The sequence below is a fragment of the Schistocerca serialis genome, chromosome 6, assembly GCF_023864345.2.
Source record: "Schistocerca serialis cubense isolate TAMUIC-IGC-003099 chromosome 6, iqSchSeri2.2, whole genome shotgun sequence".
Taxonomy (NCBI): domain Eukaryota; kingdom Metazoa; phylum Arthropoda; class Insecta; order Orthoptera; family Acrididae; genus Schistocerca; species Schistocerca serialis.
Genome location: NC_064643.1, coordinates 327,485,788 through 327,587,325, shown reverse-complemented (window position 1 = coordinate 327,587,325; position 101,538 = coordinate 327,485,788). Strand labels below are relative to the sequence as shown.

The 101,538-nt window shown below is 39.7% G+C and overlaps 1 protein-coding gene across 1 annotated transcript; it reads left to right on the top strand.

Annotated features, from left to right (window-relative positions):
- Positions 1-225: 225 nt before the first annotated feature.
- LOC126484854 (armadillo repeat-containing protein gudu-like) lies at positions 226-51,871 on the top strand. Its single transcript, XM_050108450.1, has 10 exons — positions 226-397; positions 1,563-1,699; positions 1,809-1,902; positions 2,368-2,576; positions 2,978-3,187; positions 32,894-33,142; positions 37,338-37,448; positions 37,552-37,848; positions 38,253-38,549; positions 51,521-51,871. The coding sequence occupies exons 1-10, from the start codon at positions 226-228 to the stop codon at positions 51,869-51,871; spliced, it is 2,127 nt and encodes a 708-aa protein (XP_049964407.1).
- The last annotated feature ends 49,667 nt before the right edge of the window (positions 51,872-101,538 follow it).

Genomic DNA, 101,538 nt, shown 5'->3' with positions numbered 1-101,538 from the left:
TCCACAACACTGCAATGCATATTGACAACTTTGACATCATCAGCGAAAAACAGTTCAGTTTTGAAAGAGGTATATCCACAACACTGCAATGGAACCCTTACCATGAATGTGTTTAGGGTTTCAGATTTGTGTATAACAAAATATTTCTTGTCAAAGAATGCCACTGCAACATCAGGAGAGCAATAGGAAAGTCTATAATTCTAACTTTAAGAGAGAAACCAGAACATGGTCTCTGATGAGCGTGGCAAAGTGGATGGGATGAGAAGGAGTGTAACTGGTCTGCGTGAGTCTGTCCTTTGTACACTGCTGTTTTTCATACATATAGCAAACAGAATAGTATCTAATATTTCTGTACAAAGTATAATACTTCTGTACAAAGGACAGTGTCAATCACAATGTTTGTGTTTTTCAGTCAGTAATCGTGGCACATAAATGGTAGATTTATATGAGAACTAGCTTCCAAGACAGATTTTTAAATTCTATAAACACATATACAACCGGTGTTCAGAACAATTTACATTTTTCTGAAAAGATAGTTTTTCTCCTAAATTATGTATCACACTGTGATATAATTTTGCAAGTTTTTTCAGTTCTTTATGTGGATACTACATGAAAATGTGAGAAGCAAATGTAGTTATTAGTAAAGAATAATAAATGGCAATGTCATGGTTGATGTTGAAGTTTGACTGCATAAATGACAAACATTTGAAATACTTTTTATTGGTTGTGTTCCACAGCTTTAATAAATCACAGAAATGACATATTGTAACACTTGAAGCTGCTGCATAATTTATTTTTAATTGTATTACAAAGATAATACTTGTCATAACAGTAATTCTTTCCTGTTTTATACATTCTTCACCCAAAACCTACACAGCGGATCAAAAAAAGTTATAATTCCAATTTGTTTGTCTTGGAGGGGGACATCCAATGATAACACACTCGATCCACCTCCACCACCCCACCCCATGAGTGGGTGGCAGGGGTAACTTTGAAATCTTCAATGAGAACCTCCATTTTTTATTGTGGATTACAATTCTATGGCAAAATCTACATATGTTTTGTCTGAAGCATTTTCTTCATTTTGCCACAGATGATGCTTTAATTGGAGGAATAGAAAAGGATACACAATCATAATGTATGACATGCTACTCAATGGCCCTTGAATATCCAATGGCATGTGGGACCCCTCCTCCATGCTGTGAGGGCAGGTCAGACGAGTATCTCATAACATGTAATTGGAAACCCCATTAACAAAGTTGTATTCCTCTGAAATATCGATTACGGAATATAACTGGTAGCCAGTGCTAGGAGAGAAATGTCATTGTTCTGTGATTTCAATAACAAGTAGGTCAAAGTTGTCACCTTTATGCTATAATTTTATAGAATTTTTTTCATGTTTAGTGAACCATCTATACAAGCATAGTGATCTTGGCTGCACATGGTTTCTTGTATCTTTAATGGTATAGGAAATTAACACAGCTCAGTTATTAAGTAGTTTGTGGTTCGCATAATATTCTTGATTAAATGTATGTACTTCAATTTTGTGTACATTTGTGAAGCTCGTTTAGTTTTCTCACATTTCAATACAGTGCCCTCATGTATTGTCCAAAGGTCAAATTTATTCAACCAAGTGATTGTTATTGGGTATAGTAAAAGAAAAAAAGGGAGCAAAATAGTTTTGACCCTGAGACAATTAGTGAAACTTATTGGAACCTCTGCATAGAATGTAATTGTAAATTTCACTGCATAATGTTCATATACTGACTAAGTTAAGTCATTGCTAAGAGGGAATGTTTTTTCAATAGGCTGATTTAAATCAGCCAAACTTAGTCATTAGTTATTTTACAATTTATTATACATATCATTATCATATACATTATACATATCATTATCGTATATGTTTGTTTATATTTTATGGTTGTGCTGTTTTACTTACTCTTATTTATATTTACCTGTGAATTGGTGGTAATCAAGATGGAATCGTATGTCTCAGTCATAAGAACAGTGGTATCTTTGTGATGAACTAGTGTCTTTATTTTGTGCCTTTTGTCTGTGTGTGTGTGTGTGTGTGTGTGTGTGTGTGTGTGTGTGTATGCGGGCTAGAGAGAGAGAGAGAGCGAGTGGACTTTGTATGCAGTAATTGTTGTTCTATTTAAAATTCTTCATCATTAGGTGTTGTAATTAAATGCACTAGAAAAATCAGACACCTCTAAATTATGATTCGGTAGAAACATGTATCAAATCAGTACCTCTTGATGTGAAGTTGGTCTATGAGTAGCAATATCTGCAGCTATCACATTTTATGAATGACAAAGTATCATTTGTGTTCCTGTGCATTGAAAAACTGCTGAAAATGATTGCAAGGTGATAAGCACTCAGTTTTCTTCTTTCATTATTTCTTCTTCATGTTAATCAAGCCATATCGCCTCAAGTGGAGCTTACTGTTATTGTTGTACAGAAGATTAAAGTTCATTAATTGCTTTGGAGATTACATCAAGCTATGCATTTTGCATTGTTACCGTGTAGTTTTAAGGCTGAAAAAATACACTAGGATGATATTCTTTTCCCAGAAAGTTAGTTGACGACCATGCTGATATTGGATTTGTGCTTATCCTGCTAGTTTAATCTGTCATTGCTTATCTAAGAGCTTTCTCTAACAATTTGAATGTATTAGTAGACTCACTTCCTGGCCACAAAAACAATAGGCTACCATAATTTAAGATAAACAAATAGTCTGTAATACAGTGATGTTGAAACAGATCTCTTGGTCAGTTACAATAATTTTTACATGTGAATACGTTTTCCCTTTTATTCTGTCCTGTAAGCAACAGCAGAATACAATTTGTAAGCAATGACCAAATAAAATATTTAACAAGCTGAGTGGTTAACTTTATATTCAATCAACAGTTTTGTTTCATTTCCTTTCTTTCCATTTTTTCTCCCCCTGTCAAGCATCAACTGTTCTTTGTTTCAGCTTGGGGCTCTTTTAATTTTAAGCAAAATATCATCTAGTCGCAGCATAAAAAAGAGTATTCTAGATTTTGAAGGAGTGCTGCCACTAGTCAACATTCTTTCATGCCCTGCAAGAGATTTGCAAATTTTGGCAGCAGAGACAATCCAGAACATAGCTAGCATGAGACAGGTTCGAAAGCTAGTAAGACAATATGGAGGCATTCCTGTTCTGGTAAGTGCTAAAACATTTACAAAAATTGCACGGAATTTTTAATGACTGTACTTAGTGGACTAATCATTCAATTTCAAACAACTTTTTCATGTAATTATACTATGATTATTAGAAACACTAACTTCCTTTGATTACCTAAAGTTTAGACAACAGTACCTGCTTACATCATAATGGATGTTTCCAAAAGATTATTCACTACTTAATTGTTTATTATATCTTTTTTTGTGTACAGTGATGATTCAGTGTTGGAATGAAACAATAAATATCTTCTTAGTGATAAAAACAACTCCAAAATATCACCAATTTCAACACAATGGGTGTGTTTGTAAAGGGAAGAGCATCACATAAATTTAAAAAATAAAAAATTGTGTAAGAAACTGGTTACATATGCTGACTTTAATGTAGATGCAAGGACTAATGAAAAATTTGTATCATATTTAAGGAACCAGATAGTTCCAAATGGACAAATCTAAATTTTGACTACTGTACAAGAGTTACATCAACTGCTTCAACATGTATTGATAATATCATAAATATATAGCTATAATTACAATGACAAAGGAAAATTTGTATTAGATTCAGAAGTATCAGACCATGCAGCACTATTTGTATCATTATCAAAATTAAATTTGTCCCACTTACACACACACACACACACACACACACACACACATACACACACACACACACAAATAAAACAGAATAAAACATAAAAGAATAATTAGGAACTTCAGTCAAGAAAATGTAGAGGTACTTGTTAAAGGGCTAAGCTTCATCATGCAGTCAGTCAGCAGACACACTTAGAAACAAATGACAATTAGAATAATGTTTCAGCTGAATTCATGGGTATATGCAGGGAATGCTTTCCTTTTGTAACTGTATGGGTTGTGTCTAAGGAAAGCACATCATGGGTAACAAAAAGAATTAGAGTGTTTAGTGTTCAGAAAAATGTATACATATAAGCTTTTAGATCTGTTGTAAGAAATGAAGTTGACAGTGAAATGGAAAGAAAATGCCCCTTTAAACTAATGATAAATGGTATAGCTGTTACAGATTCCAGTGCCATATGTAAATCCTTCAACAACTTCATAAATTGTCATAAAATCTGTGACTGCTCACTACAAAGTACAGATCCTAGTATGACAGAGAGAAATTGCTCCGGTTTTATGTTACATCATGGTTCAAGCTCTGAGTTATGAAAATCATATGTCCTTAAAAATTTAAACTCAGTGAGTTGGGATCATGTACCCACTAGAAGAATAAAAATAGTCTGTCTTGGTATTGAATGTCCACTCTCCCTCATAACTGACCAATGTTTTGATGAAGGACATTTTCCAGATTGACTAAAATATGCCGTAATTTGACCCATTTATTGAAAACTGCAATCAAGATGAAACTGGAAACTGTAGACCTACTTCTTTGTTATCAGTTTCTTAAAAATATTTTATAGAGCTGCATGTGATCAGATAGAAAATTACAATTCATCCCACAGCATTATTTTATGCACTGACTGTGGTTTTAGGGAAGGCCACATACTAAATTAATTGGTCACAGAATTTAGCAGATGTTTCCATAATAGGATGTGTCTGTTGGGTATCATTTGTAATCAGGACATGCTTCCCTGAAAACAGACAAAGTATGGTTTTCAAGAAAAACTCTTTAAGTTGGATGTCCTCATACTTAACAAATAAAAACAAGGACTGTGTGTTAATAATAGTGGCAAGGAATTCCTCTCTGGTTGGAAGAACACACACACACACACACAAATTAGGATTTCCACGAGGCCCAACATTTGGACTGTCTGATAACATCATCTATGCAGATGACTCAGCAATAACAGTCTGTTGTAAAACTGATGAAGACTGAATCTGCCATATTGAGCAGACTCATAGGGAAATAGAGATGTGGCTTAAAAATAATATCTTGAAATTAAATTTTGCAAAAAGAGAAATTGTTCATTTCACCATGGGGTTTCAGAATTGTTACACTCAAATGGCAGCCCCCTGTGAAAGTAGTTTTGTTGTTTAAAACATCTGCCTTGCAGGATACTCACCATGGTCATAAAAGTCCATTGCATTATGATGAATGACATCTTTCTGGAAATCATCCAATTCAGTGACAATTCTGCTTCCACTCATATATTTTCCTGGAGATTTAAACTTCATTTCTTAACCACAGGTTTCCATTGCTCATGTGTTTGCAAATATTCTCTGTATGGTTCATAGTGAAACACCACACGCTTTTGCTGTTACAGTCTGTGTTGCTGATAAGATTTTGTCTCTTCTGACAGTGTCTTTAAGGTCATGAGGAAATTCATCTACATTGTACATAAAACTTTTTTTGGCTGTGTGTGTGTCTTGAAACTCATTACCTTAACTCACAAACTAAAGTAACAGTACTCCCAATGAAAATCACTTCTGTTTTTGCAAACATGCACTTCTGTGCATTGCAGGCACAGGCAAACACTGCATAGTAGGTAGCAACAAAGTTGTAAAGCCTTGCCAGCAGCAGCATGAATGTAGTGCAGTATTGCCCCATAAACCATGTTAACAATAGGTGTTTAGTCATTGCTTCTTATGATGCTACCTGAATGGTACCTGTTGTGGAAATGACACAGTGGCAACAGTGTGAGCTTAGAGTCACAGCTGAAGCCAGACTAGGTCAAAGGCTTCTCATTGGCAATTAGAAATGGAGGGAATAATGAGAGGTGGAACAACTGAGCCAGCCCTCTCAGCTGCCACTTTCGCTTCTCCCTAGTACAGTGTACTCACTCTTAGTGAACAATTACTCAGTCTACTGACCAGTATCATGAAATGAAATGAAATGTTATGTGGTGAGGGCCTCTCAGTGGGTAGACCAGATTGGCTGGTGCGAGTCTTTTGAGGTGACACCATTTCAGCAACTTGCACGTTGATGAGGATGAAGTGATGACGAAGAAGACGACACAAACACCCAGTCCCTGAGCAGAGAAAATCTCCATCCCAGCCAGGAATCGAACCTGGGCCCCCCGGCATGACGAGCTGGTGCACTGGCCACTCAGCTACCACAACTATAAAAAAACAGCAGCAGAATCAGTGGTTTGCTTGGCTTTGCAGCAGAAATGTGATACACTAGTATTCTTTTTGAAACCTCTCATACTTCTATAACACAAGAGGTCATGAAATGAAAATAAGTTGAGGGATATGACTGTTAATTAAACACACTAAAGTGAACGATAGTAAGTAATATTTTGATCTCTAATTTCAGCACTTCTTTATGTAGGGAATCAGAACTTAAGGTTGAAAGTTTAATCAGCTACAGGTTCATTAGAGATTTAGCAAAGACAGAATACAGTGAAACATGTAATTACTCTAAGGGAATGAAATAAAGTGGCAGTCATTGGATTAAGATAATTTGCTATTCATCACATAGAGGAGGCACTGAATGATTGATAGGCACATATAAAGCAACTGTAACTGTTAGCCATTATTCAGCTGTCAGATAAAATCCTTCATCAAATAGAATCACACATTCATACACAACAACTCTCACACAGGGGCATTGTTATCTGATACTGTGGTCCCTCTGCGGTGAGCAGTGATCTTAGCGTGGGTGGTTAGTGAGGCGCAGAAGACACATGGAATGGGGAGGGGGAGCAGGGTTATGGTGAAGGAAGATACCAAAGTGCTATCTGGGGGAGCAAGCAGGAATGTGGTGGGAACAGTATGGCAAGCTTCTAGGTGCACATAACAGTGAACTATGCAGATGAACGTTGGGACAAAAGGCATGTGCGAAGGTTGAGTGGGAGCAGGGAAATGAATGAAGCAGATGGGGATCAGGGACTAGTGAAAGTTTAGGCCAGGTGGTTTACAGGAACAGAGGATATGTTGCAAGGAGAGTTCCCATCTGCAGAATTCCGAAAAGCAGGTGGTGGTTGAAAGAATCTAGATGACATGGGCTGTGAAACAGTCGCTGAAGTCAAGCACATTGTGTTGTACAGCATGACAGCATGCTGGGCAACTCAGTGGTCCAGCCATCTGTTGGCTACAGTTTGCTGGTGGCCATTCATGCAGACTGACAGTTTGTCAGTGGTTATTCCCATATAAAATGTTGCACAGTTGTTGCAGTTAAGTTAGTAAACTACATGGCTGCTTTCACAGGTGGCACCACTTTTGATGGGATAGGACATGCCTATGACTGGAACTGTGTGTGGTAGAAGGAGGATGTATGGGGACAGCTCCAGCACCTATGTGTTTTGCAGGGATATGATCCATGGGGCCAGGGGCTGAGAGCAGGATGACGTAGGAGTGAACAAGGCTATTGTGTTGGTTGAGTGGACAGTAGAGCCCACTTTGGGAGGGATTGGGAGGATAACTAGGAGAATATTTTTCATTTTTGGGTACAGTGGGAGGTAGTCAGAACCCGGGAAAAGAACATGATTCAGTTGCTTCAGTGCAAGTGATATGCAGTCACCTGGGGGGGGGGGGGGGGGGGGGAGCTCCTTTGTTGGCCAGTCATTGGGTGTGTGGGGTAGTAGGTGATTTATGAGGCAATGGAGGTGAGATCTATTTTTGAACAAGGTAGAGAGGGTAATTCTGGTCTGTGAAGACCTCCGAAAGACCCTTGGCATATTTAGAAAGGGACTACTCGTTCCTGCATGTTCAGTGATTGTGGGAGTGTAGGTTGTATGGGAGAGATTTCTTGGAATGGAATGGGTGGCTGCTGTCAAAATGGACGTATTTTAGATGGTTGGTTGGTTTGATATGGGCTGAGGTACTGATGAGGCCATCCATGATGTGGAGGTTGACATCAAGGAATGTGGCTTGTTGGGCTGATGGAGGACATGGAAATAGGCAACCTTGGCATTGGAAGCAATTGAAATAATTGAAAGCAAGTCAGAGGCATAGAGTGGTGCCTCAGAACTACAGGAGGCACAGCTTCTTGGTAGCATCTCATATGTGCCTTGTGAAAGTGCTTGCAGATGTAGGTGCTGAAACTTCAGTTGGCACTGAGCACCCACCCACATCTGACTTCAATGTAGATGCAAGGACTAATGAAAAATTTGCAACATATTGAAAGAACCAGATAGTTACAAATGGACAAACCTAAATTTTGGCTACTGTACAAGAGTTATAGCAACTGCTCCAACATGTATTGATAATATCATAAATATTTAGTTATAATTACAGTGTGTGTGCCCAAAAATGAAAAATATTTTCCCAATTATCCTCCCAATCTGTCCCACAGTGGTTCTCTACTGCCCACTCAACCAACACAATAGCCTTGTTCACTCCAACTCCATCCTGCTCCCAGCCCCTCGCCCCATGGATCATATCCGTGCAAGTGGGAGGAAATGCCAACCGGGAAACAAACTAGAGCATGCATGTCAGTGGCCATAGGCACAGAGGCAGAAAACGTGGCAGGCGACAACATCTGAGTCCTCCGCGGTGTCCAGCCAGGTGAGTGGGCTTGACCCTATTGCTGGCTGCATCATGAGGTGCCAGCACAGTCATGATGCTGGAAGCTGTGCCAGGTCGACATCTTTGGGTGTCTCCTGGTGCACAGATGATCGTGTTGCTAGAAGCAACATTGATGACTGTGATGGTGGCTGCTGCATGCCCTGGCTGCTCACTGGATCTGTGAACAAAACAGGGGTTGCAGAATATCGTGAATGGATGCCATCTGTGCAGCTCTGTTGGCCGTGCATGGTGTGAGTGGAGTGGGACAACACCTCAGACATCACACACTGTTCCCATTTGCGGTCTCTACCAAACACACAAAAGAAAACTGGTTGCTGAGGCCGAAACGCTAACTTAGGAGGGGAGACATACAGTCCCTGTGGTGGACGTAGTAAATGGAGTACAGTCCTGTGGCATCCAGGAGCTCCACCGGCGACTTTCTGTCTTTGAGCAGGGAGTGCTATAATGATAGAAAAACTTTCAAAGCCTGGTACCATGTGTGAGTGGCCCACAGCTTGTCCATCTGTGATTTGAAGGCTCTTATGAAGCATTGGGCTTCACCATTTGACTGCAGATGAAAGGGCACTGTTAGTACATGCTGAACACCATTGTCTGCACAAAACTTTTGTAAATCTCAAGACATGAACTGTGGCCTATTATTTGACACTATCTCCTCAGGTAAGCCTTCAGTGCAGGAGATCGATGTAAGAGCTGTTACTGTGCTGTCGGGTGTGGTAGACTTCATTGGAACGACAAAGGGAAACTTGCTGTATGTGTTGACAACCACTAGCCTGTGTATTTACAGTATGGCCCAGCAAAATTTATGTGCAGGGATTGCCATGGTCCACCAGAATGTGACCAATCAAAGTACTGCTGTGGGGGAGCAGACTGATACTATGCACACATTGCACTCTGTGAGGTCATGGCCTGTGTTCATTCATTCCCAGCCATGTACAATAGCACCTTGTCAATTGCTTTGTATGGACAATACCCCAATGTCCTCGGCGTAACAACCCACTGGAGGGACTGAGGGACTATGACCCTAGCATTGCCACTTTCAGTGTGCATCAGGAGGACACCCATCTGTACAGAATGGCACACCAATGAGCAAAGTCGCGACAAATCACTGGGTGACGTCTCTCCTTCAGACTCCGCGACCACCAACGACCAACAAACTTGAGTGCTATCTGCAATGCAAGTTCTGATGCCACCTTCTGCACCACACAGCAGAAGGTGACCAGAGAATCTTCCAAAAGCTAGATTTCTTCTGAAGCAATGTGACGACAGGAGTCCCCAGAAGAATCAAATTCAGATTCAAAGCCAGTTAGGAGCATCAACAGGAGATCGGCATTGGGGTGTTTGGTAGTGGGTTGATATGCTGACTCGTACTAGCAGTCGGACAAGATAAGTATCTACCATTGTAACTTCTGCACTGCACATGTTGGGGCAGGCTGGGAGGACCTGAACAGACTCACCTGTGATCTGTGGCCCGTAACTAGAGAAAAGTGGTGGCAGTACAGGTACTGATGGAAGTGTGTGACCACATAAATGATAGCCAATGCCTCCTTTTCAAGCTGGCTGTAGTTGCATTGGGTCTTGATCAATGTCTTTGACACAAATGCAATTGGCCTGTCATTGGAACCCACTCGGTGTCACAACACCACACCGATGCCCTAAGATGAGACATCTATTACAAGAATGACAGACTTGCTGGGCTGAAAGTGGACCAAACACTGATTACTTAGTGGTGCACCTTTCAGCTGTTAGAAAGTGATTTGTCATTGGCTGACCATATGAACGGAATGCCTTTGTGGCGCTACTGATTTAGAGTTGCTGCAATCTGAGTAGCGTTTGGGTTAACACAGATGTAATAGGTTAGCTGCCCCATTATAGCTCGCAATTCTAGTACATTGGTTGGCACAGGCAAGTTGCAAATGGCCGCTAGGTGTGACTGTGCCAGATATCTGCCATGCACGTTAATCATGTGGCCAAGATACTCATCAGTTTCAGTGAGAAAGGAGGAACACTTATAATGGTTGCACATCAGCCCCATTTTGGACAAAGCGTGGAGCAATGACTGTAAATTGTGTAAGTGTTCCACCAATGTATGGCCAGAGACAACTATACCATCTCAATAATTAGAATAAGAAGGTACTTACAACGTCAGTTGCTCAAAGTACCTTTGGAAAATAGCTGGATTGGAAGCACTACCAAATGGTAACTGCTGAAACTGGAATAATTCCATGTGTTTATTGGTCACAAAAATCTTGTTTGCCTCTTCATCTAAAGGGAGTTGCAGACAGGCCTCCTGGAGATAATTTTTTGGGGGAAAAAAAAAAAAAAAGAGAGAGAGAGATCCTGATTGAATTTGTCCCTCAAATCCTCAGGGAGGGGCAATGGAAAAGAATCAACAACAGTTTGCGGGTTGATGGTTGATTTAAAGTCTGCACGGAGTCCCGAGCCACCCGACGGTTTAGTAAGTCACTATCCTGAAATTGCCACAACTCTGCAGCAGCCTGGTGCTATAATGCATAGCAGACAGGATGAGCACAAAAAAACTTTGGCTGCGCATTGTTTTTCGGTGTCACATGGGCCTCAAACCTTTGTTCCTTGCTTAAATTACTATGGAAGAGAGAACTGTACTTGTCACATAATGTAGTAATATTGGCCACAAAACCTAGATGAATAAATTTGTAACACCATCCCGCAATTTGACAATCCAAAAAGGTCAAAGCTATCCATGCCAAAAGAGATAGTAACTCATGAAAGTGGAATACATGAAATAACACTGTTTTAATAGTACCACATAATATGGCTTGTAAACTGCACACTCCAAGCATTGGAATAGGTTGTCTGTTATGTACGTGGTTGCTGAAGCTGTGGGCTATCTAACTATTTGTACGTAGTGTCGTTGACCAGTGTAACAGTTGCAGCAGTATCTAACTGGAAATTAACACACTTGTTGAACATACACAACTAAAACATACAACTTATTGGATTGCCAATTGTTTTATTTATTTATTTGTCCATATAAATCTCTTTTTCAGTACATATATTGTACACAGGATATTGGACAGAAAACCTTTTTAGCTATTGGTTTTTCAAACGTCAATCATACATTATTTAAATTTTTGTGACATATTGGGTCTATACAGTTAATAAATACAAATTTTTGAAATACTGTCCATTTATAACTTATTTCCTACAATTAAAGATACATATTACACTTTTTTCTTGCATAAGATACTGTGAGATTGAATAGTAGCAGTTTTTCAGAAGGTAGGCTGTTACAGACTTTTTAAAGCTTTGTAGTTCAGGAAGAGATTTTATATGTCTTGGTAATCTGTTGTAAAGTTTTGTTCCTGCATGATATACACCTTTTTGGCACAATGTGGTGTTACAATGATTTACATGTATGTCATTGTCAGACCTGGTATTGTAATCATGGACACTTTTGTTTTGAGGAAAAAGGTTTTCTTTTCTCAGTATGCTTTTTTTGACGTGCATGACTACTTTCAGTATATAAATGCGGGGAAGGGGTAAGATCTTTAGATCTTTAAAGAAAGGTTTGAATGCTTTTCTGCTGCTCACTTGTTTCATTATTCTTATAATTGCCTTTTGTTTCCTAAAAACTGTTATGGACTGGTGTACATTTCCCCAGAAAATGATACCATATTTCAGTATTGAATGTACACGAGCAAAGTATACAGCCCTAACTGTTTCTGCACTAGTATTGTTGCAGAGAATTCTTACTACATAGCTCATTTGTGCTAGTTTTGAATTTAGGGATGTGATATGAGTGCTCCATTTAAGATTTTCCTGGATCCTGGATATGAATTCCAAGAAATTTAGTTTCATTGACAGCACTAATGCTTTGGTTATCTATACATATTACAGGTTGTGCCAGATTTTTATTTGGATCAGTGTGGAAATTCATGAGTACCGTATTTTGGGGATTAACTATTAGCCTGTTTCAGGTAAACCATTCAGACACTCCTTTTGTAATATCTTTTGCAGATGCAGTAAGATTTTCTTCTTTATTCCCTTCAATCAATAGACTGGTGTCATCTGCAAACAGTACTGGTTCAGAATCCCTAATGTGGGATGGGAAATCATTAATGTAAACCAAAAAAAGAAAGGGACCTAAAATGGAGCCCTGTGGAACACCATGTCAAGTTTAGAGTTTGTCCCCTGACAATCTGATGAAACAACAACAGGATCTGTAGACAGCTGCACAGCAGATATAGCATACACCTTATTAGAATCACTGCCAGACATGGAATGTGAAAGCTACCTAACACTTTCTATACTTAAACATACCAACTTGGTGCCACGTGCAAAACACCTGGCTTTGTGGCACAGGCATTGTTCCGTATCATGTGTTTGAAAGCAATGTGGGCAAGAGTTCCACAATTGTGCAGACTGTGCCGCATGCTGACAGTGCGACTGGTTTGCACATGACCTAGATGTCGGCAACATCTGAACTGAGTGGGAGAGTGGGGGTTGGCCACTGAACTGTCTTACTGTTGACAACAGATATTGGAGGTGCTTGAAAATCATGTTCAGTTACATCAGTAGTGTCCTATGACTCAATAATTGACAATACTGTACGAAGGTCAGGATTTGGATGCTTTAGTAGGCAGCATGAATATGGGAATATGACACATTCTAAGTAACTGCATCTCTCATCATAATGTCACTGTAACTTAATCCATATGAACACTGAAAATAGCATTATCTAGTAATACCACGAAGTACTGTTACTCACTGTTTGTAGGACTGTCCTGGTTGCTGTTTTAATCTGAAAAACTTATAACGAGCAACTGCTACGTGCATTTGTGATTTAAAATGATTTGACAGTGTGTCAACTAATTCATTGTAGAGGACCTCATGAGGTTGGTGATTGGGAAACAGTTTAACTTCAACCAGAGGACATCTGAGCCTACCGTGGAGAGAAAATGGTATATACGCTGGTTATCTGTTATGCCATAGGTGTGGAAATACACCACCAACTGTGCATCATAATCAGCTTTGTCTTCACTTTGCCCCAGAAACTCTCTGAATGTAGGTGCTTGAACCACTTGTTGAGTTATTTTCAACTGAACAGGATGGGGTGGCAGTTGTGGTGCTGCCAAAATTTCTTGCAGTGCTTGTAATAGTTGTTCAGTCCTTTGGTCCTACAATTGTACAGCTTGCATTAAACACACATCCGGAAGAGACATTTTGAACACTAAATGTAACAACACACAGAAACAGAAAAATAGTACTGCTGCAGGAGAAGGGTAGTCACACAATATGCTGTAGTGAGCTAATTGTAAGCTGCGCCCTCAGTGTCACTTTACTTGTTGTGTCAGACGTCTTTGACACTGAGGTGGCTAGTAATAATAGAATTAATTAGAACACCCAGAATAAGTAATACTTTGTTAATCACAACAAAACTTATCTTTGTCTGCCAGGCTTGGCTATAAAATTGCACACGTGATCTTTCAGTTCAGAACACACTAAATGAACCATGATTACTGAGTGTTGAGTTGATAAAATGGCTGTATTGTGACTTCACTACAGTCACTAGAAAACACAAGTTCATAGACACTTGTTGACACAGTTCCAATAGCATTGGTCCATAGGTGCACTCCCTGATGACCGACACGAGCTGTGTCATGGTGAGTAGACAGCACAACAAGGTTAATCTGACAGGTGCTTCTCAGAAGGGCCAGGATCTGACCTCGAACAGAACTGTCCTCCTGGACTCTGGTGACACTATTTCAGAGCAGATGTGCAGTGGTGATGCACGGGAGGCACGGCTCTCTCCTATCATCTCATTGGCACCTCGTGATACCACTTTGTTGTGCATCATGTCTGCAGTTGTCAATACTTCTTGCACCTCCTGTAGATAAGAAAGGTAAAAGAATAAACCCACTAAATTACAGACTGAGATTCTTAACATCAGTTTGCAGCAGAATGTTCTGTATGTTCTATGTTTGAATATAATAAATTTTTGTGAAACTGAAATGCTTCTGTTAACAAATCAGTATGGATTTAGAAAACATCACTCATATGTAACTCAGCTTTCCCTTTTCTCACACAATACCCTGTGAACCATAGATGAAGGGCAGCTGGCAGATTCCATATTCCTTGATGTCTGGAAAGCATTTGACACATTGTCTGTTAACGTAAGGCTCAGCATACAGAATAGGTTCTCAGACCTGAAATGATGGTAAGGGACAAGTTAGTTGTTTTGAGAAATTGTGCACTGAAGTTTCAATAAAAGCTGCTAAAAATCATATTTCAAATACATTACTTGTGAGTCATTCAGATAATTCATTGTTTTCTAAGATTTCTAGAGTAATGACCTATTTTTAAAATCACAAATTCTATCCACAATTTTATTCTTAAAAATATGATGAGTACTCAACATTGTCTACTGAATGTGCTTAACCTGCTTAGAATTGACATACCACTGTTTACTTGCTGGGTGATTTAATGAAACATTACTGTTAAACCTCTCAAAATTACACATTTAAAAGGTCAGAATTATTTCTATTTATGATACTAAGGTTGACACTACCAAATTTTGCAATAATAATAGACAGCCTCAATAATTAATCTATGATTCAACACAATATATAATTAATTTTATTATTGCCTTACTGCAGCATGTAAATGATGTTAAGGATGCCCTTCACATTTCTGCCGTCACACTGTCACATAAACTGTGATAACTGAACTGGCGTAACTGAACTTAGGTAACATAGACATATAGTTTTTTTTTCAGTAACTGTAAAATTTTACCATGAGTGAGAAGTGTGGGCTCTGTCGTAGGTTTGTGAGTAGTGGGTTATGGCACGCAATTTGTTTAAAGTATTTTCATTGGGGGGAATGCAGTGGGGAAGTCAGGGGGCATTCTAGCGAGATCCTCTCCTGGGAATGCAGAATCTGTAGTAGAAATAAGTTGATAGAGGAACAGGGAGCATAAGCTTTGTGCCCTACAGGTGCAGTTACAACACCCAAAAGAGAAACTAGATAGGTTGAGGAGGGTATAGGGTGCTGGGGAATGGGAACTAGCAGTTGGCAAGAAGGCAGCTAGGAGGAGGAAGTATTCAGACAGTTATACTTTGTGTGTATGAAATAGATCTGACCAACTGTCAGAGTTGAGTGAAGAGGTGCCTCTTGTAGCTGTAGGTGTAGGAAACATGCAGCAGTACTCAGCAGTTGAGTCTATCAGTAGATCGGGTTTCACGAGGCATGGCCTGTACCTCAGTAGGTATGGGAAGGGGAGGCTGGCAAAGCTTGTAGGTGACAGTGTAGTGGGTGGCCTAAATCACAGGGCCTTTCATCTCTCTACCATCAACTTCGAGCATACAGCCAGTGCTACCTACCGGTAGCAGTGTGACCTAGATGCCTGTGGAAATGCTGTGTGGAGCCATGTAAACAACAGTTCAGAAGTGATAATCACCATGGTGAATAAGTGTTGTGTTCCTGGTTGTGGCGGTAATTACGACAAGAAGAAGAAGGTTCACATTTTTAAATTTCCAGCCAATGAGAATATGTGAAGGAAATGGTTATCTGCAATCAAAAGAGAGAACTTCATTCCTAGCAAGCATTCTGTGGTGAGTACCTTTCATTTTAAGCCATACTTATCAACGAAAGTATATGGCAGTTGAAGTTTGAGTATCAGTACAAGTTTCAGCGACATGCATGCAGTATATTATTTTTCACTTCGTAGGTCTGCCATTTGCACTTCTGCGAAGATGATATATTGTGGGAAACACAAGTAGTAGACTGGAAAACTGGGGCTACATTAACTGCACCACTAAGCAAGCCACAGCTCTGACAAAAATGTAGTCCCAAGCAAATTTCGTAACTGCCCTTTGTAAATTTCGAAAGTGATGCCAAAAACCAGAGAATCTCCTTCTGAAAAACAGGAGAAAAGAGAAGCTGCTGCACTGAGAACATCCATAGAAGACAGTATTAAATCTCCAGAAGAATATAATAAGTTTTCCTTAATTTCATTTCAAGAACTGATAAAGATACTTGATTCTGTTACTTTTAGTGAAAAGTGGTCAAAAGCTGTGAAAGATTTATATATACTGTTTTTTTATGTTGACACTGAAAGAATACCGCATCATATTTTGTACATAATTATTAATCAGGAACTCAGTGTAAGCATTTATGTTAAGGGTTGTGAAATTACTTCCAAGAAAGTTCCAAAAACTGTAAGTAATATTCATGATCTAGACAGTATTATAATATTTGTTGAAAGTTTAGTGTGCAAAAAGGAGTAAAACTTTTTCAAGACATCTTTGTTATTAGATGCACTATCTGATCAAAAGTATCCAGACATCTGGCTGAAAATGGCTTACAAGTTTGTGGCACCCTCCATGGTAATGCTGGAATTCAATACGGAGTCTGCCTTGATGACAGCTTCCACTCTCACAGGCATATGTTCAGTCAGGTGCTGAAAGATTTCTTGGGGAATGACAGCCCATTCTTCATGAAGTGCTGCACCAAGGAGAGGTATCGATGTTGATTGGTGAGAACTGGCACGAAGTCGGTGTTCCAAAACATCCCAAAGGCATTCTATAGGATTCCAGTTAGGACTCTCGGCAGGCCAATCCATTACAGGGATGTTATTGTCATGTAACCACTCTGCCACAGGCCATGCATTGTGAACAGGTGCTTGATCGTGTTGAAAGACGCAATTGCCATCCCCGAATTGCTCTTCAACAGTGGGAAGCAAGTAGGTGCTTGAAACATCAATGTAGGCCTGTGCTATGATAGTGCCATGCAAAACAACAAAGGGTGCAAGCCTCCTCCATGAAAAATATGAGCACACCATGACACCACTGCCTGCGAATTTTACTGTTTGCACTAAACATACTGGCAGATGAAATTCGCCATACCCACACCCTGCCATCAGATCACCACATTGTGTACCGTGGTTTGCCACTCCACACAATGTTTTTCCACTGTTCAATCATCCAATGTTATGCTCATTACACAAGGGAGGTGTCATTTGGCATTTACCAGCATGTTGTGCCTTATGGAATTCCTGTGTGACGGTCTGGATAGATGTCTGCATATTACACATTACAGCCCTCTTCAACTGTCGGTGGTCTCTGCCAGTCAACAGATGAGCTCAGCCTGTACGCTTTTGTGCTGTACAGATCCCTTCATGTTTCCACTTCACTATCACATCAGAAACAGTGGACCTAGGGATGTTTAGGAGTGTGGATATCTCATGTAGAGACATATAACACAAGTGATACTGAATCCCCTACCATGTTCGAAGTCCGTGAGTTCCACGGAGAACCCTATTCTGCTCTCTCACAATGTCTAATGACTACTGAGGTTGCTGATATGGAGTACCTGGCAGTAGGTGGCAGCAAAATGCTCCTAATATGAAAAATGTATATTTTTTGGGGGTGTCCAGATACTTTTGATCACATATTGTAACTTAGAATGTGAGGGGAAAACTAAACCTGCTGTTGAATTCATAAGAAGCCAGTTTCAGTTAAGCTTTTCACCTCCTGAGAGACATTGGTTTTCTCCCCATGTTTAAATATTTGCTTTTTTGTTGTTTTTTATTTCAAGCCATGCTTACAGATTCATAAGGAGCACTGGAAATATTCTGCCTCATTGTAATACTATTAGAAACATCTGTGCAAATATTAATGTTCATCCTAACAGTCCAAACTTTCTAGTTTATATTAGGGAGAAAGTATCAAACCTTAATCATCACAATTGTTTTGTGACACTCATGTTAGAGGAAATACACATTAAGCCAGCCATGGACTACAGAGGAGGAAATTTAGTTGGTATGGCACATGATACCACTACTCTTGCAACAACTGCACATGTGTTTATGGTGCAAGATGTAATTTCATTGTTTAAAGATGTTGTCCACATCTTGCCTGTAAATGACTGCTGACCAGTTGTTCAATGCAATAAAAAAACTATTGATTGGGTTGGAAGACTTAGGCTTAAAGGTTGTTTGTATTTGTTCAGACAATAATTCAATTAATAGAAAAGCTGTTAGTAATTTTTCAAATCCACCTCAACTTAGTATTGCTTACCCACACCCTTCAGATCATTTCAGACCCTTGTTTTATGTTGTAGACTCAGCACACATTTATAAATGCATCAGAAATAACTGAGTGAATTTGAAAGATGAACTTCTGACGTTTTACTTCCCCATATTTGAAAACAAATCTGTGAGAATGCAAGCTTCATTTTCTGCAGTTAGGTACATATTTGACAATGAAATGAATAAATTATTAAAATTTGGGTATGGTTTAAGTATGAAAGCTGTGTGACCCTCTTTATTAGAAAAACAAAATGTAGATCTTGTTTGTCAAATTTCCAATGACAACATCAAGTGTAGTTTACTGGAGTTGGGGTCTTCAAATAACATTAAAAATTATGAAGGAAATGCTGAATTTATTAAAGTAATAAGCCCATATAAGAAAATTGTGAATGTTAAGTCCCCTTTGAAAGGCCTTAGACTTAGGAAGGAAATGCAAAAGCCTCTAACAAGCCACGAGGACGATGAGAGGTGTAAATTTCTAGAAAATTTTCTAAATTGGCCACACAACTGGAGCTCCATCAACTTGTCAAGTGGTAACCTCAGTAAGGAAACATACTATGCCCACAAGTGTACAGTATATGCATTATTAGAACTGAGAATGTGTTGTCTGTCAGAACTTAAAATGTCATACTTGCTACCAGGCAAATTTCAGACTGATGCCTTGGAAGCCAGGTTTGGATCATATTGACAGCTATCTTGATCCCAGTACCATGTGTCAATGAGGCAAATATTTCAGGCAGAGAAAAAGCTGAGGTTATCAGCTTTGTTAGAGCTTTCTTTACAAGGTGACTCAGCTAAGAAAATTGTAATTAGATCTCTACAAAGCTGAGATCAATCTGAATGTCTTGATGTTGCCTGTGACATCTCAGCATTAGGTATTTGTAAATTAAATGTTAGTCAGTGTGATTTGGAACTTATTGGTCCAGAATTACTGGTGCTTACATTCATTGCTCGATACTGTTTGATATGTTGTGCGCCTCTAACCTGTGATCTTGGTCAGAGCGCTCACTGTAATCGATTATAGTTCGCTGTCCTGGTGCGGGTGGCACTCCAGTGGCGATTTGCTATGACGTCGCTGGCGTGTGTTTGCGGTGGCCGGCGGAAAGCGAGAGGGTAGTTGGTTTTCCGGGTATTGCACGGAACGTGAAATTTGCTCTGCCTGACCGGCTTGTGACTAGCGCTAAAGTTGTTGTGCCTCGCAATATGAGCAGAGTGGTCTGGGGTGTAGGTGACTTGCCGCTGTGCTAGCCATGCGGTGGTAATTAATTGGAGTCAGCATACTTGTCTGATGTGGAGGTCCGGCGGGGTCCTGTGATACTCTGGATCGGAGACAACTAGTTGCTGAATTTTGGAGTCGTCTGCCAGGTTATGGTGTGGGCTCAGTTGGCTCTTCAGATTTTCCCCTGGAAGCTCCAGCAGCAGTTTCTGAACTTTTCTGATGTGGGACAGTGTTGTTGGAACTTTTTGCTGTGTGTGTGGCTCGTTACAACATTTGATGGTACTAATTTATTTGCTCAACTGGAGTCCTGCCCGGAGTTGCGTTCATGTATGGTACATTTGGCAGTCGATGTGTTAGGTAAAGTCTGCTTAAGAAGGGTGGTTTTGTACAGTATATACATAGTGAATTACTGCTGCTTGGTATATGTGGTCTTCTGGGACCTGAACAACATGATCTAGTCAATTTGGTTGTGTAACAGCATTTAGTGGTATGTTCTGTATTTTTTTACTGTGTTATTATTAACTTGGTGGAATAGTCACATTTGGTGTCATTAAGGCACTTCTAAGAGTGTGGTTTGACTATTCATGTGCGCTTGAATTTTATTGTTTCATTATAGAAAGTAAGAACTGTTTGAGATTTGTGTGTGTTGGCTTCCAGCACTTATTAAGAGCACCCGAGTTAACGGCACTGTGGTTATCATGTGCTGTCGGGATGTTATACTGTATTTTTGAATTTTACCTTGTGTTGATATTATCTGTCTTGTGTTACAGAACATAACCAAGGTGTGTAAGTGATGGGCAGTTGTGGGAGGCATGTCGGGGAGCTCTCAGTGGTTTATTTCGGGGACCGTTTCTAGTGGGAAGGCTCCAAAGTGTTGAGAGCTCGCTCATCTGTGATTGCGTTGGGAGTTGCCCTCGCCCTTTGGTTGTATCAAATTATTATTTTGTTATTATATTTATTGGTTGTGTGTTGCGTTTCTTTCATTTTATGGTGCCAAGCACCATTATCTTTCTCAAAGTTTTTTATATAAACCATTTCAAATTGTAGTGCCAAGTTAACTTATTATTGGATTTTGTCTTTTGGATAAACTCTAAAAGCACTATTGTAAAAGGTTCTTGGTTTTATGGTGGCAAGCCGCCATTATTGTTTTTAAAGCTCACTCTTTTACCATTTGTTAAGTTTTGTAAGTTATATGAATTTGTTGTTATTTAAAAGAGTTTAGTATTTGCAATTTAATAAATTGTGTACAGAGTCTGCTGTTTGGATATTACTTGGCAGAGCTCATTGGATAGTTGTCCTATAAGAACACACATTTCAAATGGTAGCAGAGCGTGGTTTCGATCCACAGACCTCTGGGTTATGGGCCCAGCACACTTCCACCTCTTAATAAGTGCCAGAAGCCAACACACACAAATCTCAAACAATTCTTGGTTCCTAAAACGAAACAATAAAAGTTAAGCGCACATGAATAGTCAAACCACAGTCTTAGAAGTGCCTTAATGACACCAAATGCGACTATTCCACCAAGTTAATAATAACACAGTAAAAAATACAGAACATACCACTAAATGCTGTTACACAACCAAATTGACTAGATCGTGTTGTTCAGGTCCCAGAAGACCACATATACCAAGCAGCATTAATTCACTATGCATATACACTGTACAAAACCGCCCTTCTTAGGCAGACTTTACCTAACACATCGACTGCCAAATGTACCATACATGAACGCAACTCCAGGCAGGACTTCAGTTGAGCAAATAAATTAGTACCATCAAATGTTGTAACGAGCCACACACACAGCAAAAAGTTCCAACAACACTGTCCCACATCAGAAAAGTTCAGAAACTGCTGCTGGAGCTTCCAGGGGAAAATCTGAAGAGCCAACTGAGCCCACACCATAACCTGGCAGACGACTCCAAAATTCAGCAACTAGTTGTCTCCGATCCAGAGTATCACAGGACCCCGCCGGACCTCCACATCAGACAAGTACGCTGACTCCAATTAATCACCACCGCATGGCCAGCACAGCGGCGAGTCACCTCCGCCCCAGACCACTCTGCTCATTTGCGAGGCACAACAACCTTAGTGCTAGTCACTAGCCGATCAGGCAGAGTGAACTTCATGTTCTGTGCAGTAATCGCAAAAACAACTACCTTCTTGCTTTCCGCCGGCCACTGCAAACACATGCCAATGACGTCATAGCAAATCACCACCAGAGCGCCACTCGCACCAGGACAGCGAACTATAATCGATTACAGTGGGTGATCTGAACAAGATCACAGGTTAGCGACGCATGCCATATAACTGTTGCTACAGCACAATAAAGAAGTTAAAGTGTGGTAACTGTGCTCAATCTTTAACAACAGATAAGTAGCTGGCATGTAGTGCTGAGCACAAAGTAATTAAAGATTTGTTAGAGGTGGCTTGCGTTATCCACAGTAAATGCCATTGCTGATAGTAATGTATTCTTTTTATTTCATGCAAAATCTGTTATCAGATTAACACTGTAATTCCTTTTGTCAGGCTTCAAAACCAATGGCAAACAGCATGTAAATTAATTCTTGATTGTGTCATAGCCAATGACGATTTTGCAGTAGATGTCTGTGACAAACATTCAGCACACTTAATAACTGTTGTGAAATGGAAAATGACAAGGTGCATAGGTCATTAAACAAAAGGAGACTGAAAACTGTGGTGGAAGGACATACTTTAAACGAAGAAAGTGAAAAGAAATGTACATCATTTTCATTAGTAGTTGTCCACTTTTGTTAACTTCACTAAGAAAGTTTTTGGTACTAACTACAGTATGAGTAAGCTCTCCCTATACATATTTCTTTCTTCAGCTCTGATGTTACAAAACTTTCACCAGTTTCAATATAGAGATAATATACTTTGTGTCTAGTATGTTACTGTAATGAATATTACTTAGTGGAGTGTAGGATCATGAGTGAGCTGTTAGGTGTTAAGAGGAAGGACTGATAACTGTATCTAGACACAAATGTTTGTTATGTTCCTCCTATTACATATTCGCAATGCATTTTAAAAATGTTGCTGGTACTTGTTATTCCCATACCTGTGACTCATGTCTCTGATGTAAGATATTATCATTTTAGATACTATACAACTGTGAGATACTTCGTGTGGGTGCAAGATGGTGTGAGTTTGCAGTTAGGTGGTAAGAGAAGGGGGAGATAAGTGTCATTAGTCATAATTGCTTCCCTTGTTCCTCCTATCATTTTTAATGTGTTTTGAAAATATGTTGTTGTTATGGTCTTCAGTCCTGAGACTGGTTTGAAGCAGCTCTCCATGCTAATCTATCCTGTGCAAGCTCCTTCATCTCCCAGTACCTACTGCAACCGACATCCTTCTGAATCTGCTTAGTGTATTCATCTCTTGGTCTCCATCTACGATTTTTACCCTCCACACTGCCCTCCAATGCTAAATTTGTGATCCCTTGATGCCTCAGGACATGTCCTACCAACCGATTCATTCTTCTAGACAAGTTGTGTCACAAACTTCTCTTCTCCCCAATCCTATTCAATACCTCCTCATTACTTACGTGATCTACCCACCTAATCTTCAACATTCTTCTGTAGCACCACATTTCAAAAGCTTCTATTCTCTTCTTGTCCAAACTATTTATTGTCCATGTTTCACTTCCATACATGGCTACACTCCATACAAATACTTTCAGAAACGACTTCCTGGCACTTAAATCTATACTTGATGTTAACAAATTTCTCATCTTGAGAAACGCCTTCCTTGCCATTTCCAGTCTACATTTTATATCCTCTCTACTTTGACCATCATCAGTTATTTTGCTCCCCAAATAGCAAAACTCCTTTACTACTTTAAGTTTCTCATTTCCTAATCTAATTCCCTCAGCATCACCCGACTTAATTCAACTACATTCCATTATCCTCATTTTGCTTTTGTTGATGTTCATCTTATATCCTCCTTTCAAGACACTGTCCATTCCGTTCAACTGCTCTTCCAAGTCCTTTGCTGTCTCTGGCAGAATTACAATGTCATTGGCGAACCTCAAAGTTTTTACTTCTTCTCCATGAATTTTAATACCTACTCCAAATTTTTCTTTTGTTTCCTTTACTGCTTGCTCAATATACAGATTGAATAACATCGGGGAGAGGCTACAACCCTGTCTCACTCCCTTTCCAACCACTGCTTCCCTTTCATGCCCCTCGACTCTTATAACTGCCATCTGGTTTCTGTACAAATTGTAAATAGCCTTTCGCTCCCTGTATTTTACCGCTGCCACCTTTAGAATTTGAAAGGGAGTATTCCAGTCAACATTGTCAAAAGCTTTCGCTAAGTCTACAAATGCTAGAAACATAGGTTTGCCTTTCCTTAATCTTCCTTCTAAGATAAGTCGTAAGGTCAGTATTGCCTCACGTGTTCCAACATTTCTACGGAATCCAAACTGATCTTCCCTGAGGTCGGCTTCTACCAGTTTTTCCATTCGTCTGTAAATAATTCGCGTTAGTATTTTGCAGCTGTGACTTATTAAACTGATAGTTTGGTAATTTTCACATCTGTCAACACCTGATTTCTTTGGGATTGGAATTATTATATTCTTCTTGAAGTCTGAGGGTATTTCGCCTGTCTCATACATCTTGCTCACCAGATGGTAGAGTTTTGTCAGGACTGGCTCTCCCAAGGCTGTCAGTAGTTCTAATGGAATGTTGTCTACTCCCGGGGCCTTGTTTCGACTCAGGTCTTTTAGTGCTCTGTCAAACTCTTCACGCAGTATCGTACCTCACATTTCATCTTCATCTACATCCTCTTCCATTTCCATAATATTGTCCTCAAGTACATTGCCCTTGTATAGACCCTCTATATACTCCTTCCACCTTCCTGCTTTCCCTTCTTTGCTTAGAACTGGGTTTCCATCCAAGCTCTTGATATTCATACAAGTGGCTCTCTTTTAATTTTCCTGTAGGCTGCATCTGTCTTACCCCTAGTGAGATAAGCCTCTGCATCCTTACATTTGTCCTCTAGCCATGCCTGCTTAGCCATTTTGCACTTCCTGTCAATCTCATTTTTGAGACGTTTGTATCCCTTTTTCCCTGCTTCATTTACTGCATTTTTATATTTTCTCCTTTCATCAATTAAATTCAATATTTCTTCTGTTACCCAAGGATTTCTACTAGCCCTCGTCTTTTTACCTACTTGATCCTCTGCTGCCTTCACTACTTCATCCCTCAGAGCTACCCATTCGTCTTCTACTGTGTTTCTTTCCCCTGTTCCTGTCAATTGTTCCCTTATGCTCTTCCTGAAACTCTGTACAACCTCTGGTTTAGTCAGTTTATCCAGGTCCCATCTCCTTAAATTCCCACCTTTTTGAAATTTCTTCAGTTTTAATCTACAGTTCATAACCAATAGATTGTGGTCAGAGTCCACATCCGCCCCTGGAAATGCCCTACAATTTAAAACCTGGTTCCTAAATCTCTGTCTTACCATTATATAATCTATTTGAAACCTTCTAGTGTCTCCAGGCCTCTTCCATGTATACAACCTTCTGTCATGATTCTTAAACCAAGTGTTAGTCTTGAGTAAGTTATGCTCTGTGCAAAAGTCTACCAGGCGGCTTCCCCTTTCATTCCATACCCCCAGTCCATATTCACCTACTACGTTTCCTTGTCTTCCTTTTTCTACTATTGAATTCCAGTCCCCAATGACTATAAAACTTTCATCTCCCTTCACTATTTGAATAATTTCTTTTATCTCCTCATACATTTCATTAATCTCTTCGTCATTTGTGCAGCTAGTTGGCATATAAACTTGTACTACTGTGGTAGGCATGGTCTTCGTGTCTGTCTTGACCACTATAATATGATCACTATGCTGTTTGTAGTAGCTTACCTGCACTCCTATTTTTTTATTCATTATTAAACCTACTCCTGCATTACCCCTATTTGATTTTGTGTTTATAACCATGTATTCACCTGACCAGAAGTCTTGTTCCTCCTGCCACCAAACTTCACTAATTCCCACTATATCTAACTTTAACCTACCCATTTCCCTTTTTAAATTTTCTAACCTATCTGCCCGATTAAGGGATCTGACATTCCACGCTCCGATCCATAGAACACCAGTTTTCTTTCTCCTGATAACGACGTCCTTCTGAGTAGTCCCTGCCCGGAGATCTGAATGGGGGACTATTTTACCTCCGGAATATTTTACCCAAGAGGACGCCATCATCATTTAACCATACAGTAAAGCTGCATGCTCTCAGGAAAAATTACGGCTGTAGTTTCCCCTTGCTTTCAGCCGTTCGCAGTACCACAATAGCAAGGCCGTTTTGGTTAGTGTTACAAGGCCAGATCAGTCAATCATCCAGACTGTTGCCCCTGTTTCAAAATATATGGTTTCTGATATCCAACAGGTCATTTAAGAGTTTTCTAATTGCTATTGTTCCTTGAGTGCTGCTTTCCTTAAGAATGAGGTGTGTGCTATTGCTGACACTTTTTATCCAATTCTTTTGACTCTTATCCTTGATGCGAGGTGATGTGGTTTCAGATAGTATGAAAATGTCAAATAGTGTGGGTGTGGGATTGTATGAGTGAGTTGTTAGATGGTAAGAGGAATGGCAGATAAGTGCATCTAGTCATAATTACTTGTCTTGCTCCTCCTATTGTTTTCACTGTGGAATATTTGGTTTCTGATATCCACCAGATTATTTACGATATGTCTATTTTCTATTATTTTTGTTTGAGTTTTGTTTTCTCGATGGATGAGCTGTGTGCTTTTGCTGACACTTGTTATTCCCATACCTTTGACTCTTGTCCCTGATGTGAAGTGTTACAGTTTTAGTTAGTTTCATGTTCCATGGACCATTTTGCATGGTAAACCATAATTATTTGGAATGAGCCATTTTAAATTCACATTGCAAATTAATTTGTACATATGGCTACTTGCTGAAGTTTTTAAGTGTATTTTACCACACAAATGTGAAATGAGTTGTTCCACACTTGTGACCTGAGATGTTATCTGCTTTTCTGTGAAATATTGTGCTAGTCATATGCACCACTTTTCATTTTTATATTTGAACTAGTAAATTCCTGGATTCCTAATGTTTTAATATGTACTTTTTCTTAGTTCTGGTGTCTTTTTTGTGCTGCATTGTGTTTTCTGAATATGTTACTTGCTGTGTGTACTCTTGTTTCACATTCAAGATGCAGTGATAGCAACTTTACTGTCTCTAAGATGGCTCTCATTCATGTTGCTTATTATCTCACAGCATTCTTTGCCACATTGCCATTTTGTAGAGTTTGGTGAGAAGTATTTGCATGTCTTTGACAATGTGCTGTGTTGATCCTGCTTTGAAAGTTAATTGTGGTTGGACAAGGGTGTCATGTTTGTATTTCCTTTATGTTTCATGAATTTGGATTGTCTTGTTTTTCTTCTTGTATTTGTGTGAAAGTTATTTGTGTAGAAACCTGTTAGTGGGATGTGATCTTCCACTTGGAAACTAAAATCTATTATCTTCCCTACATATTGTGCTGTGCCCATTAGCACAATAATTGAGAACCACACTTGTTAATATTTAAAATGTTTTGTAGAAGAAACTTTGCTATCTAGAAATTCAAATGTGATAGAGTTTGAGTAAATATTACAATCTGTACTGACATTAACTATTAAGGGGCTCTGGCATCAGTCATTATGTCTGTGAAATGAACATAGCAAATGAAAACAAGGTTAAATTCATGAGGACTGCTACTTTGTAACTCTGTGCAATGTTTCCATAAGTGTAATGTAAAATAAATGCTTTCATTGTTAAATAATGCTGGGCTGTTTCATGCAATTCATATAGACTTTGTATGTTTTGCTTGTGCTCATAGGTTTAGTAAGAGTTATCAGTAATCTTTTTTCCACTTTTATTGTTTACAGTTTACATCAAACCATATATTTGAAATATGTTATGGATGTATATTATTATTTGTTGAACATTGTTTAGATGTGTAAACTGTATATTCTACAATATTGTTTGTGTCAGTGTTACAAGAATGAAAGTGTGCAGCGTAAATAAAAACTTTGGTACAATTGAAGGGGTTGCTGGAAGAAAATGCTAGCCATCAATTAAGGATTAAACTAATAACTTTATCTGTTGTTTCCCAATACACAATGTTCTGGGAGGTAGTAGTTTCAGGTGTGCATTCAGAATGCACTGTCTACTCTGTTTATGTCCTTGTCTTTCAAATTAATGAAACATATAACATACAATAACTCAAAATATGCTGTTGTTAATTAGCACTTTCTTCTGACATCTCCTTCAGTGTCGTATGCTATTTTAGACCTGACATACCTTAGAAAAAAAAGAAAGTGCTTTAAGTCTCAGTAATGTCCTTTCTTACAGCTCGACAGCCTTTAGTGCCTGGAATTGCCAAAGTTGTGTTAAGCACAAAAAATTTTCATGATTCTATATCTGACACAGCTGAAAACAGTAAATGCTTCTGTTTTTTCCCCCAAGATAACAAATCAACTCATAGTAATTTCATTTATAGTCAAGCTCAGTCGTCTTAACATCTTTTACTGTCTCATATGAATCCATTTCTAAAACAGTGTTAGCGCAATGATTTGGCGAAAGGTAGGGTTGACGCTAAATGCCTCGCTGGATTGCATGACATCATAGTTGAGTTGTGAGGCCTTGTTGTTTAGGTGGCACTGGTAGTGGTGGGAACACTCATGAAAAATTTTCTGTAGTAGCTCGTGTTACAGTTGCATCTCTTTTAGACTGATGTCAGCTGATAGTTATACCTGCTTGAAGGAAGCCCCCTCTATGGGCTCACCTTCAGAGGATGTCATGTTTCCAAGTAGAGAAGGAATCAGCATATTTCACCTAAATATAAGAAGTATTAGAGTTAAAGTTAATGAACTGCTTATAGATGTTGACTCTGAAATTATTGGTATATCGGAGCACCACTTAAATAATTTGACAATTCAGAGGCTTCCTTTACCAGGATACAGATTAGCTGGCTGTTTTTCAAGGAGTTCCTTGTGGAGTGGGGGAGTAGCCATGTATGTTGTAATTTTTCCTCCTATCTATGTAATTATGTAGTTCTCAATTCGTTCGAGCAATCAATCATTCATAATAGGAAACACAATTATAACTCAGTCACTCAAAATGATTCAGAAATTTTACTTGTTAGAATGAAATCAGGCGATGATTCTTCTTCTCTGGAGGCTCGTGCTTTGCGGCAGTCTGCTAATTTGACAAATAAAATGCCTCGTAATTTTGGGAGCGTTGTATGATCAGTCGGGAAACCTCAGATCAAGCGGATATTTGGCTTTGATGAAGTTTAACCTTCCGAAGAAGTAATGGAGCTCTTGGATTATTAAATGAAGGTTCGTATCCAGTCTTTCGGAAGTTCCCTTCTGATTAACAACTACGCAATATATCGATGAATGTCGTTAATTCTCAAATGTCAAATACACACCTTTTGTATGAAGGAGCAATATATATATTTCCCTTTTTATCCTACAATTTCGTATCAGTTATCTTCTGTCATAAATCGCAATATTCAGATTACATTTCTTCAAACAAAGCTCAGGCTATTCGGCACGAAGACAATCTCAGAAGCTTTTTTTCTTCTAACAACCACCAGGGAGAGTACTACAAAGAATAATTATGCACTCATGGCATAGCTATTGTATGAAACTACGTTGCACATGGATTCTGCGAGTATGAAGATAGAAAATTAGTAAACGTCATTCAAGGGTAGAATTGTATCAGAATAATTCATCGAATATAAAGAGATATTACAACATAAAAACAGTGTTTCATTTGAGCCCATAGGCATATCACAGCACTGCACTGTACAGATATTTGAGTGTTGTGCAGGGGCAGTTGAATTTAGTGAAATTAAACTTCTAATTGTTGTTGTTTATAGGTGCCCTAACTCTGACTTCCAAGCATTTCTGCTCGAGCTAGAGAGGGTTCTTGATTCACTTTATAGAAATTATCAAAAATTAGCTATATGTGGTGACTTCAATATTAATTTTGTATGTGATGGTGCAAGAAAAAGAGTTTTGGTAGATCTCCTAAATTCATGCAGAACGTGTTTTTTCCAAGTAGGGTGGAGGGGAACAGTAGCACAGCCATAGACAATATTTTTTTTTTTCATTCTTCATTACTAGATGGGCATTCTGTTAGTAAAAGGGTGAATGGCCTTTCACACCATGATGCACAAATTTTAACTTTAAAAGGCTTTTGTACTCAAACAAATGCCACATATAATTACAAACTATGTAGGAAAGTTAATCCAACAGCAATAGAGAGATTTTTAAACGTCATCAAAGAACAAGAGTGGCAGGATGTTTATAGTGCCAATAATATAGACAACAAATATAATACTTTCCTTAACAAATTTCTCATGCTCTTTGTGAGTTGCTTTCCATTAGAACATTCTAAATGGGACACTAACAGTAAAAGGCAGCCTGGGTGGCTGACTAGTGGGATAAGGATATCATGTAGAACAAAGCGGGAATTATATTAAAATGTTAGAAGTAGTCACAGTGGAGCTACACTAGTCCATTACAAACAGCACTGTAAGATGCTTAAAATGTTATTAGGAAGGCAAAGAGTATGTGGTATGCAAATAGAATAGCTAATTCACAGGATAAAATTATAACAATATGGTCAGTTGTGAAAGAATTGTTTGGTCAGCAGCACAAGGTCGATGATATAAAGTCAGTTCATATGAAAAATATTTCTGTTACTGATAACTCAGATATATGTACTAACAATCATTTTCTGAGCATTACTGCGGAATTAAACAAAAATTTAGTTTCTACAGGGAATCGTATAACTTTCTTGGCAAATACCTTTCCGAGATTCATGTCTTAAATACTCCTCTGTAATACAGACAAGGGGGGAGATTGAGTCAGTAATTAAATCACTGAAGACTAAGGACTCTCATGGATATGATGGAGTGCCTAACAGAATATTAAAGTACTGTGCTGCACATGTTAACCCTATATTTAGCCACATTTGTAATTTTTCCTTTAGGAATGGTCAGTTTCCTGAGTCATTAACATACTCAGTAGTAAAGCCGCTTTATAAAAGGGAGAAAGGAATAAATTAGACAGTTTTAGACCTATTTCTATGCCACCAGTGTTCACTAAAGTTATTGAAAAAGTAGTGTATATAAGGATAATTGATCATTTTATATCACACAATTTGCTATCAAATTTATAGTTCGGCTTTAGAAGTCATTTAACAACTGAAAATGCTATATGCTCTTTTCTCTGTGAGGTGCTGGATGGGTTAAATAAAAGGTTCCAAATGTTAGGCATATTTTTTGATTTAACTAAGGTGTTTGATTGTGTTGATAACACAATATTGTTCCAGAAGTTGGACCATTATGGAATACAGGGACTAGCTCACAACTGGTTCACCTATTGCTTTAGCAACAGACAGCAAAAGTTCATTATTCACAGTGTTGAGAATGGCTGTAATGTGGGGTCTGAGTGGGGTACGGTCAAATGGGGGGTGCCCCAGGTATCAGTGTTGCGACCACTCGTGTTCCTTATTTATATAAATGATATGCCTTCTAGTACTATGAGTAACTCTAATATATTTGTGTTTGCTGATGACACTAGCTCGGTAGTAAAGGATGTTGTGTGCAACATTGGCTCAGTTTCAAATAGTGCAGTTCATGACCTAAGTTCATGGCTTGTAGAAAATAAACTAACGCTAAATCAAAGTAAGTCCCAGTTTTTACAATTTCTAAAACCTGACGTTTTAATTTCATAGAATGGGCATATGATTAGTGAAACTGAACAGTTCAGATTTCTAGATATTTCTAGTGAATGGAACGCAACACAAGCAAATCTTCATGGACATAAAAAATCACTATTATTCATTACTTGGTTCATGTAGAAAACTGTGTGTAAAGTCTTAACAAAATAAGTAATTTTAACGTATCTGTGTTTTTAGCATTGAAGTACCCAGTCCATAGAGAAGCTTACAAGTAAAAATTATCTTAATAATCTTAACAATCACTAAATTTTGTTAGTCTTGGCAGGGACAGAACTCAAGTTACAAGGGCCATCTCTGCTAACACAGTAACTCAGTGTCACGCAGCTGCATGAACACAGGGCACTCAGTGCAGGTAGCAGATTAGCTGATAACAACTCAGCCTGAAGGAGTGGTTTAGCAAGAGCGTCAGGAGCAGTTCAGCAGTTAGATGGTTAATCCTACCTTTCAGTATTTATTGTATTTAGCGACAAGTTTATTCTATTAAACTTTGTGTACTTCAAAACACTTTCACAAGTACTTAGCCTCTTTCTTTCAAGATTCATTTTCTTCTACTGAATCCAGGCGCACTCGCTCCACTGTAAAAACGAATCCTACTTGTCACAAAGCATGTAGCTGTCACACGTTTTTGTTCTCACAATGTTTTACTGGTAGTTAGTTTGAGCTAACTATTGAACAAAATAAAAAGTACTTTCTGCCAGGAAATACATTCCTTCTCTTCAAAACCACCAAAATGACTGTCAAACATAATACACAGTTTGAAAGATTGATCACCATCAGCATTATTTACACCCTTACCTGTAATACACCATAGGTAAGAAGCACAGAATATGGAGATTAAAAAGAACTATACACTGTCATATCTCCTTACATTGATGACCAAAATCAATTATACAAATTTCCATTCCCAAGGATTCAACATGTTCCCATTTGTTTGAGAGTCAAAATCTGACTAAAAAGTTTTAGCAAATTGAGCCACTTCTCAGCTGCTTGCACTACTGTTTCCAGCAACATATTCATTCCATATGCTAGAAGTGCATATTCATTTATTTGATAAGTTACAGAGATGTAAAATACAAATACTAATGCAGTTTTGTGTGTAGCTTATTGGTCATAACAGGAATCTGTTAATTTTATACACTGAAAATTACATTTTTAATCGCATATGTATTTTTCATCACAGGTTGACTTACTTGACATCAACCCAACTGCCTTGCAGTTTCCTGTTGAAGCACTGTCGCCTGAAGACGTGAAGCAAGTGGAGGTGGCTCGTAACAGCATAAAGGCCCTGTGGACACTCTCAGTGTCTAACAGAAACAAAAAAGAAATGCTGAAAGCAAACTGTGTACCTCTCTTTGCAAAGCTCTTCCGATCAGTTCATCCAGATATTATAATACCCACTGCAGGGATTCTACAAGAATGTGCCTTAGAGGTATGTTGTGCTGATAGAAATGAGAAATTTCCTGCAATGTTTCAGATTTTATTCCATGACTTATGTTACTGAGGTACGTATTTCACCATTCACTTCCAGTTGTAAGTACTATCATTGTGGTTGTGTCAAAGTTCCTCATCACAACAGAATTGAAAAACCTCCTCTTTCTATCCCTATAGTCTATTAAGTAATATTTTTATCTTTTAAAAGTGTTAAATCAGAATCATTGTAAATAACTGTCTTTCTTTGATACAAGGACTGCCATCACAAATTGTTTTAGATTCCTCCTTTTTATTACACCTGCCTTGCAACTTTTTTCAATATTCCAACATTCTTACTGTGAGTGCCATTCTACTGTCACTGCTGTTCCTTTTGTGGGTGCAATTGTTCGTGCCAGCATTGGAGAAATGCTGGTTCAATAGTGGCCAAAAAGTAGCACTAGGAGAATGGAAACAATATCTGGGGTGTCACATGCATAAGAACATTCTTCACTACCACTTTAGCACCTCCACAGGCGTGACAATGCTGCCACACTAATGTGTTGGTTGGCAGTGGCTCAATAATGACCAGGAAATTGAACCCCAAGAAGAAAAATTAAAACTCATCATGTGAGTCAATTTATGGGAAGCAGAAAGTTAGAACCCTTGTATAGACATGCACCAAGACAACTCAGTCCATGGCCATGTGGCTGTCCACTGAGCACTAGGCAACAACACTCAGCACGATGCATGAGGAAAGGTCCGTGGTAGGTGAACTCACTGCAAGCACTGGCCAGCTCGGCTTATGGCCTGCCGTAGCTAAACCTTCCCGACAGCAGATCTATCCATACTACTTACTATGTGCACCCTCCATGGCATGTTTTCACCTATGATTTGAGCTACCTATGCCAGTTCGTCTGCCTCAATCACAGTGTCTGCTGGCTTAGCAGTAAACTTTTGATAAGAGAATGGCAATAGCAAGATTGTTGCAATCTTTAGCTGATAGCTTGTTGGGATGCTCAGGTTGTGGTAACAGGTGCAGGAAGCAGTCTTAGGTGCAACGCACGAGCAGCTGAGTCCAGCTCTGTTAATGCCAGATCAGTTCTTGGTAGACCTGGGGAAAGTGCGAAAGCAATTGAAACTTGTAGTTGAACCAGACAAGTTGAATTGGCCATTGTATTACCACACAGCAGCAGTTGAGGTCAGGATGGATTTAGCTTTATAGCATGTACTAATACAACTTCTGATTAGCAATGAGTGCGCCAGGTTCAAATGTTACATCATACATGCCTACCGCTTAAAGTGGGGAACCTCGGGGAAGTTTGTACAAGTAGAGACATAGGAGGTAACACTGAACACAGAATGTGGTAGTAGTCATGTGGTGAAATCGCTATCAGAACTTGAAGATCGTGAGAGGGAGAGCATTACCATCTGCATGACCCTGTTAGTGCATATGGGTCCTGTCACATGCAAAGTGCAATTGTTGTACTTAGGTAAAATAGAAGGTCAGGATTGTTCATGTGACATCCTGGAGCCATGACCCTGTTTCCAGCAAGTGGCTCTGCACTGGGTTTATTCTGTAAACATTACTGAAGCTGTCGTAGTGAACTGCTATGAACCAGGTAAGCTTGCATTTGGAACTGCATGAGAGTGGAATAATTAAAAATTAATGGTATGGACTGTAACAACAGGGCAGACCTTTCACCTGTCAGCCTTGGTTACGGAGGAAACCAAGTTGAACATTGCACAGCCACAGTTCTACTGGCCAGCAAAGCCAAGGTTGTTGCTCACCATGTGGAGAGGTTTTGTGTGACAGACAGGCACATTTAAAAGTCGATCTTTTGGACAAAGTCCTTTGCAGATGTAGTGCAGTCACTGTGTTTTGCACACTTCTGTGGAAATAGCAGCTCCGCTATGGCTATGTTGAAAGCCATGGGCATCTGACAGCCAATGAGGAACTTGTGTGCCGATTTTATCAATAAGCCTGTTTACTTGCCATGAGTGGGCCGGGCCACACCTCACAATCCTGGTAACATAGCTGACACAGAACAGGGCAGGTGGTTACTTCATTGTTGGGCCACAGAGGTTTTGATTTGTACGTGGTTGTAAGTCCACCACATGGGGATGTAACACTGTATGATGGATGAGCACTTTCAGGCTCACTACAACAGCAGCTGAACTTCTGCCTTGATGGGCAACAATTCATGTCTGGGGCAGGGCACGACCACTTACATACCAACACTGGCCACATGCTCCATCACCCGATGGGGTGAGCTCTTCTTCTGGGTCTTGAAAGTCTCCACAACAATTCTGGCAGCCGATCATACTGCTGGCACACGTCACATGACACCACACTGCCCAGACTGGGGCACACATTGCTGAGTGGGCTAAAAAAGTGCCAGCATCATTGGGCACAGACATTACAGCCAGCCACACAACCTGCAGCTGGCTTCTACAGCTGTCAGCAGTACCTCCATACATCATGCTTGAGAGAGTGTGTCCACAGCATCAAAGCACTGTGAATATTGTAGCATAAGTTTTATAAAAATGTTTTACATTCCAGCTGTTTTTCCTAGCCACCACCGGGCAGCACCATTGTCTCTACTCCCTGCTGCATGTCAACCTCAACACCATAGTTTGGCCCCTCACCCCCAGGCCACTATACAGAGGAGAGGCAAACACACACACATACACATACACACACACAAACACACACACACAACTGACACACATATGCCCACTATCATCTCTGGGCACCATCCTGTCACTGCAGTGAGAAGCAATCTCTGCTGGGTTGGGTAGTGAAGGTAAGAAGGGGGAGTTCTAGCAGGGTATGAGTGGTGGAAAATTCTGTAGTGCTGCCTTTAGAAGTGTGCAGAGATGTGGCAGCAACACGATGGTGGGCCGCTAAGTGCAGTGTTGGGAGAGCTGTGGTGTGTGGGAAAATGAGGAGCAGAGAAAATGGAAAGAATTGTGCAGGTGAACTGGTGATGTGAGAATGAAGGATACGTTTGGGGAGAATCTGCACCTGTAAAATTCAGGTAAAAAATCTTGAGTTGGTAGAAATAATCCAAATGGCATGGGTTACAAAGCAGTCGTTGAAGTCAAGCACATCATTTGTGTGGCACGCTCACCAAGTAAATAGTTCAGCAGTCTCTTGACCACATCTTGAAGGTGGCCATTCATGTGGTCAGAGACCTCGTTATGTGTTACTTCACATACACCAAGGTAACACTGGAAATTGTCTCATACTGTGTAAGAAAATAAGCATGCAAATGGTATTCAGAGGATTCAGCTGATTCAATGACTCCTCGACATTAGCGTGTCGAGTGTGAACACTTTGATTTCAGTTTATTGCAATAAAAAGAAGTGAAATCATGGAGCACTAATGATGCATATCTTTTCCGTGAGGTAGCTAACAATGAAATTATCAATCTTCTTTTACAAATAATTTCAGTGGTTGTTTGCATTACAATTACTGTATGGTTATGTATATTCAAGCACCTGGTGTACTTGATAGAGAGGCTCTCATACGTTGTATAAGGAACCACTGTTCCTTATCCTTTGGGTTTATAAAGTGCATCAGAAGTGTATGTCATGCAGAAAAATGGCATTCTTGTCATATGATCATGCATTATACCACAGAGTAGACAGAATGCTTTTTATAATATCTCATGTGGAAATTAGAATCTGTTTTCTTTGTAGTAATGAATACAGCCCACACTCTTGCCAGTATTTACTGTGGAATGCTGCAGGACATCAATCTACAATCAAAAATTCTAATAATTATCACAGTCTGATTCATACCAGCTGCATAGGACCAGATTATCGATAGCTAACTTGTGTGGATTCTATGATCTTTTGAATCACTTCCAGAGCAAAATCAGGCTGTATCATTCTCCTAATGATAGTTGTATCCAACTAGGGAAAGCTATACAAATAACCCCTATTTAAGAGACACCAGTTAGCTACAATTTATTTACTTCAACCTTTCAAGTGTATCATCTGCATGAGTGTCAAGGCTGAACAATATTATGAAGTGGTAAATTATCGAGTTTCATTCTTTTCACTAGATTTCTGCAGTCTGCTTCCAGTCACTATCTACTTTCTGCGTGCTTTAACAAAAGTAATGTTATTCAGCACAGCATTCTGTTAAAATGTTATAATAGCTGGTTGCCCTGAAAGTTTGACAGACATTAAGATTAACCTTCTTTCAGAAAAGTTACCAGTCAGCATTCGAGAATCATGGGATGATAGCTGATTTTGTTCAGTATCTTTTTTCTGAAAGTGCAGAACTGAAAAAGCACTCAGCATCAGCTATTTTTAGGGTGAGTTATTAATTCTGTTTGGAATTACATTGGTTTTTCAAAAATTGAAACAGATTTCTTTTGCTTTAGCATCTGCAAATTCTAATATTTTTCTTTTTAACAGTGTGCAGAGGGTGACATTACACGAAATATGGTTCGGCTGGCTGATGGCTTATACATTTTAGTCAAGCTTGCCAAAACCATCAAAGTTCATCCAGACAGATTACTTTTAGCTGCCGTGACAGGTGCAATATGGAAATGTGCTCTTAATTCTGAGAATGTTCAGCGATTTGATGAACTTGAAGCTGTGGAAGTTTTGATTGCTATTTTACAAGATGAATATAGAGAGCTACATAGCTTTTGTCTTGTGACAAGGAATCCTATTTGTCGCAAAGAATGTTTTCTACCAGAAATTCTTGAGGTAATTTGTGAATAGTTCATATGGTTGAATGTTGTCCTAAATGTCACTATTTGCAAGGTTGAAAAATTTAATGTTCCCTGGAAAGTAGAGGCAGGGAATAAACTAACTTACGCAGTGTATTACATTTTGTTGTTACTCACAAGCATTGCATTTTATAGATTGAAAACATTCTTCATATAGAGAATTCAGAAATCAGTCAATAATAATCAATAATAAACTATTGGGTTCTTTTACAAGAAACTGAAAAAAGCATAACAAGTTGAATATTTACTGATACTCTGAATGAACTCATTTTGAGAAGCGTATTTATTCCACTTCACATAGTTTTTATAAACAAAGATTATATTTTAAACAATTATTTTCCTTAAGACTTGAACCCAAATATATGTACTCAATTTGAACAGGTGTTGACAAATGTGATTGGAGGACTATCGCAGTTTGCAAAACTTTCTCACAACCGTGAAGCACTTCGTGAAGCACGTGTTGTTCCCTTGCTGGTTGAACTGTTGTTTGAGTCAAAAGAAGACCTCCTTGAAAATGTTGCTCATTTACTGGGTGAATGTGCCAAAGAAAAGGAATCAATGTCCATCATTGAAGAACTTGATGGTGTCAGTCTTCTTTGGTCACTGCTTAAAAACCCATCAACAAATGTGCAAGCAAATGCTGCTTGGGCTTTGTGCCCATGCCTCGAAAATTCAAAGGTATGAAAATAATCGTTCACTGAAGCTTGAGATGTTGATATGTTATGTAAAGCTCTGAAATGCATCGCATAAATTTCACAAGTAATTCAGTCAAATATAATAAGAACTAATATTGCATAGCTGTGAAAAAATCATTTAAATGGCACGAAAAGAAAGCACTTCATACAGAATACAAAGATAATTATTCACCTGTTTACTGCTGTTCCTGAACGAAACCATACATTACAATTTAAATACTGGAGAAAACATGAATAATATTAATGAGATGGTATTATTATACATATTTTTTGCATATCACCAGCAGTTAGAATAGAATGATCATTTGTACCCAGCATAACATATTCATAGTTGAACCTCGAGTGGGCGCACCTGTGTGTAAAGTGCACCAAATAAGAATAATGTTGTCTTGTATCATTTCATTGTTGTTTTACAGTTGTGAGCCCATACCTATTCCTTCATTATTCCTTCAGATAACACTATGATAAGTTGTGTTGTCATATTTCTAAGTGAGCAGTGGTAGTACAAAATAAACAGCAAGATAGATGAGAAAAAATTTATTATCTGTGCAAGAAAATGTTCCACTTTCCAAGCTAGCAGCACAATCCACAATGAGGTAGTTGTCTACAGGATAGTAACTAAACAAACACTTTGCAGGGATCTGATGCAACTGTGCTGTTTAGTGCTTTGAGTGGGTCATTATGCCGGGTAAGACTTGTATGCGGTAACAGAGTTGTATAATGAAAGTTTATGTCATTATTGCTTAATTGAACAGCCATGTTAAAAACCTTAAGATTTTTTCCTGCCCGGGTATCTAAGGCTGTATCTAAATATAAAGACTTAAAGAAAAAAATTGTTAAATACCAGCATGTCTATCTGTTTTAATAAGAAATTAGTCCCCACTTATTTAAAGGCTTTTATTAACTTCAGATATTGTAAAAATGATCCTTTAAGCTTCAGGCCTATTGTAAAAAAATTAATTTCTGATAACATAAAATTGCTTTATGCCAAAAAAGACACTCTTAATGCAGAGGCTTGTGACTTTTATCTTGAAATTACAAAATTGTGCCATGATTTGTTTAATGTTAATATCAATCTTGTATGGTCACAAATTAATGACTACTTAGAGAATTATGAACAAGGTATTATGTACAGGCACAAAAAAATCAGTAAGCTTTTCTGCCTTTTTCCACCTGAGAGATCTTCTGAAAAATTTAAAAAAAGTGACCATGTCTTTTATCACCGAGTTTTAAATAAGACTAATATTAATTTTACAGAAGCAGAAACTAGTCTGTTAGAAAAAGGGCTTAAGTATAATGTTAAACCAGATTTGACTAACAAGCAGGTCGTGCAGAATGTCCTTGTAGACCTGAAAACTGGTTTAGGTTGCATAAAAATGGATAGTGCTGTGCAAACTAGGATTGTGTATGATGTAACAAATATTTTTAGTATATGCCAGGCTGCTTCCCCTAATGCCTCATGTATAATGACAAGGCCTTGATTAGAAATATTAATAAGAAACTTAAAGATAATGAGGCTCTTATAATGAAAGCTGATGAGGGCTCTTCACTAGTAATTGCATATAATGAGGAATGTATTTCGAAAACCATGTCTTTTTTCGAAGAATTTGCAGATGGGTTATCTCCTGTTTTAACTATCATATATTTTATATCCCTTAAATAAGAAACTGTGGGGAGCGGTTGGAAGAAAGTACAGGTTTCACCTGTCTACAAGAAGGATAACAGAAGCAATCCAAAAAACTACCAAGCATCCTGTCTCACTGATATCCAGCTGTTGAAGAATCCTACAACATATTCTTAGATCAAATTCATTGAGATATCTTGAATAGAATTATCTCCTCCACGCCAATGAGAATAGATTCTTCAAGCATCTATCACACAGAACCCAACTCGTCATTTCCCTATATGACATCCCGAATCCCATGGATCAAGGCATCAGGTAGATGCAAAATTTATTGACTTCTGAAGAACATTTCATTTGCAAGGGAAACTCCCCATCACACAACCTCAGATTTATTGGTAAAATTGGCCAGTGCATAGCCTGTCAAATCCAGCATGAAAACAGGAACATGGTGTACTGAACTGTGAAAAAATAAGCAAAATAGAAACAGTGAATGGTCCAAGCTCAAGATATGTAACATCGAGCAAATTGCAAGAGCCACAGCATCATGGTTGTGTGATCATAGTGTTGGACTCCAATGCAGGAGATCTGTGTTCAAATCTCCCTCATGCCCCATTTTTTTTCACAAAATTATCAATGTTCCATCCAGTCATTAATGTGCCTGTTCTGCCTCTGTAGTCTTGGTAATTGTCATACTGCGTATAGAATATGAGTTGTGGTAAGAATATATTACTGTCACAAGTAAATGTGATGAATAGTGAGAGCAGGTGAGATGCTGCATAGACTCCCAAAAGAAATGAAATCAACAAATAAACAGGTTTGAACTATGTTACAACAAAGGAATTCAAGAATCAAAACTTCCTAAACAGAATGCCAGAGTCATAACATGTGGTACTTGTGTAGAACAAATAGGATCTACATACATCTGGAGGTCCCTTCCTTACACCTCACTGTTGCGAACAGATGTTACACCACAGCAGAGACACAAGTTTGAACGTAGTGAACAGACACATTAATGACGGGATGGACAGTTCATAATTTTGTGTGCAAAAAAAGGGGGGAGGAGGCACAAGAGAGATTTGCACACGAATTTCCTCCTTCACAGTCCAACACCTCAGCCACGTAATCATGATGCCATGGCTATTCCAGTTCAATTCATGTTGCACATCTTGAGTTTCAACAGTCACTGTTTTAATTTTGCTTAATTTTCATGGTTCATTACATCTTCTTTATGTTTTCCTGCTTGATCTGTGTTCAGTTTTTGATAGAATATCCTCTAGGCCATCTTACTATTAAATTTCATGGGGGTCACAATGGGGAGTTTCCCTTGTGAGTACCGCACTAATATTTACTAACAAAACTCGGAATATACCCATATATCAAACAAAGCTTGTGAATGGATTGGAGTAGGGAAGACACAGAATGTTACCTTCAATAGACAGTCATCAACAAAAGTAGAAATAGTTTCAGGTGTGCCTCAGAGAAGTGCGTTTGGACCCATGATGTACATGTTTCATAGTAATGGTAGCCTCAGACTTTTTACGGGTGTTGCAGTTTACTACACTCCTGGAAATGGAAAAAAGAACACATTGACACCGGTGTGTCAGACCCACCATACTTGCTCCGGACACTGCGAGAGGGCTGTACAAGCAATGATCACACGCACGGCACAGCGGACACAGCAGGAACCGCGGTGTTGGCCGTCGAATGGCGCTAGCTGCGCAGCATTTGTGCACCGCCGCCGTCAGTGTCAGCCAGTTTGCCGTGGCATACGGAGCTCCATCGCAGTCTTTAACACTGGTAGCATGCCGCGACAGCGTGGACGTGAACCGTATGTGCAGTTGACGGACTTTGAGCGAGGGCGTATAGTGGGCATGCGGGAGGCCGGGTGGACGTACCGCCGAATTGCTCAACATGTGGGGCGTGAGGTCTCCACAGTACATCGATGTTGTCGCCAGTGGTCGGCGGAAGGTGCACGTGCCCGTCGACCTGGGACCGGACCGCAGCGACGCACGGATGCACGCCAAGACCGTAGGATCCTACGCAGTGCCGTAGGGGACCGCACCGCCACTTCCCAGCAAATTAGGGACACTGTTGCTCCTGGGGTATCGGCGAGGACCATTCGCAACCGTCTCCATGAAGCTGGGCTACGTTCCCGCCACTTCCCAGCAAATTAGGGACACTGTTGCTCCTGGGGTATCGGCGAGGACCATTCGCAACCGTCTCCATGAAGCTGGGCTACGTTCCCGCACACCATTAGGCCGTCTTCCGCTCACGCCCCAACATCGTGCAGCCCGCCTCCAGTGGTGTCGCGACAGGCGTGAATGGAGGGACGAATGGAGACGTGTCGTCTTCAGCGATGAGAGTCGCTTCTGCCTTGGTGCCAATGATGGTCGTATGCGTGTTTGGCACCGTGCAGGTGAGTGCCACAATCAGGACTGCATACAACCGAGGCACACAGGGCCAACACCCAACATCATGGTGTGGGGAGCGATCTCCTACACTGGCCGTACACCACTGGTGATCGTCGAGGGGACACTGAATAGTGCACGGTACATCCAAACCGTCATCGAACCCATCGTTCTACCATTCCTAGACCGGCAAGGGAACTTGCTGTTCCAACAGGACAATGCACGTCCGCATGTATCCCGTGCCACCCAACGTGCTGTAGAAGGTGTAAGTCAACTACCCTGGCCAGCAAGATCTCCGGATCTGTCCCCCATTGAGCATGTTTGGGACTGGATGAAGCGTCGTCTCACGCGGTCTGCACGTCCAGCACGAACGCTGGTCCAACTGAGGCGCCAGGTGGAAATGGCATGGCAAGCCGTTCCACAGGACTACATCCAGCATCTCTACGATTGTCTCCATGGGAGAATAGCAGCCTGCATTGCTGCGAAAGGTGGATATACACTGTACTAGTGCCGACATTGTGCATGCTCTGTTGCCTGTGTCTATGTGCATGTGGTTCTGTCAGTGTGATCATGTGATGTATCTGACCCCAGGAATGTGTCAATAAAGTTTCCCCTTCCTGGGACAATGAATTCACGGTGTTCTTATTTCAATTTCCAGGAGTGTATAATGAGCACTACCGGAAAAAAGGTGCAGAAATTTCCAGTTGGAGGCTGGAAGGATTTCAAAGTGGTGCAAAGACTGGCAACATGCTTTAAATGTTAAGAAATGTAAAATTCTGTACTTAACAAAATGCAGAAATGTACCTTCCTATGACTACAATATCAGTGGGTCATAATTGGAATCAGTCAACTCTTTGAAATAAGTGAGTGTAAGAATTTGTAGACATACAAAATGGACTGGTCACATTCCCACATTGGCAAGTAAAGCAGAATTCAGAGTTTGCTTCGTTGGCAGGATGCTGGGAAATGCAGTCAGTCTGCAAAGGAGAGTACTTACAAAACACTTGTGTGCCCCATCATAGAATATAACTCAATTGTGTAGTGCCTGTACCAGACAGGAATAACAAAGGATAGTGAACGTATTCAAAGAAGGACAGCACAAATGACTGCAGGTTTATTTGACTCATGAATATGTTGTTGTTGTGGTCTTCAGTCCAGAGACTGGTTTGATGCAGCTCTCCATGCTGCTCTATCCTGTGCAAGCTTCTTCATCTCCCAGTACTTACTGCAACCTACATCCTTCTGAATCTGCTTAGTGTAGTCATCTCTTGGTCTCCCTCTGCGATTTTTATGCTCCATGCTGCCCTCCAATACTAAATTGGCGATCCCTTGATGCCTCAGAACATGTCCTACCAAGTGATCCCTACTTCTAGTCAAGTTGTGCCACAAATTTCTCTTCTCCCCAATTCTATTCAGTACCTCCTCATTAGTTATGTGATCTACCCATCTAATCTTCAGCATTTTTCTGTAGCACTACATTACAAAAGCTTCTATTCTCTTCTTGCCCAAACTATTTAACATCCACGTTTCACTTCCATACGTGGCTGCACGCCATACAAATACTTTCAGAAACGACTTCCTGACACTTAAATTTATACTTGACGTTAACAAATTTCTCTTCTTCAGAAACGCTTTCCTTGCCATTGTCAGTCTACATTTTATACCATCTCTACTTCTACCATCATTAGTTATTTTGCTCCCTAAATAGCAAAACTCATTTACTACTTTAAGCTTCTCATTTCCTAATCTAATTCCCTCAGCATCACCTGATTTCATTCAACTACATTCCATTATCCTCGTTTTGCTTTTGTTGATGTTCATCTTATATCCTCCTTTCAAGACACTGTCCATTCCATTCAACCTCTCTTCCAGGTCCTTTGCTGTCTCTGACAGAATTACAATATCATCGGCGAACCTCAAAGCTTTTATTTCTTCTCCATGAATTTTAATCCTACTCCAAATGTTTGTTTTGTTTCCTTTCCTGCTTGCTCAATATACAGACTGAATAACATCAGCAATAGGCTACAACCCTGTCTCACTCCCTTTGCAACCACTGCTTCCCTTTCATGCCCCTCAACTCGTATAACTGCCATCTGGTTTCTGTACAAATTATAAATAGCCTTTCACTCCCTGTATTTTACTCCTGCCACCTTCAGAATTTTAAACAGAGTATTCCATTCAACATTGTCAAAAGCTTTCTCTAAGTCTACAAATGCTAGAAACATAGGTTTGCCTTTCCTTAAACTGTCTTCTAAGCTAAGTCGTAGGATCAATATTGCCTCATGTGTTCCAACATTTCTACGGAATCCAAACTGATCTTCCCTGAGGTCGGCTTCTACTAGTTTTTCCATTCATCTGTAAAGAATTCATGTTAGTATTTTGCAGCCGTGACTCATTAAATTGATAGTTCAGAAATTTTTACATCTGTCAACACCTGCTTTCTTTGGAATTGGAATTACTATATTCTTCTTGAAGTCTGGTTATATTTCACCTGTCTCATACATCTTGCTCATCAGATGGTAGAGTATTATCAGGGCTGGCTCTCCCAAGACTATCAGTAGTTCTAATGGAATGCTGTCTACTCCCGGGGCCTTGTTTCAACTTAGGTCTTTCAGTGCTCTGTCAAACTCTTCACACAGTACCATATCTCCCATTTCATCTTCATCTAGATGCTATTCCATTTCCATAATATTCTCCTCAAGTACTTCACCCTTGTATAGACCCTCTATATATTCCTTCCACCTTTCTGTCTTCCCTTCTTTGCTTAGAACTGGGTTTCCATCTGAGTTCTTGATATTCATACAAGTGGTTCTCTTTTCTCCAAAGGTCTCTTTAATTTTCCTATAGGCAGTATCTATCTTACCCCTAGTGATATATGTCTCTCTACATCCTTACATTTATCCTCTAGCCATCCCTGCTTAGCCAATTTGCACTTCATATCGATCTCATTTTTGAGACGTTTGTATTCCTTTTTGCCTTCTTCATTCACTGCAGTTTTATATTTTCTCCTTTCATCAGTTAAATTCAATATACTCTTTCCCAAGGATTTCTACCAGTCCTCATCTTCTTACCTACTTGATCCTCTGCTGCCTTCACTGCTTCATGCCTCAGAGCTACCCATTCTTCTTCTACTGTATTTCTTTCCCCCATTCTTGTCAATCGTTCCCTAATGCTCTGCCTGAAACTCTCTACAACCTCTGGTTCTGTCAGTTTATCCACCTTTTTGCAGTTTCTTCAGTTTTAATCTACAGTTTATAACCAATAGATTGTGGTCAGAGTCCACATCTGCCCCTGGAAATGTCTTACAATTTAAAACCTGGTTCCTAAATCTCTGTCTTACCATTATAAAATCTATCTGAAACCTTCCAGTATTTCCAGGCCTCTTCCACATATAAAACCATCTTTCGTGGTTCTTGAACCAATTGTTAGCTATAATTAAGTTATGCTCTGTGCAAAATTTACCAGGTGGCTTCCTCTTTCATTCCTTACCCCCAGTCCATATTCATCTATTATGCTACCTTCTCTTCCTGTTCCTACTATCGAATTCCAGTCACCCATGACTATTAAATTTTTGCCTCCCTCCACTATCTGAACAGTTTCTTTTATTTCATCATACATTTCATCAATCTCTTTGTCATCTGTGGAGCTAGTTGGCATATAAACTTGTACCACTGTGGTAGGCATGGGCTTTGTATCTATCTTGGCCACTATAATGCGTTCACCATGCTGTTTCTAGTAGCTTACGTGCATTCCTATTTTTTTATTCATTATTAAACCTACACATGCATTACCCCTATTTGATTTTCTATTTATAACCCTGTATTCTCCTGACCAGAAGTCGTGTTCCTCCTGCCATCGAACTTCACTAATTTCCACGATACCTAACTTTAACCTATCCATTTCCTTTTTTAAATTTGCTAACCTACTTGCCCAATTAAGGGATCTGACATTCCACACTCCAATCCATAGAATGCTACTTTTCTAATGACGTCGTCCTGAGTAGTCCCTGCCTGGAGATCCAAATGGGGGACTATTTTACCTCCGGAATATTTTAGCCAAGAGGACGCCATCATCATTCAACCGTACAGTAAAGCTGCATGCCCTCGGGAAAAATTACGGCTGTAGTTTCCCCTTGCTTTCAGCCGTTCATAGTACCAGCACAGCAAGGCCATTTTGGTTAGTGTTACAAGGCCAGATCAGTCAATCATCCAGACTGTTGCCCCTGCAACTACTGAAAAGGCTGCCGCCCCTCTTCAGGAACTACACATTTGTCTGGCCTTTTAACAGATACCCCTACATCGTGGTTGCACCTTCGGTATGGCTATCTGTATCAATGAAGCACACAAGCCTCCCCACCAGCGGCTAGGTCCATCGTTCATGGTTGAATATAGAGACCAATTATTCTCATAAAGACTGCTTACAAAATTTTGAGAACCAGTGTTGGGTGAAGAATCTAAAATATCCTTCTACCCTCTTCATGTTGCTCCAGTGGGAACTGCAAAGACCGGTTACATGACTCAGAGAAGCAATCTTCCTGAGCTCCCTGTGTGGAATGGGAATAAACCATAACATGATAGCATGGTGTACAATTGGAGGTACACACTGCCATGCAAATCACAGTGTTTTGCAGAGTTTGTGTGTAGATGTAGAGGTATTTCGTCTAATGTATGATTTTCCCTGTGGCTTATTAAAAAATTAGGTAGAGTTTCAAGATTCCTGATGAATACTCACTAAACCATATAGCAAGAGGAGTACATATAGGGGATGCGATGATTATGAGGGGTGGCCAATAAGTAATGCCATACATTTTTTTTCTGAAAGCACATTGGTTTTATTCAGGTTCCCAATACACTATTTTATTCCTCACTCCTCCAGCTGCAAAACCCTACATTTTGACATAATCTTCATTCAATGCAATGGCTTTACACCACCTTACTGGAAGGGGCTGTATGCCCGCATGCTACTGCTCTGCTGGTCATCATCAGAACCACTGTCTGGCTGCATCAATAACCTCTCTATCATCCACATATTGTTTACTGTAGTGTGCATCTTTCACTAAACCAAATAGGTGGAAGTCAGAAGGTGAGAGATCTGGGCTGTAGAATGAATGATGAAGAACAGTCCAGGGAAGTTGTATGAGCTCCTCTGGGGTGGGCAGATTTGTGTGAGGCCTTCAGTGTCTTGGAGAAGAAGTTCATTTGACTTTTTGTGGTGACAAACATGCTGAAGTTGTTTCTTCAATTTCCTGAAAGTAGTACAATACACTTCTGGGTTGATTATTGCACTGTGAGTGAGGATAAAAAACAGAATAACCCTGTCAGAGTCCTAGAAGACCATCACCTCACTTTACTGGTTGAGAGTGCAGCTTTGAACTTTTTCTATGAAGGAGAGGTAGTGTGGTGCCAGTCTATGGATTGCCGTTTTGTTTCCAGTTCAAAGTGATGTACCCGTGTCTCATTGCCTGTGACAATGCTCAACAAAAAATTGTCATGATCACAAACAGTTCCACACAGATGGTCTATCATTGTTCATTAGGATCTTCTGTTGGGCAGTGAGGAACCCAGCAGGGACACATGTTTGAGGCTACAACTGGTGGACAGGTGCCTCAGCAATACCAAAAGAGACGTTCTGTTGTGCAGCAAGGTGTGTGATTGTGATCTGTCAGTCACCTTGAATGAGAATGTCTGCACGTTACAACCTGCAGGAGTCGCAGCTGTGTATGGTCAGCTGGCAAGAGGGTGATCTGACAGGTTTGCGAGACCTTGTTATGATGATGAAAGACATCTCACCCAATGACTCACTGTGCCTTTGTTCACTGCTTGTCTCCATAGACATTGCGCAAGCATTTATGAATATCTGCAGTGCTCTGGTTTATCACCAAAAGAAATTCAATGACAGCTCTCTCCTTGGACTGCACCTCTGATACAGATGCCATTTTGAAAGCTTTTTATAGTGCTGCCATGTATTGGAACTTCATCAAACTATATGGGCTGAGGTGGAAATACTCCATGATGTCCCATAACAAATTCTCCATTTTTTTCAAATGAAGTTGTCCAAGGAAAAAAAATGTGTTGCATTGAACGCTGCTTGTAAATCATAAATTTTTTGCAACAAAACCTTAGAAGTTATCTATCTCCAGGAGTGCAATGGCTTTTATAATATAATACATCATGAGACAGATGAAAACCAAGAACAGAATTTACAGTCCCCAGGAGTTAGTCTTTATTATAAGAAAACCAGTATGTCTAAAGAAATGTCAAAATTTAATCTGATAATAAATATGCCTTGATGAGGAATTTTCTGCCAAGATAAGTTCAGGTTAATAATCAGCAACTAGAAAAAAAAACAACAAGATTTACACTTTGTATTAGCATTAAACAATGCAATTTATGTAAATATTTGTGACTTAAGACAGTGGTTTGCTAGTCTTTATGTACATAATGTCATAACTTCTACATTATTTGCTTTCTTTTCTAACAACCATGAAACTTCGAATAGTAATAATCATATCATAATCTAATATTATCTTTTCCTGATAATTTAATGTTGTATGATATTAACATTAAATCAGAAGCTCACCATGTGGATACCGAGGAACACCATAATTACCTATATCCCATTCTGAATTTAAGGTACACCTACACATTTTAATGATGATTCTTTGTTTCATGTAATTTTGATAAGGACCAACAAAGTAAGGAGGACATTCTGTAATTAATTCAATACTTAGATAACAAAGTTCAAAGTGTCATACTAAATATGCCCTCAGAATCCTCAGTGGCATTGTCTTCTAAGGTATAATGATTTTTATAATTCAGTTCGAACTGTGTATTTGCTTTGATTGCCTGGAATGTCTATTTAGGAGCTGTTCTATAATTCTTTTCTGACTTATTGTGTGCTCTATGTTAAGAAGGAATCCATTGATACTGTTGGCAGTATTAAACAATGAAGATATATTTAGTAAAAGATTTGGAAATATTTCTGTTTCTGCTGCTTTTTATGTTTTTTAGCATTTAAGGAACTAATTTGCTATTGTGACATGTTTGTTAGGTGTCTTAATGTACATGGCATTCATTAATATTCACAATTAATCATTTTCAGAATAAAATTCAGTTGTCAATTGTACTATCAGGAAATTTACAGGGCTACTGTAAATTATTCATTCATTTACAACTTTATATATTGTATGAAGTATTACGGTGGAAATGTAATTGATGCATGAAAAGAACTGTAAACTCACTGAATTCGCATTGTGCTCACTAGTTGGTGTTATGAGTGCAGTGTATTGGGAAATTGGTGATAAAGCAAGAACAGAGTGTTTATATGTTGGAATATGCAAGATGTTTAGCTGTTACAATCATGCAGCATGCATTCAGAAGGAATTATGGAAGAAAACTGCCATGTAATCAGAACACTGCGCATTGATATTGACAATATAGGGACACTAGTTCTTTCTCTAAACAGAAAATTACCTGTCAACCAAGTCTGCCAGATGCAACTGTGGAGAAAGTGAGTGAAAATTTCATACGCAGTCCAAAAAAATTACTGGTCCACACAAGCCATTAACTAGGAATACCACAGCAATCTGTGTGGAAGATTGTGAGACAGCAGTTGCATTTCAGACTATACTGTCTGCAGATGATGCAACAATTAAAACTGGAAGATTATGGCTGGTGCTTCAGTTTTGCATCACAATTCAGAAAGCACTTGAGGATGAACATTTTACCTCCAAGCTGATATTCAACAACAAAGCAACCTTCCATTTATCTGGATATGTTAATCACCACAATATGAAAGCGTGGGGCACAGAAAAGCCTCATAAAAGTGGAGCACACAAATGAGATTAGCCAAAGGTTAATGTTTTTCTGTTCAGTGTTGCAGACAAAGCTGTATGTGCCATTTTTCTTCTGTGGAAAGACTGTGACAGGTACCTCTTACCTTGATATATTGCACTTTTGATTGTTTCCACAGTTGCCTGCTGATTCTGAGAATTTCATGTTCCAATAAAATGGGCCACTTCCTCATTGGAACATCTACATTTGTCACTACCTAAATGATGAACTTCCACATCACTGGATTGGGTGTAGCAGTGAAGATTATATGGCCCTGTTTCCTTGCCCCCACCACAGGTTGCCTGTCATAATGTTGCGAGACTTTTTCCTTTGTGGTACATTAAGGACCATGTGTACATACCCCCACTTCCAAGAACAAATAATGTATCGATGCTGCTGTGATGACCATTGAAGGGATGTTGCTGCATAAGGTATGGAAAAAAACTTGACTACCTGTTTGGACACATGTTGTGTGACCAGAGGGTGACTTATAGAACATGTGTAGAATGCAAAATGCAAATTTCATGAGTTTACAGGTCTCTTCATGCAACAATCGTATTTGTATATGTAATACTTTGGAAAATATAGAACTTTGAAAACAAATGAATTGTGTGTAGTAGCCTTGTATTTTGCTTTACTGGTTTGAACAGATTAATCTGTCACCTTCAGAAGATTAATATTGGTTTAGCAGATTTCATTATGTTCTTCAGAGAACCGCAATGCCATTTCAATATCTTCTTCACAGAAGCATTATACCATGACTTGTCAAAATATGTAAATATTGTGTGATAATTATAAACACAGATTGTTAAGTATTACATACAATATGTACTTTTTCCAACATTGTCAAGGCCCTATGCTTCTGTGAAGGAGATACTGAAATCTATATTAAGCTTCTGAAGATGACAGATAAATCTATAGAAACCAGTAAAGCAAAACAAATTTCCGGTTTGTGCAAGTGCTGACTGAATTTTATTCTGAAATATGTACCATGGCTGCTGAGAAAATAATAGCCCTGAATAAAATTATAGAAATTATTACATTCAAACAAGATGAGCTGATAATTGTTGTTTCCTCTCCCTGTGCACAGGATGCAGGAGAAATGGTGAAAAGCATCCCTGGAAGCATGTTGATTGCAATACGTTTACTTCGTACTTCTAATGATACAAATGTTTTGGCTGGTGTATGTGCTGTCTTGGCCAGGATAGCACTGGACAAGGAGAACCTGGCTATTATCACAGACCATGGAGTGGCAACTGTACTAGCTAAGCATGTAACAACAGTAAGTGTGATGTGGTTTCTGGTTTCTAAATCTTCAGCTACAATATGTTGTTTCCATGTAACAGTAGCTTGTAAAAGTACCCATGCAACTCACCAAAATCAATTTTTGGAAAGTAAATATGTGACGGATAAAAGGGGAAAACCACAGGAATTTCAATAATATCTGCTTTCTGTCATGGTACTTAATGTAAAAAAGGGGTAAACTCAAAATCTGATGCTTAGTTGTGTCAAAAGCTATTCACACTTCATAAATTTATTATTCATTCTGAATAATAATTTTAGAGTCTTGTTTCAAATTGCTTGTTCATTATTTGTTATTGTAGTTGTTGTTGCTTTTATCAATGATTTGAGCAATTAATATCATGCTACAACAGTATTTCCTTTTATTTTCCTTTGTCTGGTGTTTACCCTGTCTTCAGCATTACTTCAAGCATTGTCCTCCCCAATAGCTGAGTGGTCAGCACGAGGGAATGCTATGCTAAGGGGCCAGGGTGTGATTCCTGGCTGGGTCGGAGATTTTCCCCGTTCACGTACTGAGTGTTGTGTTGTCTTCATCATCATCATTTCATCCCCACTGACGTGCAAGTCACCAAATTGGTGTCAAGTCAAAAGACTTGCACCAGGCGACCGGTCTACCTGACAGGAGGGCCTAGCCACATGACATTTCATTTCATTTCACTTCAAGCATTTTCTGACATGCTTCCTTTGTTTGTCATAATTACATGCACATGATTGATGATTAAGTGATGATGCCTAGGTATCCTTTAAGAACAGTTTTATTACAGCATCACAACACTGCCAAGTTCCACAGAAAACAGGACAACAACTGGCATAGTCGTTGATGTGATGCAACGTATGCTTGGCAGGAAGCTCCAATGGATGGACCACTGGTTATGGCCAGCTTTTGAGCCATAGCATAGGAAAGTGCTCTCTGCTGAAGGTTGAGCCATAACTGATGTACACATCAGGCAGAGGAATATCCATGGGTGCTTGATGTCCAATGACCCACAGATAAAGGCTAGTTCCCTTGATAGCAGTGCTGCCATTGCTGCTGGGGTTGCCACCTCTGAATGATGATGGTGCCTCTGATGGCACCTGCTAGCATTTAGCCTGTCAAAATATAGTTTGCAATCAGTACCATGTCCATAACATACACTGTGCAAGTGAGGAGTGTAAACAGTCTCTTGAAGGAGGACCGCCTGCTGAGTAAGAGCAGGCTTCCTGCAGGGTGCAGACGTTGATCTGGAAGCTGAAGTGGTCAACGACAGTGAGATACTTGACTTCTCTTTGTCCTCAAAGAAAAGATTATGGAGCCTTCTTGATACTAGGAAAAAGATTCTGATAGGTGTACCTCAGCTGCGGGTGGTGGGCCAACCAAAGAAGATCATAGTGCCAGCTGATGTCCTCAATTGGTGCAGAGGGCATCCAAGGTTGAGGGGAACTTTTGGTGGCTCTCTCTGATGCTGTACCCTAAAATTCAGGACTTGAAGCTGGGAAGCAGTATCTGCAGATACGTTGGGTGGTCCACATCAGGATTTGAAGAAAGCTTTTTTTGAGGGAGGGGGAGGGGGGGGGGGGGGGTAGGCAAGAGAACTGTGGCGCCGAAAGTGCAGACTGATGTAGCTAGCTGCTGGATTGGTCCAGAAGGAGGGATCACAGGATCAGAGATGACCAGTCAGTGACCCACAAAAGCAAACCCCATGACTGATGGAGCTAATCGGTGAGGCATATGTACACTGCTGGAAACAGGTGAGGAAAACCACAAAGCAGTCTGTGAAGTGAAGACACTGAGGGGCCAGTGTGGCATCAGCGGGTACTGGCGGCACTGGGAGACAGAGCTTGACCAATGTGACCACCGGAAGAGTGACCGTACCACTGGTGAACATGATGTCAATGAGGTGCCAGTGGCACTGGCAGAGAGGGCTTGACCATTGTGGCCTCTGGCACTATGCTGCAATAGAAATGGAGAACCAGCAGCACTGGGAGAGTGGTACAGTTATCACTGGAAAATAAAAATGTGTGAAAATAGTGGGTAAGGGAGAAGGACATGCCCAAAGGGCAGAAAGAGGAATGGGTGCCAGAAGCACCACAGGCACCAAGAATAACAGTCAAAAGGCCCAGAAATGTGAAAACAGAAAAATGTTACAGGAAAATGTGTGAAGGATGTTCAGAAGGCACAAAGTACAGTGTGTGTAGAAGCACACTAATGGAACAGACCGGCAGAGAAAACTATTCGAGGGAATGTGGAAAACATTTTGAGATGTAAACTGACACTGGGGCTTGAGATGGCAAAAACTACTACCAGTGCCCTGAAGAAATGGAAAAGATGACTTGTGTAGAATCATGAGAATGCAGGAATGAAATGCAACAAATGAAAAAGATTTACGCTGCAACAAATGAGAAAAGCTGTACGCCCCAAGAAGGGCAAGAAAACATAATGAGGCACCAAGGGAGCTGAGAAAAACAGCATGTAGCCACATGTAACCCAAAAGAAGTAGGTGCCAGGTGTTGTGCTGCACCTGCAAGGATGGCTGACCATGGCTTTATCTTCTCAAAGTGGGTGGGGCAGCATCAGGATCAGTCAGTCAGTACAGATTCAGCAGGATGCAGCTGGAGCCTAGTCTGAGTGCTGTAACGCCAGACACAGTGCTGTACACTGAGAAATGTTGCTTGTACCCTCATCACCATCTCGTAGCTGGGCCTCTGCCCACCCTCGATTAAAGGGCTGGCCACGATTGCACAAGCATCAGGCATAGCTGGAGGGGGCCACCAGCCATGTACCAGATGTGACTGCAGCACGAACATGGAGTTGGCACTGGAGCCAGGGAACATTAACCATTGTTGCCATCTTTTGTATCCTCTATTTTAACTGCATGCACATGATTCATGACTGAATAATGATTCCCAGGTAGCCTTTAAGAACGTTTTTAATATAGCATGAGAACAAAGTCAAGTTCCACATAAAACAGAATAACAACTTGTGATGAAGCAAGCTGGAATGTTTTTACTTCCCCTCTTGTTTTGCCATCTGTCTCCTTAAAATTCATTTTTTCAATTTTAACTGATTACCATTGACATACATGAATATAATCTGCATTTTGTATAAGAGAACTATTGGCCCTCAGTTTTAAAGAATATAACACCAGATCTAATTTTGTGCTTAGTTTTATGTATGTAATTGATTTTCTTACTTATTTTAACTATCCCTAGTTAGTATCTTTTATTATAGGGTGAAATCAGTAATTATTTCATAATGTAAATTCTATTGTTGACATATAAACAAATATAAATTCTGTAATAATTGTAAACATTTGGAAGGCGAAATAGTAGTAATCTGTTTGGCTCTCTTCAAAAACATGTTAGCAAAGCCAGCCCTTAATTAATTCCAAAGTAATTAACAGTTTTGTCAAAAGTATTGTTTGCTTAACTATATATGTTAATTTCATGATTTAAACAAATAATTCAGCCTAACTCTTGCAGTATGGGAAACTGTTAAAAGGATGCAATTTTTTGATGTATTCATTTAATTTAATGAGTTAAGTTTTAATTGTAATTTCTGTATATTTAACTTGAAACAATTTGTAGTTTCAGTGCTTATTATTGTGATGATATATAAGGGCCCAGTTCTTGGTCACGAGTCAGTCAGTCCACGGCTGAGTTTCACAAGAGGAACCTGTATTTGTTAAAACAACAACACTGTATCAACTTAACAGAGAAATAAGTGTTACACCAATGGGCCGTGTGTTAAAGCAGTAACAGTGTCTGTTCCATATGTACCTTTCTATTCTTCAAGAACTGTGAACTTTTTGACTAGGTTTTTACTACTTGTAGATGTAGAAAACTGGTGTTCTACGGATCGGAGCGTGGAATGTCAGATCCCTTAATCTGTTACGTAGGTTAGAAAATTTATAAAGGGAAATGGATAGGTTAAATTTAGATATAGTGGGAATTAGTGAAGTTCACTGGCAGGAGGAACAAGACTTTTGGTCAGGCGAATACAGGGTTATAAATACAAAATCAAAAAGGGGTAATGCAGGAGTAGGTTTAATAATGAATAAAAAAATAGGAGTGCGGGTAAGCTACTACAAACAGCATAGTGAACGCATTATTGTGGCGAAGATAGACACGAAGCCCACACCTACTGCAGTTGTACAAGTTTATATGCCAACTAGCTCTGCAGATGATGAAGAGATTGATGAAATGTATAATGAGATAAAATAAATTATTCAGGTAGTGAGGGGAGACGAAAATTTAATAATCATGTGTGACTGGAATTCGAGAGTAGGGAAAGGGAGAGAAGGAAACATAATAGGTGAATATGGATTGGGGGTAAGAAATGAAAGAGGAAGCCGCCTGGAAGAATTTTGCACAGAGCATAACTTAATCATAGCTAACACTTGGTTCAAGAATCATGAAAGAAGGTTGTATACATGGAAGAATCCTGGAGATACTAGAAGGTATCAGATAGATTATATAATGGAAAGACAGAGATTTAGGAACCAGGTTTTAAATTGTAAGACATTTCCAGGGGCAGATGTGGACTCTGACCACAATCTATTGGTTATGAATTGCAGATTAAAACTGAAGAACCTGCAAAAAGGTGGGAATTTAAGGAAATGGAACCTGGATAAACTGATTAAACAAGAGGTTGTACAGAGTTTCAGGGAGAGCACAAGGGAACAATTGACAGGAATGGGGGAAGGAAATACAGTAGAAGAAGAATGGGTAGCTCTGAGGGATGAAGTAGTGAAGGCAGCAGAGGATCAAGTAGGTAAAAAGACGAGGGCTAGTAGAAATCCTTGTGTAACAGAAGAAATATTGAATTTAATTGATGAAAGGAGAAAATATAAAAATGCAGTAAATGAAGAAGGCAAAAAGGAATACAAACGTCTCAAAAATGAGATCAAAAGGAAGTGCAAAATGGCTAAGCAGGGATGGATAGAGGACAAATGTAAGGATGTAGAAGCTTATCTCACTAGGGCTAAGATAGATACTGCCTACAGGAAAATTAAAGAGACCTTTGGAGAAAAGAGAGCCACTTGTATGAATATCAAGAGCTCGGATGGAAACCCAGTTCTAAGCAAAGAAGGGAAAGCAGAAAGGTGGAAGGAGTATATAGAGGGTCTATACAAGGGCAATGTACTTGAGGACAATATTATGGAAATGGAAGAGGATGTAGATGAAGATGAAATGTGAGGTACGATACTGTGTGAAGAGTTTGACAGAGCACTGAAAGACCTGAGTCAAAACAAGGCCCCGGGAGTGGACAACATTCCATTAGAACTACTGACGGCCTTGGGAGAGCCAGTCCTGACAAAACTCTACCATCTGGTGAGCAACATGTAGGAGAGAGGCGAAGCACCCTCAGACTTCAAGAAGAATATAGTAATTCCAATCCCAAAGAAAGCAGGTGTTGACAGATGTGAAAATTACCAAATTATCAGTTTAATAAGTCACAGCTGCAAAATACTAATGCGAATTCTTTACAGACGAATGGAAAAACTGGTAGAAGCTGACATCGGGGAAGATCAGTTTGGTTTCCGTAGAAATGTTACACTGACTCTACGACTTATCTTAGAGGAATGATTAGCATTTGTAGACTTAGAGAAAGCTTTTGACAATGTTGACTGGAATACTCTCTTTCAAATTCTAAAGGTGGCAGGGGTAAAGTACAGGGAGCGAAGGGCTATTTACAATTTGTACAGAAACCAGATGGCAGTTATAAGGGTTGAGGGGCATGAAAGGGAAGCAATGGTTGGGAAGGGAGTGAGACAGAGTTGTAGCCTCTCCCTGATGTTATTCAATCTGTATATTGAGCAAGCAGTAAAGGAAACAAAAGAAAAATTTGGAGTAGGAATTAAAATCCATGGAGAAGAAATAAAAACTTTGAGGTTCATCAATGATATTGTAATTCTGTCAGAGACAGCAAAGGACCTGGAAGAGCAGTTGAATGCAATGGACAGTGTCTTGAAAGGAGGATATAAGATAAACATCAACAAAAGCAAAATGAGTATAATGGAATGTAGTCGAATTAAGTCGGGTGACGCTGAGGGTATTAGATTAGGAAATGAGACACTTAAAGTAGTAAAGGAGTTTTGATATTTGGGGAACAAAATAACTGATGATGGGCGAAGTAGAGAGGATATAAAATGTAGACTGACAATGGTGAGGAAAGCGTGTCTGAAGTAGAGAAATTTCTTAACATTGAGTATAGATTTAAGTGGCAGGAAATCGTTTCTAAAAGTATTCGTGTGGAGTGCAGCCATGTATGGAAGTGAAACATGGGCATTAAATAGTTTGGACAAGAAGAGAATAGAAGCTTTTGAAATGTGGTGCTACTGAAGAATGCTGACGATTAGATAGGTAGATCACATAACTAATGAGGAGGTATTGAATAGAATTGGGGAGAAGAGAAATTTCTGGCACAACTTGACTAGAAGAAGGGATCGGTTGGTAGGACATGTTCTGAGGCATCAAGGGATCACCAATTTAGTATTGGAGGGCAGTGTGGAGGGTAAAAATCGTAGAGGGAGACCAAGAGATGAATACTCTAAGCAGATTCAGAAGGATGTAGGTTGCAGTAAGTACTGGGAGATGAAGAAGCTTGCGCAGGATAGAGTAGCATGGAGAGCTGCGTCAAACCAGTCCCAGGACTGAAGACCACAATAGCAACAATAGATGTTCAACAGGAAACAATTGTAGCAGTATGTGGATGTTCACCTGTTAACAATTAATGAGGCTTATGGGAAGCTAGAACAGTAATGCACTGGCCATATATGTATAACTGTGAATTATTGGAGGGTTGTGAAAAGTGAAAGTAAAAGACTATGAAATGCAACTGTGCATCTGTTGTTTACATTATTTACAGTAGTCAGTGCCCAATTTACAAACCCCATTTTTTTCAGCCAGTGTAGCAACACAGTATGTCGACATCGAGGACAACAAACGAAGAAATAAATAAAGCAGGCAGAACTGCTACAAACTGAGATTATCATCCTTGATCTGATGTGAATAACAGAATCAAGGCCTTTAGGGACACTGGTCATGATGATCACAATAGCATAAGTACATAGTCAAAGTCCACTGTAGCAAGACTAGTCTGTGGTGGACTATCATCCCTGTTGCAGAGAGATGAATGTCACTGTTGTGGTGTGGTGTAGATTTGGCAGGAAGCTACAATGGATGGACTGTAGATTGTAGCCGGCTCTTGGCCTGGGGCTGAGTGAAGTGCTGCCTGCTGGTGGGTGAGCCATGACTTAAGTACACAGCAGGCAGAAGAGTATCTGTTGGCACTCAGTGCCACATGACACACTAATCGTAGCTAGTTTCCTCTATAGTAGTGCCACCATTTCACCTGATAGCTTTTAGCCAGTCAACAAATTGTTTCTAATCAGTACTGTGTTCATGACATATGATGTACGAGTACTTGCAATATGCATAAACAGTCTCTGAAAAGAGGAACACCTGTGAACCAAGGACAGTGTTCCTATAGGGCATGGACAATTATCTGGAAGCAAAAGTGATCAGCAACCATGATCATTCAGCTCCTAATCTACAAAATTTTGTACTTTGCTCCCAAATGTGGAAATGCTGTGATGTTCAACTATTCTAAATCTTGGCAGATTTCCTTAACCATATTATTCTTCTTTTTTGTCAACAGAGGGTTGAATATCTGTTTTACTAATCCATTTTCATTCCTGTTGTATAGGTTTCCCAGAAACATCAGCTACCTCCTTCTCCTCATAGTATTCAAAATCCTTTCCACATCTTGCTAGACTTCTGTGTTGTTTCACAGTTTCCGTATGTCTTCAGTCCAAACTGTCCCCAGTATTTTTCTGAGTATTCTGCTTTCCAAAATCCCTAGCTTCTGCAGGCTATAGTTGAAAATGAGACATTCATTGGCATAGAGACATTCTAATTTGAAGGCAGTGTTGTAGTGACATATCTTGCCATTCCAGGAAATATATTTGTTACTGTGATTTTTTGGTCAATGCATATACCCTTTTTATCTTAACATTACATAGATCAGCATACATTGTAAAATTAAAATACATATTCTGTAGTTAACACATCTCAAAATCAAAAGTCATGAACGTTTATTAGTTCAGGAATATTAACAGGTATTTTCATCTATATCGACAACTACTGAATATTGGCACAGTCCGACAGGTATTTTCATCTATATCGACATCTACTGAATATTGGCACTGAATAGGGGGGTGGGCATAAAAATATAATATATAATGGAAACTGATTAATAATTGCTGCTTGAATAATCAAAACCTTCTTCCTAAAATTCAAAAACTCAATCATCCCGGCTGCCCCATTGTAACTGGTTACCAAGCCCCCACAGAACGTATCTCTGCCTACGTAGATCAACACCTTCAACCCATTACGTCCATTCTCCCATCCTTCATCAAAGACACCAACCACTTTCTCGAACGCCTGGAATCCTTATCCAATCCGTTACCCCCAGAAACCATCCTTGTAACCATTGATGCCACTTCCTTATACACAAATATCCCGCACGTCCAGGGCCTCGCTGCGATGGAGCACTTCCTTTCACGCCGATCACCTGCCACCCTACCTAAAACCTCTTTCCTCATTACCTTAGCCAGCTTCATCCTGACCCACAACTTCTTCACTTTTGAAGGCCAGACATACCAACAATTAAAGGGAACAGCCATGGGTACCAGGATGGCCACTTCGTATGCCAACCTATTCATGGGTCGCTTAGAGGAAGCCTTCTTGGTTACCCAGGCCTGCCAACCCAAAGTTTGGTACAGATTTATTGATGACATCTTCATGATCTGGACTCACAGTGAAGAAGAACTCCAGAATTTCCTCTCCAACCTCAACTCCTTTGGTTCCATCAGATTCACCTGGTCCTACTCCAAATCCCATGCCACTTTCCTTGATGTTGACCTCCACCTGTCCAATGGCCAGCTTCACACGTCCGTCCACATCAAACCCACCAACAAGCAACAGTACCTCCATTACGACAGCTGCCACCCATTCCACATCAAACGGTCCCTTCCCTACAGCCTAGGTCTTCGTGGCAAACGAATCTGCTCCAGTCCGGAATCCCTGAAGCATTACACCAACAACCTGACAACAGCTTTCGCATCCCGCAATTACCCTCCCGACCTGGTACAGAAGCAAATAACCAGAGCCCATTTCCTCATCCTTTCAAACCCAGAACCTCCCACAGAAGAACCACAAAAGTGCCCCACTTGTGAAAGGATACTTTCTGGGACTGGATCAGATTCTAAATGTGGCTCTCCAGCAGGGATACGACTTCCTCAAATCCTGCCCTGAAATGAGATCCATCCTTCATGAAATCCTCCCCACTCCACCAAGAGTGTCTTTCCGCCGTCCACCTAACCTTCGTAACCTCTTAGTTCATCCCTATGAAATCCCCAAACCACCTTCCCTACCCTCTGGCTCCTACCCTTGTAACTGCCCCCGGTGTAAAACCTGTCCCATGCACCCTCCCACCACCACCTACTCCAGTCCTGTAGCCCGGAAGGTGTACACGATCAAAGGCAGAGAGCCACGTGTGAAAGCACCCACATGATCTACCAACTGACCTGCCTACACTGTGACGCATTCTATGTGGGAATGACCAGCAACAAACTGTCCATTCGCATGAATGGACACAAGCAGACAGTGTTTGTTGGTAATGAGGATCACCCTGTGGCTAAACATGCCTTGGTGCACGGCCAGCACATCTTGGCACAGTGTTACACCGTCCGGGTTATCTGGATACTTCCCACTATCCGAACTCCGGAGATGGGAACTTGCTCTTCAATATATCCTCTCTTCCCGTTATCCTTCAGGCCTCAATCTCCGCTAATTTCAAGTTGCCACCACTCATATCTCACCTGTCATTCAACAACATCTTTGCCCCTGCACTTCTGCCTCGACTGACATCTCTGCCCAAACTCTTTGTCTTTACATATGTCTGCTTGTGTCTGTATATGTGTGGATGGATATGTGTGTGTGTGCGAGTGTATACCCGTCCTTTTTCCCCACTTTAGATCACATAACATCAACAGATACGAAGAAAGTAAATTGGAAAAAGAAAACACTACATGGCAAGCACCCGTATCATCTAAAACAGCCACACATCGATCAAGACGCATCCAACACATGGCTAAGAAAAGGCAATATATGCAGTGAGACGGAAGGATTCATGATTGCAATACAGCATCAAACAATAAACACCAGATATTACAGCAAGCATATTATTAAAGATCCCAATCCAACAACAGATAATGCAGACTTTGCAAACAACTAATAGAAACAGTAGATCACATCACAAGTGGATGTACAATACTAGCAAATACAGAATACCCCAGAAGACATGACAATGTAGCAAAAATAATACATCAACAGCTTGCCTTACAACATAAACTTATAAAACAACATGTTCCCACATACAAGTGTGCACCACAAAATGTACTGGAGAACGATGAATACAAATTATACTGGAACAGAACCATTATAACAGATAAAACAACACCACATTACAAACCTGACATCATACTCACCAATAAAAAGAATAAATTAACACAACTAATTGAAATATCCATACCCAATACAACAAATATACAAAAGAAAACAGGAGAAAAAATTGAAAAATACATCCAACTGGCTGAGGAAGTCAAGGACATGTGGCATCAGGATAAAGTTGACATTATACCAATTATACTGTCAACTACAGGAGTCATACCACACAATATCCATCAGTACATCAATGCAATACAGCTACATCCAAACGTTTATATACAACTACAGAAATCCGTAATTATTGATACGTGTTCAATAACCCGAAAGTTCCTAAATACAATGTAACACATACCGTGCAGTTAAAAGGAAGTCACGCTGGATGAAGGTCCGCGTCACTTTCCATTTTTAACCAGACCTAAGGTCTGAGAAAAATAGAAATAATAATAGTAATAATAATAATAATAATAATACAGACACAGCGAACCCAGCTAAATATCGCCCCATAACATGCCTACCAACAATATACAAAATATTAACTTCAGTCATTAAACAGAAATTAATGACACATACAACACAGAACAAAATTATAAATGAAGAACAAAAAGGCTGTTGCAAAGGAGCACGAGGATGTAAAGAGCAACTGATAATAGATGCAGAGGTGACATATCAAGCTAAAACTAAACAAAGGTCGCTACACTACGCATACATTGATTACCAAAAAGCGTTTGATAGTGTACCCCACTCATGGTTACTACAAATATTGGAAATATACAAAGTAGATCCTAAATTGATACAGTTCCTAAACATAGTAATGAAAAATTGGAAAACCACACTTAATATCCAAACAAATTAAAATAATATCACATCACAGCCAATACAGATTAAGCGTGGAATATACCAAGGAGACTCATTAAGTCCTTTCTGGTTCTGCCTTGCTCTGAACCCACTATCCAACATGCTAAATAATACAAATTATGGATACAATATTACTGGAACATACCCACACAAAATCACACATTTGCTATACATGGATGATCTAAAACTACTGGCAGCAACAAATCAACAACTCAACCAATTACTAAAGATAACAGAAGGATTCAGCAATGATATAAGTATGGCTTTTGGAACAGACAAATGTAAGAAAAATAGCATTGTCAAGGGAAAGCACACTAAACAAGAAGATTACATATTGGATAACCACAGCAACTGCATAGAAGCAATGGAAAAAACAGATACCTATGAATATCTAGGATACAGACAAAAAGTAGGAATAGATAATACAAATATTAAAGAAGAACTAAAAGAAAAATATAGATGAAGACTAACAAAAATACTGAAAACAGAATTGACAGCAAGAAACAAGACAAAAGCTATAAATACTTACGCTATACCAATATTGACCTACTCATTTGGTGTAGTGAAATGGAGTAACACAGATCTAGAAGCACTCAATACACTTACACGATCACAATGCCACAAATATAGAATACATCACATACATTCAGCAACAGAAAGATTCACATTAAGCAGAAAGGAAGGAGGAAGGGGATTTATCGATATAAAAAACCTGCATTATAGACAGGTAGACAATTTAAGAAAATTCTTTCTAGAACAAGTAGAAACTAGCAAAATACACAAAGCAATCACTCATATAAATACATCGGCTACACCACTGCAATTTCATAACCACTTCTACAACCCATTAGATCACATAACATCGACAGATACGAAGAAAGTAAATTGGGAAAAGAAAACACTACATGACAAGCACCCGTATCATCTAACACAGCCACACATCGATCAAGACGCATCCAACACATGGCTAAGAACATAAGAACAGGCAATATATACAGTGACATGGAAGGATTCATGATTGCAATACAGGATCAAACAATAAGCACCAGATATTACAGCAAGCATATTATTAAAGATCCCAATACCACAACGGATAAATGCAGACTTTGTAAACAACAAATAGAAACAGTAGATCACATCACAAGCGGATGTACAATACTAGCAAATACAGAATACCCCAGAAGACATGACAATGTCGCAAAAATAATACATCAACAGCTTGCCTTACAACATAAACTTTTAAAACAACATGTTCCTACATACAAGTATACACCACAAAATGTACTGGAGAATGATGAATACAAATTATACTGGAACAGAACCATTATAACACATAAAACAACGCCACATAACAAACCTGACATCATACTCACCAATAAAAAGAAGAAATTAACACAACTAATCGAAATATCTATACCCAATACAACAAATATACAAAAGAAAACAGGAGAAAAAATTGAAAAATACATCCAACTGGCTGAGGAAGTCAAAGACATGTGGCATCAGGATAAAGTTGACATCATACCAATTATACTATCAACTACAGGAGTCATACCACACAATATCCACCAGTACATCAATGCAATACAGCTACATCCAAACATATATATACAGCTACAGAAATCCGTAATTATTGATACATGTTCAATTACCCGAAAGTTCCTAAATGCAATATAACACATACCGTACAGTTAAAAGGAAGTGACGCTTGATCAAGGTCCGTGTCACTCCATTTTTAACCGGACTTAACGTCTGAGAAAGTGAAGGAAATAATAATAATAATGCATGGCAACACAGGCTATAGATCAGAATAGAAAAACTGAGAAAAGACATCGGACAGCTAACACAATTTATAAGAAATGAAATCTCAGAAAAAAAACGAAAAAGGTTAGGTAAAATCTCACAACAAGAAGCGACAGAGCAATTAGATGAAAAGAAGCAGAAATTACAAGCATTGGCCAAACGACTTAGAAGATACAAAAAAAGTGAAAATAGAAGGAAACAAAACCAAACTTTCAACACAAACCAAAAGAAATTTTACCAGACAATAGATAACACACACATTAAAATAGACAATCCACCAAACATAACAGACATGGAACACTTCTGGAGCAACATATGGTCAAACCCGGTACAACATAACAGGCATGCGCGATGGATACAAGCAGAAACAGACACATACAAGATGATACCACAAATGCCTGAAGTGATAATTTTGCAACATGAAGTCACCCAAGCAATTAATTCTACTCACAATTGGAAAGCCCCTGGAAAAGATAAAATAGCAAATTTCTGGCTAAAGAAGTTCACCTCAACACATTCACATCTAACTAAATTATTTAACAGTTACATTGCAGACCCATACACATTCCCTGATACACTTACACATGGAATAACTTATCTGAAACCTAAAGATCAAGCAGACACAGCAAACCCAGCTAAATATCGCCCCATAACATGCCTACCAACAATATACAAAATATTAACTTCAGTCATTACACAGAAATTGATGACACATACAACACAGAACAAAATTACAAATGAAGAACAAAAAGACTGTTGCAAAGGAGCACGAGGATGCAAAGAGCAACTGATAGTAGATGCAGAGGTGACATATCAAGCTAAAACTAAACAAAGGTCGCTACACTACGCACACATTGATTACCAAAAAGCTTTTGATAGTGTACCCCACTCATGGCTACTACAAATATTGGAAATATACAAAGTAGATCCTAAATTGATACAGTTCCTAAACATAGTAATGAAAAATTGGAAAACCACACTTAATATCCAAACAAATTAAAATAATATCACATCACAGCCAATACAGATTAAGCGTGGAATATACCAAGGAGACTCATTAAGTCCTTTCTGGTTCTGCCTTGCTCTGAACCCACTATCCAACATGCCAAATAATACAAATTATGGATACAATATTACTGGAACATATCCACACAAAATCACACATTTGCTATACATGGATGATGTAAAACTACTGGCAGCAACAAATCAACAACTCAGCCAATTACTAAAGATAACAGAAATATTCAGCAATGATATAAATATGGCTTTTGGAACAGACAAATGTAAGAAAAATAGCATTGTCAAGGGAAAGCACACTAAACAAGAAGATTACATATTGGATAACCACAGCAACTGCATAGAAGCAATGGAAAAAACAGATACCTATGAATATCTAGGATACAGACAAAAAGTAGGAATAGATAATACAAATATTAAAGAAGAACTAAAAGAAAAATATAGATGAAGACTAACAAAAATACTGAAAACAGAATTGACAGCAAGAAACAAGACAAAAGCTATAAATACTTACGCTATACCAATATTGACCTACTCATTTGGTGTGATGAAATGGAGTAACACAGATCTAGAAGCACTCAATACACTTACACGATCACAATGCCACAAATATAGAATACATCACATACATTCAGCAACAGAAAGATTCACATTAAGCAGAAAGGAAGGAGGAAGGGGATTTATCGATATAAAAAACCTGCATTATAGACAGGTAGACAATTTAAGAAAATTCTTTCTAGAACAAGTAGAAACTAGCAAAATACACAAAGCAATCACTCATATAAATACATCGGCTACACCACTGCAATTTCATAACCACTTCTACAACCCTTTAGATCACATAACATCGACAGATACGAAGAAAGTAAATTGGGAAAAGAAAACACTACATGACAAGCACCCGTATCATCTAACACAGCCACACATCGATCAAGACGCATCCAACACATGGCTAAGAACATAAGAACAGGCAATATATACAGTGACATGGAAGGATTCATGATTGCAATACAGGATCAAACAATAAGCACCAGATATTACAGCAAGCATATTATTAAAGATCCCAATACCACAACAGATAAATGCAGACTTTGCAAACAACAAATAGAAACGGTAGATCACATCACAAGCGGATGTACAATACTAGTAAATACAGAATACCTCAGAAGACATGACAATGTAGCAAAAATAATACATCAACAGCTTGCCTTACAACATAAACTTATAAAACAACACGTTCCCACATACAAGTATGCACCACAAAATGTACTGGAGAATGATGAATACCAATTATACTGGAACAGAACCATTATAACAGATAAAACAACTCCACATAACAAACCTGACATCATACTCACCAATAAAAAGAAGAAATTAACACAACTAATCGAAATATCCATACCCAATACAACAAATATACAAAAGAAAACAGGAGAAAAAATTGAAAAATACATCCAACTGGCTGAGGAAGTCAAGGACATGTGGTATCAGGATAAAGTTGACATTATACCAATTATACTATCAACTACAGGAGTCATACCACACAATATCCACCAGTACATCAATGCAATACAGCTACATCCAAACTTATATATACAACTACAGAAATCCGTAATTATTGATACATGTTCAATTTCCCGAAAGTTCCTAAATGCAAATTAACATATACCGTACAGCTAAAAGGAAGTCACGCTTGATCAAGGTCCGCGTCACTTTCCATTTTTGACCAGACATAAAGTCTGAGAAAAGAAAGAAATAATAATAATAATGTACTGGAGAATGACGAATACAAATTATACTGGAACAGAACCATTATAACAGATAAAACAACTCCACATAACAAACCTGACATCATACTCACCAATAAAAAGAAGAAATTAACACAACTAATTGAAATATCCATACCCAATATGACAAATATACAGAAGAAAACAGGAGAAAAAATTGAAAAATACATCCAACTGGCTGAGGAAGTTAAGGACATGTGGCATCAGGATAAAGTTGACGTTATACCAGTTATACTATCAACTACAGGAGTCATACCACACAATATCCACCAGTACATCAATGCAATACAGTTACATCCAAATGTATATATAGAACTACAGAAATCCATAATTATTGATACATGTTCAGTAACCCAAAAGATCCTAAATACAATGTAACATATACCATACAGTTAAAAGGAAGTCACGCTTGATGAAGGTCCGCGTCACTTTCCATTTTTAACCAGACCTAAGGTCTGAGAAAGGAAAGAAGATAATAATAATAATAATAATACGATTCATTACAATTTCCCCCCACTGTGCACTGACATCATATGGAGGTGCAAAGTGTGTGGGTTTATTTCCCTTTTTATGGGTTGATAACCCTGGACAGTATGGGCATAGTGTTTATTTTTCGACCATTGGAGTTATCCTACATGGTTATAAATTTATATAGGCATGTCAGCTTCCCTTAACACATACCTACATAAGTTTTCTTTCATGACAAAGTTCTTGCCGTAACTGCATAGTCCCACTATTGTCAGTCAGTATCTGCCCAGTGTTTAGCTTGCAAACCATGCATATGCAGCTCAATGTTGGTTACCATGCCAGCTCACTTTCACATGTTTAATACAAAGTCTGAGTGCCTGTGTCATGCATCCACCGTAGCCCTCACTGCACAAATTCGTGAAGCTCATGTCCAGTGGCATGACCCCTTGTGAAATCTTCGATGTAGTGGCAACTGGTTTCAATATCAGCGGCCCGAGGAATGTATTTCACCTCAACACTTTCACTTATTTAGTGGGAACACCAGCTGTACATTCCACATCCATCGACAAGGTAAGTTTCTTGCCGCTTTTATGATATTGTCGAGCACAGAAAATTCATGTTATTGCGGCATTGTCTAGCACAGAAAATTCATGTTACACAAAGTATTGTCATTTTTAGTTCATCCCACACACACACACATATCTCACACATACACACTTAACACTTTTCAGGCAGGTTTCGTATGTTTTTGTGCTTTGTTTTTGAACATCTTTCATACTGTTGCATTACACAAAATTTCTGTAGTATAACAAAAAAATACAAATACAACTACAGAAATAAACTTATCCTATTCATTTTCTGACATGCCATTATTGTTGCTTGTGTACATTTTAGTCTGATTGTCATTTTGTTTTAGTACATTTTATTAAATTGTAATTTCAATACATTTTTTAATTCCAATTATATGAGTACACTCTTTGCTCTCGTTTGGTTTTACATTCTTGACATAACATTCATAATAGATTCTATTTTCCTTTATGGCATAAATTGACATACATTTCATTTAAATTTACAGTGACTTCTTGTCAGAGCATATTTATCAATTTCAAAGAATTAAAGAAGTAAACAATAGTCGCTACTATAGATTCTATGCGCTGCTCAAATAACTAGGCATGGCTTCGCCCCTCTAGCATTCTCCAGGACGGATCCATACGCTACAAGGTTGAGGAAATTTCACAGAAAGGCATTTATGTGCTCAGCTACATCATGGAACTCAACTTAACTGTGGTCCCAAGAACAAAATGATTTGTTGTTTATAAAAACAATGAAAATCTGACGATACCAATTGTATCAGATACTTATTAAAGTGCAGCTCAATATTTACCGGTTATGTTCATTGTATAAAGGATGAACCATTTCATATGCTGAGGTATACAGAGCTGTGTCATCAATACTATATGTTATGCCCAATGAGTGTAGAACAGCATTTATATGAGTGATAAATATGTAAAAAAATTTCAGTGTAAATCAGGTGTTTGTTGGTTTCATGGGTAACTGATGCTCACAGTAGTTAGGTTTTGACCCCTTGATTATTTGATAGTGCTCCACCTTAGTTCAGCATCGTGATATGCCATGTACTGCAACTGTATTCTTTTACATATATTTTCACACTATCACATTCATACCTATCATAAACTTGCAACTATATTTACTCATGTTGCAGCCCTTTTCTTATGTTTATGTGGTACCTAACGCTCGACAAGCATTTATCTTTCTTCACTTTAGGATGTGTCAATGCATCATTCCCTGGAAGAAAAAACTTAATACTAATTTAAAACTAAATCTTCATAGATAAGTGTAGAGTGGCTTGATGGCCACTAATACCACTTTCATATATTCAACCATGTATTCATTTACTTCAGCGTGCAGTTGTGCTATCACAAACTCATTTAATGTCATGTGTGCATCTCTACTTACCTTGTAAATCTGAAAGATAAAGTGTATTATAGGTGTGATGTGACCTCTTATTCAGATTGCCACTTATATTGTACTCACTTGTTTACCTGCAGAAAGAGTTCTCTGGTCCCCTGGCTATAATTAGTGTGTGTACTTTCAATACTCAAATTTATAAATATATAGATGTAATGTATATAGTAGTGTAACTTCAGTGAATATATCAAAGTTTAGGATCCCTTTCTGTGTGTATAATCCATTAGCTTATCTTCATTTGCATTTTTTGTGTGGATAGTCTTAGTTACAGCATAGACTCTCCCTTAATTTTCTATGTCCCTGTTTATGCAATAGGCTTTAAAAATGCTAATGCAGGCTGTAGCTCATAGGGTTTGTTTGTTTTCGGTGCTCCAACACTTTCAGCTGTGTCTGTCTGGTGCGCACACCCTTGCGGTTTGTTGTCTAGATTTCTCCCCAGTGTGTGTGCGCTGTGTCGCTCTGTTACTACTAACATTGTAGCGAGTTGTATGTTGCATTGTATGCTACTGTGCCTTTCACAAGTTTATTTATTCATTTACAACTGGGCTACATGCAAGGCGAAGCACTGAGTTTAAAATATCGTCATATCTAGACAAGTAAAAGTAAAATTCTTCCTTGTTACATCCGCTCACCTTATCATTTACACATTTTACATATTAGAAAAACAACGCAAACAAAAATTTTTCTTATCAGCTAACAAGATAAATTCTGGAATGTGATTTTCCAGCATCCTAAATCTAATAATATTATACATATGTACAACTTAGAGGGTATATACCTACCTTGATCATATCTGATAAAGCAAGTGTTGATCAAGCTCGTCCCCTCACTCTCCTCCAAGATCACAGAACAGTTCAAGTTCTCTGGTGTCGCAGTGGCATTGGTCTCTGGGTTAGGCGTAACTTCCACTATGTGGACTGTTGGTGTTTGATTACACCAACTAGTATCCTGAGAGGCTCTCGACTGAAATTCTCCTTGCCTCTGGATAATATTACACATATGTGTGTGACTTTGCTGGACAAGTTCTGCGGTCTGTGAGTTATTCAGTTGTTTGTTATTGTTTTGTGTTTGCCAAGTGATTGGCTGATTATTGTTGATAGCTTGTGTCTGTACATATTGTACAGGCTGGCCATATGCTACTCAGCCATTGTAGTTGTTTTTGCTAAATTTTTGCCTATTTCTTTTATATCCACCTCTGAAAGAACGGCTTTCTCCATTGCTATTGTGATTACCGTTACCATTACCATAGGACTGTGTGGGGTAAAGTTTCCATCCATGTTGTACTATGAATCCATTGTTTACTTGTTGGTCTGTAAATCTCTGTGTCGCTATCAGCCTATTAACAGGCTTGTGTTGTACTGGTCTCTCTTCATATATCAAATCTATTGAGTCCACTACAGATAGAAAGTATTCGGTGTCGTGGTCCAGGATGGTAATGAGTTTTTCCCTACTGTGTGCAGGACAACAGCTCTTTAAAATTTTCAGAAACGCTACGTCAGATACTGGGTTCATACAGTATCTGGTTTAATTCAAATATTTTTCAAAAAAGCCCCTTAAGCTTCCATACTTACTATTGAACAGAGCTGGGCTGAATGCTTCACATCTGAGCCTCTCTTGTATGGTCTCAGACCAACACTTATCCACAAATGCTCTCTCAAACTGTTCATAATAGTGGCAACATCCCACCATGTCCATAGCCCATAGCAGAACGTCACCCTGTGTATATCCAACAACAAATCTAATTTTCTGGGCATTGGTCCAGGGACGACGTAAAACATTTTGAAATGCCCTGATAAAGACCACAGGGTGTGTTATTTCTCTTCTGAAGTAAATATCAGAAACTGTTGATGCCTAAGTAAAGCCTCATCTGCAAGGAATGTTGACAAACATGCGGCGCCATCAGTGACAGGCATGTTAATGTTCACTTGTGAAATAGTGCATGGCAACTGTGCTTCTACGTTCTATGTGATTACTCTGCTATTCACAGTAAACTTCCTGACAGAGGGTTCAATGAACCACCTTCAAGTTGTCTCTCTACCATTCCACTCTTGAGCAGCACACGGGAAAATGAGCACTTAAATTTTTCTGTGCAAGCCCTGATTTCTTTTATTGTATCATGATGATCATTTCTCCCTATGCAAGTGGGTGCCAACAGAATGTTTTCACAATCAGAGGAAAAAATTAGTGATTTAAATTTCTAGAGAAGATCCTGTCAAAATGAAAAACGCATTTGTTTTAATGATAGCCACTCCAATTCACATATCATGTCTGTGGCACTATCTCCCCTACTTAGCAATGAGCTGCCCTTCTTTGTACTTTTTTGATGTCATCCATCAGTCCCATCTGATGCAGATCCCACACCGCACAGCAATACTCCAGAATAGGGTGGACAAGCATGGGGTAAGCAGTCTCTTTGGTAGACCTGTTGCACCTTCTACGTGTTCTGCCAATGAATCACAATCTTTGGTTGGCTCTACCCACAACATTATCCATGTGATAGTTCCAATTTAGGTTATTTGTAATTGTAATCCCTAAGTATTTAGTTGAATTTACAACCTTCATATTTGTGTGACTTATAATGTAATTGAAATTTAGCGGATTTCTTTTAATACTCATATGAATAACTTCGCACTTTTCTTTATTCAGTGTCAGTTGCCACTTTCTGCACCATTTGCTCGACAGGCGCAACTTCTGGCAAGTGTTGTTGCATTGTGCAACCTTCACTGTTTTCCTTCGACGGACTAACCCCATATTGTGGGTAATCAGTGAACATATCTAACTTCTCTTAAAGCATAGGTTTGTTTTCTGTCATATGTTGTTTTGGAATGTCAGTAGTTTCGGCGACACTGCCTCGTAATGTTTCCTCTGCTTCCATTAAACCCGATTTTAGTTTAGCTAGAAGTTGACTTTCTTTCTCTTTTAGAGCTTCTTCTACAGTATCTACATAAATTTTGCAACTGTGACACTACCTTTTCAGCAAGGGTGCTTCCCTTATCCAGCATCCTGACTTCAGCTTTTCCAGTTATTTCCTTTTCATCTGCACATAATATATCTCTCTGTTTTTTGGCAAATTCTGATTCTAAACTTAACTGATCTACTCATACTCAGCTTGTGTATTTCTGTAGGTAGGTTTTTGCAAATGTCTTGCAGCTCACTGACTGTGTTTCTCAAATTTTTTACCAACATATCTACTTTGGTTTGCATCTTCTGAATTGGAGAATGTTTCACTAAGATTTTGTAACTAGCCTGCAGGTTGTTCCTGTTTATAGTCTACAGATGTTATTTTTTCTCTTAATGTATTTATATTGCGTGACATGTCGGTAATTATTTCTTCTTTTAGTTGTTTACCAAGCTCTGTGAATTTCTCGGATAATTCATCAGATAATTCAGTGTGTATAGTTTTGTTCACCTCCCTGAACTGTTGACTAATACTAGTCTTGAAATCGTTAAATGAATTATATTGCTGTGCAAACTGTTGTCCTATATTTTCCTGATGTCCTGTGAACTGCTGTGTAAACTGCTGTGTTATTAGTTGCATGAACAGTGACAAATTGCGTGTCTCGCTAGTATTTACATTGCTTTCATGAACTGTTTCCTATTCTTGCATTTGCAACATTGTGAGCAATTAATCAAAGGAATTTTCACAGTCGCGCACTTCAGTTTCACTATGTGAAAAAATGTTTTCCCGTGAGAACTGAGAAATTGTCTCATCAAGCGTCATAAAAGTGACATCTTGATTAGTTATATTACCAGTGTCATCATTTTTTAATAGTGGGACACCAGCCTTGTTGTTTCAGTAGCCAAAGGCCAGTTGACAAGTTGGCATGTCACTTTCAACTGCCAAGCTCAGATTTGCAACATCTTGGCAGAATGCATTTTGTAATGAATTTTTCCTTTGAATCCATTGTGAACAATGTTTAACAAAACTATGAAAAAAAAAGATTTTCAAACATGAAATTTTGTTTGTATTGGTACTTTTCAATTTAATTAGATTTATGGGCATATTCATTAATGACCTGGTTATTCTCTGATGCAGTCTTACAGTATCTGAATGAATTATTTTGCACTTTAATGTTGACTACTTTCCTTAAAGAATATTAATTCGAAAGGAGAGGAGATTACCTATGGTGAGGAGATGGCACCAAGTGCGGCCATATAAGCGTGCAGCGTAGCGGCTTCCTACCTTTACCGCTGAAATCTGCATTGCCGGCGCATCTCGTTAGTAGGCAGAATTTAATTTTAATTTGCTCCTTCAAATTTTTATTAGTCTCAATCTCATAGACATGTAACAAATGCACAAAGATCTCATTAGTTTCTTGCAACTATAAAATGGATCATTTATTGTGAAAAAAATTTTTTTATCTTAAAAATTGAAAGGTCTGTTCATATTCTGCTTGGCGCTGTCCTTTGAATGGTCACCATTGAACAGTGGCATAAAAATATAATATGCAAATTTTTCTTGTCTACTTTGACGGGTATGTTCGTCGTGAATGTGTGAGTAAACTTTGCTCTCCTAGTAACTTTTTATAGCACTTCTTTAATGTTCAGTTCAAATACACATTTTTAAAAAGTATTAATGCGGCAGAACCTGCCCACTACCAGTTCTAGAGACAAACAGATGAATATACAAAAATTCATCAGTTGAAGAGCATATCTCTACTTGTTTTGTTTCTATCCCAGCATCATTGTTGTTGGTACGAAATAACTTATACATATAAAAGGAAAAGCATGAGGGAAATAATAATAATATGATTCATTACATTACATACATACCCTGCAAGACACTGTACAGCACATGGCAGAGGGTACGTTCTATCACTGCCAGTGTTTTCCTCTCTCTTCCTCTTGCAAATGGAGTGAGGAAAAAATAAGCATCTACAACATGTCATTTCTCTTATCTTCATAATCCATACAGGAAATGTTGTGAGGAAGGCTAATCAGAGACTGTGTTTTATTGGCAGGACACTTAGAAAATGTAACAGGTCTACTAAGGAGACTGCCTACACTACACTTGTCCGTCCTCTTTTAGAATACTGCTGCGCAGTGTGGGATCCTTACCAAATAGGACTGATGGAGTACATCGAAAAAGTTCAAAGAAAGGCAGCACACTTTTTATTATTGCAAGATAGGGGAGACAGTGTCACTGAAATGATACAGGATTTGGAGTGGACATCAATAAAACAAAGGGGTTTTTCTCCTTCAAATGCGAATATATTTTGTTGACACCAACCTATGTAGGGAGAAATGATCACCATGATAAAGTAAGGGAAATCAAAGATCATACAGAAAGATATACATGTTTGTTCTTTCCATGTGCTATACGAGATTGGAATAATAGAGAATTGTCAAGGTGGTTCAAGGAACCCTTTGCCAGGCACTTAAATGTGATTTGCAGAGTATCCATGTAGATGTAGATGTAGATGTAGAAATTTCTCCAGAACCCAAACTGGTCTTCTCTGAGGTCAGCTTCTGCTAGGTTTTCCATTCTTTGTAAATAATGCATATCATTATTTTAACCATGACTTATTAAACTGATAGAACAGTAATATTCACTCATGTCAGCAACTGCTTCCATTGGTATTTGAATTACTATTTTTCTTGGTATCTGAGGGTAGCTTGGCAGTGTCATAAATCTTGCACACCAAGTGAAATAGTTTTATCATGGCTGGTTCACCCCAGGACTCAATAACTCTGGGGAATATCGTCTACTCCAGGGGGCCTTGATTCAAAATATCTCTTTCAGTGCTGTGTCAAATTCTTCTTGTAGTATCATATTCACAATTGGATCATCATCTTCCCCTGTCGTCAAGTGCATTTCCCATGTACAGCCTCTCTGTATATTCCTTACACCTTTTCCTATTTTGCTTAGTACTGGTGTACCCTGTTTCTTAAGTTTTAATTAGAGTTCATAACCAATAAATTATTCTGACAGTTCACATAAGACCCTGGAAATTCGTACAATTTAAAATATGGTCATGAAATCTCTGTCTTGCCATTATACAACAAATCTGAGACCTTCCATTGTCCCCAGGTCTCTTCCCAATGTACTGTTTTCTTTTCTTATTCTTAAAACAAGTGTTAACGATGACTAAACTATGCAAAGTTCTACCACACAACTTCCTTTTTCATTCCTTTCCCAGTCGATATTCTGCTGCTATTTTTTCCTTCTCTTCCTCTTCCTACTACTGAATTCCACTCACCCATCACAATTAAACTTTCCTGTCACTTAACTTTCTGAATAATTTCGTTTATCTCATAATACAGTGTTTCAATATCTTCATCATCTGCAGAGCTAGTTGGCATATAAACATGTGGTACTGTCATGGATATTGGCTTTGTGTCTGTCTTGGCTATGATAATGTGTTCACTATGCTGTTCATAGTATTGTACCCACTTTCCTGTTTTCTTATTCATTATTAGACTTTCACCTGCATTACCTGTGTTTGATTTTGTATTTATAACCATGTACTCACCTGACAATATGTTCCATTCTTCTTGACACCTCACTTCACTAATACCCATTAATTCTAACTACAGTCTAGCCAGTTTCTTTTTTAAAATCTCTAATCTCTAAACTGATTAAGGGACCTAACATTCCATGATATGAACTGCAGAATGTCAGTATTATTTTTCCTGATAACATAACCCAGAGATCTGAATTGGGGCCTATTTTACTTCTAGAATATTTTACCCAAGAGGACAACATTGCCACCGTACAGATGATCTGCATGCCCTCAGTGTAAAACACAATTGTAATTTACTCTTGCTTTCAGCCATTTACAATACCAACAAAGCAAGTTCATGTTGGCTGATGTTACAAGGCCACATCAGTCAATCATCCTGACTTTTGGCTCTGCAACTATCGAAATGGCTACTACCACTCTCCAGGAACCATGTTTGTCTGGCCTCTCCACAGATAACTCTCCATTGTGGTTGTACCTAAGGTAGGCCTATTGCTGTTTGCATAATTGAGGAACTCCAGGTGCCCCACCTTGGCAAGGTCCACAGTTGTTGGGGACGACTAGATAGTCAAAGTACATTTTAAGAATGTTTGGTAGTTTACAATTTTTGTGGATAATGCACTTATTTCATAGAAAACTGACAGCTGTAAGCTGCAGTTGTGTATTCTATAAAGTTTAGAAGAAATATGTTGTTTGGAACATTGTTCTCTTATAATTGCTGTAGGTACTCACTAGTGCAATACATTCAAATTGTTGAACTTGTTGACCAGTTTTTGTAAATTATAACTATTATATAATGTTCCACTTAGTTTACCCCTTCAATAGCAGTGTATATTGGCTGCATTTGCCATAACATTCCACCGTTAGAAGTTTGTTCCAAGAGTCTGTTCTGACTAGAACGTCCAGACATAAATTCCCATTTACCATCAGGGTGTCATAACCTTTGTTCAAGTTGCCTCTAATTGATTTTTTGTCTTATTTTCCATTATGCTTTCAAGTGTCACCCTACCTGATTCCTGCCTGGGTATTGCTCAGATTGCTGTCAAGTGATTGGAAGCATCTTTGAGTAGGTGTGTTGAGTGAACTGCCAAGAGTCACATACCAAAAGTATCTCAACTGCTATCCTTCCCCAAGGATACTGTCTCCTCTCCAGGAACTACAAGGGCAGTAACTAATCAATAACTATATTGTCAGTGCCAAGTCAGAGGTAGGTTTAGGAGCCTTGTACATGGCTGGAGGGGGAGGGGGGGGGGGGGGGCAGGGAGGACTCAGGGTACTGTGCTACCATTACCCCTACACTTACTCATACCCTACTCTTAGCCTTACCAGCATGTTTGAGCTGTTGCCTTCAGCTGGCACTACCAGGTCCCAAAGTGTTATTGGAAAATGCTCCCTCCCTCCACCTCCACACAGATGAAATGATTAAAATCCTAGTGGTCAACTGCCCAGAGTTTGAAGCACTGGTGGAGCTCACATAATACGAGGAACATAAAATTGGCTAAAATCTGAAACTGACAGCAGCCAGATATTTGGAGGAAATCTAACTGTATATCGGAAGGAGGGGTAACGGGAAATGGTGTATTCATTTCCAAAGCCAAGAAACTCCCCCACTAAGATAGAACTGTGTGATTATATGAACAAGACTCAGTATTAAGGCTGTTCTTGAACTTACTATTGGTATTCATCTATCAGCCATCACGCTCACCATCAGCGGTAACCAAAAACTTTAAAGAAAACCTCAGTTCATTAGTATGTATGTTCCCAATTATATTGTAATCACCAAGGTGGCCTTATTCATCTGACAAGAATTTACTGACCAGTTAAATATATATCATAGAAGAAAATTATTGCATAACAGAAACATAAACAACGACTCGATGACAGCATTTAGAGAGAAATTATGGGAAGAATGCTGGAGGGATAGGGAGATCTATAAACCAGAAAAAGTTGACAGAAAATTTAACTCTTTGCAAACATATTTCTACAGCACATTGAGTCTTGTTTTCCCATGAAACAAATATCGCCAAAATTGAACAGATGCAAGGATAAGTGGTGGATAACTCCTGGGATGAAAGTATCTTGAGTTCTGAAGAAAGAGCTGTACATAATTAAAGAACAAGCAGTAGTCAAGATTGGCAACTCACTTATCACTTGTTTTGTCAAATCCTCCACCCTTGACACTACACAAATCTAAACTCGTGTACCATTCTCAAAAAATGAAACACTCCAAGATTAAGGCAAAAACCACTTGGAACATTGTTAAGCAAGAAACAAGCAAAACTAGTAATCCAATTGAAAGTGTGCCCCAGAAAATAGCTGTAGCATAAATGATGAAATTTTCAAATCATTGGCCTCACAGTGGCTGCAAGCACTACACTCAGTAATAAACAAACAAATACAGATGTGCTAGATTTACTTGTGCGGACATTGCATGCACCACTAATAGACATTAGTTTCAAAAATATATCTCCTAAGGAGATTACAGAACTCATCAGGTAACTAAAAAGTAGTAATTCAGCTTGCTATCATGGTGTTTCTAGCAGAATATTAAAATATTGTACTGGCCTTATAGGATTACCTTTAAGCTATTTTGATAGTCAAGTGATGAATGATTAGGAACATATTTGCAGACAGACTTAAATATGCTGTAGTAATATTGATCTACAAAACTGGAGATAAGTAAATTACCTTTAACTACAGGCCTATATCACTCCTTCCACACTTTCCAAAAGTGTTTGAGAAAGTGGCCTATAGCAGAATATTGACTCATTTAACAAAGCAGAACTTGTTGACCGCGTCTCAGTTTGGCTTTTACAAAGAATTCTCCACACAGAAATGAACGCAATACCTCACAAATGAAGTACTAGCAGAGATAAACAAGAAAAATTATCCTGTTGTTAAATGCTTTCACCTTGCTAAAGCCATTGATTGCATGGATCATGAAACTGTACTTAGCAAACTAAAGTATTATAGCATTAATGGCAAGGATGGGCTCTTACCTTCATTACATGAAGCGGAGGGTCTCATTAACAAACTGTACCTGAGGCGTGGAAATATTGTTATAATGGGCAAACATAGCATGTGAAGTGCCACACTGATCACTGTTGGGCCCATTCTTGTTTGTAACCTACATAAATGATCCACTGACACCTTTAAAGGGCAGTTCATAAATATGTTATGCTCTGAGGAATGTATTTGTGCCATCCCCTGGGTGACCTCATCATTCAGGAAGGCATAATGGGTCAATACAAGGACACATCTCTCCTTCGGGGCTATGCCCACCCCTACGTACTGTTTCCTCAGCCCGATGGCATCTACCAGCAGGAGAATGCAACATAGCTTGCAGTGTATGTGCATGGTTCAAGAGCACTCGATGAGTTTTCTGTACTCTGCTGGATACCAAACTTCCTAGATTCAAACACAGTCAAGAAACTGTGGGATCACCTGGATCAGGCTGTTCGTGTCATGGAATCTCAGCCAAGAAAACTAGTGCAGCTTGCTATGCCATTGGAGTCAGCATGACTCCACATCCCTGTCTGTACCTTCCGGAACCTCATTAACTCCTTCGCATTTCACATTGGTACACATTGCAAAATGTGTTATTTGTTCACCTCTCTTCCTTCTCCTTCAACCTTTCTGCTAGAAGAAGGAGCCACAGCTGTGCAGCCTTGCAAATCTCAATACCTTTTTATATGTGTGTTCTCCTGGCACCACTGGGTGAATAGGTTTTTAAAATGTGGGTTTGTCAGCCAACAGGAGAGAGTAGCAGAAATGCAGAAAAACTGAAATGGCACCAGATATCCTGGGATAAGATATTTACAAAATTTCAAGAACTAGTATTAAGTGAGAAAACTAGGCATATACTATTGCCTCCTAAGTATCACTCTCACAGGCGCCATGAAAGCAAGATCAGAGCAATTACTGAGTTATAGAGATATTTAAGCAATCGTTCTTCCTGTGACCCATACAGAAATGGAATGAGAAGATATCCTAATGGAGCAGTGGGGGTTGCATACTATGCATGTAGATGTAGACTGACTTGAAAATATTTTACTTCATTTTTAATTACTTTCTAATCAGCAGTGCATGTTTTTGGTTGGTTTGAAAATTTCAAACATGGAGGAAGTTGGCCGGCCGGCGTGGCTGAACGGTTCTAGGCACTTCAGTCTGGAACCGCGCGACCGCTACGGTTGCAGGTTCGAATCCTGCCTCGGGCATGGATGTGTGTGATGTCCTTAGGTTAGTTAGGTTTAAGTAGTTCTAAGTCCAGGGGACTGATGACCTCAGATGTTAAGTCCCATAGTGCTTAGAGCCATTTGAACCATTTGAATTTGGAGGAAGTTGCTAGGTAAAACCTTTTTGTAACAGCTACCATGATTTTCATATAGTTAATAATTTTACTACATCAGTTTCATTTGTTCTCTTGCTGCTTTACCAGTTTATGTCTCTCATTATAGGAAGAAGACATTTTCCGAGAAAATCTGGCACAAGCAATTGCTAATGTCTCTGCAGTAGATGCTAACAGATATGAAATTGGCCGGCTCGGGTGTATCCCTGTGATTGTCAATTACTTGGTATCAAAGAACCAGGCTGTTTGCCGTGCTGCTGCAAATGCTCTTTTCCAGCTGTCAGCATATCCACTTAATTGTCAAATTATGCAGCAGAGTGGAGTTTTACCAGTAAGCTGTTTCTGTATTATAAACTTAGCCATCTACCTTTTAAAGATAGATATCTGTCAGACTAGCCATTGAAATAAAGATGTTGTGAGTTGCCTCATACCAGTAACTATTATAGGTGGTGAAGTTGTACCTGATAGGGTAACTTTATACTGAAATAACATATCTTTCACAATGCCACAATTATACTAATAAAAGAAAAAGACAGAAAGAAAGTTATATGTTGCAAAAGTACTTGAACTGAATTACAGGCATAAGAAACCCAAGCAAGCTTTTGTCAATATGTTTACTGAGAACATTTGGAGCTTTGCTTATCAATGGTACTATGTAATGTCCTTGAATCACACAGTGTTCATAGCTTATAGCATTATCGCTATGTGTGACTGCTGGACATGCTGGGGCCTGGTTGGCCCACTGATTGCCCTGTTACTTTTCCTTGCCCCACCCTAAGTCTTCTAAGATGTAACAGAATTCTCCATCTGTCACTATTTTTCTACAAGACTTGGCTGTTTTCTGTGGATATGACACCTCCACTCCCTGTGTAGTTGGTAGTACTCCTTAGAGATGCATCAATTCAGATACCATTTATTTTTAGACATTAACGTATATTTTTGTTACATTTCTCTCCATATGGTTCCATTTGATATAATTACAAATGTTCAAATTGATTATGGGATTACAACCAGTCATCATTAACTTCACCTCACTATATTTTTACTGGACACCTGGCAGTCATCTTCAGGTGAGCCACTGAAGACTTATGAAGATGTTCTCCGCTCCACCCTAAGTGCTGAGAATATTGCCGCGCATGTGTCAGAGTCATGATGACAGATAGACCACACCACCCTGTGGCAGTGCCCTCACTGATGGAACTGCAAGGATCAGCTGCCATCAGCGTAGCCACTCACTGCAGCCATCGGAGTATTCTGGAATCTTCGTCTGGAGCAAACCTCAAAGATGATGGGATTTCATGCATTATCCAGCTAGCAGCCACTGTCATGGTTCATTAGATTTTCCGTGGTGCATATTTCAATGTGTTATTTTGTAATGGAGTGCCAAAAAGATGTTGCTGGGGCAAAAATTAATGTTTTGACATACTCCATTGAATGTCCATTGGAGATGCAATGTTTTGCTATTGCAGACTTTCTCTGGTTGCAAAAGGCGAGTGCACATTTATATTCTGTGCAGGTTCTTGCATTGTGCTTGTGGTTTGCCCTATGTAGACCATATCACATTGGGAAGGTATTTTGTAAATTCCAGCCTTCTGCAATAACAAATTATCTTTCACCGATCCCAGCAGGTCTGAAATCTTAGATTATGGGTGGAAAATCACTTTCACCTGAAAATTACTAAGAATTCTTGCAATTTTGAAGGAAATGTTTCCAAGAAAGGGAAGAAAAGCTAGGGACTTTGCTGGCACATTTTCCTCTTATCCATTTCCCAGTCACTCTTCTGTTGAACCAAAACATCCAGTTTGGGAGGCAACTATCCTGTAATTCAATAGTATATCGAATGTTCTCATGAATGGAGTTAATATGATTATGAGATCTGTTTGAAACATTCTGGAACTTTGTCCACACAATTTTTCTACGCTTGCCATTTATGTATTGTGCATGGTCTCCTCTGAAATACTTTCCTCCAAAGTTGATACACCACTCCCAAAGCCATTTCCACTTCCGGAAGCAGTCTTGGTATGCCTCTTGCTGGATTGCACAAAGCGCTGTCTGCGAATTTTCTTTTATCTTATCTGTCATTGCAAATTTTCATCCTTTCACTGGGGTTTTCAACTTTGGAAATAAAAAAGACAACAAGGGCCAGATCTGGAGAGTACAGAGGATGAGGCAGCACAATGACTTCATTTTTTGTGCTGCAGTCATTCACCAACAGGTATGAATGTGCAGGTGCATTATCATGATGCAAGAACCATGAATTGTCTTGCCATATTTCAGGCTCTTTCCTTGAAACATTTTCTTGCAGGTGTCACAACACGTCCAGATAGTGCCTTCAATTAACAATTTGACTCTGTGGCATGAATTCATGATGAACTAATCCTTCAAAGTCAAAGAAAACTACCAGCAAGGCTTTGACATGTCACCTGACCTGATGAGCTTGTTTTGGGGGTAGAGAATATTTCTGGACCCATTGTGAAGACTGAACCTTGGTCTCAATATCATAACCAGCGAGCCATGTCTCATCACCATTTATGATTCTCTTAAGGAACATCTCATTCTCATTTGCATGATCCAAAAGCTCTTCACAGATTGTGAGGTGAAGATCTTTCTGGTCTTGACTCATGAGCCATGGGATGAACTTGATGCAACACTATGCATTCCAGGATGCTGCATCAGGATTTCAATATGATCGACCTGAAATGTTACATTCTTCTGCAATCTTTTGGACAGTCAGTCTTTGCAGGCTTACTGCATTATTTGGTTTGTCTCTATAAAGGTTTTCTTGAGTTTCACACAAAATTCATGCTCTGTTCCTCTAATTCTGCCATCTCAAAATTCGCAAACTGTGCTACACAACATTCTATTCAGTACAGCACTGAACAATAACTAACAGACACACAACAATGAAACTTCCAGCAGATGCACATTAAACACAGGTGTGTGCAGGTATGCTAACTGCATTTTGCTCCGTCACACCACTGGTGTAACATTACAAATGTTCCGGAAATATTTGAACAGACATCATAGAAACTCTATTAACTTATCTTCTTCATGGGGCCACATCATGAAAGTATCATCCATGTACCTCCAAAAAACAGTTGGTTTAAGAACCACTGATTTAAGTGCCTTCCCTCCATATCCTCCATAAAAAGTTAGCCACCAGGGGGGACAAGGGGCTGCCCATGATGATGGCATCAGTCTGTTCTAAATACCCTGGTTGATCATAAAATAGGTTGAGGAAAGAGCGACATGGGTGATCACAAAATGGGTTGAGGAAAGAGCATGTCAAAACAAAGCAGTGACGCCCACCAGAAACTGTTTACCAATTAGTGCCAAGAAATCAACAAGAGGTATCTTTGTAAAAAGAGACACTACATGAAAACTCACTAGAATATCTGAACTACTTAGATAGAGAGCCCTCATGGACATTTGCCAAGCAATGGTCTCAGCAAGAAAGCAAGATGTCCGGCTGAATCATATGTGGCGGCATCAATATTACTCACTGTAGGCTGTAAAGGAAGACCATCTTTGTGCTGTATGCAATCTTGGCGGTATGCTCCCCTGTGGTTTTAACCACTTGATGGTCTTTGGAGGTAATGAGGAACAATTGAGGAATGTACACATCTTCCATTGCATCTTGCAGTAGGGTCGTGATCAGTCTTCCTGTACAGAGCATTCCTAAGTAGGCCATAGATCTCTTCCAAATACAAACTACAAGGTAACAAAACAGTTGTATGTATGTATGTATGTATGTTAACCGGGGACCTAGAAACGATGGAGAGGCTCCGTCCCCACCGCAGTCATAGTGATCCACAACACCACAATGACTACCGCAGTCCACTTCACCCCTCTGCCACCCCACACCAAACCCAGGGTTATTGTGCAGTCAGCCCCCGGTGGACCCCTCAGGGAATGTCTCACACCAGATGAGTGTAGCCCCTATGTTTGCATGGTAGAATAATGGTGGTGTACACGTAAGTGGAGAACTTGTTTGCACAGCAATCGCCGATATAGTGTAACTGAGGCGGAATAAGGGGAACCAGCCCGCATTCGCCGAGGCAGATGGAAAACCACCTAAAAACCATCCACAGACTGGCCGGCTCACCAGACCTCGACACAAATGCATCGGGCGGATTCATGCCGGGGACCAGGCGCTCCTTCCCGCCCGGAAAGCAGTGCGTTAGACTGCACGGCCAACCAGGCGGGCCAACAAAACAGTTGAGTTACCTTTATCAGCCTTCAGCACCACTATGTCCACATCCTCTTGGAGACTGCATAGTGCAGCCCTTTCTTCAGAGGTTATATTACTGCATTGAGGAGGAGCTTTCAAAAGAGCCCAGCAAGTTCCCCTTCTTATTTGTTTGGCAGCATCCATAGGAAAGCATCGTACAACTCCTTCAATGCTACTCACAAAACTTATCAGAGGTAGTGCATGAGGTGTACATGAAAAATTGAGTCCTTTACCCAATGCAGACAGCATCACATCATCGCAGTTCTTCTCTGAGAAGTTGACACTAGAACATTGTGCAGTTTTTCCCTGTGGTGACAGCTGTTGTGGCCACAAACAATAAAATTTTGGCATCTGCCAAGAGCTTGCATCCTTATATATCCAATCAAACTAGGCTGAAGTCACTCCATCAACCCAATCCTGTGATACAGGAGACAGAAGGGCTGCAACCTTCAGATAGAGGTGGAACAGTTCTTCTGAAATGGCATCCAACCTTTGTCTCATATAGCAAATTCTCTTCTCAACAATAGCATGACTGGCCTTCTTTATTATCTTCCATGCAGTGACAGTCTTAATAAAATGTGTCACTTTGGCAAATTTTGGTATTATGCCATGGTCCTGTCATCTCATTAAAAAAACTTAAAGAACTTAAAAGTTTTGCTTTCTTACCACACAGCTTGTCAAAATTTCTTTCATGTGAGCCCATCTTCTCCCCGTAAAGGCGTCTGATGTGAAACTAAAAATTTTCCTGGTGAATTAAATGTTCTAAAAGCTGATCATCATAAACATCCATCCACTATATTTTGACTGGGCACCTGCCAGTCATCTTCAGGTGAGCCATCAAAGACTGATGGATGTTCTCCACTCCGCACTCTATAGCGTTCTGAGAGTACTGCCGCGAATGTGTCAGAGTCATGGTGATAGATGGACCACACCAACCAGCAGCAGCACCCTCACTGGTGGATCTGCGAAGATCAGTTGTCTTCGGCATTGCCACACGTCGCAGCCATCAGAGCATTCTGGTGTCTTCGTCTGGAGCAAATCTCAGAGATGACGCGATTTCACACATTATTCAACCGGTACTTACTGTCAGGGTTCATTAGATTTTCCATGGTGTGTATTTCAATGGATTCTTTTATAATGGAGTCTCAAAAAAAAGTTTCTGTGGCCAAAATTAATATTTTGTCATCGTCCGTTGAGTGCCCATTGAAGATACAATGTTCTGCAGTTGCAGACTTGCTGGGTTGCAAAGGGCGAGTGCAGCATGTATGTTTTGTGTAGCATTCTTCTGCTGTCTGTGTTGTTTGTCCTATATAGGCTGCACCACATGGACAAGATATTTTGTAAGTTCCACCTTCCGCAATAACAAATTATCTTTCACTGATCCCAGCAGGTCCTAAATCTTAGTGGTGGGTGGAAAATCACTTTCACCTGAAAATGCCTAAGGATTCTTGCAATTTTGAAGGAAATATTTCCAACAAAGGGAAGGAAAGCTAGAAACTTTGCTGGCACATTCTCTTCTTTATCCATTTTCCAGTTCTTGGTTTTAGCTGAGAATGTGGGGTGGAGTATCCATTGTCTCTGAACATTGTCTTTAAATGTGCAAACTCTATAGGCGACTAACTGCATCTGACACTGTATGCGCTCTGTGTACAAAGGTGTTCAGCACACTCATGGTTGTGATGGGTGATGGCAACTCGAAGAGTAAGTACAAATCAGTGCGAGTGGGCTTACGGTAAACAGAATGTCCCAGAGAGACGTCACTCTTCTGTCAAACCAAAACATGTAAAATTGGGAGACAGCTATCTTTCTCTAATTCCATAGTAAATTGAATGAAGATGATGTAAAAACTCCATTAACTTATCTTCTCCTTGGGGCCACACTACGAAAGTATCATCCACGTATCTCCAAAAGACAGTTGTTTCAGAACCACTGATCAAGTGCTCTTTCCTCAAAATGTTAGCCATCAGGAGACAAGGGGCTGCCATTGGTGATGCCATCAGTTTATTCAAAATATTCCTGGTTGAACATAAAATAGATTGAGGACAGGATGTGCCGAAACAAAGCAGTGATGCCCATCTGAAACTGTTTACCAATTAGTACCAAGGGATCAGCAAGAGGTAACTTTGTAAAAACAGTTACTACATCAAAACTCACTAAATGAGATGTTGGGACTGTGGCATAATAGGAAAATTTGCAGAGTAATGCATTTTGTGAAGACTGCCAGTGCAAATAGGATAACAGAGTCATGCTGTTGGTATTCTCCTTATTTACTACACAGTCAGTTCCTACTCTATTTGTGATATTACATCCGTAGTTGTATTTGTGCATATTATTCAGTCTGTCTGTATGAATGCTCTTGTTCCATATCCTTAACATTTGTTGTAGAAGCTGACTTTTCCAACTTGTTCTAGTAATACATCCTTTGGAACTTGTTTCTCACATAGTACTGTCAGACTTTTCTCTTTAGGAACCATGTACGACTACCCATTACTATTCAATTGTGTCCAGTTCTTTGATTTAAAGGTGCAATTCTCTTTACACAGACACTTATAGTATGAAGCAACTTTGCCTTAGACTCTTCCTGATCAGATGTTGACAATAGTGTAAATGTTTGTCTGCAAAGCCTTTTGTTCTTACTTAGTTCTTAACAATCTAGTTGTTTTGTTGACCATTTTGCTTACTGGCTCTTTGCATCATCATTAAGTAAAAACTCTTTTTCTGGGTGGGTGAAAATATACTTCACTTTCGACTGAGGGATTTCTTTTGGTAAAGGAAATGTACTGTATAAGGTAAACATGTAATTAAGGGAACATTCAGTATGTATCCTAATATCCTTTCTGCTATAAATACATCTATATTGATAAACATTAACATGAGATATCCTGACAATTTGACTAGAGGAACAGGGGACTTAATATCTTTAAGTTCATCTCTTATTAAATTGAGGAACTTCACATTTTGTACAGGGTTTGTTATGTGAGGTTGCAATATGCCCTTCTGTGCATTAACTAGGGTATTTTTCATTTGTTTGTATTCTTCCCATTCCAAATTTTAACATGTTTTCATTTTTCTTTATCATACTTACTCTTCTATTTACCAACTTTTTTGTGTTCCTTATAATATGTAGCATCAGCTATGTCTAGTGTGCCAAATAGTTTATTACCTGGCTGGCAAAATTTAAACAGGCTCCTCTTCTTTGTTGTCTTGTGCCTTGGTAATTCATGTACCAACTTCTGTAATTCTGTTATTCTTTCTGTATGGAATGTCACTTGTTGGTCAAGTAAGCAACTATCTATTAAGCCTAAATTAAGTTCTCTCAGAGCGTCCATACCTCTCTGTACTGCCAATTTTCCATGCTTTTCAGCCACCTGGAAGTATGTTTCAATTCTTCTAGTGATACTGTATATTTCCACTTCTCCTAAATTATCATAGTATAATCCTAAAGTTTTCTCTATTTCTGGAGCTTTAGAATCCATTGTCAATTATTCTGTGTTGGCACTTGCTGTGATCACTAGTAGTACTAGTGTCCCTCCTACTTGTGCCATGCTGTTTTAATCTGTTTGCATGTACCTCCATTTCTTTGTTTCCTTTCATTTTTATAATTACATTCTGTGTGTTTATCCTTACTACTTCATATGGCCCTCACCACTGTGAGGGTAGCTTCCTAGGTTTGCCATGTCTTACTGTCTCATCATACAGCATCACTTTATCATGCACTTTGAATTCTTTTGGATTTTGTCATTTATCATGCTGTTCTTTGTTAGTCCTTTTCTGTTGTATTATCAATGTTCTTGCTATATCATGTGCTTCTTGCATTCTAGCTCTCAATCTGTTCACATATGTCTTGCAGTCATAACTTACCAAAGTTGATTCTCATTGCAATATTCTGCTACATTAACCGATATTTCATACAGGAATTCAAAGGGTGTATAAACTGTACTACTGTGTGGTGTTGTGTTCAATACTGAAATTGAATATGGTACCCAATTGTCCCATGCACTTTGATCCCCAATCACAAAGTGTATCAAGTTCTCTGTCAGTGTACAGTGACTTCTTTCTAGTGCACCATTTGACTGTGCTTTTGTACATATTCTGATAATTCACAAAAATTTACAAACCATATTAAAAAGATCACTCAACAGATTTGACCCTTTATCAGTTAAAAGCACTCATGAAACTACATATCTTAAATTCATGCATTCCTAAAATACTTCTGCTACTGTTTCAGCATCTTGCCTTTCTATTATCACCGCTAAGGTAAACTTACTTAAATCATCTTGGAATGCCAGCATGTATCTCTTTCCTGTGCTTGATACCTCTGAAGGGTCCACTATATCAATTGAACACATCTCAAATACGATTTTTTCAGTGTCTGTTATTTCCAGTGTCATTTTTGTCTATGACAGCGTAAACTTATACTTTTGGTGTGATGGACATTTCCATACATATTCTTATACATCTTTGTGGTACTGTAGTTTGATTCTGCCTTATTTAATGACCTGGATGCCTATGCAATGCGCGAGTATTTGCTAACCTCATTGCCTTGGGATAGAGCTACTCCCAGAGATGGACTGCTCATGTCTGTCATCACTATGAATGGCTTTGTAAAATCTGGGTACTGAAGCAGTGGTGGATTAAACAATTTCTCCATTAGGTCCTTGAATGCATTGTTTTTTCATTTGACCCATTCATATTCTTCTCCTTTCTCTAGCAGCTCATGAAGCTGCTTTGTGATTTTGCTAAACTTTGCAATAAGTCATCAGTAGTATCCAATTAATCCTAAAAACCTTTTCAATTCCTTCATTGTTCTTAGCCGTGGAAAGAACTCACCTTTTCCACCTCTGTCACGTCCAGTGAGATTCCCTGGTTCATAATAAAATCACCCAAGAAAATGTTTTCTTTTCTTAAGAAATTACACTTATCCAGTTGCAGCTGTAATTTGTGCTCTCGCAACCTATCAAGAATGAAAGTGAGTTTCTCATTATGCTCTTGCAGGTTTCTTCTGCAACACATTACATCATCTAGGTACAGAAAACATTTTATCACTTGCAGACCTGCCAAAACTGTGTTCATCAGTCATTGAAAACAACCTGGGGCTCCTTTCACTCCCACTGGCATTCATTTATACTCATAATGTTAATAGTTTGAGTTGGATGCTATCTGATCTCTGTCCTGCTCATACGTCAGTATATGATGGTCCACTTGCAAGTTAAGTGCCTAGAAGTATTTTGCTTGTCCTAGTTGGTCCAAGACACTGGAGATACTTGGTAACAGAAATGCATCACTTACTGTGAAGTCATTCAACAGCCTGCATTCCACTACAATTATCCACTTCTGTTTACCACTGGCATCTCTCTTTCTTGGAACTAACAAAGATGCATTCCATGGGTTAGAGCTTTCAGTAATTATGGTATGCTGCATGGTCTAGCATTCACTACCTTCTCCACATGTTCCGGTGCTGTTGGTATTCTGTGTGCCATTGTGGATGTATGTGACAATTTGTCACCTGGTAGATGGAATACATCTCCATACACTGTGAAAACTTCTACTAATGCATTCTTTTCTTCCACATTGAATCTATCCACACTCATTTGTTTTTTGCAAAGAGCTACCACGTCTTCCTATCTTTTCCAGTGACTTCCTTACTGCCTCCGATTTCGTGCTAATTCTTCTGTCACTAACCTGACATTTTTAATTGTACTTTCTCCTCTGACAAATTCATTGCACTTACAACTCTGGTATGTACACCCCATGTACAATTTTCTGTTTTGGGATAACCATTTCCCTTTCACCAAGTCACAGTACTTCACTGTACATGTTCAATTGCATTATCTTTCCCTCATGTCGTCCAATTTCCCCATCGGGCTCCTCTAATCAGCCTTGAACTTATATCCTTTTGGTTCCTCCTCCACTGTTAAGGTTGTGTCTTTCCCTTGTAATCTTAACACTTTTCCTGCTTAGTCTAATTTAGCTTTATGCTGTGGTAGAAAATATCTACCAATCAACCTGTCACATGGGATGTCTAGTCCTGACACACACATGAAACTTGTGTTGTTCTTCTCTGGCACCTTCCAGGCTTAAATGTATTTCCACTGCGCCTAATGTATGTACAGCTTCGCCGGTGATGCCCTTTGGTTAAAGCTTTGATGCTTCGTGTGTTCTAATTGTACAGTTTACAAGAATACTTTTTCTCTTAAGAAGCAAAAATGTGACCCCATATCTATTTACAGCTTTAATTTCTTCCTCATCTCTACACAATATATGCTAAAGAGCCAAAGAAACTGGTACACCTGCCTAATATTGTGTAGGGCCCCCTTGAGCACGCAGAAGTACCACAACATGACATGGCATGAACTTGACTAATGTCTGAAGTAGTGCTGGAGGAAATTGACATCTTGAACCCTGCAGGGCTGTCCATAAAGCTGTAAGAGTATGAGGGGTGGAGATCTTTTCTGAACCACACGTTGCAAGGCATCACAGATATACTCAATAATGTTCTTGTCTAGGGAGTTTGGTGGCCAGCAAAAGTGTTTAAAGTGAGAAGAGTGTTCCTAGAGCCATTCTGTAGCAATTCTGGACATGTGGGGTGTCGCATTGCCCAAGACCATCAGAATGCACAATGGACATGAATGGATGCAGGTGATCAGACAGGATGCTTTGTAAGTGTGACCTGTCAGAGTCATACCGAGACTATCGGGAGTCCCACATCACTCCAACTGCACACACCCCACACCATTCCAGAGCCTTCACCTGCTTGAACAGTCCATGGATTCATGAGGTTGTCTCCATGCCCATACATGTCCATGTGCTTGATACAGTTTGAAATGAGACTTGTCTGACCAGGCAACATGTTTCCAGTCATCAACAGTCCAATGTCAGTGTTGATGGGCCCTGGTGAGGCGTAAAGCTTCGCATCGTGCAATTGTCAGCCTTCAGCTCTGAAAGCCAATATCGATGATATTTCATTGACTGGTTCTCATGCTGACACTTGTTGATGGCCCAGCATTAAAAATCTGCAGCAATAAGTGGAATGGTTGCACTTCTGTCATGTTGAATGATACTCTTCAGTTGTCTTTGGTGCCATTCTTCCAGGATCTTTTTCTGGCCACAGCAATGTCAGAGATTTGATGTTTTACCGGATTCCTGATATTCATGGTACACTTGTGAAATGGTTATATGGGAAAATCACCACTTCATCACTACCTCGGAGATGTGTCCTATCGCTCATGCACTGACTGTAACACCATGTTCAAACTCACTCAAATCTTGATAACCTGCCATTGTAGCAGCAGTAACTGATCTAACAACTGTGCCAGACACTTGTTGTCTTATATAATCATTGCCGACTGCAGTGCCATATTCTGCCTGTTTACATATCTCTGTATTTGATTACGCGTGCCTATACCAGTTTCTTTGGTGCTTCAGTGTAATACTAGCACACCATTTTCTGTGGTGCAATTTATTACCCATTACCCAGACTACAGGAATTTTTAAAGCTAAAATGCCCGACTGTGGGGCTTTGTCACATTTTAGTTTTCCTGAACTACTTTCCTTGTCCTATTTGACACTAGCTCACTACGCTTCCTTCACACATGCCAAGGGCCTTCATGCCAATCCTTAGCATAGTGTGTGGCTTGTTTACATTTGAAACAAGTCACACCACTTACTCTGGTACACAGTACACCAAAGTTGCCAGGCAGATTACATTGCAGGCATCTCCATTCACAAAGTGAATGCAATCCATTGATCTCTGTGCAATTCCTCTTTAACTTGCTGTGAGCTGTTTCTGTCACTTCCCCGTGTCATGCATTCCACATCTGTGTGACCTTGTTTGTCATAACAATAGCAAAAATATGTGATCTGTTTTGTCATCCTTTCCTCTGTCCTGTTCCTACTGCATTTCCTTGCTATATTCCCTTGCAAGCCACGTGTAAAACACTTCAGTTCTGTACTTTCGTTATACTGTCTTATCAATTTATTCATATCCTCAATCTGTGTGCATGGGACTATTCTTCTTCCTCTCATTGACAATAGTGCACTTTCTTCCTGTAGTGCTAACTCGACAGATGCAGTTGACCCAGTTTCATCACCATGACTTTTAACTGTTGTTTGAATTCTATTGTTATTCAACCTTTGTATGAAACATACTCTTCCTAAGGACTCTACCACCTCTATGGTACCTTTCTGGTTATCTTTACTTGTAACCCTCTTTACAGCTTCCTTAAAACATCTATGCATTTTATCAATCTTATTTGCCCATATCGAAGTTGGTCCCCCACGGCCTTGTCTCATCTGAAATATTTTGAAAGTGGAATAGTCTGTTGTCCTCTTACTTGTGTAGTTGTCTTCCAAAACACACTTTACTTCTTCCCACATGCTCGTTTTCTCACATACTTGCAGTCTCAATCTGGATCCACCCAGAACCCAGAATTTTTGCTTTAATGAATGTTAACAAAATCCCACGTTTTTCTGGTTTAATTAATTCAGACACAAAATCTACATTTGCAATCAATTCCCTTAGGTCTCTCTTACTGCTGTTGAAAGATTTGTCCATAATACACAATGCTTCTTTAGAACTTATGTTACCACTTCCTGCTATCCTTACTTCAATAGGAGCAGATATTTTAAACACCTTATAGCTAACAACGAACTATCAGTTTAATAAGTCACAGCTGCAAAATACTAACGCGAATTCTTTACAGACGAATGGAAAAACTGGTAGAAGCGGACCTCGGGGAAGATCAGTTTGGATTCCGTAGAAATGTTGGAACACGTGAGGCAATACTAACCTTACGACTTATCTTAGATGAAAGATTAAGAAAAGGCAAACCTACGTTTCTAGCATTTGTAGACTTAGAGAAAGCTTTTAACAATGTTAACTGGAATACTCTCTTTCAAATTCTGAAGGTGGCAGGTATAAAATACAGGGAGCGAAAGGCTATTTACAATTTGTACAGAAATCAGATGGCAGTTATAAGAGTCGAGGGGCATGAAAGGGAAGCAGTGGTTGGGAAAGGAGTGAGACAGGGTTGTAGCCTCTCCCCGATGTTATTCAATCTGTATATTGAGCAAGCAGTAAAGGAAACAAAAGAAAAATTCGGAGTAGGTATTAAAATTCATGGAGAAGAAATAAAAACTTTGAGGTTCGCCGATGACATTGTAATTCTATCAGAGATAGCAAAGGACTTGGAAGAGCAGTTGAACGGAATGGACTGTGTCTTGAAAGGAGGATATAAGATGAACATCAACAAAAGCAAAACGAGGATAATGGAATGTAGTCAAATTAAATCGGGTGATGCTGAGGGAATTAGATTAGGAAATGAGACACTTAAAGTAGTAAAGGAGTTTTGCTATTTAGGGAGTAAAATAACTGATGATGGTCGAAGTAGAGAGGATATAAAATGTAGACTGGCAATGGCAAGGAAATCGTTTCTGAAGAAGAGAAATTTGTTAACATCGAGTATAGATTTAAGTGTGAGGAAGTCGTTTCTGAAAGTATTTGTATGGAGTGTAGCCATGTATGGAAGTGAAACATGGACGATAACTAGTTTGGACAAGAAGAGAATAGAAGCTTTTGAAATGTGGTGCTACAGAAGAATGCTGAAGATAAGTTGGGTAGATCACGTAACTAATGAGGAGGTATTGAATAGGATTGGGGAGAAGAGAAGTTTGTGGGGCAACTTGACTAGAAGAAGGGATCGGTTGGTAGGACATGTTTTGAGGCATCAAGGGATCACAAATTTAGCATTGGAGGGCAGCATGGATGGTAAAAATCGTAGAGGGAGACCAAGAGATGAATACACTAAGCAGATTCAGAAGGATGTAGGTTGCAGTAGGTACTGGGAGATGAAGAAGCTTGCACAGGATAGAGTAGCATGGAGAGCTGCATCAAACCAGTCTCAGGACAACAACATAGCTAACAACGTAGAGTTACAGTTACAACTGCTACAAGTAACTTCACATAAGTGCTGCCTTATGAGGTTCCCTGTGCCTGTGGATAAGGGGGATCCATGCAAACCTCCCCCCCCCCCCTCCCCTGCTGTTAAGGCAAGGAAAAATAGTGTATTCGGATGCTTTCTTTCAAGAAAATAACTTAAAGATCAGTATTATGTAGATTTTCAACAGGGTCACAACTGGAACTTTTTTTATGGCTATTTAAAAGTTTCCATTTGGCTTCCAAAATATTAAAAATACGCCAGATTCCCAAGTCTTGCCCCCTATAAATATCCAATAGGCACTCTTGCCACCTTCTTGTGGTGCTTCAAGGTGAGTCAGTAATCTGCATTGTGTTGATTCCGAGATCAGAGCCGTGGCCTCAGTCTACTGGACCTCTGTCTGCTCAGGCCTTGCAATCTGTGACACATCAGCTGTTGCCCTGCTCAGCTGTGCTACCCTAACACCACCCTCGATGCAGTCTCGACTACTGTTGCCCACTGTCCATTGGGACTCCATTTTGAATGAAATTTCCTGGCAGATTAAAACTGTGTGCCGGACCGAGACTCGAACTCGGGACCTTTGACTTTCGCAGGCAAGTGCTCTACCAACTGAGCTACCTAAGCACGACTCACACCCCATCCTCACAGCTTTACTTCTGCCAGTACCTTGCCTCCTACCTTCCAAACTTTACATTTTGAATGTTGCTGTCGTGGGGTAGAATTTCTACTAGGCTGAAAGTTGCGAGTCACCACAACTTCCTGCAGTTTTCCACAGTTGCTATGGCGTACTGAGTCAATAGGTTACCATCCAAATGCCTTTGTGAAAACCTTTTCCACACCTGGCACCAGAATTTTACTTCATTCTCTCATGTCCCAAGTGTGAGTATTTCCCAAGATTGGGCGACAAGGTTCATGAGAAGGTAATTAGCCAGCTGGCCTACGTCAGGAGAGTCATAACCTGGCTACAGTTTTAAATCCCTTATTACAAAAGTTAAGGATTGGCAAGTGACTGGAAATTACGTCAACTTGAAGTGCTTTGCAACTTCTAAATTCATTCAGGAAACAATTTCATTTCTTGCTCTACCTGGCTTGAAGCAGTTGTACATTTGAATACACCGAATCTTAGTATAGAGACAGTGACTGGCTAGCACTGTTCTGTCTGCTTTGAAATGAGAATGTCAGTATGAAGTGAACCTGCACCCACTATACAACACACAGAGATTCCCAGCTATTCACCTACAATTTCATTAACTGCACTGATATTATTGCAACTACTTCTGCCTAGCCTTTCCTTGCTGCTTCCCTGCTCCATTCTGACTCTCCTGACTTCACTGACCTCCCTTCTTTACTGCTCAGAGTGTACTGCCTCTGAGTTTTGTTCAGCTTTCCCTTCACCCCCACCTGTCTTTGATATGATGTGATGCCAAAGGCCTCTCACCACCTTGTTGGCTGTAACTATGCACTGCTCTTCAGATATTTTCCAAAGGCTAGGTGGAGGGAGAGAAATGTCTCCCTATAAGGTCACACACTGAGTCCTAAGCTTGCCATTGGCTTTACATGATGTATATTTCCTTATATCCCTCAGCCCACACTGTGTAGCCAGGAAATCCTGACCTCATTTTTATTGTTGATATGTGTGCCGAGTGCACTTGGATTTGTGCCTCTCAGTGGTGTTCTGGAATGTCCTTGCATCACTTTGTGGTCCTAGCCTATAGCATTACCTCTATATGTGGCTGCCTGACATGCTGCCACATGGGTAGTCTACTGGCTGCCCCATGGATTTTTCTTGCGGTACCATAAGACATCTATGAGTTAACATTATTCTCCATTCGTTAGTATTTTTCTACAAGACTTGGCTGCTTTCTGTCTATGTGTGTGTGTGTGTGTGTGTGTGTGTGTGTGTGTGTGTGTGTGTGTGTGTGTAGGGGGGGGGGGGGGAGGAGGGGAGAGAGAGATTGTTTTGTAATGTTGCTCTTCTAAACAAGTATGTATAAAATGTTTACTTTCGATGACATTTCATGAGAGTGCACAGCACTGTAATAAAAATGTATACTCATTTTAAGAACAACATCCTCACATTTTATAAAATATAGTTTACTTAACCTGTATATGGCGTCAATTCATCTACCAGTCATATTAGTTCCAACGATCAGGTTCTGGGTTGTTTTTACAAGAGGTTTGAAGCAATAATTCTTGTTTTGAAAATATGTGGGTTTATTTTCATTACACGTAAACCAATCCATAATCATGATTGCAGTTCCATAGCAAAAGAAAACACAGATTCAGATCAAACAAAGACTTGAGAACAGTTTCATTGTCTTGCTCAAAACCACCAACTACAAAAGAGCTTTACATGATGTTAACCCTTTCAACAACAAAATTAGTCTGACACCAAAGGCTCCAAGCAGTGACAATATAAACTGCGCTAATTATTTTTGAGGCTTCCAGAATGTTGTGCGAGTCAAAATGTTGTTTATGTAACTTGAATTTTAAGATTATAATTGCAGTCAGCAGGAAAGAACTAACAGTCAAGTTTGAACACACTTTATTATAACTAAAGAAAAGTACCTCTTGGCATGTACTAATTGTCAAATGCAAGAACAACAAGAAAACCCCACAATTCTTGTGGTGGCAAAACCAGGTAAGAAAACAAGACAATGAAGGAAAATAATGACCAAAATCTACTCCAAAAATTACAAGATACAACATGCTACTGAATGCTATGGTGAGTGTACACTATGCTAGAGCTGGCATAAGTACTGACTGGAGTTGCCCCTAGCGGTAGGTAAACACTGTCAGTCTGACTATCCAGACCCTCTTATACGGCCGAGTAGGCAGAGTGCTACATGAGTCACATGAGTTGCAATTGGTGGAGCACTGTCACATGTTGTCCGGCAAAGTAGTTCCATGTGTATTCAGAAAGCCTGTTATTGTTTATATCCACTGGTGATGTTTTACTCTGCGCTCTTGAAGGGAGGTCGACAGCCTATCTTGCTTGTCGGCTGTGCGGTTCCTCTTAACTGATAAGGGGCAACTACAACATTTCTCCTCCTGGAAGAAAGAATGCACGGCACCACACACATCCATAGGAGTAGGGGCATCATGGTTGACATCCATGGGTTCGTGGTCAGAAGGGGCGGGAGGCGGCAATGCAGCAGGGGCAGCTGGCGGCAGGGACAGCGGCTGAGGCAGAGACAGAAGTGGAGGTTCCGTCACAGGGTGGCCGGCGATAGGCACTGGCAGCTCCCTCAGGGTGTTATGGTCCACCAGACGGGGGCAGAGCTGGTTGAGATGCCAACGGGTGGCGGAACCATCGTCCAACCAGAGAGACGCCATTGCCCGGCTGCAGAGCTTAGTGATGACTGCAGGCACCATACGTGCCTGTGGATCCATGCCCAGACTTCTTGCCTGACATGGAAGGAGTGCACCCAAGTGTGGGCAGGAGGGTGAGAAGCCTCGGGAACAAGGACGGATAAGGGAGAGTGGAATGGTCGACCGTGGCAGGCAGTGCAGTATGTAGCGAAAAAAAAGAGGCACAGCCTCCTCTAGCGGGTGATGGCTCAGCAGCTTATCAAGCTTGGTCTTGAACGTCCACACAAAACATTCTGCCCAGCCGTCTGATGCAGGGTTAAATGGGCAGTATGGATGAGGGAAATTCTATTGGCAGTACAGAATTACTTAAACTTGGTCTAAGTAAACTGTGAGCTGTTATCCGTAACAATCATTTTCAGGAGTCCCTCAATAGCAAAGAGGCACCTGAGAATTTTGATAGTCTCAACAGAAGTGGTGTTCTTCATGCGGGAGACATAAGGGTATCCCGACCAAGAGTTTATCAGTATGAACCACTGGGAACCATGACATGGCCCTGTGAAATCCAAATGGAGACGTTCCCACAGAGCAACTGCATCCGGCGACAAAAAATACTGGTGCAGGGGTGCTGCCTGACGTGTTTGGCATGTGGTGCAGACTGACACAAGGGACGCAATGTCTTTATCCAAACCACGCCAATAAAGGTGTTGGTGGGCCAGATGTTGAGAATGATGCCCGTGGAGGAGGTCAAGGACACAGTGGTGCAATGCATGTGGTATGACCACCCGGGGAACGTCTGATTCACTATGCAAAAGATGAAGCCACTTCAGAAAAAGAGACTGTGCCGAATATCCCAAAAATGCTGGACTTCTGCATCGCATACACTACAATGGTTGTTCAGCCAACCCGCAGTGATTTGGTGGCAGAGAGCTTTCAGTGTCTGATCCTGAGCGGTGACCCACCAGATCGCATTGGCATCCAACAGAAGTGTGCCCAGAGCTGCATCCACGTCCGATTCTACATGGAAACAAACCAAGGGAGAGGTGTCAAACTCATGGTCCATCTGGGCAGGCATCCGGGACAGAGAATTGGTGTTTGTGTGCCATTCAGAGGTGCAATAGACAATATCAAAGTCAAACATTACCAAGAAAAGTGCCCGATGCTGGAGGCGGCCCACTGTCCAGGTGGACACTGCGGCACCTGTTAGGACAAAAACCAGTGCCAAAGCCTCCTTTTCAATTTGACTATATTTGGTTTGTGCGTTGGTCAATTTTTTGGATGTGAAAGTCACTGGCCTCTCAACGTCATTGACCACTTGCGAGAGGACTGCACCCAGGTGATAGTCCGAGGCATCAGCGACAACAAGGGGCAGGGAAAGATCGTAAGCAACCAGACAAGGAGTGCGGGAGAGAGCAGACCTGAGATGTGTGAAAGTCTGCTTGCACACCATGTCCCAAACCCAACACACAACCTTGTGTAATACCCCGGTCAGCGGCGCCGAAATCTCGGCGGCGCGGGGTATAAAGCACCGATAATAGTTGATTTGACTGCGGACGGATTGCAGTTGCTTCGTGTTGGTGGGAGGAGGCAGGTTTTGAATTACCTCGACATAATCCTTAGAGGCATGTAGACTGTGGGCATCGATCAGCACCTGAGATAACTGACCTCTTGTACAAAAAAGTCACACTTTTGTTTCTGGCAATGCAGGTTAGCCCCCAAAAAAACCTGAAACAGCCAATCTAGCTTGTCCACAAGGTCCACCGCAGATGAGCCACCGAAGATGACATCGTGCAGATAGTTGGCTTGTGAGGCGCTCCAAATAATGTTGGAAATGACGGGGGCGCTGGCAATGCCAAATGGGAGGTGGTTGTACAGGAAAAGTCCACATGGGGTACTGATGACTAGGATCTGCTGCGATTCCTAGTCCAATGGCGACAGCAAACAATCATCATGCAAATCGATTTTAGCAAAAACGGTTGAGCCCGCAAGACATGTGAGTATGTCATGGGACAGGATATGCATCAGTGAAGGACTGAGAATTGACCGTGACCTTAAAATTGCCACAGATACATAAAGCACCATTCAGCTTCTTGACTGTCATGATAGGTGTCACCCAGTGATTGTGCACGATGGTAGAAAGGATGCCTTCATCTTGTAAGTGGTGAAGTTCCATCTGGAGCCTGTCTCAGAGAGCAAAGGGGACTGGGCGGGCCTTAAAAAATAACAGGAACAGCAGAGGGAAGAAGCTGAACATGTGCAGCGAAACCCTTCACCCCTGGTGAGGAGGATGAGAACAACATTTCGTGTTTGTTGAGCAACGGGGCAAGGAGAGTATCCGATGAGGGGATCGAAACAGCCTGTACCATGTACGGCACTGATAAACCCAGACGACCAAAAATGTCCACACCCAGAAGATTAGTAGCACAAGGGGAGCTGACCACCAAAAACTGAGGAGTGAAGGAACGACTATAGTAAGAGATTTGTGTGGAAAAAATGCTGACTGATGTAGAGTGAGTGTACAGGGATAAAGCTGGCAAGCCCAATCGTTGGTATGTAGCACCATCCACAATAGAAACGAATGATGCCATGTCAGTTTGAAAGACCACCAGAATATAAGCGACCTCCAAGGTAAGGAGAAAATGGGCACCCAACTGGGGAATGATGAACACTTGGCCAAAGTGGAATGTGAGGCTTAGGCTTCCAGGTCCTGAGATGACAATTCATGATGGTCCACCCACAGGAAGCGTGGCACCTACGCGATGTTTCTGCAACACCTGACACACCACGGCAATATGGCATGCTCAGCTGCGAGCCGTGCACCTTGCTCACAGGTGGAGGCACTCCGACTGTTTGTGAGTCCGCACACAGTCTGGACAGGATGGAAACCGGGTAAAAGACTTTCTGATACGGGATGGACCAGCGGATCGACGAGACTCCCACTCGGCACTAGGCAACTGGTGAGCTGCGAAAACAGCTGGATCAAGACACAGTGGTTTTAGCCAGTGAGACTTCAAACACACAAATGATCAGAAGACAGGTGTCGAGGGACAGGTCCTGTAACTTCAAAATATCAGCCCGAAGACCCTTGTCTTGTGTGGTGAAACATCACCAT

Bases quoted from the DNA above. Each gene is read 5' to 3' on its own strand.
- LOC126484854 (XM_050108450.1), top strand. From the start codon at position 226: ATGGTCTCTGATGAGCGTGGCAAAGTGGATGGGATGAGAAGGAGTGTA. The intron at 398-1,562 runs GTTTGTGTTTTT...ACATTTGTGAAG, and splicing joins AGGACAGTGTCAATCACAAT to CTCGTTTAGTTTTCTCACAT. The intron at 3,188-32,893 runs GTAAGTGCTAAA...TTTTCATCACAG, and splicing joins ATGGAGGCATTCCTGTTCTG to GTTGACTTACTTGACATCAA.